A 136932-nucleotide genomic window follows, 5' to 3' on the forward strand; every position below is an offset into this window, starting at 1 on the left:
AAAAAACCGGCCATCAAGTTTGTTGTGGGAGCCCCCCTTAAATAATTATTTTTAACCTCCGACGCAAAAAGAGGCGTGTTATAAGTTTGACCGCTATGTGTGTCTGTATGTCTGTGGCACCGTAGCTCTTAAACGAGTGGACCGATTTTAATGCTGTTTTGTAATTTGAAAGCAGGTTTTCTGGCAATGGTTCTTAGACAATTTTTTATCAAAAAAGGTTCAGCCATTTCAAGATCATCAGCTCTTTTGTTCGCTGCGGTAGGAATCTTAGACGCATAATGGGTATTTTATTTACTTTACTTTCAAACATATTTGGGACCTAAAATTTGAAACCCCCATATATGCTATATAACTTTGCAAGATTATGAAATTCTCGGCCTGATGCTGCAGCCAGGATATCCAGAACACTAGTAGGTACACTCTTGATAAAACCGGTGTCGGGGAACCGCTAAGGTTAACAGGAAACTAAAGTACATATCGTCACTACTTTGAAAAAATCTCGTATCTAAAATCAATATGTCAACAAAATTGAACCTTGATGTAATATCTATAAAGTTCACTCAGAAAAATTATCTATTTTGAGCTACGAGTTTTTTTAAAAGTAGTGACGATATGTTGTATGTTTTTAAGCCAAGTGGCTGTCACACTCAGCGCACGTCATTCATTAGTTTAACGCGTCATTAAATAATGATATGCTCTCATTATAACACATGAGCTACGGATCAAATGGCAAACCGAAAACTAATGCGTATATCTACGAATAATAATTATACGAAAAATATTCTATAATTATCTAATTATTATTCGTAGTATGTAACTATAGTCTGTCAAAAAAGAGTAGAAATTAAAAAGTGGCAACACTGTAGTGTCCTCCCTTTTTGGTTTGACAGGGTTTGAAAGGGTTGACACTACAGTATTGCAACTTTTTAATTTCTATTCTTTTTTGACAGACTATAACCGCTCTCAAGCTGTTTCTATAAAAGGTTTCATACCTGACCTGGTTCCTCAGGGTACTCGTAGGGATGGGTTATACTTGCTAAATCGCGTACCAGGGCTTAAAAGTACGTCCACCTTCTCTTATTAGGTGCAGAAACCAGGTATCAAAATACTTTCAAAGTATTTTCTGTCCAACGCAACGAGTCGAATACTTGCTTCCTTGCAAGTTTAAACCTTGTTGTTATACAGATAAGATTCAAAATATTCCAATCAAGACGTAAAATACTTTGAAAGTATTTTATTTCACGTATAAGCACAATCTGAACCTTATGTGTATGAAAATAAGATATGATTTGCAGTTTGGAATTTTGAGGTTTAAGTACTCACTTTGAAGGGACAGTATACTTTAATGGAGAAATACTTTCAAGTCTTGCAAGTATATCGGGTCGGTACCTGGTTGATACTTGCAGATAATACCAGTCAGTTCCCTATTAAATTTCTCGAAGCTACAAGTTACAATTTACAAGCGGTAGTCTTTGTTTAACAGTATGCATTGAAAAGAGAGTACCGCTTGTAAATTGTAACTTGTACCTTCGTGGAATGTGCCACGGGTAACAAATCCTGGTAAATTTAAAACAAAAATCAAATCATTTATTCAGTAAATAGGCCGCAATGGTCACTTTTACACGTCATTTTTTAAAACGTAAATACGCACCATCTCTACCTCAGGGGTCCCATTAGGAACGCTGCTTTTTACATTTTATATTAATGACATTGGACAATGTTTAAAACATACTCTTAGTAATCACTTGCTTTATGCGGATGATGCAAAAAAATATTATATAACAAAAAATTTAACCGACTACAAAAAAAACCATGAAAATAGTTTTCTACCAGTCTGAAGTCGGTCGGTGCCTCAGCACGAGCCAGCAGGAGTGGACCTATAGTCATCTACCTCAATTACGCACTTTATATTGGGCTTCAATCACTCCTGCTGGCTCGTGCTGAGGCACCGACCGACTTCAGACTGGTAGAAAATTATTTTCATGGTTTTTTGTAGTCGGTTCAATTTTTTGTTATAATTTTTTTTTTCACGCTTTTTGGTGTAAATAATATAAGATACAATAGTTTAATATCAACTGCTCGTCACCTTTTACGAACGATTGCTTTTTCCGATGCGGAGACGTTCATTATTGAGGAGTCCTGGTGCTTCGGATCACCACCCGTTTTACCATATGCATTACGAGGAGCATAAATTGCTTAGCAACTGTGTCAAAGTAATTAAAATTCAACCCGTGAAATACTTGTTATTGAGTAGTAACTCCAATGGTTAACTGTGGTCTTCATCATCAGTTCCACTTCACCAAATGATGATTTTCAAGAGCAAATGCACGAGTTACTACTAAATATATCCAATTTACTATAGGTGTCCCTACAACATTTGAAGAGTTCCCTCGATTTCCTTAAGATCCAATCATCAGATCCTAATTTGCTGCTTATGGGACCTAATTGAAAGCATTCCTAGACGAACTAAAAAAAAATTCTAATCGGTTCATGAATGACGGAGTTCTGAGGTAACAAACATTAAAAAAAAATACAACCGAATTGATAACCTCCTTTTTTTGAAGTCGGTTAAAAATTTACAAAATAATTACTAATACTGATGATCGCCTTAAATTACAAGCCGATATTAATTCACTTTTAGGTTTCCGTACCTCAAAAGGAAAAAACGGAACCCTTATAGGATCACTTTTGGTCCGTCTGTCTGTCTCTCAAGACCCTTTTTCTCGGGAGCGCGTGGAGATATCAAGCTGAAATTTATATCAAATAGGTCTACTGTCCCTTGGAGCTGTGAAAAAATCAAACTTCTAAGCCAACGCAATCAAAAGATGCAGCCGTTTATGCTGCAAATTTTCGACACTCGCAAGGGAATCAAAACCTACAGGGTATTTCCCGTGAACTCAGAATCTTGAAATTTGATATGAAGGTAGCTATTTATAATAGAAAAACTGAAAACAAACGACTTAGAAACTTTCGCATTTATAATATTAGTGGGTAGTGGGATAATATTTAAGTACCTGCTCGGCTCGTATGTGCCTGGGTGAGCAATTCGATGGTGTGTGTGAAGTTCCCAATGCACACTGGGCCCGCGTAGGAACTACGGCGCAAGCCCTCTCATTCAGAGAGGAGGCTTGTGCCCAGCAGTGGGACGTATATAGGCTGAGATGATGATGATGACGTGACTGGGTGATTTTAAAATAGATTACTCAAATGTGATTGCGGTGCTTGTGATCAAAACATTACGCTCGGTGCTTTGCTTCTTACGCCATTTACCTCTATAGCTCTGACGTCACCTGCCGGCAGGGCTGGCGCAAGCTATATTCTTCTATCGTGGCCTGTCGTCGTGTTTATTGTAGGTATATTATTATTTACCAAGTCCAGCCCCCTTCTTTTTTAACCGATTTCAAAAAAGGAGGAGGTTATCAATCCGGTTGTATTTTTTTTATGTTTGTTACCTCAGAACTCCGTCGTTTATGAACCGATTTGATTTTTTTTGCGTTCGTCTAGGAATGCTTTCAATTAGGTCCCATAAGCACCAAATTAGTATCTGATGATTGGATCTTAAGGAAACTGAGAGAACTCTTCAAATGTTGTAGGGACACCTATGGTAAATTGGATATATTTAGTAGTAACTCGAGCATTTACTCTTGAAAATCATCATTTGGTGAAGTGGAACTGATGATGAAGACCACAGTTGACCATCGGAGTTACTACTCAATAACAAGTATTTCACGGGTTGAATTTGAATTACTTTAACACAGTTGCTAAGCAATTTATGCTCCTCGTAATGCATATGGTAAAATGGAACGGGTGGTGAAGCACCAGGACTCCTCAATAATTAATAACGTCTCTGCATCGGAAAAAGCAATCTTTCGTAAAAGTTGACAAGCAGTTGACATTAAACTATTGTATCTTGGATAACATACAGTATCGTTCATCGAAGTAACATACATACACAAAAAAACGTGAAAAAAAATTATAACTATAAATTGAACCGACTACAAAAAACCGGCCAAGAGCGTGTCGGACACGCCCAAGATAGGGTTCCGTAGGCATTACGAAAAAAACTCAAGTATATTATGTGCGTTATAATACAATTAAAACACTTACTACAGTCTTAAAATCTATTACCAGGAAAAGAGCGTATCTTCACGGCACTTACGTCCTTTTGTTGAGAAGCAAAGTTTTTTGGCAATAACTCAAAAACGGTATATCCGATCATGTTGAAACCAATTTTCGTTAAAAGTATTTACTAAGCGTTACCTTTCTATATTTATTGCATATTTTTTGGACAAACGGTTTACATGATAGAGGGGGGGCACACAATTTTTGCTACTTTGGGAGCTATTATTTCCGGAAATAATCACTTAATCAACAAAGTTTCTGAGAAACCTTACCTACTATCTTTTTAAAAGAGCTGTCGAACTATGTGCCACACGTAGATGCGAGTTAAAAAAATTTTTTTTTCAATTTCTGTTACATGGAGTGCCCTATAAATATTTATTTTTGTAATTTAACTTTAAAACTAAATAGCGGCTTTGACAAGACATCTGTACTTCAAATTTAATTGATATACATTTTGTAGTTTTCGAGTAAAATGCCTGTGACATACGGACGGACAGACAGACAGACAGACGGACTTGACGAAACTATAAGGATTTTTGCCATTTTGGCTCCGGAACCCTAAAAACCATGAAAATAATTTTCTACCAGTCTGAAGTGTGCCTCAGCACGAGCCAGCAGGAGTGATTGAAGCCCAATATATATAGTGCGTAGTAGGTGAGGTAGACGACTATAGGTCCACTCCTGCTGGCTCGTGCTGAGGCACCGACTTCAGACTGGTAGAAAATTATTTACATGGTTTTTTGTTGTCGGTTCAAATTTTTGGTATAATTTTTATTAATTAGCTGGCAAACGAGCATGCGGGTCCCCTGATGGTAAGTGATCACCGCCACCTATGGACACCTACAGCATTATTAGGATTGCGGGTGCCCCCTACTAAATAACTATGGTATTTAAACCCGGACAATTTGCTTATTGGCTGGGACGCCGGGACACCATGCTTCAAATTAGGACACACGGCAACCCTATCGTAGAGGATAGCATCGGTACTTATTACGACAAATAATCATCAGTATATACTATACTATATCTACTGTGAAATAAGTTTCTGATAAAAATTTAATATATTATAATGAAAGATTTTTTGCTGACTGTACTGTCATTGTCATCCAACTTACACGACACGTGTATAGTATACCAAATTTAATGTCAAATAGCATGTAGAAAATTCGTTTATTTCTGATTATAAATAATATGACATGTCATGTTATAAAATGACAATTAATTTAAATTCAATCAATTCATTAAATTCAAAAAAAGAAAATAAACAATGTCATTAATGCAAAAAATAATAATTTATTATTTGATTCAATTTAATTTGTAAATTAATTAATTTGTATTATTTATTTATTTTTATAGAACGAAAACATAAGAGAAAAAAAACTATTTACAACAGTAAGTATGCAAATTAAAAACTAATATTAATAACCTAACCAACAAAAAGTCGGAAAAACCTCCGACTTTGTCACTTCAAAGTTCAATATCACTTGCTTTCAAATAAAAATAACCGGCATACAAATCGGTCCACCCGTTTAAGAGCTACGGTGCCACAGACAGACATAGAGACACACACAGACATACAGACACACAGACGCACGTAGCGGTCAAACTTATACACCCCTTATACACCCCGACTTTTTTTAAAAAACTAGACTTAAAAATAAAAATTATAAATAAAAAAATTGCCCCAGATCGCTGCCTGTAGGTAGCGTGCCCAGAAGTCTGGCATCATTGCCTGTGCCAGGTATGACGCAGCCTTCTGGTCACGCGCCGCCTCGACCAACCGCTTGGAGCATTCCCTGTAGACTCTGTGGGCGCTTTCCCCCCCCTCCCCCGAGTCCTCCGGCCGAGTTTGCGGCAAACCCAGCCTCTGTTAGCAAGTTAACATTTTAAGTTGTTGTTTAAAATTTCATTTTGAATAAAGGTTTTTTATTAACCCCCGACGCAAAAAGAGGGGTGTTATAAGTTTGACCGCTATGTGTGTCTGTCTGTCTGTGGAACCATAGCTCTAAAACGGGTGGACCGATTTGAATGCGGTTTTTTTTATTTGATAGCAGGTTTTCTAGCGATGGTTCTTAGACATGTTTTATCAAAATCGGTTTAGCCGTTTTTGTGATATTGAACTTTGAAGTGACAAAGTCGGGGGTTTTCCAATTTTTTGTTGGTAAGGTTAGTGCTGGCTGTATTGCATTATCATCCGAACGACATTTGCGTACCAAATTTTAAATCAGCCTACATCCACCATACACCTGCAGCTTTAACCAGGTCATCCGTCCACCTCGTTCGTGGACGTCCTACACTGTTGCCGATTCTACTGGGTTTTTCTACGGGGTCTAATCAGAAATGGAGATACGTAGAAGAACTAAGGTCATCGACATAGCCAAGCGCATTAGCTCGTCGAAGTGGCAATAGGCAGGCCAGGGCCGAAAGGTTCTCGAATGGTAAGTATGAGGTGGTTATACCTAGAGTAAAATCAGTTTTTGCCCTTTTTGGTTTTAGTTTTGACTGTACTTTTTATCGATTTTACTTGCATTGCATGCCATTAACCGTTGAAGAGTTCCGAGCAGTGGAGACAATCCTGGCCGGACTACCTCGTCACGCGATTTACATAAGTATGCCAAATTTCAAGTCAATCTGACTACTGGAAGTTGGTCAAATTTAACTTGCAAGATTTGATTACAGACAGACAGACAACGGGACAGGTGAAACTAAATAAAAGCTTGTACTATTAATAACCTAACCGACAAAAAGTTGGAAAACTCCCGACTTTGGCACTTCCAAGTTCAATATCTCGAAAACGGCTAAACCGATTTTGATGAAACATGTCTAAGAACCATCGCTGGAAAACCTGATTTCAAATAAATATAAAAAACTGTGCAAAAGCGTGTCGTACACGCCCGAAATAGGGTTCCGTAGCCATTACGAAAAAATTAAGTAATATTTTTTTAAGGATTTCGTATTTTGTACGGAATATTCCAAGTTTAGGTATATTCACCATCCATTGATTAGCGTTAACCGACGGTAAAATGTGATCCCGTCTCCGTCTATTCGAAGAAAACAAATAGAGACGGCATCACACGTAACCGCCAGTTAACACTAATCAATGGTTGGTGAAACAGACCCTTAAACTACAAATAATTCTCAAGCAAACTTAGCCGTTATAGTTTTCCTTGTAAGTTTGATATACTTACTACCATCCTGAATTTTTAAAATGTTTCCACCCTCCGGTTTAGATTGTTTAAGTTGATATACTTACTACCATCCTGAATTTTTCAAATGTTTCCACCCTCCGGTTTAGATTGTTTAAGTTTGATATACTTACTACCATCCTGAATTTTTCTAATGTTTCCACCCTCCGGTTTAGATTTTTTAAGTTTGATATACTTACTACCATCCTGAATTTTTCAAATGTTTCCACCCTCCGGTTTAGATTTTTTAAGTTTGATATACTTACTACCATCCTGAATTTTCAAATGTTTCCACCCTCCGGTTTAGATTTTTTAAGTTTGATATACTTACTACCATCCTGAATTTTTCTAATGTTTCCACCCTCCGGTTTAGATTTTTTAAGTTTGATATACTTACTACCATCCTGAATTTTTCAAAATGTTTCCACCCTCCGGTTTAGATTTTTTAAGTTTGATATACTTACTACCATCCTGAATTTTTCAAATGTTTGCACCCTCCGGTTTAGATTTTTTAAGTTTGATATACTTACTACCATCCTGAATTTTTCTAATGTTTCCACCCTCCGGTTTAGATTTTTTAAGTTTGATATACTTACTACCATCCTGAATTTTTCAAATGTTTCACCCTCCGGTTTAGATTTTTTTAAGTTTGATATACTTACTACCATCCTGAATTTTTCTAATGTTTCCACCCTCCGGTTTAGATTTTTTAAGTTTGATATACTTACTACCATCCTGAATTTTTAAAATGTTTCCACCCTCCGGTTTAGATTTTAGGGGGGAACGCTCGATTTTAATGAAAATTTGTACTTAAAAGCAGAATATTTTGCAAACAAATCACTGAATCGAAAAATCATTTTAGCAAACCCGTAATGGTTTTAAAAGACCTATCCAACAATCCCACACTTTAAGATTGGATGAGAAAAAAAAGTTAGGTTAGCCCAACCAGCAAAAAAGTCTTGGATTGCGCACTTTATGAGAGTGGTGGGCTTATAGCGCTCTTATAATTGTTTTGGAACATGTTACTGCTCTTATATTAGCCTTAGATAAGCTAGTACAGACTCAAGAACTCTCTATCTTATAACCTAGTCTCATATATGTATATAAGCTCATTTTATAATACTATTATAAGCCTCTTACTCCTACAATAACATTTACGAAGACTCATTGTACTTGAGAATATCTGTTCTTATAGCACCATTCTCTAAGTTTATTTGATTTTATAATGGTCCTGATAAATGCTCTTGTAAGAATGTCAGACTAATATCAGCATAACATAAGAACATTATAAGCGTATACTTTTTTGATCTTGTTTAAAGCTATTGTAAGATCGATAGCAATAGTTTAGTAAGATATTAGAATGATATTAGTTCATTTGATTTTATAATGGTCCTGATAAATGCCCTTGTAAGAATGTCAGACTAATATCAGCATAACATAAGAACATTATAAGCGTATACTTTTTTGATCTTGTTTAAAGCTATTATAAGATCAATAGCAATAGTTTAGTAAGATATTAGAATGATATTAGTTAATTTGATTTTATAATGGTCCTGATAAATGCTCTTGTAAGAATGTCAGACTAATATCAGCATAACATATAGAACATTATAAGCGTATACTTTTTTGATCTTGTTTAAAGCTATTGTAAGATCGATAGCAATAGTTTAGTAAGATATTAGAATGCTATTAGTTCATTTGATTTTATAATGGTTTTGATAAATGCTTTTGTAAGAATGTCAGCCTAATATAAGCATAACATAAAAACACCAGACAAGTTAAGTGTTGAGAAAGATATTGGTGAGGGTTCTGCAGGATTTTATTTCATGCAAGAAGTCGATATAGAGGACAGAGATTCAGATTGGTTTTTTGGAATCTTTTTGTATTTTTTATTTCAATTCCAAATTTTTACTTTTACGGTCATCCCGTAAAACCGAAATTGAAAATACAAACTGAAATATAGATGCACAGAAAAACAGAAAAATAAGACCATCACTGGGAATCGAACCCAGGTCCTCGGTAATCCGTACCGCGTGCTATACCGCTACACCACTGATGGTCAACGGTACCGACACGAATTTCCCTATGCACCTTATATCTCAGCTTGTGTTTCTTACTTAGTCACTTAAGCAGCGACGCTAGCGACATCTATGCCGTAAGCCCTCAAACTTTTTCGGCATTCCTTTGGAACTAACCGCTCACCCGGACAAGAGATATCGTTTCTAAGCAATCAAATTAAGATTGGTTTTTTGGAATCTTTTTGTATTTTTTATTTCAATTCCAAATTTTTACTTTTACGGTCATCCCGTAAAACCGAAATTGAAAATACAAACTGAAATACAGATGCACAGAAAAACAGAAAAATAAGACCATCACTGGGAATCGAACCCAGGTCCTCGGTAATCCGTACCGCGTGCTATACCGCTACACCACTGATGGTCAACGGTACCGACACGAATTTCCCTATGCACCTTATATCTCAGCTTGTGTTTCTTACTTAGTCACTTAAGCAGCGACGCTAGCGACATCTATGCCGTAAGCCCTCAAACTTTTTCGGCATTCCTTTGGAACTAACCGCTCACCCGGACAAGAGATATCGTTTCTAAGCAATCAAATTAAGATTGGTTTTTTGGAATCTTTTTGTATTTTTATTTCAATTCCAAATTTTTACTTTACGGTCATCCCGTAAAACCGAAATTGAAAATACAAACTGAAATATAGATGCACAGAAAAACAGAAAAATAAGACCATCACCACCACCAGGATTACCGAGGACCTGGGTTCGATTCCCAGTGATGGTCTTATTTTTCTTATATATTTTTCTTCGGTTAAAAGTAAAAATTTGGAATTGAAATAAAAATACAAAAAGATTCCAAAAAACCAATCTTAATTTGATTGCTTAGAAACGATATCTCTTGTCCGGGTGAGCGGTTAGTTCCAAAGGAATGCCGAAAAAGTTTGAGGGCTTACGGCATAGATGTCGCTAGCGTCGCTGCTTAAGTGACTAAGTAAGAAACACAAGCTGAGATATAAGGTGCATAGGGAAATTCGTGTCGGTACCGTTGACCATCAGTGGTGTAGCGGTATAGCACGCGGTACGGATTACCGAGGACCTGGGTTCGATTCCCAGTGATGGTCTTATTTTTCTGTTTTTCTGTGCATCTATATTTCAGTTTGTATTTTCAATTTCGACAGAGATTCAGTCTGTGACATAGATCATGTCAGTGAAAATGGATCTTCGACCGAGGACGAAACCGATTATGAAAAAGATTTTGCCTTAAAAAGTGATTTACACTTCAGTTGGGCATTGACTTAAAGTATAAATAATTCAAAAAACACATTTTTCTAAAGTTTTTCTTTGGAAAAGTTGTTTGTTACTAATCAGTATATGCATACGCTTTCGTATCAACGCCTAATTAGAATTCAACCTGTATAAGTCGCAAAACCCAATTCCAGAGATTGCTGTGGCCATCAAGAAATTATTATATCACGGAAAAATGCATGCTATGTCTCTTCTAGAAATGGCGTATACTTTTCCACACTAGTGCGCAAAGTAGCACTTTTTGTGCCTGAGTAGGTAATTCGCACAAATATCCTTTCGGGTTGTAATTATATTTACATGGCAATTGCCATTTTACACCCAGGGGAAGATGTAAAATCATATGCTCACCACGGGAAATTACAAAGAAAGCCTTAGATAGCTTGTTTATAGCCCTCGCCTTCGGCTCCGGCCAAATATCCGCAATCTAAGGTTTCTTTATATTATTTCTCTATGTGAACAATTTACTAATATTTGTTGATTTTATGGTTTTCATCTTCTTTCACAGATATTTACTCAGGAGATGTAAAGCCATCAAATTTAGATGCTTATCCGGGGCCTTTTGTTAGTGAAATGAATCAGCTTGAAAAAGGATTTACTGTCACTACTAAGATAGGAACTGAAAAAAACTTTATTGTAATGGCCGCATCCGTGACACGTTTCACTCAACAAGAAATTAGTTTCTTTCCAAGGCCATGTTAAATTCTTTAACATACGGAAGTCTTTCTTGGTCAAGTAACGGTCTAAATCCATATATTCAGCCATTTACATCACCAACGTTGTCACTTAAATAAAAAGTAAAAACTTTTAGTATATTTGTTTTTATAAAGTCAAGTGATCAGGTTAGGATAAAATCAGGTAAAGGTTAAACAGTTCATGTTTTATGTAGGTAAAGCAAGGAACCCTAAATTAATTCAACATGGCCGTACCATTGGTATTCAGAATGCTAATATTAGAGTAAATGATCTTACAATAGTCTAATAGTGCGCTGGAAAAGTGCAACTATAACAATGGCATCATTTTCACTACAATTATAGAAATAAAAAAATATACGAGGATAGAAAATACTATTTTAATTGATTATTTGAGTGGGCGCATGAAATTTGAAGCGTAAAACAGGGTCTACTTTACAGTAAATAATATGTTCCAACGTAAATACTTACCGCGCAACATAAAGAACCACCAATGATAACAAACACGTTATTAATATTACTACTATTATTATACTTGCATTCAGTTTGTCACTACAATATTTTATTCTGCCACGCTGCAGTTCACTCACCGAGCATAATGCACGCGGAATGTTTCAAAATTTCGTATGGTCGTACATAAAATCAAAATAAGCTTGTTTAGGCTCACAAGATTCTAACGTTGGACCAATATAAGCCTATGCAGGCTTACAAAATACTTACATAAAAGCGATATTAGCCTAAAGCAGCTTAAATTAGTTTTGTAAAGATTATTGTAAATGCGAACAGTATTCAATAAGACTGATATTAGGACGATGTTAAAATAAATACGCTTATAATTTGTGCCCAAATCCAGGCTTATACGATGATATAAAACCAATATTAGAGTGAAAATTTATAGTCTTGAGATGGTTGTAAGAGGGATTTTGCTGGTTGGGAGGTTAGGTTACTTTACGTCTATGGGAGGTAGTTTACATTTTTTTTTTTATTTTTATTGTACCATTTTATCGGCACAGTTTACATAATATATTCGTGCAAAATTACCTATAGCTTTCTAGCATTGATAGCCCCTGAGCAAAGCCGCGGACGGACAGACAGACAGACATGGTGAAACTATTTACTACTATTGCAGGTGGTAGGACCTTGTGCAAGGTCCGCCCGGATTGCTACCACCATCTTGCTCGTTAATCCTGTGAAGCAGCAGTGCTTGCACTGTTGTGTTTCGGCGTGGAGAGTAAGACAGCCGGTGAAATTACTGGCACTTGAGGTATCCCATCTTAGGCCTCTAGGTTGGCAACGCATCTGCAATCCCCCTGGTGTTGCAGGTGTCTATGGGCGGTGGTGATCTCTTACCATCAGGAGACCCACTTGCTCGTTTGCCATCCAAACGAATAAAAAAAAAAAAAGGGCTTCATTTTGGCTACGGAATCCTAAAAACCGCATTCAAATCGGTCCACCCGTTTAAGAGCTACGATGCCACAGACAGACACACACACTCAGACACACATAGCGGTCAACCCCCCAATATTTTTAAAAGACCTATCCAACGATACCCTTCACTATAGGATTAGTCTAAAAAAACACTCCTACTTCACGTCTATGGGAGGTACCCTAAAACATTTTTTTTTTTATTTTTTTTTTTACCACTGTCGGCGTAACTGATTTGTATATTCATGCCAAATTACAGCTTTCTAGTACTAACGGTCTGAGCTTAGCCACGGACGGACAGACATGCCGAAACTATAAGGGTCCCTAGTTGACTAGGGAACCCTAATGATAACAAGAACATCCTGTCTAAAAGATCTGCCCGTGGCAGGGTTCCCATGACGCTGGCCGCATTACCCCTTTCGACTATTTCATTATGTAGGTGTTCGTATGTGTGCATATGGTTTATATCAATCCAATGTATGTGCACGACATCAGCGCCACCTAGCGTCCGCATCTTTCTTGGCTCTAAGGCTCTGACGTTTTGAAATTTCATCGCGACTTTGTGACAAAAATATCACGTATTGATATATAATACAAAAAAAAATACTGTGATACAGTCATTTGGGTGGACAAAGGGCTGTGATTCCATTTTTGGTCATTTAAATTTAAATTAAATGAGGTAAGGAAAATTTATTAAATAAAATCAAAAAACCCGACTGCCTTAAAAACTAAAAGGAAGAAAATAAGTCTAGTGGTCTAGAACTCTGTCAAGAAGCTCATTTAAGGTTCAACAGTTGGGACCCATTACCTAGATTTTAATGTTTTTTTATTTTATACTTTTTTCATATTTCTGTGAAAAAAGTAGATTAAAAGTATTATACTTAACCCATATATATTTAGAATGGGCTAATTATTAGCTTTCATTTGATTCCCATATTGTTAGAAAACAAATATTTTTTTTAATTCCTTCGCCATATTTTTTTCGCAGACGCTATATTGAAATATTATATACCCTATATCACTCCGACAGTTATGACGAATCCAATGATCATAATTATGTTACAATCCATTCAGCCGCTTAGGCTGCAGCGAGGACCAAAGAAATGGACATACTTACCCACATACAAAGGTACATACATACTTACTTACATACATACATACTTTCGAAAAACATAACCCTCCTTCGGGCAGTCGGGTAATAAAGAATGTTTTATTTTGGTTATGTCAGGGTTTGTTTATTTCATGTTTAGTTGTACTTTTACTGTAAAACAAAAACATAAAGCTAGTTTAATGGTTTCTTTAATTAATAGTAAACACTAGCTTTTGCCCGCGACTTCGTTCGCGTGGAATAGTAACTTTGGGAAGTATTTAATTTATTTAGGATACTTATTTTGCCAATAATTAGTACATAGAAACTTCTACGGTTTACTGAAAATAATGTATTTTAAAACATTGCTATAAATATACCTAAACTATTTTTTTTGTTTTTCCATCCATCCATTCATCCATGTTCTTTGGTAAAACATAATATTTTGCGGGAAGCCACATTTTAGCAATACGACGTGTATTCTACCCTGCCAATATAAAATGTTTACTTAATTCTTCATAGTGAACTCTTGACACCTAATGTCCTTTATTGTAGGTAAGTTAGGAGGGTAGGATTTTAATTAAGACGGCATTTTTACTAAGCATAGCTACACATATTTCCGATAAATATACGTATAGTAATTTGTTTGGAATTCCTTAAGAAATTTCATCCCCATATTTTCAAGTAAATAGGTCGAAATTTGAAAAAAGCCGGAACAAATGTTTTTTAGGGTTCCGCAGCTCAAGAAGAAAAAATGGAACCCTTATAGGATCACTTTGCTGTCCGTCCGTCCGTCCGTCTGTTTGTCAAGACCCTTTATCTCGTAAAGCGGAGTATCGGTATCGAGTTGAAATTCAAACCCTAAACTCAGGTCAATAGGCCCGAAAGCTGTGAAAAAATCAAACTTCTAAGTCAAGGCAATCAAAAGTCATTAAAAAGGTGTATCCATGTAAATCGCCTTAACAGAAAAAGTAATAGGGTACTTCCGGCTGTCCTGGAAACGTGGAATTTTGCATAAAGGTAGCTCTTATAGCTCAATAAATAAGAAAAATCTGAAAATTATAATTTTTCATGTCTGACTGTCTATGTCAATAGGCCATAGGTCAATAGGCCAAGACCCCACATTGGGTACATTTTGCTTGAGCTTAGAAGGCTCTACTAACACTGTATCATTCCCTCTGCTAACATCACCTCAAAGGTAAAATTTTCAAAATCGCTTGAACAAATATCCATTTATTTCTTATAAGTGCCCAAATGCCAAGTTTCATAAAGAACTATCGATTTATCTTCGACAACGACGATCTTCCATACAAAGTTTCATCCCCCCCCCACACAGCCCCCCACACCCCCAAATCACCCCCTCACAGGAAATAATAAAAAAAGGCGCGAAAAAATATCTATTTACTTCTTATCACGTGCCGAAATGGCAAGTTTAAGAAAGATTCATCGCTTTATCTTCGATAATGACGACCTTCCATATAAATTTTTCATCCCCTATTTCACCCCCATACAGGTCAAATTTTCAAAAAAGCTCAAACAAATATCGATTTATTGCTTATTAAGTGCCTAAAACCCAAGTTTCATGGTTTTATCTTCGACAACGACGAACTTCCACCTTATAAACTTTCATCCCCTATTTTAACCCCTTAAAGCCTTTTTTTCGCGAAAAAAGATAGCCTATGTTCTTTCCCAAGGTCTATTCTATGTCTGTACCAAATTTCATCAAAATCGGTTCAGCGGTTTAGGCGTGAAAGCGTAACAGACAGACAGACAGACAGACAGACAGACAGACAGAGTTACTTTCGCATTTATAATATTAAGTATGGATGGATATATATAATTGTTAATTGTACTTGTATCGCTAGTAAAAATTTAAATATGGTTTTCAAATCGAAATGAGTATCAATTTGAAGACCGGGTTTGTGAGTATCATTCCAATATAAAATTTCAACCACAAACCGTTTCAAAAGGAAAATTGTTGGTATCTGCTGGACATGTCCGGGATGTAGAGGAATTAAAAACAAAACAGAGATAGTGTTCAATAATTCAAGCTCGCATCATAAGACAAACATCTATTACTAAAATTAAGTAGTTAAGTCAATTCAATTCAATTCAAATTTAGGAAAAGTGGCTCCATCAATTTTTTGATGATTCTGCCAGTGTCGAGGTTGACAGAGACACGGTGGGTAGGTGGACGACTTGTTTGATAATCAGCCAGTTTTCGGTGGTAGTTAAGTCAAAACAAATTGCTTTGTTAATGACAGATCTATACTCGTATGACAGATGACATAGCCTACACTGTTTTTACTTTTGGCCACTATGAGCGCTGCGATATATTTCATTACCCCCATATTACCCCCATCTAGTACTTCGCACCCAGCGAATATAAAGTGTAAACAAACCGATTTTATCAAAATTCTTGTATAAACACCCAATGGATCGAATCAATAACACATTCATCTATAAATCGTATCTTAAAACTAGACGTATAATTACTTTTTTCAACAAAATTAATTTGATTTCAATATTTAATTTTCATTTGAAAAATATTCGTCAAAATCGGACGTTACTTCTTGAACGAAACATGGGTATAATCTGTAGTGACATAGACTAGTTAATATGGTGGAAAATTTGAAATTTTAAAAATCGATTAATGCTCGATTTAAGCGATTTTTATTTACTTACGTTAAAATTACAATTACTGGCTTTTATAACTGAATAAACAGTCTGTGCAATTAAATCAAGTATTGTAAATAATAAAATAGAAAAATACATTGATCTATTCAATTAATAAATTAATCGATTTAATGAACATACTAATTATTTTGCACTAGGTTCTAGGTTTACACATCACTAAATGTCTATGGTCGGGTAAATGGCGTCTTTGTTTACACCTTTCATAAATTTGATTGATATAAACCATAGTAAACAATCTAGGTGCAGTACTGTTAAGTGCGGAGTGCGGACTTAGTGACCAAAATTGTGCGCTCAGTGCTTTTGTTTCATACGCACGTACAAGCCTGCATGACTTCACGTTATCGCAACCAGGGCTGGCGCATGCGCTTCTTTATTGATTCGCAACCTAAATTGAAATTGGCATAACGTTATTTCGCATACTTATTAAAACACAAATTAATTAAACACTTGCAGTGGAAGGCTCACCAGTCGGGCACATCGTTCAGTTGGTCAAACCACTAGGCCACCACGCCACGGCTTAAATTCATGTCCGGAATTACGTTTGAAGTATTACGGTGAAGGAAAACATCGTGAGGAAACCTGCACAAACCTGCGAAGCAATTCAAAGGTATGTGTGAAGTTCCCAACCCGCAATGTGCCCGCGTGGGAACTACGGTCCAAGCACTCTTATTCGGAGAGTAGGTCTGTGCCCAGCAGTGGGACGTATTAGTCGTTCGCATTTTTTTTGACCTATTTTAATTTGGCAGAATTCATTTCGCATAGTAATACTTTGACCACTACTTTGCTTGGCATAGGTAATATGGTTTCAGAATCATTTTAGTTGGACTAGTATATATTTGACTAATGTATATTATACATATTACTATTTATATTCAGAAATCATAATTTCATTTCCAACATTTTATTAAACGATCTAAAATAATTTCTTTGCTCACCCGCGACCTTATAATAGCTATTTAGATAAAATAAATTCTTTTAGTTAATTGATATGGACCTCCGTAAAGTAACGCCTGATTCAATAAATTATTTTATTAAACATTAATTAATTTAGGTTAGGTTAGTATGTTGTCCAGGCGCGAAACGCCTAAATTATAACACGCAGAGGGGGGAGGTCGACCCCGCTTTTGTTCCTAAACATAATATTATGACTTTTTTAATCAACGAAAAAAAAAACGGATTATTGGATAGCGTATACTTTGAACATAAAACTACCGTGAGACTCACTCATATTAAATTATATTGTAACGGATAACTTACGTCTTAAATCGAGTTTTGCTCGACATGTTTCAGGCTAATTCATAGCCCTTCTCTCTGTATTAGCTGTAATTTGTATTTATTTTTGTTGTGCCGATTTTAGGTAAATAAATAAAAAAAAACTAACACCGGCCACAACTACGCCCACTTTCATCGTCATTTTTATTGTCACTGTCAAATGTAGGGTAGCACTCAACACTAACAACAATGCGGGCGGCATACATTGCGAATTACGAATATTGTTTAGACAGAAAATGACTTACGCATAAATTAGTTACGCAGAAAGTTACTTTCGCATAATGTAATGATAAGGCCACCAATTGCTTACCTTGTTATTTTTTATCTGTGTATCTGTTTTCTGTATCGCTTACTATTTCTGGTGTACAATAAAGAGTCTTTGTATTGTCATGTATTGTAATTTTGCCGATATAATAAAATGAGTATCCTTTAATATTACAACAGAAACAATGGTTTTCCTCAACTTTGCTCTGTTTTTTTATTACCTAAGCTTACTTACCTGATCCAATCTATGTAGGTACTTCTCTGGAAACTAGTAACTAGTAGATGGTAGTACTTTTATGATGCGGGGACAGGACTGTGACAAAGTCGATGAAGCCCCGCTTCGGGGCTTAAATTTTTAATCTGTGGAACATAAGGTAAGTAACGAACCTATCCAGATTAAAAGGGGGGTAGATTTTGTTTGTTTTTTAATGCCGGGTCTTCGCCCCCGAGCTCCCCCGCGGGGACTTCGCCCCCCCGTCCCCCCTTTTTTTAACCGTGCCTCTTTTACTGGTGGCTGTTCGTTCCGTTACAAATACAATTCTAACCTAACCTAATAAACCAATATTTTTTGCCATAATTATGATGCTTTACCGTTTTTATACCTATTTACCATTACTTTTACTAATCAAGAAATAGTTTAATTTATTTTCGGACAAAGATTTCGGGCTAGTAAAATTCAGCTAAATTACATATATGTATGCTAAACAATATTATGCATAATAAAATTCGACCATGCTAATATTATGCTAATAAATATTCGGGTAAACAATCATTCGGCTTATAAAGTTATAAAGAATTATGCAGAACTCAATTTTGGCAAGTTTAAGATTCGGCGTAAATAAATCATGCGAATCCTGTCACGCGTAATAAGTTTCGGACATTACAAAATATACCAAATAGAAAAAAAAATTGGTCAAATAAAAAAAAAATTATTCGGAATTACCAATGACCATAGGGCTGGTGCATTTCTCGCCCAACGTATTGGAATCACGATCCAGCGCGGAAATGCAGCCAGCCTTAGGGCACTCTTCCTCAGGGACAAGACTTGGGCGAACTGTATATATAGTTAATTTATTTTTAGGATAGTTTAGTGTAACCTCAATTGTTCCTTTTTAATTAATAAAAAACGACTGAATGTTGTAAATTTGGCACTGGAAAACTGTACTAGCCAAATAGATGTCATCCTTTAAAAATATCAATCTAACCAAAAAATGCATTTACTTCGACGCACCCCGGCTTCACGTGGGTCGGGTGTAGTTTTTGAGAAATTGAGCTGAAAAATGTGTGTGAAGTGCCCTTAGAGACCTTTTAAGGGTTCCGTACCCAAAAGGTAAAAACAGGACCCTATTACTAAGACTCCACTGTCCGTCTGTCTGTCAGCAGGCTGGATCTCATGTACCGTGATTATCGTATCGCTATAGCAATAAATACTAAAAACCCCCGACATAAAATAAACGCCAGCAAAAATAAAAATAAAAACGCCGCTAAGAAAGACAATTAAAAAGTATAAAATAATTATGCACTACCTAGCTGTTGCCCGCGACTTCATCTGCGAAGAATTCGTTTATCCCTATCCCGCGGGGACTATGCTGATTTCCCGCAAAATTAGCCTAAGTTAATTTAGTATATGTATCTAGTAATATTTTTTTATCTAAGCGTCGTCGGTGTCGTGGGACCGCTAAGGTTAACAGGAAACTAAAGTACATATGTGGCGTTATCTGGTAAAAGGTACCTTGTTGTCGGTTCTAGTTTCCGAGATAATCGCGCTTGAAGTAAAATGTCGAAAAAAATCATTTTTTCTTTTTTTACTCTATATTAATAAGCAGGGTCTAAATTTTAATTTGACAGAGACACAAGTTTTTAAATCGATTTTTTATGAGTTAAAACATCCCTTAAAGTTTAGTAAGAAAGGTACCCTATTGTCGGTGCCGCTCTTGAATGCTTTCTGTGCGCTCGGTATAAACCTGAAAGCCCGTACAATCTACTCCTCAAATAGCATGTCATCTATGTAACTTCCAACAATAACATACTTTTATTGGGTGTATAAGTTTGAATTCAATTAAAAAAAATAAATAAATAAATATCACAGGACAATTCACACCAGTTGACCTAGTCCCAAAGTAAGCTTAGCAAAGCTTGTGTTATGGTACTAAGCAACGGATAAATATAATTATATAGATAGATACATACTTAAATACATAGTAAACACCCAAGACCCGAGAACAAACATTCGTATTTTTCATACAAATATCTGCCCCGACACGGGAATCGAACCCGGAACCTCAAGCTTCGTAGTCAGGTTCTCTAACCACTAGGCCATCTGGTCGTCAACTGGTGGTCAATTTTCTCATAATCACCTTTTCTGGCTTTTGAGCTTCAACATTTTTAAAAAAAATATCTATTAAACCTACATGCATGTTTCTTACATGGTTCGATAGCTAAATGTATGTAGATTATGGGGATATCAATAACTCAATACCGACAACAAGGTACCTTTTCCCAGATAACGCCACATATTAAGATTGGTTTTTTGGAATCTTTTTGTATTTTTTATTTCAATTCCAAATTTTTTTACTTTTACGGTCATCCCGTAAAACCTAAATTGAAAATACAAACTGAAATATAGATGCACAGAAAAAACAGAAAAATAAGACCATCACTGGGAATCGAACCCAGGTCCTCGGTAATCCGTACCGCGTGCTATACCGCGACACCACTGATAGTTAGACTATCAGTGGTGTAGCGGTATAGCACGCGGTACGGATTACCGAGGACCTGGGTTCGATTCCCAGTGATGGTCTTATTTTTCTGTTTTTTCTGTGCATCTATATTTCAGTTTGTATTTTCAATTTAAAGTACATATGTTGTATTTTTTAAAGTATTAACCTTAGCGGTCCCCCGACACCGATTACGCTAAGATAAAAAAATATTGGCTTCAAAAACTGTCATTTGATTGCGATCGTGAGGGTCAGAATAATAAGGCAATACGGCCTCTGGGTAATTAATGGAAATATTTATTACGATTAGGTATGTTTATAAACAAAACCCTGTTTATAAACAGTGGCGAGTGGCTCAACAATTAAGTACTGTTCGTGAGATTACCCCCTCGGGTAATCTATGGTGATGATACAGTCACCAGCACTAATATCTGACACAACAAGCGTGCATAAATATCTGACACGACTCTATTTCTAGGGCCGGAAGGACGTGTCAGATATTTTTGCACGCTCCGCTGTGGCAGATATTAATGCTGGTGACTACGTTTAAACGCTATAGAGATAGAACGAAAACAAAAGAATGCGTTTCTTATGTTATGACCCTTTAAATTTTTAGTTTGATCTAATCATTATTTGTTTTTGTCCCGACCGTACTTAATAGACCAGGTGCTTACCAAAAAAACCCAAGTCCATTTAATGAAAATGACGATTTACTTATGGAAAATCAACTAAGTATAGCCGTTCCGGATATGATAATACCAACGAGTAATTAAGTACTCAGTATAAAATTATAGTATTTAAACGTGTAAGTAGTCTGTGACAGCCCTCAGTCAATCCCAGCATACGGGGGTTGAGCAAGCGAATCAGTTAAACGTTGGACGCGGCGAAAGTCAGTCGCGTGAGAACGATCGTCCTAGTGCTGTTGTGTGTGATATTTTGGAGGTAAGTTCAAAGTAGGGTAGTGTTGTTTACTGTATTGAGCTGTGCTGTGTGAAATGGAAGTATGCAGCGGTTTTTTTTTTTGGAAAGGGTGGATTTGTTTATAAGGTGTTTTTAAATGTTTTTTTACAAATAAAAGTATTATTTGTTGGTACTACCCTACAATTTCATCGCGTAATATGGAGTGAATTATTTACCGTATTTTTTGATGAAATATGCAGTGGATATTTTTAATGTTTATTTTGCAAAGGGTAGATTGTTTATAGGTTTTCTTCATTTAATGTTTTTGTAGGGTTCCGTTTTTGCCATTTTGGCTACGTATATACGTTATAGTTTCGCCATGTCTGTCTGTCAGTCTCTCCGTCCGCGGCTTTGCTCAGGGACTATCAATGCTAGAAAGCTGTAATTTTGCACGAATGCATATGTTAACTATGCCGACAAAATTGCATAATAAAAAAAATAAAAAAAAATGTTTTTAGAGTAACTCCCATAGACCTAAAGTGGGGGTAACGTGTTTTTTTTTCTCATCCAATCTTGTAGTGTGGGGTATCGTTGGATAGGTCTTTTAAACGATTTTTCGATTCAGTTATGTGTTAGAAAAATATTCAACTTGAAAGTGCAAATTTTCATTAATATCGAGCGTCCCCACCCCCTCTCTAAACTCTAAACCGGCGGGTGGAAAAATCAGAAAAAAATCAGGATGGTAGTAAGTATATCACACTTACAAGGACAATTATAATGGTTAAGTTTTCTTGAGAATTATTAGTAGTTTAAGAGTAAATAGCAGCCCAAGGTATAAAATATACCTAAATTTGGAATATGCCGTACAAAATACGACAACATCCGTACAAAATTTTTCGTCATGGCTACGGAACCCTATTTCAGGCATGTCCGACACGCTCTTGGCCGGTTTTTTACAAATAGGCGTATTATTTTTGGTTCTACCTAGGCATCGCTTTAGGTATGGAGTACATTTTTTTACGTGTTAAAAAATAAGTTATAATTATCGTCTTATTTCAATATAAATAATACTTAATGAATACTGAATACTTATTTATCACATTTTAATGCATCGTAAATGACGTGCATTCAAACGACGTGAAAAATATGCCAGTAAGTTGTTTATTGTAGGTTTTCGTTTATTCTGCAATCGATTACGTATTTTATAATGTAACGTGTTACGCGAATTATAGTAAAGGTAGGCGTAAAGATGATGGAAAATTTGGAAAACAATTGTGTGTGTGTGTGTGTGTGTGTGCGTGTGTGTGTGTTTTTTTTGTTTGTTGCCTCGTTTAAATACATTTAGCCATTACAGTGATAAACCAAGACACCGAGAAACTAGGTAAGTAAAGAAAAAAAAACGTTTATTGTGCAAGTAGGCCGCAAATGGCTGTCTTACATGTCACTTTTTAGAGCTCCGTACCCAAAGGGTGCCAATGGAACCCTATTACTGAGATTCCGCTGTCTTTCTGTCTGTCTGTCTGTCCGTCCTCCTGTCACAGGGCTCTATCTCTTGAGTCGTAATGCAATACAATACAATACAATACAGTTACTCTTTATTGTACACCAGAAATAGTAAGCGATACAGGAAACAGGTACACAGAAAAAATTACAAGGTAAGCAATAGGCGGCGTTATCGCTTAAGAGCGATCTCTTCAAACTTAATAGTTAGACACTTGAAATTTTCCACAGCTTATGTATTACTTTGGCCGCTATACCAATAAATGCTAAAAACAGAATAAAATAAACATTGAAGGGGGCACCCATACAACAAACGTGATATAAAGACAAATAATACATCACTTATACTAGATTGCCTAACATCTATCATCTCACAGTAGGTATTTCAAGCATTAAATAAATGAATAAATATCATGGGACACTTGACACTTGACACCAATTGACTAAGTCCCAAACTAAGCAAAGCTTGTACTATGGATACTAGGCAACGGATAAACATAGGTACTTAATTATAGATAAATTCCTACATACTTAAATATACGTATTTCTCAAAAATGTCCGTAAAAGTTGACATTATTCTTTACATATCAGAAGGTGAAGTGCATAGTTTATGGTCAGCGAAAAATTAAAAAGTTAAAAAGATTGCAGGCGCGCTAGCTCGACGATAATAAATTAGCGCGCCTGCAATCAGTCACAATTTTTTTTTTAAGTTAAAAAGGCCATGTAAATGTTGGCACAAGTCGTATACAGCCAAGTCTAATGGCCGGTATCAGATATTTTGTTGGTTTTCTATTGGGTCTGAAATAGCTTGTGGTGTTTTCGGTGGAAAAATACACCTGCAGTTTATTTTTAATGAAAAAAGGCGGGAAAGCATAAGAAAAATATTGGAATAAAATTAAATTTTATAATATATTTTGAGAAAAAGTTTATTCTATTTCAGAATTATTCACCATTTTTGAGAAAAGCTTTATATTAGTCTCGGCTGGAATAGCAATTGCTGGCTTCGTATTAGTTAAACGGACTCGCAAGCTCGTCCGTTTAATACTCATACTCAGCCAGCAATTGCCTACTTCCAGGCCACGACAATAATCTACTATTAAACATCCAAGATCCGAGAACAAGCCGGAAATCGAACCCAGGAGCTTCGTAGTCAGGTTCTCTAACCACTTGGCAATCCAGTCCTCACATCGGACACATTTAATTTTGACCACTTCAGTTGTGTTTTTTAAGCGTATGTTATGTATGGTATTTGTGTATGTCGTGTCTGTTCTATAGCCTAAGCGGCTGGATGGTTTACACAAAACATAATGCGGTATCTATTATAATTTTTCATAAATACCTATTGATTGAAGCAGTCGTTACTTTGCGGAACAATTACTTTGCTCACCCGCGACCTTGTGATAGCTACGTTTATGCAAAAAATGTAAGAACACACACAAATGACACAAACCCATCTATCACCACCACCCTTAGATAATTAAAGACCACCAACACACCTGTGACCACAGTACACTGACGCGTTTCGAACTCAACCAGAGCTCATCTTTAGAGCAACACAACCGTTCACCATGCTACCATGCATGCTATGAGTATAACATCTGATTTGGAAACTTGGTCGCCCACCACAATACAATACAAAAATCTTTATTGAACTACAGAAGACAAAGGTATATAGAGATTTTAATGAAAATTTGCACTTTAAAGTTGGATATTTTGCAAACAGATCACTGAATCGAAAAACCGTTTTAGCATGGTTTTAAAAGACCTATCCAACGATACCCCACACTACAACCAACCTTGGATGAGAATAATATAAATAGGGTTCCGTAGCCATTACGAAAAAGTTAAGTAATATTTTTCTAAGGATTTCGTATTTTCTACGGAATCTTCCAAGTTTAGGTATATTTTATTACCTTAGGCTGCTATTTACTCTTAAACTTCCTATAACTAAACATTCTCAAGAAAACTTAACCGTTATAGTTTTCCTTGTAAGTTTGCTATACTTACTACCATCCTGAATCCTGAATTTTTCAAAATTTTCCAGCCTCCGGCTTAGATTTTAGAGGGGGCGGGGGAGGACACGCTCGATTTTAATGAAAATTTGTACTTTTAAGTTGAATATTTTGCAAACAAATCACTGAATCGAAAAATCGCTTTAGCAAGCCCCTAATGGTTTTAAAAGAACCAACGATACCCCACATTACAAGGTTGGATAAGACAAAAAAAACCCACTTTACGTCTATGGGAGGTAATCCAAAAAAAATTTTTTTTTTAATTTTTATTGTTCCATTTTATTAACATAGTTTATATATATATTCGTGCAAAATTACAGCTTTCTAGCATTGATAGTTCCTGAGCAAAGCCGCGGACGGACAGACAGACAGACATGGCGAAACTATAAGGGTTCCGTTTTAGCCGTTTTGGCTACAGAACCCTAAAAACCATCTCGTGAGAGAGCAGTGCAACCGATTTCTTTGTAAATGTTATTGAGTTATTAAAAACAGTGTCCTTTAATTGCAAGCAAATTACAACTTACTTAACGCTTCACAATGCCATTTTATAAGGAAGTCATTTTATCGATGAAGGACTAATTATCTTCTTACTACGATACGAAGTATTATGCATTTACTTTTAGGGTTCCGTAAACGAAGAAAACCGGACAGGGGCGAGTTGAATTCAGGTTCCTTATTTTCCGAGATATTACAGAAATTTTCTGTTACTATCAGGAGGGATTACCATTGCTTGCAATAATGAAGATGTGGCCACAAAATTAATTAAAGAATTAATCAATTAATTGTTTTTCCTCAGATTTAATTTTGACTAGCCGTCTGCGTAGAATTCATTTATGGCTATCCCGCGGGAACTGTGCAATTTTTCGGGATAAAAACTATCCTATGTCCTCCCCCGGGACTGAAACTATCTGTATACCGAATTTCAAACTGAACTTTAAAATTAACTTTAAAATTAACTTTAGAATTGAACTTTAAAATGACATGTCGGGCTTTTCAACTCTTCTTAGGTCATTGCTGACTGAGATACCGAAGCTTTATTTTGATTTAATGCTAATTTTACTCAGAACGAAGACGTAACTTGGGCTAAAATTCGGAATGTCCGTCAAATCCACGTCAACATAGTCGAGTGCTCCACAAACTTACGTAGACGATATGCTAATTGGATGAATTGTCAACAACGGCCGGTCAATATTAAGCACTTGTGGCTATGCAAACATTTAAAAGCCAAAGTTTGGCGTATTTGGTCACACACCAACACAATGTATCTCACAAGTAATACATATTAAATTAGATTGTTTTTAGTGAAATTGCCAAGTCAATCTATTTATTTAAAACATAAAATATTTTGTTATATTGATATGGGCACTATAAGATGTTGTTAGGTTAACCGACTTGGTATTACTTGGATCCCACAACTTTTTACGGTAGAAGGACCGAGTTGCGATACTTGGTTTTTTAACCGACTTCAAAAAGGAGGAGGTTTCTATGTTCCAATGTTTGTATTTTTTAGGGTTTCGTACCTCAAATAGAAAAAAACGAACCCTTATAGGATCACTTTTTGTCCGTCTGTCTGTGTATGATATAAATTTCAGCTTGATACCTCCACGCGTTCCTGAGAAGAGTTCCCTTGACAGACGGACGGACAGCAAAGTGATCCAGTAAGGGTTCCGTTTTTCCTTTCGAGGTACGGAACCCTAAAAATAAAATAAATCAGTGAATCTTTTGGTAGTTTTATGCGTGTTACACACACCCGTGAGCAAGTTAAACCACGTTAAAACTTATCATTAACCTTAAAATACTCGTTTGATAGACATGAAATAGGATTTGTGAATTCATGTGGAATTTTACAAGGGCCATGTTGATAAGGTGTCAAGCAAGCAAACTATCGAGATTCACCTACGCTCTCTATGAGTTAAAAAAGTGTACGGTACCCTTAGTGTAAGTTTCGGTTACAAAATACGTCTCGATCGCGTTCGCGTTATGATCTCAATTTATATGGAAACACGAACAGCGCCTCTAGCGGAACATTTGCGATGTTCGTGTTTCCCTACAAATTGAGATTTTAACGCGAACGCAATCGAGACGTATTTTGTAACCGAAAACTTACACTAAGGGCACGAATTTATATACAGTACCCCTAGTGTAAGTTTTTGAGGGTTAAAGTCGAGGGTTTTGTGCCGTTAGCAACGGTTTTACCTCCACAAAAAGAAGTGTGATTCTAAGTTTGACGCCAACGTTCTGTCTGTCCGTAGTGGTACTTATCGTAGCTTTCACGGGGTACACTACATAAATACGAAAAACGAAATTCCGAAAGTCGAAATCACGAACTTCAAAATACCGATTTTTATAATTCCGAATGTTTTAAAATTCCTAATATGACTATTCCGATTCTTCATAACGCCGATTTTTATAAATCCGAAAATTAAAAATACCTAATGTTTAAAATTACGATTTTCAAAATTCCGAATTTTAATAAACCGAACAATTAGAAGTCCGACTCAATAATAATTCGAAATATACAAAATAGTCCAAATAAAAAATCATGATAGGAAAACAATAACGGCTAAGATTGTTAGAATTATTAGTAGTTTAGAAGTAAATAGCAGCTCAAGGTATAAATTATACCTAAGCTTGGAAGATTCCATACCTATTCCATACAAAATGCAAAATTCTTGGAAAATTACTTGATTGTAACGCCCCTACGGAACCCATCTTGGGCGTGTCCGACACGCTCTTGGCCGTGTTTTTTACGTGAAAGAGTTTCTTTACAGTGTTTCTGTGCTATATTTGATCAAAATTGGTTCAAACGTTTTTGAGATTATTCAACTTTAAAATCGGAGGTTTTTCTACTCTTTTAAGTTAGGTTATTGGACCGTAAACATTTATGCACAAGAACTAGTACTTAGGTAGTTCTGGGATCAGTTGTGAAAAGTCGTTACTTTGTTTTACATATTTTATGTATGTATTTTATGTGTATATGTATGTATTTAAACGCAGTAAACAAAGAAACCAGTATACTCGTAGGTAACATCTGATTCAATCAACAAGACAAGTCGGTATTCAAATCACTAGAACTAGATGATAGATATGATTTCTAGGTACCTACCTAGGTATCTGTAATATACTCTTATAACCTAGCGCCATAACCGATCGTTAGCACAGTTCATTGATGGAGGCATAACTAAACGTGTGTATGACATGACTCCTTGTCTGCGCAAGCAACATTTGAAATATGCAAATTGATATGTTTTGGTTATATTCTATGCCTGCACAAATGCATACTAGCGTAAAATTTCAAGTCAATCCAACTACTGGAAGTTGGTCGAATTTAACTTGCAAGTTTTGGTTACAGACAGACAGACAGACAACGGGACAGGTGAAACTAAATAAAAGCTTGTAAAAGCAAATCATGTACAGTGTTGCCACCTCAGATATTTTTTTACCCTAACGCTACGCTAAATTACTTTAAATTAATTTAACAAATATTTATTCCAACTGTAGAGTAGAGGCAGTATACGGAATTCTTTTATAAAAAAAAAACAAGAGAAGCGGCTTTCGTGCAACGAGGTTGCATATCGTCGCTCGGCAGGCAAAAGTACTAAAGCGACACTTCGTCAACTTTACAGGAGAGCGATTTAAAGTTTTTTTTTTTACGAAAAAAAATCATAACTTTTGAACCAGACAACCAATTTTGAAATTTCCAGGAATATATGACACATAATTTAATAGACTATAATAAGGTCTTAATAATTCATAGCAAAATCCACTGGTTTAGGAGATAAGTGTCGCTTTAGTAAGTTGTCCCCGAGTCATCGAGCAAATGCAATCAGGCAAAAAGACTAAACGTAAAAATTTACCTCAAACGTCATATTTCAAATTAACTAATGTGATTTTACGTCTCAATAAATTTAGTATGTTTTTACTAACTACACACATTTTTTTTCTTATCAAACTGTTCGTAATGCTGATTTACCAAATCGCAAGGGAAAATATATTCCAAAGTACCTACTGAACAGAAATTATATAAATAATATTCATTAATAATAATTAATATTAATCATCTATGCTAAAATTTCAATAACTTAACGTTAACTGTTACTAACACTAGACTTTTGTTAATGTTATAAGGTTATTAATCACAAAGGCACCATCTGATTTCTAACTAAATGCACAAAAGGTTTTTTTTTTCACTATTATTTTTTGAGGTATTTTTATTATTATCATGTCCTAGTATTTTTGGTGTATATATAAAGCATACGCTTAGGTTTAAGGATGAAATAATACGTAAAATACCTTAATTTATTCTGTAGGTAATAACTTTAATTAGCATTTCAACAAAAGTTTCAGATATATTTTTTTCTATTTTATACAAATAAATCATTCATTCATTCATTCAACATTATAGTACTTATTAGTACCTAATAAGTAAGAAACCTGAGTAACAAACTGATGCGTCATGGTTGCTATAGCAACTTTAGATATATTATTGGTCTATATAACGATTAAGAAATATAATGCACTATTGGTACAACAACATTTGTTATTTCTCATGATCTAAGTATCCGATATCATGGACTTGTAATATATCAAACTATTAATATACTAAGGGGCTGTTTCACCATCCATTGATTAGTGTTAACTGGCGGTTAGGTGTGATGCCGTCTCTAATTGTTTTGTAGGAATAGACAGAGACGGCATCACATTTAACCGGCGGTTAACGCTAATCAATGGATGGTGAAACAGCCACTAACAGTACTATGGTATAATGAAATGAAACGTCGTGAGACATGGCCGTCTTCAAAATTGACCACCTAGACTGAGAAAAGCTGGCGGAAAAATGCACTGATTGGCGCAGACGTGTGTTGAAGGGCTGCAAGTATTGTGATGAAGGCTTGCCTGGCTCAATGCACTTGCTTGCTGACAAGAGACAGAAACGAAACCAAGGCCGTTCTGCACCAACATCCGCAGACTTCTCTTGTCAGAGATTGATGGTATAATGTATGTGATATTATATCTAAAGTTGTTATACTGGTCATAACACACCCTGATGGCCATTCGTTTCCACCATGGAGCCGCAGCTGCATTTATGAGGCATACAAACAAAAACAGGCGGAGAGCTACTGCCACCCGCAATGAGTCGTTGTCCAAGGGCGTTCCCAAATAAGGAACAGGCAAAGCCTATAACGACGTTCGCGCTTTGAGTTTTGATGCCGACTTCAGCCTGGCCAAACCCACCCCAGTGGTTACACTTATAGGCCGTGCCAGAGCGTCCCGAGCCCCCTCGTCATCCCAAACTCATTGTATCTGCGGAGCCCCGTGCAGTGACGCCAGTCTCATTCGCCAGTGCATCATCCACATACGAAATGGTAACCTTTATGAGATTTAAAAATTTAAGAGATAAGGCCACCAACTCTATGTGCCGATCCGAGGAACGCTGGCAAGCCCACATCCGCCGCATGCCGCAAACCGAGACCACCGTTACATATGGGCAAGGACGCTTGGACTCATTGCTCATCCGCAAGGGACACGTTCAATACAGTCTCCTTTGTATCTCTCAAGTGTGACGTCAAAAGAAGAAGTTTTACCTGAACACAACCATTGGAGTGGTTTCCAAAAAATTGGTTATTTTTGGAACTGCGAAACACATTCGTAACAGAGTCAAGATGAGATGGGTATTAATACTCTTCAAACGTTCCTGGGCGAGCAAAATAGACGCTTCCTGGTCTCTAGTGCACTAGAAATGGCCTCTTGAAAATAGAAGAACCCAAGAGGGTAAAAATCGCCTTAGACAAGGTTAGAAGGAGAATGATAGACCTGGTGTAAAAAAGGTACAGGGTGGGAATGTATTTTTTCACCTCGCCCACCAGAACATCCCTCTCGCCAGTATTGAACGCGTTCTTGAAATCCTACTTCAAGACGACACAGTCAGGTTTTCCGGGTTCCGTGACGAAAGTGCATGTTGTGGAACGCGACCTCACACCCTATCAGTGTGCCAAAACCCAGCTGAAAATGAGCTGGTCGAATTCCGTCTCAGCTCACGGCTGATCCATTATGGAATGACCCTAGTGCTCGCACCACATCCTCCAAGTTTACCGGCAAGGCTTGAATGGACCGATCCGGCTCTCGAGGGAAAGTTAACGTGCGGGACGCGAGAGGATGCTTCGTACAAGAACACAAGCGTCTCAAGACCCAGAGGTGCTACCGAGTCATCTGACATTAACACGCGAACGGCCCCCACACACCGGCCTATATACTTTGGACTCGATAGTCTTAAGGACAGAATGCGACCTGGAGGAAGCCTGCCCGTCACTACTAAATTCAACCAAGTCCAATGTTCATGTTTGGTCTCAGTTTGCTGCGTGTGGAGAATGTGGGTTTGCCAGTCTTCCTCACATCAGTACATGGAGTTATTATAGTGGCCTTGTCTCTTAAAATTAAAAATTCTCATGAAGATGGGGTTACCATTCCGTCTGTGCATGGTGCACTGGCAAGGTGGACGGCTCGACACCTAATAGCGTCGCTGCCTCGGGCTCCGCTGATATAACGAGTTTGGGATGTCGCGGGGGCTAGAGACGCTCTGGCACTTGTGGGTGGGTGTGCCACTAGAGTGGATTTAGCCAGGCTGAAGTCGGTATCAAAAATCAAAGCGGAGCGTGGTTATGGGCTTTGCTTGCTCCTCATTTGGGAGTACTTCTGGACAACGGCTCATTGTGGTGGCAGTAGCTCTCCGCCTGGGCTGCGATGTTTGTGTGCCTCATAAATGCATCTGCGGCTCCATGGTGGAAGCAAATGGCCATCAGGACTTAAGATGGTCGGTATAACAAATAACACATAATTTCACAATATTATGCTATAAGTATTAAGTATTTAGTAGTATAATGTGTAGATATAATTTAGTTTTCTCTATGAAATCGTTGGAGTTGCAATTCTAACCTATCCTAGTTTTCAGGCAGTTTCATTTCTTGATAGGGTCGCAGTTCTAACCTAACCTACTTTTTGGCACAACACATTATTATAATAATAGTATTACGTATTCCAGATTATACCAATAATTCATTATACCCACTGAACGTTATATCGACCAATAATATATCTAAAGTTGTTATACCTAGCCACCGGTACGCACCCTGGCTATTTCACGCGTTGAGTTCTCGTCGGTGTTCAGGAAAATTTCCGCGCCGCTACGCTCTCTTTGACATACTGAAGAGGGCTTTAATATCCGCCAACATCCTCTGCGTTCTGGAGCCTCCGGTCCTCTGTCGAACCGACAGCAAAAGGCCAGATGGCTTAACTTTAGTGCCATGGCAGAACGGGAAGTGTTTGCTGTCGGACGTTACGTGCGTCAGTACTTTCGCCGCCTTGCACCTCAGCTGAACACTCCGCGGCAATCCGCGGTGGATTTTGCGGTCAAAAACGGGAGAATTTTGTTTACATTCGGGAAGTGGGACGTCGAATTACGGGAAGGGGGTCTCACGCCCGCGCGGGTTCGTACCCTGGTGCAAAGATTGTCTATCGCCATTCAACGTGGTAAAGCGGCCAGTTTGATGGCAACTCGAGGGGGCCTACTGGACTAAACTTAAGCTATTTATGTAACATTAATAAAAACAAATTAAAACTTCTTACTCTAAATTTCAAATAGGGCCGAACATCATCTTTATTTGATGCAAACAGAACCGTAGCGATCAAATTATAATTTTTGAATTTTGAAATAGATTTACTATTGAGGTTGACTGGTAGAGATCCCTTAAAGGGATAAGTCCGCCTTTGCACAAGTATCTCAAAGTTTGTCAATTGTGTTGTGTTTCTTTTATTTGTACAATAAAGAGTTTACAGACATACATACTATTATCTTTTATCCTTTGGCAACATAAAAAGAACTTTAAGTTTTAAGGAATAATACTCATTATAATTTTGAACATGAAACTACCGTGAGACTCACTCATATTAAATATAATGACCCGGATAACTCACGTCTTAAATCGAGTTTAGCTCGACATGTTTCGGGCTAATCCGTAGCCCTTCGTCTTCGGAGCAACGCGACTCAGCGGCTGCTGCAACACGCGCACTGCGCGCCGCCGCTCTGCTCGCGCGACTACCCGACGAAACTGACACCGGCACACAACTACCGCGTTTTCATCATCATTACAACTGTCAAATGTAGGTAGCACACAACACTAACAATATCGCTCTGTAAAGGTACGTTCACACACACCGATGACGCAGCACGAGTATTTAACACCGTTTTCCAACTCGGAGGTACCGTCCAACCACTATCCCGGTTGAAATTCGGCCGACGACTAATCTCGATGGCTTCACGCACTTTCCGCGGAATGAAATATTTCTCTCTCGCAAGTACAGATACCTTATCAAATCTGATATAGTGCGTCGAATCCGAGTTCATTGAGTGCTCGGCCACAGCAGACCCCTTGTCGTCCTGTTTCCTCATACTGCGTATGTGCTCCGATACCTTGTGGAAACGTAGACGAAGGGCTACGGATTAGCCCGAAACATGTCGAGCTAAACTCGATTTAAGACGTGAGTTATCCGGGTCATTATATTTAATATAATACTCATTATAATTTATAAATTAAGTTATAAATCTTAAGAAAATATGATGTTTCTATATACCAAACATCGAATTGCAATGATATTTTACTACGTATATATACCTACTAAACGCTGTTTTAATACACGATAAAGGTCAATGGTAATGACTAATTTCACAAAATCTATAATATTTCGTGAAGTTTTTTTGCTAATCCTATTTGAATTGTATGCTTTTGTATATGTTAAAATGGCTAAAATGCCAAACGTATGTTTTAGTTTTTAAGAACAAATAGCTAAATTCTTATAAATGAATTCTTATCAATACAACCAAACGACTAAAGGTGTATAAAACTTCAACTCGAGGAGGGCATAATTACTAAAGTGACAAAGGTATTTTCTTTTTTTTTGCACAAAATACTAAACGTCCAACATTTGTAAACTAGAAAAATGGCAAAAGACTGAACGACAGTAAATCTTAAAATGGCAAAAAGGTAACAGTACTTAAATGAAAATAATGAAAGTGATGCTGCATTAAGTGATTTGCTTCCCAAATTTAAGCGTTTTTTGAAAGACTAAAGCGCCAAAAAAAAGTTAAATTTTGCTCCAATCACTTTGAAACCTAGACAGTTTGATGCAGAAAAATTCGCTGATTCTGGTTATATGCATAACTCATTTTAGCCCAAAGTGTCGCTTTAGTACTTTTGCCTGCCGAGCGACGATATACTTTATTGAAAGATAGGGAAAAATTACATTTTGGAAATATTTCGTTGTCATGTAATTTATTAGGTATCGATATATTTTTAATACCAAAAATTTAATTTAAGATTGTAATCAACACATTTGATCTTATCTCTCGCTTTTTTCGTGTTGAAGTGAAAATGACAGATTAAAGTAAAGTTCAAATCCTCTTTGGTTCAAATATTTGGAATTCAGTGAGTAGACCCAACACTGTACTAAGCATTAAAAAATAATAATTAAAAAGTTACTTTGTCTCACGGAGTGAGCAAAATGCGATTTTGCTCACTGATTTCTCATAGCAAAACCTGCCTGTTTGAGGTGCTGAGGTGAAATAGTTATTTGTGCAACAAGAGAGCAAAGTTGTTTTTTGTTGCGAGTGTTTATTTTGAATCCCGAGTAAGCGAAGGATTCTATAATTGAATCACGAGCGTCAGCGAGTGATTCTAGGTTAGAATCCTGAGAACAGCAAGGGATTTAAATACACGAGATGCAAAAAAACTTTGGTCTCGTGTGACACATACAATTTTTCACCTCAGCAGCGAGAACATAATTTAAATGTAACATAAGAATAAAACTACATATACCTCTTCTTCTTCGTCGTTTCACTCTTGACAGAGTGGTCGTGGTCATCATTTTCTAGGTGCTGGTAGCAAGCTTAACAATACGCCTCCATTCCTCCCTGACAGCCGCCTTCCTTATGCTTGCGTGTAGTGGTCCTTCTATTGCTGCTTTGACCTGGTCTGTCCATCTCATAGGCGATCTACCTCGTGGCCTAGTGCCTTCGACTTTCCCCTGGATCACAAGTCGCTCCATAGCTGCGTCTCCTTTACGACATATGTGTCCGAAAAAAGTAAGGATGCGAGACTGCACTATGGACGATAGACGCTGTTTAATGCCGAGTTCTTGGAGTATGGACTCATTGGTACGGAATTCAGTCCATGAAACTCCCAGCATTCTCCTCCAGCACCACATTTCTAGAGCGTCTATCTTCCTTCGCTCCACCTCACGCAGCGTCCACGTTTCTGCGGCGTAGAGAAATATGGGGAACACGAGCGCTCGAACAAGTCGGATTTTTGTCGACCTATAAATGTTGCGGCTCCTCCATATTTTCCTCAACCTGTCCATTGCAGACCTAGCAATCGCCATACGTCTCTTCACCTCGTCGACGCATCCACCGCTATTCGTGATTAAGGCTCCCAGATAAATGTACGATTGAACCACATCACAATTCGCAATTTGTACTATTTCTGGTGAATTGTTATTCATGCGATCGACAATCATCATTTTTGTCTTACAACGGTTGATCTTAAGTCCAAAGTCGAGGCTGACGCGTTCCATTTTTCTGAGAAGTTCTTCCATGTGGCGAGGGCTAGTAGCGAACAGAGTTGTATCGTCCGCATATCTTAGGTTAGAAATCTTCAAACCACCAATTGAAATACCATCAGTCCACTCTTCAAGTGTAATTCTCATTATGAGCTCTGTGTACACATTAAAGAGAAGAGGAGAAATAATACATCCCTGGCGGACTCCGGCGCTGGGGTGCAGGTGGCTTGAAAGAACATCGTCTGCCCGAACCGAGGCTGTGCCGTCCTCATACAGTCTTCGGATAAGGTGCACTAAGTGTTTTGGAGCACCCATTGCGGTTAATGTGTTCCAGAGTTTAGGCCATTTGACCGAGTCAAATGCTTTAGAAAAGTCTACAAAACATACGTATGTCGGCTTGTTAAATTCCCGGGCTTTCTCTATAATTTGACGTACTGTCAGGATTTGCTCTCAGGTTCCTTTCCCTTTAACAAAACCAGCTTGTTCAGGAGCAATTTCTTTGCTTAAATAGGACTTCAAGCGCTCGTTCAGAACGTGCAGTAGAATCTTGCTTGCATGGGAAATGAGAGCAATTAACCGGTAATTGCTGCACGTCTTGGTGGAACCTTTTTTATGTAAGGGGACAAAGATAGTATGAGCCCATTCCTTAGGCCAGCAACCCGTTTGCCATATCTTCTGGCACAAGGTGTGAAAGATGTGGACACCATATTCGCCTGACGCTTTGATTGTCTCGATCGGTATAGCGTCACTTCCAGTTGCCTTACCGTTCTTCAGATGTTTGATGGCTGTTCTTATTTCATCTAAAAGAATGTCTGGCTCGATCTCCTCGTTCTTAGGTTCTGTGGGGGCGTAACATTGCGATTGCGGATCCTGAAACAGCGACTGGCAATATTCTCTCCAAATTTCAGCAATAGCCTCTATGTCTGTCACTGTTTCACCACTAGAGTCATTGATGGCCCAAGTCTTTGAACTGAGAGATTTCGTGATTGTGCCAATTTTCTGATGAAGATCTCTCGATTCATGCTTATTAGCGTGTCTTTCTACCTCTGCACAGACACTCTGAAGTTGTGCGTTCTGATCCCGCCGACAAGCTTCTTGGATCCTAGCAGACTTCGCATTAAGAGTCTTCGTATCAGCACCAGAAGCTTTCAGGCTCCGCCTTTCCTCTACAAGCTTTAAGGTTCCTTCGCTCATCCAATGTTGTCGTTTCCGTTTATGCACGCTAACGTCTGACTCTTTAACTGCGGCCATTAAAACATTCTTGGCCCGATCCCACAACTGATCCGAAGTCTCCGAGCCAGAGTCGACATTCATCCACGATGTCATCTTCTGCTGAAGTGTGGTTAAAAACTTCACATTGTCTGTTACTTCTACCTTACGGTGATTTACAAGTTTCCTAGCTGCTCTTAATTTTAACTGAACCTTAGTTATCAGAAGCTGATGATCCGACCCGCAATCTGCTCCCGGCAATGTGTGAGTGTTCATGATTGAAGTCTTCCACCGCGATCCAATCAAGACGTAATCGATTTGATTCCGATAATTGCCATCTGGTGATATCCAAGTGTAAAGTCTGCGGCGGTGGTTTTCAAAGAACGTATTAGATATCACCAAGTTGTTATCAGCTGCAAATTGGATAAGGCGTTCCCCTCGCTCATTACGTTGTCCTAGACCAAACCTTCCCACACATCGGCTAAGCTGATGAGCGTCTGCACCCACTTTCGCATTGAAATCTCCCAAGATGATAAGCATTTCTCTTTTAGCAATTTTTTTCGATGGTAGACTCGAGCTCTCTGTAGAAGACCTCTATTTCACTATCGCTCGCAGAACTAGTGGGTGTATAAACCTGAACAAGGTTTAAATTAATCGGCGTCGCTTTAAGTCTTATTCTGATTATGCGATCGCTTACAGGTTCATATTCCACCACACAGTTCCTTAGATGTTTAGGAATCAAGAAGGCGACTCCATTTCTGCTGTTGTTGTCGTTTCCAGAGAAGTAAATGGCGTGAGTCTCGGTGAGAAAATGCCCGTTGTTTTTCCAATGTGTCTCACTAATGCCACATATATCCAACTTGCATCTAGCTAGCTCCTTTTCTAGGATTTCTAACTTCCCGGGCTGAAGAAGACCGCGAACGTTCCACGTCCCCATCCTATGGATCTGTCGCATCTTGATATGGTTTCCAGTAGCATGTTTTCCATACGTTGCCTACATATACCTACCTGTTTACAAAACAAACACATGTTTTTAAATACAATCCGATATTTAAGAAACAAATATAATAATCACATTTAAAACCATAAAAAAGTGTCCAGTAGATACACAGCGTACACAGTGTACAATACAAATCTCATACTCATAACATGCATTGTATTTTAGAACTTCGATCTTTTACTAATGTCACACTTATTTTTTAATTCTGCAAAAAGCCTTATCTTGGGGTCATTAAAAAGGTTGAACAATAAACGTATAATTTATTATAAATGTTATTAAACCTTTAAATATGAATTTTATTAAGATTTACAAATTAAATTATATAATACATAAACATAAATAGATTTGTTAAAAAATCATTCAATTTAACAAATATTTATTCCAACTGTAGAGGCAGTATACGGAATTCTTTTATAAAAAAAAAACAAGAGAAGCGGCTTTCGTGCAACGAGGTTGCATACTTTATTGAAAGATAGGGAAAATTTACATTTTGGAAATATTTCGTTGTCATGTAATTTATTAGGTATCGATATATTATTAATACCAAAAATTTAATTTAAGATTGTAATCAACACATTTGATCTTATCTCTCGCTTTTTTCGTGTTGAAGTGAAATGACAGATTAAAGTAAAGTTCAAATCCTCTTTGGTTCAAATATTTGGAATTCAGTGAGTAGACCCCAACACTGTACTAAGCATTAAAAAATACTTAATAATTAAAAAGTTACTTTGTCTCACGGATTGAGCAAAATGCGATTTTGCTCACTGATTTCTCATAGCAAAACCTGCCTGTTTGAGGTGCTGAGGTGAAAAATAAATTACTTAACTTTGCGGAAAACCATAAAGATCACTTTGTAAGCTAATGATGGTGGGTCGCGACAGGTCAATGGTGTATACTTCGCACCTGAACTGTTACAGAAACGATTAACATGCCAACGATAAATGCTGAGGACCTGGGTTCGATTCCCAGCGCTGGTCCCTTTTTCTGGTTATTCTGTGCATCCATGCTTCAATTTGTATTTTCGATATGGATTTCACAGGGTGACCGTAAAAGTAACAGCCTCAGTTGCTAAGGCGCGCCCGAAATAGGGTTCCGTAGCAATGACGAAAAAATTAAGTAATATTTTTCTAAGGATTTCGTACCATAGTGTAGGTATATTTTATACGTTAGGCTGCTATTTACTCTTAAACTACTAATAATTCTCAAGCAAACTCAGCCGTTATAGTTTTCCTTGTAAGTTTGATATACTTACTACCATCCTGAATTTTTCCAAATTTTTCCACCCACTGGATGGACAGGATTTAGCGGGGGGGGGCGCTCGATTTTAATGAAAATTTGCTGTTTAAATTTGAATATTTCGCAAACAAATCACTGAATCGAAAAATCGTCTTAGCAAACCCCTAATGGTTTTGAACCTATCCAACGATACCCCACACTATAGGGTTGGATGAGAAAAAAAAATCACCCCCACTTTACGTCTATGGGAGGTACCATAAAAAAAATTTATTGTACTTTTTGTCGGCATAGTTTACATATATATCCGTGCAAAATTACAAATTTCTAGCATTGATAGTCCCTGAGCAAAGCCGCGGACGGACAGACAGACAGACAGACATGGCGAAACTATAAGGGTTCCGTTTTTGCCATTTTTGCTCCGGAACCCTAAAAACGAAAATTGATTTGTGAACCTTACCGAATGACAGGCCCGCAAAATGCCCGCTGGAGTGCGACGTACATTTGTCACGTTTGTATCAAAACACGTGTGTTCGTACGTACGTCAGCTGGGCTACTACGAAACTCGAAAAGCGAGTATCGTTTCGAGTTTCGTAGTAGCCCTGCAGTGCCTGAATCAAACTGTCATAGAGTTGCTACTCTTTTTCTCTATATCTGAAACCATCTTTTTGGACTGAATACCCTCGCAACACATCCTCGCACATCTCTGGTGGAAACGCTGCTTTATATTTGGGCAGAATCACAATTTATTTATTTTGTTCAGGAAATTAATACAAAAATATCATACGTATATAAAAAGTTTTCTTAATAATAAAAAATAAAAATAAAAATCATTTATTTCATACAATTAAATCCATAATTTGTTAGTTAATGTATATTTTAAGGTACCTAATTATTAGGTAGGTACTTAATTTGTTAGCACCTTGTATATGCCTCATTTTCTTTCCAGCCATGTTGGACACGGCGACCAACCACGAGCTTACGCTGGCGAAGCAGGGGGGGGACATCACCTTCATGGACATGGTGGACGAAGTAGAGGCGCGCGGGGAGTCACAGATACAGAAGTTCTTTGCAGGCACTACCATCCTCCTGACGGGAGGCACGGGGTTCCTAGGGAAGCTGCTGGTCGATAAGCTATTGAGGTTAGTTACTTACAACCTTATTCATAAAAAGTTAGAGCCTCCTTGAAGGCTCCTTGAAGGCCCGATGCTAAAAACATGATTCATAAACGTCTGCTAGCGCTAATCAGTCGATCAAGGCTCTGCTAAAGTTAGAGGACCGTAGACCCTCCTGTATCTCCTTGCTAAGTCACAAAATGGCCGCCACAAGTTTGAACAGCTGACTTTGACAAGAGCAAAAAACCACCCGAAATATTACCGAAAAGTGAAGGGAGGGTTACGCAAAGATTTAAAAAAATCCAGGAAAATTTCAGAAAGTTGTATTTAAAACTCCCCAAATTAGGTATTTATTACTGCTTTTTTACTAACAATAAATATGAAAAAAAATTGGATGATTAACATAATTATGGCTTTTTGCACAACATAAACATGCGGATCGGAAATGGCGGGAAAACAAACATCTCGCTTTTTATTTTTTTTCTGCTAATTTGCTGTCACTGCTGTCAATTTTTTTTAAATTATCCATGAGGCCATTTTTTGTCTTTGATTTGTCAAGATGGCCAACATAACGCGTCTAATCCGTCTATCAGCAGCTCAACAACTAGCAGACTGCCAGTAAGCGTTCATACTTCTTGACAACCGTCTAACAAGCTTAATCAGTCTGCTAAGTAACAGACCGATCAAACCTCAATGAGGGCTATCGTTTTTTGTCTTTCTAGATGGCGCCACTGTTGCATGAGGTTTTTAAGTGTGGCTTTCAAAGTATGTTATTACAGGCGCGAAAACAAAGTTTATATTAAAATCATGTTCAATACACCTTAAAACCGTACCATAAAATATCGAGCAACCACAGTGTTGCATAGTTCCGTTTTGTTCGGAAAAAAATGGAGGACAAAAATTTCCGAAAGACAAAACTATCTCAAAACACAGACATTCATTGCCCCGTAACGCATAATTGCCATAATTAATTTCAGGTAATGCAAAATTTTCACAAAATTATTCAAATTATGAATAAACCCGCGTAGCTCACCCAAAAACTATGAGATTTGACATTTCGGAGACCTCACGCTAGCCTCTAGCGGCGAATTCATACGCGATAGCCCTCATTTGCGTCTTCCAAGCCTAGTTAATTTTTTTACAGGTCATTAGTTTGTGTGATGCAAGCGGCCTCAGTGCGATAGCGCACCGCCCATTATAATTAGCTTAAGTAATTCGCTAAATCCAGGTCAATTTGACACACTAAGTGACCTAACGTGTCCCACCCAGCACTGGATGCTATATAGGCAATAGTGTGTTAACCCTCATTAATTCTGCTATACAATGTCTACTGTAATAGTACATTACTGCAGAGGCTGGGAAAGGAAGGCTTGCAGGCCGAGTATGTACTTATAGATAGGTATACGAGGCTGCCATGTTCTTTCACGCCGAGGCTTGTATTATGTATAGTGCTTTTCTCAAACATGCACTAAAAGAAATAAAAACTCCAAGAAATCAATGTTATTGCGAGATGAAGATTTGCACGCACTCACATTACATGTCGTATGCACCATAATAAGTTTTATTATAAATTGAAATGTTAAAAAAACGCGATAGCCCTAAAGACTTGTCCCAAGCTACTAAGAACGGCGAAGTGTGCAGCTGGGGCTCCTCCCACCCGCGTCTCACCCCTCACGCCCCGCACGATTGCTCTGTCTAGACGTCTCCGCCGGATTACTGTAGGGAAACTTGTTATACTGTGGTTTGGGCTGTGTTTCCACCAGAGATGTGCAAGGATATAATGGTGTTGCGAGGAATGTGTTTTTCATGAATAGTGAAAAATTATACGACTACTAAAGTACTTTAACTCAGAAGTGTTACTACAGTATAAATGAATATTTAGAAGAATAAAGAAAAAATGTTACTTACCTACTTAACCTGTTATTAATATTGTAATTAAAGATGATCTCATTGCACTAGGTATTGCTTGTCCTATTAAGTATCTATACATGTATTCATTCTGTGATACCACATAAGTTCTAAGTTTATGTTATTACTAGATAAATGTATAGTTTATTTTGATACCTTACATAAAGTTAATTTATAAGTATTCCTTAAACAGTAAATACAAACTGAGACATGAATGCACATAAGAACCAGAAAAGAGACCAGCACTGCTGCTTTTTCTGGTTTTTCTGTGTATCCATGTCTCAGTTTGTATTTACGATATGGTTTCACGGGATACCCGTAAAAGTAACAAATTTGGAGTTGAAATAAAAAATACAAAAAGACTCCAAAAATCTTCCCAAAGATTACAATGTGGTTAAAATAGCATAATATGTTATGTATGTAATTAATTTAATAATTTCCAAGCCCCAACAGGGCATCATTAACCGACTTCAAAAAAGCAGGAGGTTCTATGTTCCAATGTTTGTATTTTTTTTTATGTATGTTCGCCGATTACTCAAACAATTGCGGACCGATTTTCAAAATTCTTTTTTTATTCAAAAGGGAACTCTTCCGAGATGGTCCCATTGTCACCAAGTCAAGATCTGATGATGGGATCCTAGGGAAATCGAGGGCAAACCTCAAATTTTATAGGCACACCTACGGCGATTTTGGCATTTTTAGCATTAAGATAAGCATTTACATTTAGAAAATATCATTTGGTAAACTGGACCTGATGAAGAAGACCGTAGATGACCAATGGAACACGTCACAGCTAAGTAATGCTCGCTCGTCTATAAACGATCATTATTAATATACCTAGATAAGCGACTAAGAAGGAGCTTTAAGTTAATGATTCTTTCAAACTGATCTGATGCTGAAGCCGGAAGGTAGGCAACGGAATTCTGTTATAAAACAACGTAACTAAGCCGTGTTTGGGCTTCATGGAATCGTTGTGAGATGTTCTTTGGCTACAAAGCACTAAAAAGTGAGAAATAAAGATAATTTTTACAATAAAAATTTCAATTTTTTTTTATTATGTACCTCCCATAGACGTAAAGTGGGGGTGATTTTTTTTCTCATCCAACCTTGTAGTGTAACCATTAGGGGGTTGCTAAAACGATTTTTCGATTCAGTGATCTGTTTGCAAAATATTCAACTTTAAAGTGCAAATTTTCATTAAAATCAAGCGTCCCCCCCCCTCTAAAATCTAAACTGGTGGGTGGAAAAATTTCAAAAAATTCAGAATGGTAGTAAGTACACCAAACTTTCAAGGAAAACTGTAACGGTTAAATTTGCTTGAGAATTATTAGTAGTTTAAGAGTAAATAGCAGCCTAAGGTATAAAATATACCTTAACTTGGAAGATTACGTATAAAATACGAAATCCTTAGAAAAATATTACTTAATTTTTTCGTAATGGCTACGGAACCCTATTTGGGGCATGTCCGACACGCTCTTGGCCGGTTTTTTCTGTAGTATAGTCCAGAGGCCGTATTGCGTAACGTTTCTGACGCTCGCGATCGCTATCAAATGACAGTTTTTGTATGAGAAATCTGTCATTTGATTGTGGGTCCCGACCAGTGGTCCCGACTGTTGAATTTTAAATTACTTAGCTACTTAACAGAGTTCTAGACTACTTACACTTATTTTCTTCCTTTTAGTTTTGGCAGTCGGGTTTTTATTTTTATCCAGACGCCATAGAGTGCATTGACCATTTAGGCGGCAGGGTAGCTTAGGTTAGGTTAATTATCTAAGTACGGTGTACCCGTTTTCCTACGATAGGTATGCCGTTTAATAAAGGGACACTGAATTCTATTGAATTGAATATATGCACATAAAAAAACTACTTTGCACTCAATTACAATGCCAATGCTCTCAAGGCATTAAATTACCATTGCTTCGTAACGCAAACACATAAATAACTAAATTTCACAATAATCACATGTAAATAATATACTACCATATTAAATTACGGAAGCCGTGGTGGCCTAGTGGTTTGACCTATCGCCTCTCAAACTGAGGGTCGTGGGTTCAAACCCCGGATCGCACCTCTTGAGTTTTTCGAAATTTCATGTGGGGAATTACATTTGAAATTTACCACGAGCTTTGCGGTGAAGGAAAACATCGTGAGGAAACCTGCACAAACCTGCGAAGCAATTCAATGGTGCGTGTGAAGTTCCCAATCCGCACTGGGCCCGCGTGGGGACTATGGCCCAAGCCCTCTTGTTCTGAGAGGAGGCCTGTGCCCAGCAGTGGGACGTATATAGGCTGGGATGATGATATTAAATTACGACGAAAGTTTTCAACAAATTGTACACTCGGATCGCTTCGTTATATCTAAGCCATATGTGCTAAAAGCGAACGAGCGGTTTTAAACTTAAGCGACAATAGATAAAGTTCATTATTGGTTGATAATAATAGGTACAATTTGACCCAGTCTGGTATAGAGTACATAGTTATATGAATATGTAACTATTTAGATTACATACGTCTGGTTTTTTTAAATTATTTTGCCGCAATTCAGATTAAGGTTAATAAGGGCATTGTCGTCATGACATTCGGTATTTTTAACCCCCGACGCAAAAGAGGGGTGTTATAAGTTTGACCGCTATGTGTGTCTGTGTGTCTGTCTGTGGTACCGTAGCTCTTAAACGGGTGGACCGATTTAAATGCGGTTTTATTTATTTGAAAGCTGGTTTTCTAGCGATGGATCTTAGACTTAGGTTCAGCCGTTTCAAGATCATCAGCTCTTTTGTTCGCTGCGGTAGGAATATAAGACGCATAATGGGTATTTACTTTACTTTCAAACATATTTGGGACCTAAAATTTAATACACCCATGTATGCTATATAACTATGCAAGATTATGGAATTCTCGGCCTGATGCTGCAGCCAGGATATCCAGAACACTAGTAGGTACACTCTTGATAAAACTATAGCAGATATATCGTGTTTGGATTCGTTTTGATCAGTATTTGTTAACAACTTGGGTGGGAATAAGAAACTCATCCATCCATCTCGGCCTATATACGTCCCACTGCTGGGCACAGGCCTCCTCTCAGAACAAGAGTAGTTCCCACGCGGGCCCGCGTGTGAAGTTCCCAAGAAACTCATAAGGAAGAAAATTCTGCTCGTAGATATTCGGGCACTGACGCACGTTAACTCACTTCTGTCTGTCATCAGCACCCGAATCCGACCTTCTGATCCGGATTGTATGTAGGTACGTATGGTCTGTATGTACGTACGGGTCAAATCTTGCAAGTTGAATTTGACCCACTTCTAGTGTTCGGATTGACTTGAAAGACACAGGCACTTATGTAAATCTGGTGACAATAAGTGAAATTCTGGTAGACCTTCCGGGATCGTCTCCGCGGGACGAAACTCATCAAGGGTTAATGGCATTGACTTGATGGTACGGAAATGTAGTTTATATAACAATGCAAGTACAGTCAGCAAACAAACTTGTAATAAAAATAACGTTTTCAACGTTTTAAATTAACGTTTATAAATGCTGGATCTAGTCGACATAAATTGACTTTTTATGCTCTAGTGCATAAAGTAAAATCTTCGTCTAAGACCAAGGCAATCAGGTGTAAACAGCCACAAGCAAAGAAATTTCTACATTTTTATTTTTTTTTTTTATTTATATAAAACTCGAGCGTATGTATGTATGTATGTATGTAAATATGTATGTATGTATGTAAGTAAGTATGTGGGTATGTATGTCCATTTCTTTGGTCCTCGCTGCAGCCTAAACGGATGGACGGATTGTAACATATGAAGTATCATTGGATTTGTCATAACTGCCGAAGTGACATAGGGTATATAATATATCAATATGGCGTCTGCGAAAAAAATATGGCGAAGGAATAAAATTTTTTTTTTGTATTGTAACAATATGGGAATCAAATGAAAGCTAAATATACCTATATGGGTTAGAATACTTTAAATCTACTATTTTAACAGAAATATCAAACAGTATAAAATAAAAAATATTAAATTTAAAAAATCTAAAAACCCGACTGCCTTTAAATCTAAAAGGAAGAAAATAAGTCTAGTGGTCTAGAACTCTGTCAAGCAGCTCATTTAAGGTTCAACAGTCGGGACCCATTCAAATCGTAACCCGTCCAGACTGTTGAACCTTTAATGAGCTTCTTGACAGAGTTCTAGACCACTAGACTTATTTTATAAAATAGTATAACTATGCCGTTTGAGCTTAATGGAATCGTTGTGAGATGCACTTTGGCTACAAATCACTAAAAACTATAAATTTTTTTTTTACAAAAAATGGAACCGACTTCAAAAACCTTGCAAATATTTTTCTACTAGTATAGTTTGAAGTAGGTGCCTCGGCACGACCCAGCAGGAGTGTTTTAAAAGCCAAATACATATGTAGGTGAGGTAGACGACTATAGTTCCACTCCTGCTGGCTCGTGCTGAGGCACCGACTTCAAAATAGTAGAAAATTAAATTAAAGGTTTTTGAAGTCGGTTCCATTTTTAGGGTTCCGGAGCCAAAATGGCAAAAACGGAACCCTTATAGTTTCGCGATGTCTGTCTGTCTGTCTGTCTTTCCGTCCGCGGCTTTGCTCAGGGACTATCAATGCTAGAAAGCTGTAATTTTGCACGGATATTATATGCCGACAAAATGTTACAATAAAACATTTAAATTTTTTTTTTAGTTTACCTCCAATAGACGTAAAAAGGGAGTGTTTTTTTTTCTCATCCAACCCTATAATGTGGGGTATCGTTGGATAGGTCTTTTAAAACCATTAGGGGTTTACTCAGAATATTTTTGGATTCAGTGATTTATTTGAGAAATATTCAACTTTAAAGTGCAAATTTTCATTAAAATCGAACGTAATCCCCCTCCCCCCCCATAAAATCTAAACTGGTGGGTGGAAAAATGTGAAAAAATTCAGGATTGTAGCAAGTATATCAAACTTTCAAGGAAAACTATAACGGTTAAGTTTGCTTGAGAATTATTAGTAGTTTAAGAGTAAATAGCAAGAATTCGTATTCCGTAGAGAAGATTCCGTATAAAATACGAAAACCTTAGAAAAATACTACTTAATTTTTTCGTAATGGCTACGGAACCCTATTTTGGGCGTGTCCGACACGCTCTTGGCCGGTTTTGTTAATAATTTTTCGCTAATATACTGATAGCGAAATCTTGACAGATAAAATTGGCAGGTGGCAACAAGGTTACTTAATATGTCTGTGTGAATTGTTTACTGATGTGTGGACTTTTAAGTAATAAAATATTATCGACGTTTCGCTTTGTATGTATGTATCTAATTAAATTATCACACTGCTAATGAGTATTTTAAACAATAAAGGAATTCCAATGACGCCATTGTATAACCGACTGAGAGCGAGAGGGTTAGGCTGCCACAGTAACATAATGTACTCTTTCTTGTTCATTTATCTGCGGGTGGTTGGACCTTGTGCAAGGTCCGCCCGGATTGCTACCACCATCTTGCTCGCTAATCCTGCCGTGAAGCAGCAGTGCTTGCACTGTTGTGTTTCGGCGTGGAGAGTGTGACGTCTCGTCACAGGGTTAGTTAATGGTAGAAATGAAACACCTTTTGGGGTTTAGCTCATTGCCGTAAGTGCGGTCCGCTCCGGTTGCCTGACAAAGCACAACTGCCCGAGACCTCTCATAGCACCCGCGCTCGCGCTACCCGCACTTCCGGCGATGTGTATATTTATTTTATAGTAATGTAAGGTAATACGCCACAGAGAGTAAGACAGCCGGTGAAATTACTGGCACTTGAGGTATTCCATCTTAGGTTTCTAGGTTGGGAACGCATCTGCAATACCCCTGGTGTTGCAGATGTTTATGGGCGGTGGTGATCTCTTACCATCAGGAGACCCACTTGCTCGTTTGCGATCCAGTAGAATCAAAAATTATCTTTTGCGATATTTTTAATGTTTCTTTTTTACCCCCGATGCAAAAAGAGGGGTGTTATAAGTTTGACCGCTGTGTGTGTGGCACCGTAGCTCTTAAACGGGTGGACCGATTTAAATGCGGTTTGCATTTATTTGAAAGCAGGTTTTCTAGCGATGGTTCTTAAACATGTTTCATCAAAATGGGTTTAGCCGTTTTTGAGATATTGAGCTTTGAAGTGAAAAAGTCGGAGGTTTTTCGGCTACCGTTACAAATGCGAAAGTTTGTGAGTCTGTCTGTTTGTTTAGGTTGTTTGCTTGTGACCTTTTTACTTTTTAACCGCTTAACCGATTTGGATGAAATTCGGTGTACAGATAGTTTGAGTCCCGGGAAAAGTCATAGAATAGTGTTTATCCCGGAAAATGGCAAAGTTCCGGCGAGATAAGGTAAGTTGAAAAAATGTTTAAATCCTGGTAGTCCGGCCAGAGGCCGTAGCCTACGAGTAGAGGACAGGGTTTCACAAACTTATGGCTCCACGTACCCCTGTTAAAGTTTCTAGACGATAGCGAACCCCCCCCCCCCCCCCCCCCCCCCTTCAATCAAATAAGTAACAAATTTGGAGTTGAAATAAAAAATATAAAAAGACTCCAAAAACCAATCTTAATCATCTTGCTAGTCTTGCAGCCTGGTGGTTTTTGGAGTCACGTAAATCTTGTCGCAAACCCCCTACCGCGGAATAGCGAACCCCTAGTGGTTCGCGTACCCCACTTTGAGTAACCCTGGTATAGGGGATATGTGCTCGTAGCCGTAGCCTAATGTTTCCGACGCTCGCAATCGCAATCAAATGTCAGTTCTCGTGTGCGAAAACTGTCATTTCATTGCGATAGCGAGCATCAGAAGCGTTACGCAATACGGCCTTTCTGCAAGACGGAACTCCTCAACGGTTAATAGCATCGACTTACAATTGGTTACGGAAATGTAGTTTAGATGACAATGCAAGTACAGTCAACAAAAAGTACATTCAGCAAAAATACTAACTATTAAAATATTCATTTTTTACAAAAACTTGTTTAATAGTTTTGACCTCGCCCATGTACTTCTTTTGATATTCCCGGAAAAACATAAAACATTAAGTAGGTATGGCAAAAGAAATGTAATTAATAAGTATTAGTAACAGCTCAAGTACGCAACGTTAATGAAACGTGCAAAGCGCGGGTCAAATCTAGTTTATAATACTAATATTAGCAAGATTCTAAGGTAATGATGAGAGACCTTTTTTTCCTCCTTGCGCATTTGACCCTGTACGCCCCGGTACGTCAGCTGCTCGTTCGTACCGTGAGAGAATGTGTTGCAAATTTTCCTGTTACTCTATGCGAGCGAACCTCGCGTTGTAGCCAGCTGATATTATTACATGCGTTAGGTAGTGATTGACTAAACGTTGAGTTGGCCGAAACCGAATATAAATCTTGCTACAAGCTTTTAAATTGTTGTTGTTCGGTCAAATCTTGCAAGTTCAATTTGACCCACTTCTTGTGGTCGGCTTGATTTGACATTTGGCATGTCTATGTACCTAAATCTGGTGTCAGGTGGGACATCCTGGTAGTCCGGCCAGGATCGTCTACGCAGGACAGAATCCTTTCAACGGTTAATGGCATTGCCTTGAAATTTGGTACGGAAATGTAGTTTGGATGACAATGCAAGTACAGTCAAAAAAAAGTACAGTCTCTGAAAAAGTCTTGTACAGTCGAGTTTATAAACTTGTGAGCAAAATTCAATCAAAAATATTTGAACACGCTTCTACGTCGTTAACAATAGAGTCGTGTTCATATATTTTTGATCAAATTTGTGCTCACACATTCATGAACTCGACTGTACAAGACTTTTTCGGAGACTGTTTTTTTTGTTGACTGTACTTGCATTGTCACTTCACGTGACTTACAATGAAATGACATTCTTAAAACAAATACATATTTTAGAAATGTAATGTGTATACGCGTTCGATCTTTTACTCGTACAAGCTGATCGCGAGTGACAGAAACTTTAGACAATACGGACTCAGGTTTAACCGAGCATATAAAAGATCGAAACCGGTACCGAAACCGATACCGAATCCACAGCTCGTCCCTAATGTGTTTGTGATTCTAGTCTCGAATCCCATCTCGTCATCATCGCTGCTTGAATATATACTGCGTGTTAGCATTACAAAGTTAGTTTTTTAAAACTTTCTCAGTTCATGCGTGACCTTTCGAAGATTGACAAACGGTTCACATCCCGGTTTTCAGGGTTCTGTAGTCAAAATGGCGAAAATAAAACCGCGGTGGTTTCGACCTGTCTAATATATTTCTGTAGGTATGCCACGGGTATTATTAAGGTTGCGTTTCACGAGAGATGTGCGAATATTTGTTCCGATCGAGTTATGTTCACACATTACTGTGTTACCACAAAACAAAATAATTGCAATTTTCATACCGATACGTGTGACAAGGGGGGGGGGGTCTATAAATTATGAAAATGGCTATCTCGTACTTTGTGCACGGCTCCTTACTGGTTTAGCAGAACATACGATTTTTTTTCAATTATGAAGGTACTAGCTTTTGTCCGCGGCTTCGCCCGCGTGGAATCCGGTTATCGCGCGCTGTTCCCTCGGGAACTGTGCATTTTTCCGGGATAAAAAGTAGCCTATGTCACTCTCTGGCCCATAAACTATCTCTATGCCAAAAATCACGTCGATCCGTCGCTCCGTTTCGACGTGAAAGTCGGACAAACATAGAAACAAACAGACATACAAACACACACACTTTCACCTTTATAATATTAGCATGGATTACAAAATAATTAAAATAAAGTAACTGTAAATAATAAATAAAAAAACCAGCCAAGAGCGTGTCGGAAATGCCCAAAATAGGGTTCCGTAGCCGTTACAAAAAAAAATAAGTATCTTCACGGCACTTACGTCCTTTTGTTGAGAAGCGCAGTTTTTCGGCAATAACTCAAAAACGGTATATCCGATCATGTTGAAACCAATTTTCGTTGAAAGTATTTATTAAGCGTTACCTTTCCATATTTTTTGGACAAACGGTTTACAAGAAAGAGGGAGGAGGGCACAACTTTTGCTACTTTGGAAGCGATTATTTCCGTAAATCTTCACTTCATCAAAAAATTTATTGAGAAACCTTAATATCTTTTCAAAATAGCTGTGGAACTACGTGCCACACGTTGAGCGAGTTAAAAAAAAAACAATTTCTGTTACGTGTATGGAGTGCCCCCCTATAAATATTTATTTTTGTAATTTAACTACAAAACTAAATAGCGGCTTTTACAAGACATCTGTACTCCAGATTTCATTGATATACATCTTGTAGTTTTCGAGTAAAATGCCTGTGACATACGGTACGGACAGACGGACAGACAGACAGACAGACAGGCGGACGTAACGAAACCCTAAAAATACTGTTGGGACCCCAATTATAAAAATCCGGCCAAGAGCGTGTCAGACACACCCGAAATAGGGTTCCGTAGCCATTACGAAAAAAATCAGTAATATTTTTTTAAGGATTTTTTTATACGTAATCTTCCATAGTTCAGGTATGTTTTATACCTTAGGCTGCTTTTTACTCTTAAACTACTAATAATTTTCAAGCAAACTAGGCCGTTATAGTTTTCCTTGAAAGTTTGATATACTTACTATCATTCTGAATTTTTTCAAATTTTTACACCCACCGGTTTAGATTTTAGAGGGGGTGGACGCTCGATTTTAATGATTTTTTTTACTTTAAAGTTGAATATTTCGCAAACATATCACTGAATCGAAAAATCGTCTCAAAAAACCCCTAATGGTTTTAAAATACCTATCCAACGATACCCCACACTATAGGGTTGGATGAGAAAGAAAAATCATCCCACTTTACGTCTTGGGAGGTACCCTAAAAAGTTTTTTTTTTAATTCTTTATTGTACCATTTTGTCGGCATTGTTTTCATATATATCCGTGAAAAATTACAGCTTTCTAGCATTGATAGTCCCTGAGCAAAGCCGCGGACGGACGGACAGACAGACATGGGTATTTATTTCATTTGGTGCAAATTGGACGGTTTGTCAAAAAATATAAAAAAATATTGTTTTTAACCGCAAACTCAATTTTAGTTGAAAGTTTCTAATTCAAGAATTATAAAAAAAAAGAAGGCCATCTTTTAGGATCCATATTAGTGAAGATATGGACCCACAAAGCTTTAAGCATCATGGTAATGACATTTTACACGCTTGGTAATGACCAAAGCACATGGCAATGACAAATGTTTCTATCTCCAATTAGTGAACCGTTCTTAAAGTATCTAAGAATAGTGCATTGAGGCTTTTACATATTATTTCTAAAATAATAGAATATTAGTATTGAAGAAAGGAGTTATAGACCATAATACGATTATCATAATGATTTATTCATTAGTTTCATCTTGCTTGTCGAATAAATCTTAATAAAATCACATATTTGGCATTCTTTTAGAAAACAATCTCTTAAAAATTAATAATCTTCATAAAAGTTCTAACAATAATTTGGTTTTCGTTAAGAGTGATACATTCTTTCTAACCGGATGTTATTCTAGAGTTATTATCATCTTCATAAAAAGCTCTAAGGTCGCTATCGATTTAAGCCTTTTTAGTGTCGTCTTGCTCTTTCAAATTAGTTTTTCTTGTAATTTTGGGCAGTTCTTGAAGTAAATTATATTTTTTCAGTTTATTGCGTATAGGTTCTATATTTCCCTTCATCTTCCATTTTTCACACTTTGTCTGTTTCTCATAATCATTGTTCAGGTTTTTCTGTACTATCTCTTTAAAAAGTAGAGCCTTTTTTACTTCTTCTTTTTTGGTGGGGTCAGCAATCAATATTTCGGCTTCTGTACCTAGACTGCGCGGGCCTGCCATAAACTTCATCTTCTTAATAGTTTGCCTAAAGCGACGGATACACCTGTGCAATGATTTATTTTGCTGTTTCATCTCTAGCAAATTCTTTCTGTAGCGCAATTCATTTTTGCACATTTCATACCGAAGCTGGCTTTTTGCGGTAGTAGAAGGCCTTTTATGGGAGCGACGATGAGATAGATCAGGAAATACATCTGAAGGGTTACTTTTAGTTGTTGTTGAAACACCTTCAGGAAAGCGACTATAAGAGGGACCAGGATGTTCATCTGATGGTTTACTTTTAGACGAAAATGAAAACATTTTAGGAAAACGATCACGAGATGGACCGAAAAGTCCATCTAAAAGATTGCTTATAGGTATTTCTGAATGGCTTTTAGGAGAGCGACCATGTGATGGACCAGAAGGTTCGTTTGATGGGTTGCTCTTAGATGAAGTTGAAAGCCTTTTTTAAAAGCGATCACGAAATGGACCGGAAAGTCTTTCCAGAGGATTGCTTATAGGTGTTCCTGAATGCTTTTTAAGTGAGTGATCATCTAATGGGTTGCTTTTGGATGAAGTTGAAAGCATTTTAGGAAAACGATCACGAGATGGACTTCTAGGATTGCTCATTGGTGTCGCTGAATGCCTTTTTGCGCTTTTTCTTTTTCTAGGTATTCTTTATATATCTCAGGGTTAGATTTAATTTTTTCACGTCGTTTTTTTCAGATAACCGTTTTTTCGTAACAATTCTTGTCTATTATCGTTTTTTACGTGGCATATTTAGCTACTTCATTCACTGGAACAATAAATATTATAAAAGTCTAAAATAATCATGTGATAAATATTTGCGCCAAATACAGACTCACCAAAATTAACGGAAAGTGTGCACAGATATAACCGGCAAAAATTAAAAAATGCAAGCTCTTAACAGGATTAGTAGAGGTAGTCATTACCATGAAATCATTGTCATTACCGTGGATTGAGAAGGCCACGGCAATCCATGGTAATGACCACCTTGGTAATGATAAAATCCAGAAATTTCCACTTTAGAAAGTATCGTATTACATATTCCAGAATGTTCTACTGATTACGTCATAACAAATCAGTTAGGTTATAAGATACAATACGATTAATAGAAACAATTCGTAGACTTACCGAGGAATGAGACCCACAAGAAAGACAATATTACTGTGACAAAAACCACGGTACGACTTTGTAAAAAATATAAAAATTCTTAATTTTGTGCTGTGCGACGTGCGTTCACTCTGCCGTCTGAAAGGTGCCTAGAGGCACGCGGGGGCAGCGGCGGGGTTTGTGCTAAGCTATTTAGTGAAGAGCTGCATGTCGCGTCACGGTGTGACACGGTGATGATGAGTTTAATAGGAACCAAAATGTACGATGTTGCTGTTCAGTGTTTTACACTACGTTTTAATTTGTGCAATCAATAATGTATGTCATAACTATTAAACTTTTTATGTAAATAGTAGTTTCAGCCATAAACGTTAATTTAATGGAACATTTTGCTGAAGTTTTACCGAAAACTGGAAAGCGGACACCCCTTGGTAATGACATTTTGGCCCTTTTTATCAAAATAACTTTCACATTACTTTATATAGTATAAAATTTAAAAGAAGCGCCAGTTAGAAATCATCATTTATTACAAGTTACTTAAATCCACGGTAAAAATCTAACTTCATTTAGATGGTGATATTATCGCGGACAGCTGATTTACACCAAATGAAATAATTACCCCATGGCGAAACTATAAGGGTTCCGTTTTTGCCATTTTGACTACGGAACCCTAAAAATTAAAGCTAATTAGCTATATGCTGACCCGAGACCATGGTATTTTGTTCCGAGGAATGTGTTTTCAAGAACCAATATCTCTAAAATGGCTAAACTAATTTTAATAAAAAATACCTAAAAGCCACTACAAGAAAACTCACTTTCACGTAAGAAAACGCATCAAAATTAGCCCATCGGTTCGAGAGCTAAGCCACAGACAGACAGACATGGGCGGGTTAAAGATCACAGTTGAGTTCGACTTAGTTGTTCTGTTTGTTCTAGAGGCTCGTTTCCAGCCTGCAAGTAGGTAGGTCGGCCGCAGAGGCTATCGCTACGTGCCGCGACTCCTAATGCCGTGGCAAGACCCAGCTGGGGCGAGCGCCTTAACTGTACTGTAATTAGTGTTAACAGCCTGTGGAATAAACAAAATCGGCCATGAGGCACTTGTCTCACCGCCAGCGAGGAAACGATTGGCTGTCGACTATTTTCCCGCAAGAAACGAACAAAAGATATAAAAAGAGACATATATTAATAGTTGATCGCTGGCTGTTCACACTGTCGGCGAAAACTCGCTCGTACATCTTTTGTCGCAGCGACAAGAGCTATAAAACTCGCTGAGCTATATAGATACTCGCTCAGCGATGTCAGTTTGGCGGCCGCCCCGCACGAGCGAGTCAAGAGGAGCGAGTAATCGCCCGTCGCACGCGAACACTCGCTTACAGCCGAGCGACAAAACTACACTCGCTTCTCGCTGCTCGCCCACTCGTTTCTAGTTACTCGCTCTACTCGCTTCTCGCTCATCGTCGGCGGTGGGACAAGTGCCTGAGCGTGTCGGGCAAAGGGGTGTAGTTATTGTACGACCTGGACAATGCTCGACCGATTTTGTACGACCTGATAATTCAATCACATGTCACTTGGAACACGGGTCGAGCTTTATCACCCTGTACCGATAATGTTCAAGGTGCTATTGGACAACCTGATTTTGTACGACCTAATAATCGGAGCACACTTTTGACAGAAAGCATTCGCACGATTGATCATGTTTTTCGTGTACACCGAATATTAATAAATTTAGTAGAAAATAAATTAATTTGGTCCTGGCGCTTCGCCGGCCGCTGCCGCGGCACGCTCGCTACGCTCGCTCGGCTCGCGCATTGTGGTCACAATTGGACCTAACACAACCTAACACAAATCTATGGTCATTCGATTCGATTGGATTCCGATTATAACGACGTACAATAACAGGTCGAGCATTAACAGGCCGAGCAAAAATTTGGACACCCTAATAATGCACGACCTAATATTGTACGACTTGATAATTATAATCCAAAATGAGTTCGTATTATCAGGTCGTACAGTGACGGCTGAGCAGTATAGGGTCGAGCATTACTGGTCCCCGGGCAAAGCGCGATTTTCAACGAACCACTTCACTTACCGTAATTTCATTTGTCATAATTCATAATTTCACTTGCCATACTAACGTTTGGCATGAAATATAAATAACCGTGATGTTTTCAGGATTTTTTAAAATGTCATATTATAGAATGCAATAGGTTAGGTTACTTTCATACAAATTCTGAAGGAAATATAAGTAGTTTCATTTCAGGGAATAATTTAATTTTTGACAAAAAAAAATGTGGACAACGAAGCATTATGGCATATGAAATTCGAGCAAACTATAGGTAGAGAACCGATTTTTAACCCCCAACGCAGAAAACGGGGGTGTAATAAGTTTGACGTCAATGTCTGTTTGTTTGTGACTCAAGCGGATAGAGTGACTTTGATGCGGGTTTATTAATAACGTGATAGCGAGTTTCCTTACGACGGTGGTTCCTAGGTTTGTGTCATTAAAATCAGTTCGCCATTTTAGAGCTATTTTTAACCCCCGACGCAAAAAGATAGGTGTTATAAGTTTGACCGCTATGTGTGTCTGTATGTCTGTGTGTGTGTCTGTCTGTCTGTCTCCGCAGTGTCACCGTAGCTCTTAAACGGGTTAAACGATTTGAATGCGGTTTTTTTTACTTGATAGCAGGTTTTCTAGCGATGGTTCTTAGACATGTTTTATCAAAATCGGTATAGCCGTTTTTGAGATATTGAACTTTGAAGTGACAAAGTCGGGGGTTTTCCAACTTTATACCCGACTGCGAGAAGAGGTACTGTTGTTGGTTAGGAGGTTATATGTCCAAGCTTTAACTTATGGAATATAAGTATGTAATTGAATTTTGACCCACTGCCAGTGGTCGGATTGACTTGAAATTTGGCATACATGTAAATCTGGTGACAGAACAATAATCCAGATTAGTGAGTGACTGGCAGTCCGGCCAAGATCTCCGCAGGACGGAACTCCTCAATAGTTAATGCCAACGATTTGAAGTTTGGTACGGAAATGTAGTTTGGATGCCGATGCAAACAGTCAACAAAAAGTAAAATCAGCAAAAAAATGGTATTTAAATTTAATTTTTAACAATAACTTATATTCCTCCAGAACATGTCCCGATGTGAAGAAGATCTACCTCCTTGCGCGACCAAAGAAGAACAAGGACATACTGAAGCGTATCCAGGAGCAGTTCGAAGATGTGGTACGTGCCAGTGTTATGTCGTAAAAACTCATCATTATCATTATGTCTGCCGTGGGGTATAGTATCAATTCGTCTAAAAAACAGCTGGTCTAAGTACCCAAGGGGTCTAACATGCAACTCGTCTGAGTAGCAAGTGATCTAAAAAGCAAATTGTCTAAGTAACAAGTGTTCTAAAAAGCAACTGGTCCTAATCTTAACCTGCTTTTTAACAGACTTCAAAAAAGGAGGAGTTTCTATGTTCCAATGTTTGTATTTTTTTTTAAGTTTGTTCACCCATTACTCAGAGTTCTGAGTTGGTCCCATTGTCACCAAGCTAAGATTATATGATGGGATCCTAGGAATATCGAGGGAAAACCTCAAATTTTATAGGCATACCTAAGCATTTACATTCAGAAAGTGTCATTTGGTAAACTGGACCTGATGCAGAAGACCGTAGATGATCAATGGAACTCCTCAAAGCTAAGTAATGCTCGCTCGTCTATAAACGATTATGATTAATATACTTAGATAAGCGACTAAGAAGAAGCTTTAAGTTAATGATTCTTTCGAACTGGTCTGATGCTGAAGCCGGAAGGTAGGCAACGGAACTCTGTTATAAAACAACGTAACTAACCCGTGTTTAGTCTTAATGGAATCGTTGTGAGATGTACTTTGGCTACAAATCCCTAAAAATGAGAAATAAAGAAATTTTTTAACAAAAAAGTAAAACCGACTCCAAAAAAATAAGAAAAATAACAAAAAATGGAACCGACTACAAAACCCTTGAAAATATTTTTAGCTCTAAGTCGGTGACTCAGCACGACCCAGCAGGAGGGATTGAAACCCATAATACGTAGGTGAGGTCGACGACTATTGTTCCACTCCTGCTGGTTCGTGCCGAGTCACCGAATTCGAGCTAGTAGGTTCCTAGAAAAATATTTTCAAGGGTTTGGTAGTCAGTTCCGTTTTTTTTTTATTTTTATGAAGTTGGTTTTACTTTTTTGTTAAAAAATTTTGGGTTTACTAATGTTTCGGTGAATAACATTTGACAACCTGTTTTCTTTTTCCCTTTTGATTTCCCAACTGCTTAACATTATTTAAAACTGTAAACATTTCAGGATTTTTATAAAACTAACCTAACCTAAAGGGTTCTACACGATGGCTCTGAAATAAATCCTGAAATATTTACAATTTCAGAATTTGCGACATGAAAAGTTGCGAAATGAAACAGGTTGCCAAACGTTACGTTACGAACAGGTAGTACCCGTGTATTTTGTCTAAAGCATAAAAAATCATAGTTTAGGTTAGAGTTGCGGCAAGCAAGAATTGGAGCTCCGGTTTCGCGGAGCTCCGTAGACTTTGAGTCAAATAATTTTAGACCACTTGATACTTAGATAAGTTGCTACTTAGACCAGTTGCTTCTTAGACTACTTGCTACTTAGACCAATTGCTAATTTGCTACATACATAAAGCAGCTACTTTTTAGATGAAATGATACCAACCCGAAATGAGGTAGTTCATGACATTTTCGATTATTTTTTAGACGTTGTAAGTTCTTCAGAGAACTTCTACTTGGTAACTGGAAGCAGTAACAGAATCTTCTACCATCTCGTCAAAAACGTGCCCACGAAAATTATTCGGAATGAACGCCCGAATATAGGTATAGTCCAGTTCATTATATACGAATGACTACCGCTTGTCCACAGCTGTACGAGAAGTTGCGTAAGCAGCAACCCAACTTTATGAGCAAGATCGGCGTGATCGAGGGAGATGTTGGCCAACTGGGGCTCGGCATTGGAGAGAAGGACCGGCAGACGCTCATCGATGAGGTAAGAAGCCATAAGTAGTCATCTTTATTTGGGCTGGACCCGAGGGTCATGCAGGATTAACTGTCATTTAGTGCAAATAGAAAATCATCTAAATAAACTGACTATTTTGAATCGGTTGCGGTTGCTAATCGGACACAGGGCCAGCATAATGCTGAGCGTTTATAACACCCGAGCGCTGATTTTCAGCCAGCACTTGTCATCAACATTCAGCACTGGTTTCGGTCAGCGTTGGTGACAGTCGGACCGGTTACTGTATTGCTGTAATTTTTATTGATAAATAAGTGATAAATATGATTTTTGTAACGTACGATACAACACTCTGCCATTCCTTTTTCAGGTGGAGGTTATATTCCATGGCGCGGCGACGCTTCGCTTCAACGAGCCTCTACGGGAAGCTGTTTATATCAACGTGCGAGGAACCAGGGAAATGATGCTGCTGGCGCGAGTCTGCACCAAACTCAAGGCCATGGTGCACATCTCGACAGCCTATAGGTAAGCTTTCATTGGAGTGTACTCAGTGAACTATAGAAAATTACTTAACATATCTTAGTGATTTTAAGCCTGGGGGGGATAAGTTGATAATATGGAGAATAAGAAAAGTATGAATTGTAAGGTACCTATTGGCGAATTCATTCGAGTTTCGATTTCGACGTGCGACATACGGGAATGATTGATCAAGTCAAGTCAAAGACGTAAGACTTTGGTTTGGTTGCTTTACATTTGGCAACTTTTTTAGAACCTCTCGGGGGGGTGGCATCTGCGCCTCCCTGCCCCCCTTGGCGACGCCTTTGATTTTAACTTATACCTAATTACTGCCTGCCACAATTGGGACTTACCTATAACGATAACATTTCATTTTTAATTTTTGTCTGATAAGTTCGTATTTATGTGGTAGAGCCAAACTGTAACCACTTGCTGGCTGCAGTACGAATGGACCGGCTCGACCGGGTTAGTACCACACTCCCACAGAATACGCGTGAAATCTTCGTGAAATAGTACTTTTGCTACTGTGTTTCATACGGTGAGCGGGAGATCCGGAGGCCCAAAATAACAAAAAATGGAACCACAGAACTGGGACTACAGAACCCTTGAAAATATTTTTCTAGGTACATACTAGCTCGAAGTCGGTGACTCAGCACGACCCAGTAAAAGGGATTGAAACCCATAGTATGTAGTTGAGGTAGACGACTATTGTTCCGCTCCTGCTGGCTCGTGCTGAGGCACCGACTTCGAGCTAGTAGGTACATAGAAAAATATTTTCAAGGGTTTTGTAGTCGGTTTTATTAGTTAGCATTCGATCGAGCGTTCTAGCGAGCGTTCAAGCGAAACGACGGAATATTTGCTTTGAGCTTTTTGCCGAGCATCTGTCAAACAATAATAACGGTACGTTTTTGACGAACATTTACTAGAGCGTTCCCAGAATTATCGTTTAAATGTTCGTAGCAATGTTTGGCTCTATGCTTGGCACCCTTGGCACCGTTCGTTTTTCAGTTCGACAAATTGATCGAGTAATATTCTGTTACAAGTGAATGCTCAAGTTTATCAGCACCTTAATAACAGCTACGTCTAGGTCTATGCAACAAATGTGTGTTCATGCAGCTCCTCTACCTCCACACTGTAAACACAGAAAATCACACAAACCCAACTATCACCACCACCACACTACGCATTTCGAACTCAACCAGTGCTCATTATCAAAGTAACAGAACCGTTCAACATGCTACCAGATGTTAGACTGACGATGATTTTGACTTTAGCTTTGACTTTGCCTTTATTTATTGCAGCAACTGCACCATCAACGAGGTGGAAGAGGTGTTCTACGAGAGCCCCATTTCTGGCGACAAGCTGATAGACCTCGCGGAGACATTGGATGAGAAGACTATTAACAATATCACCCAAGGGTAAGCCACTTGTTTCAAACCCGTCTTGAAGATCTTGACGACGAACTCCGAAAAACTCCGCCCAAGGCTCCCACGATTATTACACTTCAGCGCAAGTGGCATACTTCACTACAGATCTTGCAAACGGACTTTCAAGACCTAGTTTGGATTTGATAGTCACCCTCGCGCCCATGCAAGAACCCAGATTATCATCTTGACAGGGTGTAACCATCTACGATACGTCTGATATCATTAACACCATCAACCACATCAACATCATCATTCTTTTGCTGTTGTGGGACTGAAAATTCTCGATTGAAGACCGCTAACCGGCAAGCGTAGTGTAGGACGTCCATCAACGAGATGGGCGGATGATCTGGTTAAAGCTGCTGGTTCATCAATCAAGCAATATCTTTATTTTGCTTTAAATGTGGTACAATACTAAATAAATAAATAAATAAACCTATATTGCCACAATTTAAAATTACATAAAATTACACATTGTTAAAAAAATAAAAAAATGTGTGGAGAAAAATAAAAAGTTGGGACAATGGGTCCCCAGTCTCAGCATATGCTGGGCTTGATTGCTCGGTGCTGATGTTCAAACTGGATTTCCCTGTAGTCCAGTGTGACCTGTCACAAGGTAAAAAAATAATGTTTCACACACTTCACCAATATCAGGCATGTCAAAATACAAATATACATGAATAGAAATAAAAATAAAAATTCATAAAAATAAAAAGTCAATCATGGTGAATGCAGGCCGCTCCCAACCTAAGCAATAGGAGGTTTATGTGCAATAGTGGTCGTTCTACGGCCGATAGGATGATAGATGATGATGATGATGATGATGATATGAATTTAAACGAGGTAGCATTACAACCTCCTAACGCCCAGAGTCCTTTATAAAGGACTTATTGTAATTTTAAATCACTCTATCATAAATGAAAAATGACAAAGGATAAACCAATATGGAATCAAAAAGATACGAAATTGAAGTTATTAGAATGTGGACGAATCAAGAAGGCAATAAACAAATTACTTAATATCAGTATGGTATAACCTAACCAACAAAAAGGTGGAAACCCCCGACTTTGTCACTTCAAAGGCTGAACCGATTTTGATAAAATGTATCTATGAACCATCGCTAGAAAACCTGCTTTTAAATAAAAAAATCGCATTCAAATCGGTCCACCCGTTTAAGAACTACGGTGCCACAGAGAGACACACACACACACACACACACACACACACACACACACACACACACAGACACACATAGTGGTCAAACTTATAAAAATTGGCTCAGCCGTTTTTAACCCCCGACGCAAAAAGAGGGGTGTTATAAGTTTGACCGCTATGTGTGTCTGTATGTCTGTCTGTGGCACCGTTTCTTTTATTCGAAAGCAGGGTTTCTAGCGATGGTTCTTAGACATGTTTTATCAAAATCGGTTCAGCCTTTTTGAGATATTGAACTTTGAAGTGACAATGTCGGGGGATTTCCAACTTTTTGTTGGTTAGGATATTATTAAGATTAACTTTGAGAAAACAATGTCGTGGCTTTTTCAACGTCTCCAGTTTGGTTAATATTGTATTTTCCAGGTTGATCGGAGATTTCCCAAACACATACGCTTACACGAAGTCGGTGGCTGAAGACATTCTGCAGAAATACTCGCAGGGGCTCCCCGTGGCCGTCGTCCGGCCTTCCATAGGTAAGGCTTAGTGTTTTAGTTTGTTTATTAACCCCCGACGCAAAAAGAGGGGTGTTATAAGTTTGACCGCTATGTGTGTCTGTCTGTGGCACCGTAGCTCTTAAACGGGTAGACCGATTTGAATGCGGTTTTTTTTAATTGAAAGCAGGTTTTCTAGCAAAGGGTCTTAGACATGTTTTATTATAATCGGTTCAGCCGTTTTTGAGATATTGAACTTTGAAGTGACAAAGTCGGGGGTTTTCCAACTTTTTAACCCCGACGCAAAAAGAACGGTGTTATAAGTTTGAACGCTATGTGTGTCTGTGTGTCTCCCTCTCAGTGTCTGTGTGTCTCTCTCTCAGTGTGTGTGTAAAAGGAGACTATCGCTTGTAGCTTCGTGAAATGGACCACAGGACGACACAACAGTGGTTAATATCTGAACACGCTTCTATGCCGTTAACAATAGAGTCGTGCTCAGATATTTTTGATCAAATTTTTGCTCATAAGTTTATGAACTCGACTTTACTTCGGCTAAATTCGACACTAAGGGGCTGTTTCACCATCCATTGATTTGTGATAACTGACGGTTAAATGTGATGCCGTCTCTATTTGTTTTGTTCGAATAGACGGAGACGGCATCACATCTAATCATCAGTTAACACTAATCATTGGATGGCGAAACAGCCCCTAAATATTAAAGTTAAAATAAAACGTATTAAAACAACGTGCCAAATTTCATGAAATTTAGTACAGTTGTTTTAATACAACGTCGATGAAGACCACGATGTAATTTAGTACAGTTGTTTTATTACAACGTAGATGAAGACCACGATGTAATTTAGTACAGTTGTTTTATTACAACGTAGATGAAGACCACGATGTAATTTAGTACAGTTGTTTTAATACAACGTCGATGAAGACCACGATGTAATTTAGTACAGTTGTTTTAATACAACGTCGATGAAGACCACGATGTAATTTAGTACAGTTGTTTTAATACAACGTCGATGAAGACCACGATGTAATTTAGTACAGTTGTTTTATTACAACGTAGATGAAGACCACGATGTAATTTAGTACAGTTGTTTTAATACAACGTCGATGAAGACCACGATGTAATTTAGTACAGTTGTTTTAATACAACGTCGATGAAGACCACGATGTAATTTAGTACAGTTGTTTTAATACAACGTCGATGAAGACCACGATGTAATTTAGTACAGTTGTTTTAATACAACGTCGATGAAGACCACGATGTAATTTAGTACAGTTGTTTTAATACAACGTCGATGAAGACCACGATGTAATTTAGTACAGTTTTTTTAATACAACGTCGATGAAGACCACGATGTAATTTAGTACAGTTGTTTTAATACAACGTCGATGAAGACCACGATGTAATTTAGTACAGTTGTTTTAATACAACGTCGATGAAGACCACGATGCAATTTTTGCGAATTCCCACGGGACTTTAGCAATATCCCAGAATTTCAATTAAACTGCCAGATCTAGTGTTAAATAATAGCACTTTTTGTCATGTTCCAGTGATCGCCACAGCCAAGGACCCAGTGGCTGGCTGGATTGACAACGTGTACGGACCGACTGGGGTGAGAAACTTTATTCATTATATAAACCATATAAACTACGGGTCCATTTCAGGGCAGGCCTCTCTCAGAATCAAAGACTTCACTTTATACTATTCGATGTTATTTTTTGTTCTTTCCATCTAACTTTTACGTGTATCGAATATGTGTAAATAAATATTTCTCTCTCTTTCTCTCTCTCTCAAAGAGCTTTAGCTGTAGTTTTCGTGCGGGCTATAATCCATCATTATCACATCAGGCGCAAGATGGCATAGAGATAGTTTATGGGCCAGAGAGTGACATAGGCTACTTTTTATCCCGGAAAAATGCACAGTTCCCGAGGGAACAGCGCGCGATAACTGAACTCCACGCGGACGAAGTCGCGGGCAAAAGCTAGTAAACTAGCGTGAGCAAACGCACAGACAAACAGACCATAATTCTAAAAATAATTGTTCTGGTTAAAGGACCTGAAGTTACGTTGACACAGAGGCACTACTATACCACGCTACCTTCGATAGTAGGTACCTGCGTCCGTTGGGCAAGACACACACACGAACGTGCGCAGGCACGCGCGCACTCACACGCACACACACACAGGTCTCCTGATATAGCTTAGGTATCCGGTATACTTACTAGAAGGTCCCTGACCTGCTCTCATTAACTTCTGATTGGTCAATAAATTCATTTTCATTTTTCATTGCGCTAATAACAGCACGGATGGTCCGGGGCGGTAACTCAACGGGGTCACGCCGTTTTGACACCACACAAGTTTTAAATTAGTTTTAAATATTATGGATTATATTATGTATGTTAGTCTGTAAGGTATTTATTGTATGGGCCAAGTTGCCCGAAATAAATGGATTTATTATTCCACACCAGCCTATATACCTACTTGCCACTGCTGGGCACAGGCCTCCTCTCAGAACACGAGGGCTTGGGCCATAGTTCTCACGCGGGCCCAGTGCGGATTGGGAACTTCACACGCACCATTAAATTGCTTCGCTAGTTTGTGCAGGTTTCCTCACAATGTTTCCCTTCACCGCAAAGCTCGTGGTAAATTTCAAATGTAACTCCGCACATTCCCTCTGCTTGAGATGCGATAGGTCAAACCGCTAGGCCACCACGGCTTATTATATTATTAAATACCCCTAGTAGTAGCAGTTTTTCTCAAGATATTTTCAATGTACAGACACCGGCTTGTTACAGATTTATTATGTGTACACAGTTAAATAACGTAACGTAACGTTGTTATTCCAGGTGATAGTGGGGGCGGAACTGGGTCTCATGCACGTGCTCCACTGCCGTCCGGAGGCGCAGGCCAACGTGGTCCCGGGCGACTGCGTGGCGTCAGCGTGCGTCGCGAGCGCGTGGCGCGTCGCGCGCAGCGAGAACCGGCAGGCGCCCGCGCAGGACCGCCCGCCGCTCTATCACTGTGTGTGCTCTGAAAAGGCACCTATCACATGGGGTGAGTTCACTTGTTTCCGTTTACAACACTGTGATAGCCTAGGCTACAACTGTAGTAAAAGAGGACAAGTACGTCCACTCTGACACTTTAGGAGACTTAACTGCGTACTCCGACGCGGACGCTTAGGGTTGTCGGCGTCTATTTTAGATTAATTGTCTACCGGCAAATAATTTTACTGTGAAAGTTAACTTAAAGTTGTTTAATGTCTGTGTCTAGAAAAATCAGACAGATTCTATGCCGGCCGTTATTTTATTATTATTATACAAAATTAAAAATGTTATTTTAAATTCGCCGGAATGGTGATGGCGACTGTATACCTACATTTTACTCATTTTAACCTACACAAAATACTATAACTATATTTTTATATGTAGGTAGGAGGTATCTATTATTTTTTATGTGTCCTTCCTTGCACGAAACTATTACACTACACTTATATACCACTAATTTACAACTATACCTAATACAAAAAATAAGTAAATACGATGAGTACGCGAACGCAAAAGGTGATCAACTCGCGAAGCGAGCGCAAGACGAGCGATCTAAAATCGAAACGTACAGCACCGACGGCATTGCAGCCTTGACTAAAGAAAACTTAATCCTCCTTAAATTATCAGTGTGCGGCGGGTGCGTGCGTACTGGCGCCAACCGGCGCGCACACATTTAAGCCGCGCGATGTACTTTTGTTCGTAGTGTGCCTACTTGTTCTCTTTTACTATGCTACAACGCTGCGGTCATGTGGCTACAACGCTGCGGAAATGCGGCTACGGCACTGCAATAGTGGGGTTAAAACACTGTAATAGACTACAACGCTTCGGTAATGCAGCAACAACGCTGCAATAATGAGGCTACAACACTGTGATACGTAGACTACAACGCTGTGACAATGGGCTACAACACTGTGATAGTTAGGCTGCAACGCTGCGGCAATGCGGCTACGTCGCTTCGACTGGGCTGTTACAATGTGAGAGGCTACAACGCTGGAACAATGGGGCTACAAAAACGTGATAGTGGTCCCCGGCGACGTTATCAGATCTCATGTTAAGACAAGCTTCTAACTCTACACGCCCTAACTCTACAAACCCTAACTTAACAAATTCTTCATCTTAGTCGAAATAATGTGGTTTGGCCCTAACCTTTACCAAAGGCTATACCCGTGTAAGGGAACAAAATATGCCCCTGACGTTATTAGCCAATGAATATATCCTATGTATTGGTAATAATAATGCTAGTTATTACTCTCATAATTATTGACAGTTTCCTTGCAATGTCACTTAGAAAGTTGTAACTGTCCGTAATAAATTCGCAAAACACAAGACGTCTCTAGGTCAACATTAACGTGGTCATTTTTGATGTCAAATATTTCAAACTTTTTTTTGTCACTTGTGAGTCAGCGACACCCACCATTTTTTAGGGTTCCGTACCCAAAGGGTGCCAAGGGGACCCTATTACTGAGACTCCGCTGTCTATCTGTCTGTCTGTCACAAGGCTCTATCTCTGAACTGAAGCCGTAAAAGTTAGACACTTGAAATTTTCACAGATTATGTATTACTGTGGCCGCTAAAACAACAAATACTATAAATAAAATAAAGTTACAAATTAAAGGGGGTCGTCATACAAGAAACGTGTTTTTTCAGCGTTTTTTGGTTGCTAGGCGTTATTTGTTCCCTTACACGGGTATAGCCTTTCAGTTCAGTCTAACAACTAATAGTGACTCAAAATGAACAAGAAGCAGGGCAAGTCAAAGAAAAGCTTATAAAAATGCAGTCGACAAAATAGCATGTCATTAAAAACGATTTTCTTATTTCTAGCTGGTTTCATGTCGCTGGCAGAAACGCACGGTTTCCTGTGCCCGTCGTCGCAAGCCATATGGTACTACTCATTCATGATGACTTCTTCGCGGATGCTTTTCGTGCTAGTCACGTTCCTCACGCACTGGGTACCGGCGTACCTCGTGGACGGCGCTGCCACTGTCGTGGGCAAGAAGCCGCAGTAAGTACCTACAGCTTTAGATAGCTACAACACTGTGGCAGTGCGGCTACAACACTACGCTACGGCTACGACCCTGCAGGGCTACTACGAAACTCGCAAATCGAAGTTCGTATCGCATTGTCCTTTTCACTCGCGTGTTAAATGACATAAGCGTCAGCGGGACGGCAACATACGAAGTTTGAGTTTTGCACTTCGTGGTATAGGGCCTGACACTGATAGTTACACTGCAACCCTGTCATAGTAGTTAGGCTACGACGCTGGGGTAATGCGGTTACAGCGTTGCAATAATACGGCTAGAATACTGCCGTAGTGCAGATACAATATTGTGACGGTTAGGCTACAAGACGTTGACGAAGAAGTGGGCTGGTCATTAAACAACAATCGTTGGAGTAAAAGAGTTCTTGAGTGGAGACCGTGTCTTGGCAAACGTAGTGTAGGACGCCCTCCGGCAGGTGGAGTGACGATCTGCGAAAGGCTGCTGGTAGAAACTGGATTCGTCTAGCCGAGGACAGGGCGCAAAGGCGCTCTTTGGGGGAGGCCTATGTCCGGCAGTGGACTGCTATAAGTAGGCTGCATGATGATGATGATGATGAGGCTACAAGACTGGTAACTAGGCTACAACACTAATAGTTACGCTACAAGACTGATAGTAAGGATTGTGATAGTTGACTATAACACTGGTAATAAGGACTGCGATAGTTAGGCTACAACACTGTGATACTCGTAGTTGAACGCTGCAGCAGGGCTACTACGAAAATCGAAACTCGAAGTACGTATCGTACCGTCCCTCTCGCTCTCGTTTTAAATAGATAAAAGTGTCAGAGGGACCGCACGACACGAACTTCGAGTTTCGAGTTTCGTAGTAGCCCTGCAGTAATGCGGCTACAACACTGCGATAGTGCAGTTACAAAACCTAGCACAGCGCTATGACACCTATTGCATATGATTTAAAATTTAAATTTACTTGAGCAATAAAAGCTTATAGGATATTCTTTGTGCAAGTGGTTAATATTTTTATTTGTTTCAGATTAATAAAGGCTTACACGAAAATATCCCAGTTCTCAGAGGTCCTCAAATTCTTCACTTTACGAGAATGGAAATTCCACAACCAGAATATGACTCGGCTGTTTAACGAAATGTGCGACGCTGACAAACATATCTTCGACTTTGACACCAGCTGTATCGACTGGAATGAGTACTTCGCTAACTACATGCGAGGCATAAGAGTTTATCTCCTTAAAGACCCTTTGTCTACAGTTCCTGGCAGTTTGAAGAAATTCCAGAGATTAAAAATGCTGCACTACTTCGTCTTGACCGTGATCGGGCTTCTCTTTTTGAGGTTATTATGGTTTTTCATGTCGTTTTTTGTATAAAAGTAATGTAGTCTAAGTGAATAGTTAAATGGACACATTTTGAGTAGTTCTTATTTTAATTGTAATATAATAACAAGCGCGGAAAGTGCGAGATGTTTTGAGAGTTGGCATAATATGGACATACCCTGCCATTTAATAATAATAGTATTCAGGATTCAGTTATTTGGTCAAAAACAAAAAAATACACGAGAACTTATTCTAGTTATGGTACCCTGATAGGGTATTATAGGCACTTGTTAAAGTTCAAAAAAACCGGCCAAGATAGTGAAAATAGGGTTCCGTAGCCATTACGAAAAAATTAAGTACCTAATATCTTTCTAAGGGTTTCGAATTTTATACGGAATCTTCCAAGTTTCATCACAAAACCTGTCTATAGAAGTTAAATAAACGATTGGAACAATTATAGTTGCTTGGACGTACGACATTGTATTGTAATTGTTTGATTGAACTGCGATTATTTTAAGTTATTTTGTACAAAGTAATTGTTTATTTAAGTGACATGCACGATGGAGCCCAAAACAAGTGAGATTTGGCAGTTTTTTTTAGAAATTTTAGAGATTTTTGAGTTCAATAAAGCATGAACTGCTATTTTTTTCCACATCCACTTTCACCTTCGCATCCGCTTCCGTTAACCTCCGCATCCGCGGAGGCGAAACGCGTCGCCTTCGCATACGCCTCCGCCTCCGGTGAGAAGACCTCCGTTACAACCCTAATCTAATATAGTGGATATTAAATGCAAAAAGAAATGCATTGAAAATATTATACAGAGAGACTGTAGAACAAATTTAAAAGCTTTGTCAATACTCCTTTTGCAATGTTTTGTCATTTTAGTTTAATCATAATGATGTAAAATTTTGTTTTGTGTAATATTTACTTTCAGGGTATATCCATATTAATATCTACACATGAAAGTTAAATGATATGACGTAAGAATAGCTCACTCTCTCCGAGCTCTGAATATAACTTAGGCCCTGTTCACACTATTCCAGTAAAACCGTTCCAGTAGCATGACACTGCGGCGTCTGCGGCGCTGGATCGATCATGTGTCCCCGCAATGTATCATTAATTCATTACTGGAACGGTTTTACTGTAGGTACCCTTAGTGTAAGTTTTCGGTTACAAAATACGTCTCGATCGCGTTCGCGTTAAAATCTCAATGTATATGGAAACACGAACAGTGTTTCCATACAAACTGAGATTTTAACGCGAACGCGATCGTGACGAATTTTGTAACTGAAAACTTACACTAAGGGCACTCGAATATGTGAACAGGGCCTTAACCTTACCTATAAAAAAAAACAAGCTAGTAATTATGTACCGTATTTCAAGTCACTACTACCGCTATTAGAAGTGTATTTTACGTAGGTAAACCTGTGAAAAAAACGGCTGAAAATTAAATTTGTAGTGAATTTTTGAAAAATCAATCGTCTTCGTCTAAATCACTTGTCCTTATTAAATAAGTAGCTACCTATCGTCACTAGGTATTATACTTTGAAAAAATCTCTTATCTAAAATCAATATTTCAACAAAAATGAACCTTGACATAATGTTCATGAAGTTCACTCAGAAAATTATATATTTTGACGTACGAGTTTTTTTTTAAGTATATAGTGACGCTATGTTGTATGGTGTTAAAAAATGCGAGTAACGTCACAAATATAAATTACTGCTTTTTTCTAATACAACCCTTTGTAACTGTTTTATATATTTATTAAATAAATATAAATTAGTCAAATACCGTATTAAATCTTACTAATTCCATTTCCAATTTCTACTTAATCTCTGTAGTTTATACACCCTAACTAATTTACTTTTTTCATGTTTTATCTGTGACATTTAACTTCTTTTTAATAATGGCGCTCTGGCCAATCTTTACCAGCCATTTACATTTTGTTAGAAGACATACCTAACCCACGCTTCTCTACCTCTCTCGTTTTACTGGGTTAGAAGCTACCTACCTACACTAATTAAATGTTTATTCAATATAATATACCTTCCTTAAATTTACCTAACTAATACTTAATTAAAATTGATGAATTTTGTTTGAAAAGCAATAAGCGTTCTAGGGTTGTGAAAAATATGTATTTTTTTTGTATACAAATTGTATAAGTAAATATAACATTTTTGGTACAAACGGTGTTACCCGGCAACGGTATGATAAGGTATTATAACTGCCTTTTTCTGGCAATGTCTATAGTTCGGGTTGTGTACTGGGATGGAAGAGATGAACAAAGTAGGTAGCTAACATTCTTTAATAACACACATTTATGTTATAAGAAAAGTTCAGAAGGCGGGCTAACCAGGCGGGAGTCGGGGCGCGTTGGTAGGCGCGTGGCAAGTAAGGTGGTTGTGTACCGACTGGCGTCCGTTGGCCGCGGGCCCCGCGTGGTTAGCTAAAATGCTGATCACACAATATGTGGCAGGGGTGTCGCCACATCACTCCCCCCCCTTTTTTGAGAAAAATAAAATGTATACATAAAAAAAAACTTAGCCAAAAAAAAACAATTGACAACTTGTGACCTCTTTTCATGACTGACTGTACTCTTATATTGTTACGGTAATGCTGATTCAAATAAATCGACGCTGCGCTCATGTTACGACGTTTGTAATATGATCGCTCTGTGCCCGCGCTGACGCTGCTCCACTGCTATGCAACGTGACTGGGCTGGAATGCGGCGCTTGTAGGTCCCGCTTGATCATGCTCTGACGAGAAAGTCTTCATGCCATACGCCTTTGCGGCTGTAATGACTTCATGAGCGACCTCTGCGTGTAATGGCATGACTCCCTGCGACGACACTCGACGGTGCAATGAAGATCCTCTAACCACACGCTTTGGCGGCTGTGATGGCTTCAAGATGGATTTCAAATGACACGATGTCCGGCGGCCATATATAACATCCTTTAACCACACGCTTTGGCGGTTGTGATGGCTTCTAGGAATGAGACGACGTTCGGCGAAAAAATTTGCTGATGTAACGATATGTGTTTGTGTAAGATTGGTCCGGAACGGTGCTATCTTGCTTTTGCCGCTATCAGATAGCAGTTCGGTGGTCTGACTGCTCGACTGTTGAGGCTTTTACTTCTGAGGTCACTTTGTGGTTTCACTGAATTTAACCGCCTGGTTAGCTCACAAACGAATCTAGTTAGCACGTGTTCGAAAACGGGGTCACCACTGTAACTGCCTTTTACTGGCAATGTCTATAGTTCGGGTTGTGTACTGGGATGGAAGAGATGAACAAAGTAGGTAGCTAACATTCTTTAATAACACACATTTATGTTATAAGAAAAGTTCAGAAGGCGGGCTAACCAGGCGGGAGTCGGGGCGCGTTGGTAGGCGCGTGGCAAGTAAGGTGGTTGTGTACCGACTGGCGTCCGTTGGCCGCGGGCCCCGCGTGGTTAGCTAAAATGCTGATCACACAATATGTGGCAGGGGTGTCGCCACAGTATTATAACTTTGTATACAAATTAATAATATTACACGGTGCTAAAAGCTATACACATTTGTACAAATTTTTGTTGTTTGTTATATGCAAATTCAATACATGCATGTACCTATTTTTAATTATTTATGAGTACAGGGTTCGAATGGCGTCCGCGGACCGGCAGGGCTACTACGAAACTCGAAGTTCGTGTCGTGCGGTCCCTCTCGCTCTCGTATTAAATAGTATAAGTGTCAGAGGGACCGCACGACACGAATTTCGAGTTTCGTAGTAGCCCTGCAGGAGACGGGCTGTCTGTAGGCTTCTAACAAGATGGACTTGATTAAGATCGCTTGGGGGAGGCCTATGACCAGCAGTGGACGTCTTTCGGCTGACATGATGATGATGATGATGATGATGAACATAAATGTAACAAATATTTGCTCACTTTTAGTGTTTATAAGGTAAATTTATATTTTGTGTGAATATGATTTTGAAGTTTTATTTGGAGATCTGTTAAAGTTAATGGATTATACGAAAATGTTTTAAGATAACAATGACTTTTTTTTAATTTACCTACGCTCAACAATTTCCATCATCTGATATCACCATACAGTTCTACGACTCCTCAGGACTATATTTTCATGGATTCGGATTAGATTCGATTAGTTGTAATGCGTAATCACGCTTAAGCCCAATTCAAACTGCGAGCGGAGCGCACTCATTAATGAATAATGACTAAAGGTCACAGCTCATTAGAGCCACCCGGCGGCACCCGACCAGCACCGCCTCGACTTTCGGCGTCCACTCGTTGTCGACTGGTGGTCCATGGGTGGACGCCGCGTTGACAACGAGTGGACCTTGCGTGGTCCACGAATTCTCTAGTAATCACTATGGCGGCGAGCAGCGGGCTATCACCGTGTCCGCGCATGGCAACCTCGCGCGCGACTGAGGTGATCCGGAGCCGCTACGGAGTTAGTTAGTGAGCGCATACTCATGCAAATCCATACGAAGAATACTAACCGCTCGAGGCGAGGCGATGCTGGTCGGGTGCCGGGTGGATGTGATGAGCTGTGACCTTTATTTTAAATTCGTAGAGGTCCGATGTAAGTACTCTCATGCAGCTGATCATTGTACGTAAAACAAAGTCATTAATGAGTCCTCTCCGCTCGCGGTGGAAATTGGGCTTTACAGTAAATTCCTCTCTATGGTTTTCCTACTCTTACTCTTTACTCACCAAACCTACTTTCACTTTCTTACCAATAGAGCGACATACAACTTTCAACCATACGACCAGATGGCCTAGTGGTTAGAGAACCTGACTACGAAGCTTGAGGTCCCGGGTTCGATTCCCGTGTCGGGGCAGATATTTGTATGAAACATACGAATGTTTGTTCTCGGGTCTTGGGTGTTTAATATGTATTTAAGTATGTATCTATCTATATTTGTCCGTTGCTTAGTACCCATAACACAATCTTTGCTAAGCTTACTTTGGGACTAGGTCAATTGGTGTGAATTGTCCCGTGATATTTATTTATTTATACAACTTTCAACCATACAACCTTCAATAATACAACCTTCAAAATTAAAAAATCCCAGCTGTATCTATGCTTGTCACATGTCAGTTTTAGATCAAGCATACAATGTTGTTACGTATTTATATATTAAGTTTTATATTACATTTTTCATCGAGCTCAAACAAGGAAGATTTGGAAATAACTTCTGGTTTAAACGTCGCTTCCGCTGACTCTATGGCCCTTGGGTTTTACATAAAAGTTAATAACAAAGGTTTGCATCCAGTGTTTACTTATTGAAGTGCATGAAGTGACTTTGCAATATAATCATGTTGAAATAATAGAATTAAGAGCGCGCCGAGCCTCTAGTGCATTTATAGCGAACCTTTATGTATCAACGTGCCATTTTTCTAAAGAAATGTTTAATGAGGTCATAGAGGTGCCATCAAATAATTTCTAGTTTGTGATTGTTTATTTGTGTTTGTGGTTACCGCTATCCCGCGGGAACTATCCGGGATAAAAGCTCTCCTGTATCCTTCCCGGGGACTTAGAGTATGTTTATACCGAATTTCACCTAAATCGGTTCAGCGGTTTAGACGTGATGAAGTAACAAACAAACAGACTTACAAACTTTTGCATTTATAATATTACTTGTAGTGGGATCAGTGAAATTTCTGTTGTTGCAGATTAAATGTCAAATAACATTATGTAAGGCTTGTAAGACGTTACTTTTAGCAGAATGCATGCTAAACCGGAGTCATTTGAAAAACGATTTCTAACCGAATCTTTAATATTATTAATCTCTGAAAATAATGACTGAACCAAAAAAAACGTGAATAAAACCACGTCTAAGTCGGTCCATCCGTTTGAGAGCTACGATGGTGTCGTAGACAGACTTGCTTGACATCAAACCTATTATATTATGAGGGCTAAAAAACAAGCGAAGTATCGCTATAATAGATGGCTAAGGTATATAAGGTATAAGTTTTTTAACCACCGACGCAAAAAGAGGTTTGACCGCTATGTGTGTGTGCGTCTGTGTGTCAGTGTGTGTGTCTGTCTGTCCGTCTGTGGCACCGTAGCTCTTAACCGGGTGGACCGATTTGAAGGCGTTTTTTTTATTTGATAGCAGGTTTTCTAGCGATGGTTCTTAGATATGTTTTATCAAAATCGGTTCAGATGGGCTACCACGAAACTCGCAAATCGAAGTTCGTATCGCACCGTCCCTTTCGCTCGCGTATTAAATGACGTAACCGTCAGCGGGACGGCAACACACGAAGTTCGACTTGCACTTCGTGGTATAGGGCCAGTCGTTTTTGAGATATTGAACTTTGAAGTGACAAAGTCGAGGGTTTTCCAACTTTTTGTTGGTTAGGTTATTGACGTTACGGTCTTGCTCGCTAGATGGCGTTAGTATCGGGGTACGTTTGTCGTTTGCTCGTGATTGGTTGAATAACTAAATGAGCCAATCGCAAGCAAACGTCAAACGTACCTCTCGATTCTAACGCCATCTAGCGATATTTCGCCTCTGTGAAAACTCTCATTGACTCATGTAGTTAGCATTTTCGACGGGGATGAAAAAAAAGTGTGTTACTTATACGATACGATCCTAGACGCATACTTAAACTGAAAATACAAACTGAAATATAGATGCACAGAAAAAACAGAAAAATACATACACCATACATACTTAAACCTCTGAATGAAATTGCAGGCCCTGATTGCAAAATAGAGTGTTCACCAGACAGATGCTGCCTGCAGATAGAAGGGGAGGAGAACTGTGACGTTCTGGACATAATGGGTGGGTGCTACGAAACTGTGCCTGCGGGTGAGTTTTGGGTCCATTTTTCTTCCTCTTATACAACTAGCACCACCGCCGCCTACCATCACTGCACGCCTCAGACAGATATATCATTATTTTAGCGGAAATTGTGATCATAGCAGATATTCTGTAACCCTAACCAGATTAGTCTGTTGCCATAGCAGACAATTCTATTACCGTAAATATTGCGTGAACATTGCAGATATTCTTTGACCATAATAAATGTTATTACTGAAGCAGATATTGTGTAACTTAATCAGATAGTCCGTGACCATAGCAGACATTCTATAACCGTAAATATAGCGTGAACATTTCAGATATGTATTCTGTAACATAACAGTATAATTATTATTATCATTAATGAAGCAGATTTTGTGATCGATCATAGCAGATATTCTGTAATCATGATCAGATACTTTGTGACCATAGCAGATATTCTATACTAACCGTAAATATAACGTGACCATAGTAGATATTTTGAGACCGTGATTTATACAGTTATTACTGAAGCAAATATTGTTATCATGGCAGACGTTCTGTAACCAATATCAGATGCTCTGTGATCATAGCAATATTATTCTTATCTAGGTATACTAATAACTAATTTACTAATAAAATATTATTATAAAGAGGAGAGATTTATATTTTTGTACTTCTGGATGTGTGAACTCAAAAACGACTGGACCGATTTAAAAATTCTTTCACAATTAGAATGCCAAATAATTCCAAAGTGCCACAGGCTATAATTATTAACAGAAAAATATAGGGTTCCGTATTAAAACTTCAATAACTCAGTGTAAAAAAAGTTGCCATGAAGCATCTTTCATCGCATGCGCTGTGGAAAATATTGATGATAGAACAAAGAAATGTTCTACAATATTAAAGAATTTATCAAAATCTACAAAAAACTTTGCAATACCATATGTCCAACTATTGTAGTTAGTTATGTCACTTTAACTACTTTTTTACATTTTAAAAGTTGATAGAAATACAGACTAAAATCAGACCATGTTATCCATGCCTCTGTCATCATCATCATCCCAGCCTTTATACGTCCCACTGCTGGGCACAGGCCTCCTCTCAGAACAAGAGGGCTTGGGCTATAGTTCCCACGCGGGCCCAGTGCGGATTGGGAACTTCACACGCACCATTGAATTGCTTCGCAGGTTTGTGTAGGTTTCCTCACGATGTTTTCCTTCACCGCAAAGCTCGTGGTAAATTTCAAATGTAATTCCGCACATGAATTTGGAAAAACTCAGAGGTGCGAGCCGGGGTTGCCGGGGGTGCATACCTTTGTAATTAGTCCTTATCCAAATAAATAATTTCATATTCAAGGCGGTTTCAATACCTGTAGATTACTTTTTGAATAATTCAAATCGGATATTCCACTCAAAAGATATTACGAAATTAAAAATATCAATCTAACCAAAAAATGCAATTACCTACTATACGTTCCACAAATAAACGTATTTTATTCTATTCTATTCTATTCTATTCTATTCTATTCTATACGTTGACGCGCCCCGGCTTCGCGCGGGTCGGGTATATTAAGTAGTATTTGGGAAATCAAGCTGAAAATGTGCGTGAAGTGATGGTGAAGTGCCCTTGACTAGAGACCTTTTTAGAGTTCTGTGCCTAAAGGGTAATAAAAAAGGGGCCCTATTACTAAGCCTCCACTGTCCGTCTATCTGTCTGTCACTAGGTTGTATCTCCGTGAACCGTGATAGCTAGACAGTTGAAATTTTCACAGTTAATATATTTATTGCCATACAACAAAAGGGCAAAGATATCGGCACGGCCAAAGCTGCTAAAATATTTATACACGGCCTTAATGTTAAGTGCATAAAGTCGTGTATACATATTTTTGTAACTTTGGCCGTGTCGATATCTTTGCCCTTGACTGTACCTAGTTGCTTGAAATATTCACAGAATATTTATTTGTATAAATGTACTTTAAAAATAAATAATAAAACTAAAGTAAAATAAATATTTAACGGGGGCTCCCATACAACCAACGTGGTTTTTTTTGCCGTTTTTTGCTAATGTCTAACGTAGCATAGGTACTTACGTAACATTTCGTACGGGAGTCCGACTCGCACTTGGCCGTTTTTTTTTTTTACTTTGCCCGTGTAAAGCCGGGGCGGGTCGCTAGTACTCTATAACCGTAAATGTAACTTGACCATAGCAGATATTCTGTGACCATAATCAGATAGTCTATGACTATAGCAGATATTTTGTACAATTACCGTAGATACTAGTGATGGTTCTGTGACTGTAGCAGATATTCCATGTTCTTATGACCATGTCTAAATGTAAATTATCCTACAGGCAGCACAAGAACAGTCAGGCTGGCCGCGCCTTTGATGTACCCTTTTCAGAGACGTGGCTACTGCATCGTCTACTTAGATACAAGGCCTGAAGGTGAGTTTCAAATGACAGTTCTGATTGATTACCAATTACTTTGATACATAGTTAACGTCACCTAAAAACTAATTTATAGAGAGTCGCCTACGTCACCTTTCTACAAGCATATAAACGGAAGCGTAGCAAATTTTTATGAGGTAAAATTGGGTTATAGCTAAGTTTTAAAGATTTAAATAAAACGTTAGCTGACTTGAAACCTCTTTAGTCTGAAATGACGTACCTACTAACTTGTTAAAACTAATCATAACTCCCTTGCGGAGGAAAATTATACGTAAATCCACAATTCCCGCGGGAAAAATTGAGGCCATTGTCTTTTAGTATACAGGCATGGAATAACGTCATGTCATTGACGAGCAAGTGTGATGAAAAAAATATTATTTTGCCTGACACGTTCCTATTACGGTCATGGTACGATACGGTGTAGTTCGTAGAACCTGGAATTAACTTGCAATGTATTACCACAGTACAACAAGTTTCCCTACAGTAATCCGGCGGAGACGTCTAGACAGAGCAATCGTGCGGGGCGTGAGGGGTGAGACGCGGGTGGCAGGAGCCCCAGCTGCATACTTCGCCGTTCTTAGTAGCTTGGGACAAGTCTTCTAGGGCTATCGCGTTTTTTTAACATTTAAATTTATAATAAAACTTATTATGGTGCATACGACATGTACTGTGAGTGAGTGCAAATCTGTATCTCGCATAAATAAGGAACTAAGATTTCATCTATTTATTTAATTATATTTATTTATTTGTTATATAATTAACCTTAATAACAGGAACTTTAAGTCCGTTAAATCTAGAAACCGAAAGTATTTCGGTAAAGTAAATCGGTTACTAATCTATGAAAGTATGTCATAAGTATGCCACGCCACCCCTAATTTATTTTGTTTTATAAAATTTCGCAATACCAATATGTACCGATTCGTAAAAGACATCCTATCTTCCAAATGAATGGTTTAAATTTGTGGCAACCCTTCGTTACTTGCGTAAATACCTATACAGGCTGCGGTATCGCTCAGCTTCAAAGGCGTCGGCCTACTGTAGGGAAAACTTGTTATACTGTGGTATTACTATGTATGTAGGTAGTGGTTGGATTATATTTTTTTATAAACGAGGGGCAAACGAGCAGACGGGTCACCTGATGGAGAGCGATGTATGGTAGTGCGTTGGATTTAAGGACTTTAAATTTTGATTGACTTTAAATTTGGCATATACCTAGTGCCATCCACGAAGAGCGCGTGATTTTGTCAAAATTAGACATTAATGACCAAGCGCGGTCGCAGCCTGAAATTTAGGAGGGGTCACTAATAATAATACATCGCGGCTTAGGGGCAAAAAATTGCTTTCTTTATTTCGTCAATTTTTAGAAGATTTTTCAATTTAATGTGTACGATTTTGGGGGGGGGGGCGGTCATGTCCCCTGTGATACCCCCCCCCCTTCGGACCGCGACTGTTAATGACATTGTAATAAGAACCATCGTGAATGACTCTATCCTATACTTATGTAAATCCTGTCACAATACATTCACCTAATAGTGAGATTCTGGTAGTCCAGCCAGGATCATATCCGCAGCACGGAACTGCTCGACGAATAATGGTATTGACTTGAAATTTGACACGGAGAAAATGAGACATCCTACCAAAATGTAAATGTAGTTTGGAACAATAAAACTACTTACAGTCTACCAAAAGTACAATCAGCAAAAAAGCTTGTATTAAAAATTGTATTATTAACAAAATCTTTTTTTAACAGAACGAGGCGTCATCAGGTACACTGTCAGAATCGACTTTGACACGACGGCGCTCGCCAGTGGCCTCCCTGATGACAGCAAACCCTGCGATACCATCGACCAGGACCCCCTCAACAACTGCAAGCCAGTAGACTGCGACATCCGCTACAACGGACACAAGCCCCACTTCCACCCAAGACTAAGACGATGCGTAGAAGCCCCACCATGCCTACCAACCAACCTAAAATCCCCTGATGTTTTGTATGACGAGAATTCAAATAGATGTTTAAAAAACACCAGTCTATCCGACGACGATCTAAGCTACATTAAATCTTTAAGCAATGGTAGAATCAGAAACGCTAAAGACATAATTATTATTAAGAATAAACCTTCCATTTTTAATAGTACGGCACCAAATGATGGTCAATATGCTGATAATGATGACGAGCCGAATGGTACTCGATCATTAGTCGCTCAGCCAGTCGATACATGCCCAGCGAAGACGAAAGTTGAGGAGCCGAAACCTACTATAAGCTACAAAATATCAGACTATTTCGAAACATATAAAGATACTTTGAAAGTGCTAGCGGTCGTAGTATTCATGCAATGTTGTCTCATATGCACAATGCTATACTTGTTAGCTAAGACTTGCCATTGTGATAAAGAGAAGCCTTTAGTTAGTCGATTCTTCAACTACAGACACGATGTATCAGTAACTACCCCTCTTATAGACACCAGTGATCATGATACGGAAACTACATATCATTATTTAAGCGATTCTACTAATGTTGATAAAAAGATTAAATGTTATAAAGCCTGCCATAAGAATAGAACTAGAAGCGCGAGACTTAGCATGTCTGATGATATTCTAGCTAAATGTGTGACGAGAAGAGACTGGAAGCAGAGGTCTGACGTCATACCTGAGCATAAACCTGAGGAGTGGCTTAGTGATGACAAAAACCAAGATAGAGTTAAGAGGACCGACACCAAAATTAACTTTGAGAACGAAGTCAGGAAGTCCAAAAGTGACATCAAATCTAAAGCATCCAAAGGTATTATTAAGAGAAAAAGCGAGAATATAGACGTTGAGCCGTCTTCCGAACAGGAAATTACATGCCATATGTATAGTTACGATAATTGCGAAAAGAATTCGATTAAGAAAACTATATCTTTGTCGTCTGAAAAAGGCGCTCAGGCGTGCTTTTCCAACGACTCCATAGATGATTTTCTTTCCGAGCGCGGCATGATATTTTTAGCAGGTGAAAATATATCCAAATACACGTTTTCAAGCGACTCTACGTATAATTTGCATATTAAGAATTCCTGTTCGGAAATATCAAGTAAAACGTCAAAGAATAATATAGTTCAGAACGTTTTGTCCTTGTTGCAAAGAAAGCAACACGGGCCGGCATCGGATCCCGGAGGAGGTCAAAAAAGTACAGATAATTTGAATTTAGAACTTCTTCACATGTCACAAGCGTCAGTGTTCACGTCCACAAACGAGTCTGAGTGTGTGGGAGGTTTTAAAAGGACTATGGATTCTAGGACGTCTCTGTAGCTTAGTTGCCTTAATTATAATTATGTTCATCTATCAATTTTTCCTTGTTTTTTTGATGAACTACACTACAGCAGTTTTTGGGTTTGAGTTAATACTTTTCGCCTTTTTGCTTTTAGCGCCATTCTGAAAATAAAATAAAATTGTCTTTAATTTTTTTCTCGTGAAATTACTTCGCCTACTGAACAATAGATGGCAGTAAATGACAGAAGCAAGTTCGTTCCAAATGTGGCCATTATTTTCGACTATCTATTTATAACAATTGACCTCAGTTTGAAATTTAAATTAAATGCTAACTCCCACTGACGCCAACATTATAACCAAAAAATAGTGAAACAGAAAACTTGATTTGGCTGCCATCTGTTGGCGAATAGAAATTTAATTTTCTAAGTAGTTTTTTTTTATAGTTTCGCGCTCTTCTTGGCGCATTGGGAAATGCACAATGGAGGCCTTTTTAGGGCTCCGTAGCAAAATGCCAAAAACGGAACCCTTATAGTCTCGCCCGCCATGTCTGTCTGGCTGTCCGTCCGCGGCTTAGCTCAGGGACTATCAATGCTAGAAAGTTGTAATTTTGCACGAATATGTAAACTATGCCACAGAATATATAATAGTACTAGTTAACGTACTATGCCCACAAAATGATACAATAAAAAAACTAGAAAGAAAGAAAGAAAATACATTTATTCACAACACAAGACAACAATATTATTAAGTACATACGAAACCCTATTTTGGGCGTATCCGACACGCTTCTGGCCGGTTTTTAAGGTTCCGGAGCCAAAATGGCAAAAACGGAACCCTTATAGTTTCGCCATGTCTGTCGGTCTGTCTATCTGTCTGTATGTCTGTCCGTCCATCCGCGGCTTTGCTCAGGGATTATCTATGCTAGAAAGCTGTAATTTTGCACGAATATGTATGTAAACTATGCCGACAAATTGTTATAATAAAAATTACATAAAACATTTTTTTTTGGTGTACGATAGACGTAAAGAGGGGGTGTTTTTTTTTTCTCATTCAACCTTGTAGTGTGGGGTATCGTTGGATATGTCTTTTAAAATCATTAGGAGGTTGCTAAAAGGATTTTTCGATTCAGTGATTCGTTTGAAAAATTTTCAGCTTTAAAGTGCACATTTTCATTAAAATCGAGAAAAATTTGAAAAAATTCAGAATGGTAGTAAATATATCAACCTTTTAAGGAAAACTATAACGGCTAAGTTTGCTTGAGAATTATTAGTAGTTTAAGAGTAAATAGCAGCCTAAGGTATAAAATATACCTAAACTTGGAAGATTCTGTATAAAATACGAAATCCTTCGAAAAATAATACTTATTTTTTTCGTAAGGGCTACGGAACCCTATTTTGGGCGTGTCCGACACGCTCTTGGCCGGTTTTTTATTGTTCTGTGTAACTAAACGCAACTTGACACGTCAAATTTCGTACGTCATAATAAATTCAAAACAGTTTGATGCTAACATACTTAATGTCCATAGAAACGTTTACATTTATCAAATGGAACTAGACTTTGGCCCGGTGTGATAAGTCTAAAAATAGTATAGAAAAATAATTTAGAATAGATACAAATAACGATAATATTGTCATATATTTCTGTCAGAATTTCCATTCCATTTGATTTCCATCGTCGACTCTTCCGAGTTCATTGAAATTATGATAATATAAACTAGTTATCTCGTTTATGGTATGACACAAGGAAAAAAGCAGCATTGTTGTACAGACTAAAGCACCGGGACAGATGTGACTGAAAGAGGAATATCACAAAATTAAGGTATTTACTTAGATTTTTCGATTTTCAATTGTTGTATTGTTATTATTTCTATAAAATTAATAAACTTTTCATTTTCGAAATTGACAATCGTATTGTAATTTCTAATATAAAAGTCACATAATTGTATCCGCTCAGTATTGTTACAAATATTTTTTGTGTAGCAAACCTCTTTTCAGGCCAGGGTTTAGTCGCCTCAACAAGGAACAAGATGGCTACGTTGCAATCGAAACTCGTGCACATCGTCCACATAAAAAGTAAAGACAGTGCTGCAAACGGAAAATTGAGGCTGGTTTAAACTTAAGAAGACTGAATTCAAGCGGTCTCACTTCTCTTTGCAGCCCTGTTTTTTAGTTTTTATGTGGTTTGAGCTGGGAGCAAAACCAGTAAAGTAAAAGAATACGTGCTATTAATAGCTATACGTATGGATGGATATATACATCAATGGTACTAGTTAGGAAATAAGACGGCGCTTCAAAACAGTCTGCATGAATGAGACGAGAGAGGGCTCTCTTTTTATCGTATATTATACTACTCTTTGCATTGATTTATCGTACGACATTTCGAGTATGAATTTTAATAATAAACTAAAACTATTTTATCGTTTAAATTATTTTGATGAGGGTACAAGGAAAAATTAAGCAATATTTTCTCTTTTATTTTATAAAGCGGGCAAACAAGGACTAAGTTAATTTGTCTAAGGCGATTTAAGATAAATATAAAGCATTATTAAGTATTTCATAGATTTTAAACGATTTTCAATTTTGATTGTTATTATTTTATAAAATTATTTAAATTAAGGTTTCATGTAAAACATACATTAAAAGTATTGATTGGTTTTGTTCAGAAAACAACTTTCCCTTTTCTAGTGTTTATAGCCGACTCAATTGGGCCCTAAACTGAAATTTAAAAACTATCTTTTGATCCGAAAGTTAAAATTATCTTCAATGCATAAAAGATATGAGTTATTTGACATATTAATGTTAAGCTTGAAATGCATAGTCGGTTTCTAGTTAGAATGCATAATGGTTCTTAGACACAAAATGCATATTTTGATAATGTATACTTTCAAATACATAAAATTATAAAAAATAAATAGTTTAATGAAATATCAATCAACATCGACCAATATGAAAAACATGCTTTATGAATTTTGATTATTATTAATTTTAACCATTATATTTTCCAATTTTCGGTATTTCAACTGTATGTATTTCAAGCGATATGTATTTTAAATTTATACTATACATTATAATACATACCCATTTATTTGGGTCAAATCTTGCAAGTTAAATTTGACCCACTTCCAGAGGTCGGATTGATGACCTGAAATTTGTCATACTTTTGTAAATCTGGTGATAATGCAGTCTGGCAGTGACATCCTGGTGGTTTGGCCAGGATCATCTTAACCGGTAATGGCATTGATTTGAAATTTGGTACGGAGATATAGTTTGTATGACAAAGCAAGTACAGTCAACAACAAGTACCGTCAGCAAAAAAGCTAGAATTAAAAATGAAATTTAACTTATTCTTCTCTTTCTTTCTTTTATTTATGAATGAAACATTTTGCAGTATGTCCAAAACAATAAGGAGGCAGACAATGACTGGTTCCGGCTGGAATCCGACAAGACTGGCACACGGTGGTTCGGCAAATGCTGGTACGTGCACAACCTCCTGAAGTATGAGTTCGACCTGGAGTTTGATGTGAGTATACCTCTTGAAGAGCTATGGCAGCCTAGTAGTTTGACCTATAAGCTGCATTTCCACCACAGAGTACATATATAACAGAGACACCACCTAGTACAAGCAAATGGTATCACCCTAATACTGGCTATTCAACTGGCTATTTTTCTTTCCTTCAATATCCAATAGATAGCACCAGTGAGAACACAAATAACACGATACGTATTGCCATCTAGTGAGACGCTAAGGATACGGTACATGACAACAACCAACAAGCTCTCCAACTGAGCCTAGACGACTAGAGATACGCATGATGTCTCTGTCTTATTTACGTCATTAGAAGAGAATGGCATTTTTCCTTCAAATAGTTTCGACGAATGTGAGCAAGCGCGGGGCAAGCCCAGCAAGCGCATTCCGATTATTCGCCATCTAGCGTCACAATTGCAAAACACTACGAAAGCCTCATAGCTAAAATGTAGCCTATACTTTTGTATTCTCAATTTATTATTTTTATGGTGTTTCTTATCTTCAAATTAAGGAGTTGAATTAAGGTTGATGTGAAGTTGTGTTTATAAAATATGCTAGTCTTTATTTTAATCTTAATATTTCTACTTAATTCGGCTTATTCACATTATATATTTTACAAATGTTAATAGTAGTGCCATCTTTTGCTGTTTTAATGTATTAAATATAGTTTGTAGGGATTGGTAGGCCATGATTTCCACTAAAAATGTGTAGGGATGCATTATGCATTGCATATCTATCCTTGCTCTGCTCAGCTGTTTTCACTAGATCTGTGTGGAGCGAGGTTAGGTAAATGAAGAGTTTCTATTGGTTCGTGAAAAACACATTCCTTGCAAATCTCTGGTGGAAAAGCAGCTGTAGCCTCCCATTAATGTAGCTGCAGCCTGTCATAATATTAATCGAACAAGAACTGACAAAGATGAATCGCGTCATGTTCGTGAGGGCCGTGCTAAGGTGTCTTTTAATCTATTATTTTAACAAGGTTTAAGCGCACCAAATGTGACTATGTCAGCCTCATGGGAAGCCACAGAGAACCACAATAAACGCTGCCCTGCCCAGTGACGGAGTCTGTGTAGAAGAGCATGTCCAATGAATTTATAAATGAACACTGCATCATCCGACAAAGGCTTACTTAAGATCATATTCACACCTCTGTTTTACAAATTTACATGATCTAGATATTTTTTCCTAATCTCTTTAATATGGTAGTACATATTTATTTAAATGAATAAAAAAAACTAACATAAAACTATTGTATATTTCGAATTATTCAATCGTGAATCAGTTGTCCTCAATTTCTCCGTCAAAACTGCGGTGTTTCGTACGAGGTTTTGTACTTTTTTTTTTTGACTGGTTGGAAAACGAGCAAATGGGTCTCCTGATGGTAAAAGATCACCACCGCCCATAAACATCTGCAACACCAGGGGTATTGCAGACGCGTTGCCAACCTAGAGGCCTAAGATGGGATACCTCACGTGCCAGTAATTTCACCGGCTGTCTTACTCTCCACGCCGTAACACAACAGTGCAAGCACTGCTGCTTCACGGCAGGATTAGCGAGCAAGATGGTGGTAGCAATCCGGGCGGACCTTGCACAAGGTCCTACCACCTGCGCTGGTCCTACCACGTACTTGGGTTAGGGATACCCTAATCATTAGGGTAACCTCATAGAACCCCCGTATTGATTAGGGCCTAATCAATGAGGGGGTTCTATTTCATCTTTGTCCAGGCAGAGCCCAATGAGGGCTATCGTTTTTTCTCTCACTAGATGGCGCACTGTTGCGTGAGGTTTTTAAGTATGGCTTTCAAAGTCTGTTATTACGGGCGTGAAAACAAAGTTTAGATTAAAATCATATTTAATACACCTTAAAACCGTACCATAAAGATATCGAGCATGCCACAGTGTTGCATAGTCCCCGTTTTGTTCGGAAAAAAGGGAGGACAAAGGTTTCCGAAAGACAAAACTGTCTCAAAACACAGACATTCACTGCCCCGGAACGCATATTTGCCATAATTAATTTCAGATATTGCAAAATATTCACAAAATTATTTTAAATATAAATAAACCCGCGTAGCTCACCCAAAAACTATGAGATTTGCCATTTCGGAGACCTCACGCTACACTAGCGCCTCTAGTGGCGAATTCATACGCGATAGCCCTCGTTGCGTTTCTAAATCAGTCAACGTAGTTTTGCCATATCAATTATTTCAAGTAAGTTTCAAGTGAATATTTTTCTAGGCAAATATAAAATAACTAAGTTATTGTAGGGTAAGTGTGTGGGGATGTGGTCTTTAACTGACAGTTACGAAACCCGTCAACATTTTGTTTGGGAAAATGTTTTTGTCTTTTATTTTATTTTTTGGTCAATTTTTCAAGAAAGAGGATTGTGCTCGATGGAGTCCTCCTCTGAAAATCAATTGAACTCATACATTATCTGATTATGGCTGTAGCATAGCTGATTGCAGATTTGAAGGAAGATAAAAAATGTTTTTAATTAGATAAGACTGTGTGTCCCACAGATCCCCATAACGTACCCCACGACGGCCCCGGAGCTGGCGCTGCCGGGTCTCGACGGTAAAACAGCCAAGATGTACCGCGGCGGCAAGATCTGCCTCACGGACCACTTCAAGCCGCTGTGGGCGCGCAACGTGCCCCGCTTCGGGATCGCGCACGCCATGGCGCTGGGGGTAAGCGGGGACGGCTCCGTAGCTAAATTTCGAAAATCAAAATGTCTAAGTACGATATTCCTGAAGACACAAAAAGTTGGAAAACCCCCGACTTTGTCACTTCAAAGTTCAATATCTCAAAAACGGCTGAACCGATTTTGATAAAACATGTCTAGGAACCATCGCTAGAAAACCTGCTTTCAATAAAAAAAAACAGCAATAATTCGGTCCACCCATTTAAGAGCTATGGTGCCACAGACAGACAGACACACACACACAGACACACATAGCGGTCAAACTTATAACACCCCTGTTTTTGTGTCGGGGGTTAAAAAACAACTGAACATCGGACTTGTATCTTTAGGAATTTCGTACATTATAAATTTTGATTTTCGGTGTTTTGTCTATGGGAATAGAATATCATCCTTAGGAATATTGATTTTCGACATTGTGCTACGGAACGGAGCCGCGGGGACCATATACAGGGCATGGGGGCCTGCCCCAATTGCATGCAATTTCATGACCCCTGGGTCAAGCTCTCTCCAAAAATAATGTTCGTGGGTGGAACCTATCAATAATCAATTTACTATGATTTCCTTGACAAAAGTATGAGACGTCAACATGACATTAGTATCGTAAAGGTCACCCAGGGTCATGATTCATGATTCAATTTGTTCAACTGTACAAACAAGAGGGGTCATGACTCACCCCTGGGCCCTGGACTGGGTCTAGGACACAGCTTTTTTTTCTAAATGAATTGATTTTAATAACAAACAATACATCAATTTTCAACGTTTTATTTGCGAAAAAATGACTAAGTTGAATTAGACCACGTATCGGGATTACATGTACCGACTTTTATTTTGAATGCATTTGACCACGTATCAACCTGACATGTAACAACAACAAGACAAAAAACTAAAAAATAGTGATTTTTGAACGTCGTCTTTGTCGCTACCCTAAAACAACGGAACACCACACCCTCCGGCCAGAAGTCGGAGCGGAGGAACATCTGCTGGTGCTTAGCAGGCACTTGAAGTCTATTATATATTAATCCATAACTTTTTTCCACCAGCTTGGGCCCTGGCTGGCGGTGGAAATCCCGGAGCTGATCGAGAAAGGCGTCATCACATACCAGGAGAAGTCTGAAGAAGCCAAGTGATGCCCTCGAGATGATGATACACTCTGTACATATGGTTATGCATTAAACTACTGTATTTTTGTACCAGTTGTTTTCTTTCAAACATTACCAGAGGGTCTATTGCGTAACGTTTCTGGCACTCGCAATCACAATCAAATGACAGATTTCGCATACAAAAACTGTAATTTGATTGATACTGCGAGTGTTAGGAACGTTAGACAATAGGGCCGCTGACTGCCCGAAGGGGGGTTAACCCGTCACGCGTCCTAGAGACTACATCATCATCATCATCATGTCAGCCGAAAGACGTCCACTGCTGGACATAGGCCTCCCCCAAGGCTTTCCACTCAGACCGGTCTTGTGCTTACCGCATCCACCGCTATCCCGCGCGGCCTACCGACAGCTCGTCTCCCGGTCCGCGGACGCCATTCGAGAACCTTCTGACCCCATCGGCCATCAGTCCTGCGAGCAATGTGCCCCGCCCACTGCCACTTCAGTTTCGAAATTCTTCGGGCTATGTCGGTAACCTTAGTTCTACTGCGAATATCATATTTCTAATTCTATCCCGCAGGAAACCCCGAGCATAGCCCTCTGAGTGACTGAGTTTTCTCATGAGGCACATCGTTAGCGCCCACGTCTCAGATCCATATGTCATCTTTGGCAACACACACTGGTCAAAGACTTTTGACTTGAAAAAAGACACTGCGAAGCTTCCCGAACCTAGAGACTACATTAGTCCCTAATTTTTTTTGCGGAAAATGTCCTAGAGACTACTGGCAGACTAGTGGTAGTTTCTAGGACATTCCCGAGTAGAAGTAGAAGAGTAGACTAATGTAGTCTTGGACGCGTGGCGGGTTAAGCTGCGGACACACTATTTAAAACCCGACGCCACGCCACGTTTGCACACGCCATCCAAAGCGTGTCGTAGGTATAATCAGTCCCATATTATTTACTAGCTTTTTCCCGCCGCTTCGCAAATACAAACAAATACAAATACAAATACAAATATCTTTATTTTGAGTAAAAATGTGGTACAAAAGCTGGTATTACATTTTATGGTCTCACACATTTCACCAGAAACTGGCATGCAAAATGAGCACAGAAGAGACAGTAACAAAGTTTATGCTTAATATGAAGAAACATGCCTTGACAATAGTTTAGAGTACCTACTTAAGTTTCAAACCATAATGTCAACATGAACGCCTAATAACGTGATAACTACTCTCGCCCGCACGGAGTTCGGTTATCGCGCGCTGTTCCCTTGGGAACTGTGCATTTTTACGGGATAAAAAGGTAGCCTGTCACTCTCTGGCCCATAAACTATCTCTAGCCAAAAATCACGTCGATCCGTCGCTCCGTTTCGACGTGAAAGACGAACAAACATACAAACACACACTTTCGCGTTTATAGTATTAGTTAAGTATGGATTATGGTCAGGTGCAGAATAGAAACGTGGGTCGGACGACGTGGCGTGGCGTCGCGTATTGATAGTTAGTGTTTTTGGAACGTATGCATGGATATACTAGTTGTTTGCGCTATTATTTTTTCAAGAGTATACTAGTGTGCTGGATATCATGGCTGCAGCATCAGCTCATCCTGTTGCCACCATTGCATTGTATGTAGGTAGAATCAAATACTGATCAAAACGAATCCAAACACGATATATCTGCTATGGTTTTATCAAGAGTGTACCTACTAGTGTTCTGGAAATCCTGGCTGCAGCATCAGGCCAAGAATTCCATAATCTTGCATAGTAATTTTGGGTCCCACAAATTTTGAAAATAAAGTAGGGTAGACCGGGGACAATAGAAACACGTTATGATTGAAACAAGTCAAATTTCTCGAAAACTATGATACCTACGGGTATGACGCAACACTCAGAACACGCGGTCGGCCACGGCTGAATCCCTGACCAATAGCGTTCGGGCGACCGAGCGGCGTGGACTTGTCGAGGAGCCATCGAAATTTTTCGCAGTCAAAAACATGAATTTGTGATCTACTATGTTTTCTTATAACTTTGTTTACTCTTGTATTTTGACTGATTAAATTATTGGAGGGTAATAGTAAGGAATAAACGCGTGTTTTGATTGTTATGGATCAGCTTTAGAGTGTCTTTGATGAGTAATATTTGACCTTGAATTAAAAAATGTGATGTGGGGACGGTAGAAACAACTTGCTTGTGGACGATTGAAACGTTTTTATCATCCACGCGTTTTAATCGTCCCCAAAAGTAACCCACTTCAAATATAAGGAGGTTCTGTGTTCGATGCACATACATGCTGTTCACAAACATTGCTGCTATTTTTGACCTAGTTAAAAATATTTTATTTAGTAGTGTCAAATTAAAACCGCTAAATAATAATACTTTTTAATATATATTTCAAAGGATAGTATTTAAACGCACATAAAAGACTTTTTTTATTAAAAAAAAAATCGAATCAAAATTACGGATAACACAGCAAAATACTCCACTCAAAATATAACCTAATAAAAAAAATACAAAACCTTGTAACTCTTTTTTATATAGCTTTGAAACGAGCGTGTTTGTACATCACCATTTATTTGTTTATTAACAATTTTTGTCACCAGAATGTTCGTGTACAATTTTAACTTATAGAAATCACAATTCACATATTATTCGTTCGTCCATAACATCAGTTCAATTCGCCATCTTTAAAACGCGCCGGGCGCTGTACTTGTCGTCGCGGGCGGCCGGTGGGGTTATTCCCTACAAAGCCCACAGATGGCGCTACGGGTACTGTTGCTAGTGTTACATCCTCCCCCTCCAAGCTACATGAACGTCCGTATGTGGCTTGGCCCTAGCAGTATTCACCTTTGGTGGACGTCCCCGAGGTCGTCGAGACTGAATAGGTAAGGCATTTTCGCCTTGTCTGCTAACAAAAGGAGTTAAAAATGACGTATGGAACTTCCCTGCAGGTCCTCCACGTGCTTCTCGAAGGATTCGGATATTATGCAGAGGTCGTCTAAATAGCAAAGTAAGGTGACATTTTTGAGGGTATTACCTGAACGAAACCGGTCCATCAGACGTTGAAACGTCGCCGGTGCGTTTTTTCAACCCGAACGGCATGCGCGTGAACCTGAAGGTCCCGTAGTGCGTGACGAAAGCAGTCTTGTCACGATCCTCTGGCGCAACACTTACTTGCCAGTATCCAGACTTTAAGTCTATAGTGGACATAAAACAGTTTTGCTTCGTTGCCTGAAGTAACTCGTCAATAACCGGAATGGGATAAGAATCAGTTTTGGTCACATTATTGAGTTTTCGGTAGTCAACACAAAATCTAACACCATTACCTTTTTTAGGAACTAGAATGGCGGGAGCAGTCCAGGCAGACTCACATTCTTCGATTACCCCTTCACTTAGCATCTTGTCGAGCTCCTGTCTCATGATTTCTTTCTTAGCAGGAGTAAGGCGATACGGCGGAGAAGACACCGGCGGATGATTACCTGTATCGATGTGGTGCTCGGCAAAGGTGGTCGGAGCTCCCCCTGATTTAAAGATGTCTGCGTTAGAATAAAGTAGACCTGCCAGTTTATTACGCTGAGTAGATTGCAGCATAACACCTTCGTCGCTGCGGAGTATGTCGGCTGATGAACACGTGACGTGACTACTCGGCGATTCAAATTCTACTGGATACTGTGTGAGTTCCTCAGAGAAACGCCACTTGGCAGTTGCAAAATCCATCGAAATGGCAGCTCTAACTAGAAAATCAATACCTAGTAACGTATCATTACCTGACGCGTCTGGCAATACAACAAACTCAAGTGACACGGTCTTATGCTTTACAACAACATCTATTGTTGTTGTGAGCACCTTCATATTCTGCACAGATCCATCTGCTAACCTAATGGACATGAAAGATTCAGAAAAATCTGGTTGTGTTTCTTTAACAAAGCATACAACGAACAACCTACTACAGACCGTTTTGCGGCTGTATCTATTAAAGCTCTGCCCCTTATGCCTAAAATAGTTACACCCAAAATTGGTCGCTGTTGTTGTATCACTGGGTTTGAGGACGAGTGCAAATCGGCAGACGCACAATCAAAATCTAACGAAGGTGGAGCACAGAGTGAATTCATACTAGGATTCGGCGTAATCCGGCTGTTAATAGACGTAGAAACGTTATCGTTAACGTCTGAACAGGTTACCATAACATCACGTGAAACCTCCTTGTATTCAGAGAAATCAGTATCAAATTCACTCCCCCTTAAGTTAGCATCGTCACCCGAAACGTTTGCGAAAGTGTCACATGTGGATAATGAACACTCACCCGTAACAAAATTACTACCCACCGTGAGTGGTACTACGGAGGCCAAACGCGTTTCATACGGTTGAGACCCTACCAGCTTAACGCACATTTTTTGATTATTTTCTGATCCTATCAGTTTAACATACACATCACTATTAAGTTCTGGCCCTACTTGCTTAACGCAATCACCATAAGGTAGGGGCACTACCGGCTTGACGCACATTTCGTACTCGGGTAGTGACACTACCGAGGTCACGCGCAAATCATAGAAAGCTGTAGGTAAAACATTCGTAAACTGATTAGGCAAAAACACAACATTATTTGACTGCATATTATGATGAAATTTTCTAACATAAAACAATTCAGGAATAACCGATTTAAACATTGATAGGTTGTAATCGGATTTCGTTGCAACATTGTCTTTAAATTTACGACGCACACTAGGCAAAACAATAGATTTCACAGCACTCGAAATCTGATTATGCCTTTTAATAGCGGCGGCATTACAGTCAGAGCGAATATGACACTCATTGTTAATAAAACAAACAGTCGAACTGTGTGCGGAAGACAAGGTCAGTGAACTTGAATTTATATCGGAAATAGGTTCCATACCTATTGCAGAAAACTGCGAATTGCACTTAGAACAATTTGATCTTATCACGCCTTTCTCCCCGCACCCATAACAATAAATATGACTACCGTTATTGTTGTTACTGTTAATATCATTAATGTCGTCATATGTGGCACTGTTTTCACTACTTATTCTATTTTTAAGTTTAGGACAATTGTCTTTTGAATGATTGGGCCTTTTACAGTACGAACAGAACATACGTTTTTTCCTGTTGGGATCCGCGTTGCTCGTACTCGCGCCAGCCGGGGTCGTCGGCGGCGGCGGCGGGAGCGGCGGCGGCGGCACGTTTGATGTTGAGCGGCGCGCGTTTGAAGTCGAGCGGTGCGCGGGGCCGGCAGCTGACGGCTTCCCTGCGCTTGACCGCGGCACCCCTGTCACCTCTAATGCGTCTTCGATAGAATGAGCTTTGCTGAGAAGCTCGTCAAAAGACTGCAACTCTTCACGACGAAGGCGTTCGCGGATTCGATGATGTAGCAAGCCGTACACCATGTCGAGTCGGGCTTTATCCGTGAGGTCCTCGACGGGAATTCGGGCGAGTATTGCTCGAGCTCGAGCCACGAACTTGTCGGTATTTTCGTTGACCTGCTGCTCGCTGTCAAATAAGTCGCGGTATAACCGGTGGGGCGGTCGACGGTCTCCGAAGGCTCGCCGTAGTCTGTCTAGGGCCTCCGTCCAGGACGTCGTAGTGCCTTTGATTCCTTGCCACCAGGTAGCAGCAGAATGAGTCAATAATATGGAAAAACCTCGAATGGCATTCTCATCCGTCACACGGCAGCAATCTTTGTAGGCCTCCACTGCGTCAATAAATCCTTCCAAACTTTCCTCGGCGCGGCCGCTGTAAGTGGCCTGGCATTTTGAAAAATTGCCGGTCACGACAGGGGCGGGGGCGGCGACGGTCACGTTGACGGGCTCGCCCGAAGCCGGGGTCGAAGAGCGAACTTCGCGCAGCAGCCGCTGGAACATGTCCGCGTTCGATTGCTGAATGGTTTGCAGCAAGGTGGACAGGTTATCCATCGACATCGTCACATTTCCAGGTCGTTCACCATCATCCACATCAGAATGGTGCTCTGCGGCGGCGGCGGCGGCGGCGGCGTTACCAGAACGAGTCATCATTGTGTAGGCAAGTATTGTAAACACGTAAAAACACTCGAAAAAGGTAAAAATGTTTATAAAACAGTCAAAGTAATGCACAGTTCACGATTTTTCCTTTTTACACACACGTGTTCTTCACTTAAAGACACACGGAAGGGCGCCATGAAACGAGCGTGTTTGTACATCACCATTTATTTGTTTATTAACAATTTTTGTCACCAGAATGTTCGTGTACAATTTTTAACTTATAGAAATCACAATTCACATATTATTCGTTCGTCCATAACATCAGTTCAATTCGCCATCTTTAAAACGCGCCGGGCGCTGTACTTGTCGGCGCGGGCGGCCGGTGGGGTTATTCCCTACAAAGCCCACAGATGGCGCTACGGGTACTGTTGCTAGTGTTACAGCTTCTATTTTTGCACATCAAATATATAATTACCTATCAATTTATTTTCAGCATGTATAGGTATACTTTTTACATAACCAGCACTATTAGGGGCCAAATAAATAAGGTTCTGGTCACAATTGTACCTAACGCTCCTCATAGGTGTATAGAGGGGGGCCGGGTGGCCGTGCCCACCCCAGTATGGTCTATTACCCACCCCAGGTGTTGGGCTACCGATTCAAAATTATATAATACTGATATCTTCACACAAAAATCTAGGCCAGGCCTCCCCTGAATAATAACCGTGTATCTAGATACACCAATGACGATCCTTCTCGCTCCGTTCGTCGTCGTACCTAATTTTCTGGTGCCAAATTTACAGTAATAGTTATTTGTGCAACAAGAGAGCAAAGTTGTTTTTTGTTGCGAGTGTTGATTTTGAATCCCGAGTAAGCGAAGGATTCTATAATTGAATCACGAGCGTCAGCGAGTGATTCTAGGTTAGAATCCTGAGAACAGCAAGGGATTCATAATTATATACGAGATGCAAAAAAACTTTGCTCTCGTGTGACACATACAATTTTTCACCTCAGCAGCGAGAACATAATTTAAATGTAACATAAGAATAAAACTACATATACCTACCTGTTTACAAAACAAACACATTTTTTTTAAATAGAATCCGATTATTAAGAAACAAACATAATAATCACATTTAAAACCATAACAAAGTGTCCAGTAGGTATACAATACAAATCTCATACTCATTACATGCATTTTAATTTGATCTTGTACTAATGTCACACTTTTTTTTAATACTGCAAAAAGCGTCATCTTGGGGTCATTAAAAAGGTTGGACAATAAACGTATAATTTATTATAAATGCTATTAAACCTTTAAATATGAATTTTACTAAGATTTATATTACATAAACATTAAATAGATTTGTTAAAAATTCATACAATTTAACAAATATTTATTCCAACTGTAGAGGCAGTATACGGAATTCTTTTATAAAAAAAAACAAGAGAAGCGGCTTTCGTGCAACGAGGTTGCATACTTTATTAAAAGATCGGGAAAATTTACATTTTGGAAATATTTCGTTGTCATGTAATTTATATTTATAATACCAAAAATTTAATTTAAGATTGTAATCAACACATTTGATCCTATCTCTCGCTTTTTTCGTGTTGAAGTGAAATGACAGATCAAAGTAAAGTTCAAATATTTGGAATTTAGTGAGTAGACCCAACACTGTACCCAGCATTTAAAAAAAATAATTAAAAAGTTACTTTGTCTCACGGAGTGAGCAAAATGCGATTTTGCTCACTGATTTCTCATAGCAAAACCTGCCTGTTTGAGGTGCTGAGGTGAAAATAGTTATTTGCTATGTGAATGAGTATTATCTACGCACGCTCTAGTTAATTTGCTGTGGAGTCAGTATTTTTGCTGTGATTGTAGTATTTTTGTATAGTTTGTGTTGATGTATATTTTCGAATTATCTGCAGTACTGATTTTGCTAAACATTTAGTTTATTTGTATTGAAATAATTTAATTGATGTACAAAGGTATATAAATGATGAGAATAAATTGATAGGCAATTATTTATTTGATGTGCAATTAAAAATATTCCTTTTTCAAATTCGCATAAAGGCGTTAGGTATAAACTACACATACTTCAGTATTTTCACGAGACTGACTATAAGTAGGTACCTACAATTGTTAACAGATAAGGTTGGTTATTGTAAGAGCGTTTATACCTGCTGAGCTGGCAACGGTGCATTTTTGTTAGTTTTTCTCGATTATGCTGTAAAAATTGAATTAAATTAAAATGTATTCTGATTGAACTGTTCTTAATATATATTGTGTCTGATGCATAATTATTCGTGATAGACTTTTATTTTCTTTAGAAACCGTTCATTAACAATTTTCGTTTATAAAGAATATATAAGTATCACGAATAATTATTGGAGTAGACACATTTACTTATATATTAAGAACATTTCTAACAGACCTAATTTTTTAATTTTCATTAAATTTTTATGGAATTCATATATTTATATCAGAAAAAGTTTAAGAACATTTTTATTTCATCTTATGAACTTAAATATTTTTATAAATAAAATATCGGAGTGGTTATGATTGAAACATTGTTATAATTGAAACAAGCACTTTTGTATGAAAAATGAATATGCTTTTTCCACTTTAATTCTGTATTGTTTTGTTTACTCTTGAATCATAACTACTTCGATTAAGTTAAATTTATAAGGTAACAGCAACAAAGACAGCTAAAGTCCTATACATTTTTTTTATGCGCGTTTTTTAAATCGAGATGTTCAGAAGGTCATAAATTGTAAAATATTTATGTTATGCATGTGGAATTTTGATGAGCTCATTGTATACTATGGTAGCGATGAAAAAGATTATAACAGATAAAATTACTTTAATTGTGCCGAAAATATTCGGGTGTTTCAATTGACCCCACATAGTGTTTCAATTGTCAGCCATGTGTGGTCAATTGAACCACTCTGCCCCATTATCTTTATTACGTTATGGACAAATAACTATGGATGCTAGACCTTTCAAGTTCATCTTATTTAGGGACTAGATAACTAAACTTGAAATAATTTAGGTCTACATCTTTCTAACATGAAAATAAAAAGTTACAGGCGGTTAAGGTAAAATCGTTTCAGTTGTCCCCGGTCTACCCTAAATACCCATTATGCGTCTAAGATTCCTACCGCAGCGAACATAACCTAACCAACAAATAGTTGGAAAACCCCCGACTTTGTCTCTTCAAAGTTCAGTATCTCAAAAACGGCTTAACCGATTTTGATAAAACATGTCTAAGAACCATCGCTAGAAAATCTGCTATCAAATAAAAAAAACGCATTCTAATCGGTCCACCCGTTTAAGAGCTGCGGTGCCATAGACAGATACACAGACACACATAACGGTCAAACTTATAACACCCCCCTTTGTGCGTCGGGGAATAGTAAAATTAAAAATCATTATATAAAAATCAACGAGTTTTTAATTAGTAATTTGTACCAACTCCTTACAATCAACTGAGATGCAGGATGCAGCTCAACATTCAAGAACTCGTCGTAATATAAAATAACCTAATGGAAGTTGTTTGAATTTTTCACATTAATTACAGCGAACATTATGACCCTGCTTCACCACGCTGACCGGTGCAACTACTACTTTCATAGAGAGATATTTTTAATACGCGTATTATTTTAATCACGACACACTACAATTTGTAACGTAAACCTGTCACAGCTTTAATCTCATAATCATAATAAAATGTATACAATATCAATTTTATATTAAAGTAAATATTTTATGTCAAGTTCTATCATTAAAAAGTTCGTCTACAGTATAATAGGTATGCTTTTTTAGTAAGTAGGATTTCACAACATAATGAGGGCTATCGCGTATGAATTCGCCGCTAGAGGCACTAGTGTAGCGTGAGGTCTCCGAAATGTCAAATCTCATAGATTTTGGGTGAGCTACGCGGGTTTATTTAATATTAGAATAATTTTGTGAATATTTTGCATTACCTGAAATTAATTATGGCAAATATGCGATAAGGGGCAATGAATGTCTGTGTTTTGAGACAGTTTTGTCTTTCGAAAACTTTTTTCCGAACAAAACGGGACTACGCAAGACTGTGGTTGCTCGATATTTTCATGTTACGGTTTTATTTAAGATGTATTAAATATGATTTTAATCTAAACTTTGTTTTCTCGCCCGTTATAACAGACTTTGAAAGCCACACTTAAAAACCTCACGCAACAGTGGCGCCATCTAGTAAGATAAAAAATGATAGCCCTCATTAAATTAACATTAAATCTTGATACAAGTAATAGATTGTCACTCGACAATGTCACTGACCATTGTCACGTTGGTGAAATAGGGGCCAGAGGCCGTATTGCCTAACGTTTCTGGTGCTCGCGATTGCAATCAAATGACAGATTTCACATATAAAAACTGTCATTTGATTGCGATCGCGAGCGTCAGAAACGTTAGCCAATCTTCTGGTACCTATACAGTCGAGTTCTAGAGCAAACACTTGATCAAAAATATGTGAACACGACTCTATTTTTTAACGGCGTAGAAGCGTGTTCAGATATTTTGATCAAATTTTTGCTCAAAGTTTACGAAATCGACTGTATTATTGCATATAGCATAATTTTTTGGGGAAATTCACCTAAATGGCACAATGTATTCCTAATGCCAAAAAGATGTGTTCGTGCAATTACTGGAATAACCACTAGGGAAAGCTGTAAACCATATTTTAAAGAACTTGGTTTATTAACCGTTCCTTCTCTTTACATAATGGAATGTCTGACTTTTGTAAAGAAGTATGACGATCGTTTTCAGAAGCATCAACCTAAGCCTGAACTTAATCTTCGACTAAGAAATAGGCATATATTTCCACGAGCGCACTGTGCCCTGTTCAGAAAAAGTGTATTTTGCATGGCAGTCAAATTTTTCAATAAATTGCCAGAATATCTAAAAACACTACCACCTAACAGATTTAGAAATAGAATATGTAAAATATTGAAAGACAAGTGCTATTATGACATACAGGAATATTTAAATGACATAGAATTGAACAATGCATGAATTAATTACGTAATTTTTTATTGTATAGAATGTTTTCTTCTTTTTATTGTGTAATCCGAATAATGAAATCGTAATGATATATTAAATAATTTAAACGATATATTTTTTTTAAAAACAGCATAAATTATGTAGATGAAAATCTCTTGTTATAATATTTGTACGCCGTGTAAGCGGCAAAAAGTGGTGAACTTTCAAATGTTGGCATAACACCTGTTAACCATGTAACCTGCTTTTTGAACAAATAAATCTTTGACTTTGACTTAAATTTTGAGCTTCTTTACAGACCGACCTTATCCTATAAGTACCTAATAAAAATACCAGTCAGTGGTTGGAACTGGAAAGCTGTTCCATTTGTTCCCACCCATTCTTTGGATCAAATTATACATAACTAGTAATTGCAAATTAACATTATGTACGGCCAGGGAAACTGAATCTCGTACCAGGGTGGAACCTTTTCATATTCAATTTCGCTGTGATTTTTTTGGCAAGTGTATGGCATGTCAAAGTGACATTAGTAGCACAAAGGTTCCACTTTGGTACGCGATTCGGTTTCCTTGACTGTATTTGAATTTTGCTCAATTAGTATTAATTGAGCAAAATTTTGTATAACTGCTTGCTCAAAGCATCAATCATCATAATCTATCAATCAATCAATCTAAAAGCATTTATTATCTTGACCGCTCTTAAATCGCGAGAAACAGCTGGTTCATACAAACATGTGTTTGAAAAATGTATGAATCAACTGATTAGGATCACTTTGTTCAATAATATATGGCAGTTCGTCTGTAAAGACCTCTTTTTAACCCCAGACGCAAAAAGAGGGGTGTTATAAGTTTGACCGCTATGTGTGTCTATGTGTGTGTCTGTCTGTGGCACCGTAGCTCTTAAACGCGTGGACCAATTTGAATAACAGAAACCTGCTATCAAATAAAAAAACCGCATTCAAATCAGTTCACCCGTTTAAGAGCTACGATGCCACAGACAGACATACAGACATAAATAGCGGTAAAACTTATAACACCCCTCTTTTTGCGTCGGGGGTTAAAAACGCGTGAGGGAGTCAACTCGATAGAGCTCAAACTAAAATCAACTCAGGTCTGCTAACAGATACCTCTTGAGGCAGTGAAACAATCAAACTTCAAAAAGCATTCAAAAGATAGTCATTAAATAGTAGATTGTACAACAAGAGCATAAAACGAGCCATTTTACCCAAGACGGCCATATAGCCACCCGAGCCGGTACGGAAAATGGGTTTAATGCTCGAGTTTTTCACTTTGATTGAGAGGAAATTAAATAGCAACAGTGGAAACAATTGTTCACTTATTTCTTGACCTTTTATTTTTCGTGCATTATTATATAATTATATTTTTTTAGTTTTATCGATTTGGTTTCAATTGATTCGATTGATTTTTCGTTTTATATAAAGTAAAAATTATTAATGTTTGTAGCTGTTGATACCTTGCTTTGAGATGAAGATTTTAATCTATGCACTAGAGCATAAAAAGACATTTTATGTAGCCTAGATCCAGCATAAGCACGAACTTTAGGAACATGAGAAGTGAAAAGGATGTTTCGATACAAACTGCCAGGGAATTAAAACCTTTAAGGATCAGTTCCACTTTTGTAGAAACTTGAAATTGCTATATGAATTAGCACAACCATTCCACGTTTTATCTAGTTTTTTGTTGAGATTGATACTCTGAGCAAGCATTAAAAATATGGCACAAATCACAATACAAATTAGCACAAATGTAATAAAATTTAACACAAATACAATAATAATACTATTTAAACCTAAACAATGTTCTATTTACACCTTCTAGTTTAGGCCATTAAATCGATATTCATTCAAAAGTATGACATATTATGTAGATAGGATCTATAACAGTCTTGCCTGATTCATCATCAGACGAAGCGAACATTTATATAATGTATAAACTCATATAGATTTTAATTAAATGATTTTAGTTGTATCCCTCAGATAACTTATGGAATACCATGATCGTCTATCGATCGACCAAGCACCTTAAAATTGAGTATAAAAAAATAAAAAAACAGTATTCAAATATATTTAGAAAAATGTGGTATTCTGGGAACGTGGTATTTTAGACACAAGCAAATTGTTGGCTATCAAAGCCGACATCTGACATAGACATTTGCATTTACCACTTCTTTGATCTGTCCCTTGTGAAGGGAACTGAGCGAGCACCTATGCTGACACGATCAGCTGGAGCATTCAAAGCCTTAACAAAAATAAGAAAAAAAAAGTAAATCTGAGTACATGCACATCAAACAAAACTTAATATTGGATATTACAATATAGATTTTTTTCATTTAGAAGTTTGACTTATATACTAATATCAGAAATGAGTATTTGACGCGTTTCTAAGAAAAAGGGTCTTCACAGAGAAACAAAGTAATTAGTAAGGCACTAAACAATCAATCACAAATGAATCAATTTACAAACAGGCCGGACCAACACATTAGCAGTAGGTACAAAGATAACTTGACCAAGTAACAGCTACACCATATTACAACATATTAGTTGCTTCCAAATGACTGCCTGATAATTATTATTATTACAGACTCCTCAATCCATACAGAATGGTAATAAAATAATAGGAACAATAATTAATAACGGTTGTTGTTATTAGTGCTACTTAATATTAATTGCTCTGGTGAATTGTAGGAATCAGCCAACACTCGGGCTGCTAACATGTTAGCAATATTGTTAGTATCTGGGACATTATCATGCGGCCCGGGTGTTGGTGGTGGCAGCGCAGGGGCCAGCCCGGTAGTATTGATGTCCAGAGTTGGATCTTGCCGTAAAATTTCTCTGCGCGCAGCTTCCTCCACTTTTCTCACAGTCTCCGCATTTAGGCGCCCATTATCGGTCCATAGAGGACACTTACTACTAACATCATCAGACCCTTGCCCATTGAAGTGCTGATAATTTTTAACAGGGCTATTGCAAATGAAACACATCATAGCTTTGCACGGACAAGTCATGAGATTACAGCCTTCCTCCTTGAAAAACACCTTCTTGCATTGATAGCAGGAGCGTGTTAATGCCTGAGTCATCTTCTCCTCTATGTACTTCCTAGCCTTATCCTTCTTTTCCTGCTGGCCGCAGTTGAATGGCACGTGATTCGGCTCCTTGCATAGGATACAAGATTCTTTCATACATTCCGGGTTAAGGCACTTGAAGACCTTGTCTCCTTCTGGTGGTATTGAGGCAAACGGACAGAACGGACAGGAGACTAAACCCTCCAGGCCAGCTGCTAGAACCTCAGCTGCCTGTCGCTTCTGCAACAAAATACTAAATTTTGCCGACGGAAGAACTTTTTGCAGTGTTGACATACTAAATTCACTTCCGCAGTTCAGAAAACAAGGCACTTGGGTCTCGCCGTCACCCAGCTTTGTGTCAGTACCTTTTACCACACAAGAGTTACAAAAAACATGTGCGTTTTCGCAGGTCGAGCACTTCCAAGGTATGCACTCTTCATCGTAGCAGCACTGGCAGGTCCAAAAGCCTCCGGCAGCTTTGAGTGCATTAAACTCATCCTCCTCCTTCCGTTTTACTTCTGCCATGTGGATGCGGATGACCTCCCGGTGCCGCACGAACGCCATCTCCTGAAGCAGCAGGATATTTTCTGTGGGAATCTCTCTTGAACGACGCGGCTTCACAATAAAATCTGTCGTGAATCTCAGTTCCCGGGCAGCTATGCTCATGTTGTATTTACTGCTCCGGTAAATTCTGTTAATAGTATTAACCCTCACGTGACTGAATGAATTCTTTAAGAACTCGGCAGCGATTAAATTGTACTGGCACTTCCTAGTTTCGTCCTCGAAGTGCGTGAAAGGATCTGGGAACAAAGTAAGAAACTGCTCGATGTCGAAATTGTTGGTGTAACGCTGCTGCTCCTCGGTAACCTTTATCTTCGCTAAATACTGGTCGCGCGTTGGGTAGTCGTTGCTCTGCAACTTATTCTCGACAAAATTCTTAACATCGTTCTCTGCTTCAAACTTCTCCGCGGCGCTTCTGAGGTAAAGCGGATCCGCGTTTGGAAAAATCCCACTCAGATATTCATAAGTGTCATCGATATTCAACGTCATACTGTCGTCTACCACAACCTCCGCCATTACATGGTCCGGGTTCACGTCGAACACCCAGAATGGCTCGTTCTGGAGGATTCTCTCGACGACACTGCTGAACTGGACATCGAGACTCGGGCCCGGCGCCCATTCCGCCGGGCAGAAGCTCTTTAAGTACTCACGGCTGATATCTGGGAACATAGCTCGCAGCCTCTCGAACATTTCTTCGCAGAATTGGTTTCCTGAAGTACTCTGAGCACTTGACAGAACTTTGTTTTCAAACTGCATTTTGTTTTGCAAAATATTGTGACACATTCTATTGTAATGAATAAGTAGGGCTACTCCGAAACTCGAAACTCGAAGTTCGTGTCGTGCGGTCTCTCTCGCTCTCGTATTAAATAGTGTAAGTGTCAGAGGGACCGCACGACACGAACTTCGAGTTCAGAGTTTCATAGTAGCCCTGCTGCACTGCGTACCACAGAATATATTTGGTACAAGTTAAGTAACGTCTCTCTCACGCTCGTATTAAATAATTCAAGTGTCAGAGGGACGGAACACCACGAACTCCGATTTTAGAATTTCGGAGTAGCCCCGCTGAACGTTAGTTCTCTGCAGGGTTGCCAACCATACGAGGTTCCTCGTACAATACAAGTTTGTGGCCCTCTGCAGGGCTACTACGACACTTGTAACTTGTCACGATGCACATAGGCGATCGCTGACATCTTAGTTAGCTCAGTGTAAGCTAGATGGCGCTTACTTCAATAAGGGATCTCTGAGCAGAATGACGGACGAACTCTAGAGGTCGCCACCGTAGTTTTCCCTTGACTTATTTATTTACGTAATAATATGTATTTAATATTTATTTATTATTTACTTATTTATTTTATAAATGTAGGCATTTTATTACACTCATTTACTACACGAGTTTGTACGACTAAATATATCTATAACCAACTCACCCTTGACCGTTTTTGTCGGCCAAGGGGGGTGCTGTCGATCAGCTGTGACCGGGGGAAATTCTAACTGTAATATTCTCGCCTTAAAAGCTGAAGCACAGCTGTAAAATACACATTCAACAGCTCAGACTACACTAAACAGCTCTCTCGAAAGCTCCATACGCCCAGACTTGGTAAGTTCTCCGATATTTAACTCTTGTGTTTTTCTGTGTATTTATTATAATTATTTTCTTTATAATTTAACTTGTGTAATTGAACTGAAGGCTTCCCCTGGCCAGGGAATCTTTTATTTCAAACATTTCTTATACTTAATATTTTAACACTTGTTAATTTCTCTCATCCGTTGTTATAAACTCAGAACTATGTTAATGCTTATTACTTTTATGCAACGGATGCGTACCGGTGTTAAAATAAATTCAAACTCAGCTAAGTAACGTTTAATTTCAAATGTAATCCTCTAACGGTTATTTAGTGAACTGTTGTATTTCAAATTTTAACGGTCACTTAGGCTATTTATTTTTACCTTTTGTTTTTTAAAATAATTATATAAAACTAGAATCACTTTCCTTGCCTGCCTGTAACTCCGTATGATTGTCCTTGCCACTCACTGCAATTCAGCTCGCCCTAAGAGTTGGGGCATCGCTGCAGAGGAGTGACTGGCAAACAATCTAGCACTGGACCACAACTGACACCACCTAATTTGCAGGGCACCTCCGTACGGCTTCAACTTCCAAACCTTTGTACGGCTTACAACCTTCGTACAACTTTCAAAGCTCCGTTCGGCTACAATTCTCACGGCTCAGGCGGCTCCTTTAACCTGACACTAAGCCCTGACGGCCTTAACTTCCGGAGTACTGCACATCCTTCCTGGCTCGTCCAAGACCCTGATCGCTCCTGCGTGGAACACTTGTCCAGGCTGCTCGTCCTGCCGCCCTAAGGCCCTTTTGACCTCGGCACCGACGACCACTCAGCTGGACCAGGCCCCCCTGCTGTGGCCAGCCTCTTCGCTCCGGGTTCTTCTCTCCGACTCCAGGGAAGTGTAGGCCAGTGAGACCGAATAATCAGAACCACCTCTCAATAAAATCTCTTGAACTCACTACCTGAGATTCTCGTAATACTTTTACTTTTAATTTTGTCAAATTAGGCCTGTTATTTTTTGTGTTCAATATTTAATTAAAAAAATTGTTAAAAAGTCTTATTGTTTTACTCAAAGAATAACTTACTAGGCCTCCTTTAAGGTCAAACCTCCCCTCAAGAGGTCTGCCCTTGACAGTGGCGCCCGTGGGTTTTTTTTGAGAGGTTCTGATTGTTACGTTTTTCTTGCCTAGAATTGCAGTGATTGTGCAAAAATTTATTGTGTATCTTGTGTGTTCTGTGTATCTCGCAGTAAGTACCCTGTTTTTCTCGCCCCCTGTATGGTGGTCGGGGCTTAGAATAACGCCATTCCCCGTCTAGGAATTCGTAAGAGGCGAATAATAGGCATAACCAGTGTTTCTGTTACCGAGATCCCTTAAGTGGTTCATTTAATAGCTTTTTTTTTCTCTTTTAATAACTCTAATTTTAAAACCGCTTTACCGTTATCTTTAAATTCAAATACTCTGCCGACCTTTGACCACTTTCTCGTCAACGGCCTATTTGAATTTCAACTGTCACTTGCCACAGTTGAAACGGACGGCGTTTTAAAATTCAAATCTCAACGACAATTTCAATCTATACCCTAAAGTTAACTAAATATTGTTGCACTAACTAAATTCAAATACGTTAACGGTTCAATTCAAATTCTACCTACTAGTTTCATCAAGTTAAATTTAAACCGTAACTGACGCCAGTTATACTTTCACTAATATTGTTCACCGCTGCTTCAAGTGAAACAGTTATTTTAAATTTAGTGACTGCCAACCACTGAATTTGAAATTCTAACGATTCAAATCATTTTTAAATAACGTATTTGAAATACCTACAATTTTATAGAAAAGCAACGATATTTCTATATTTTTAAAATATCTGAACCACTATTTAGATCTTTCATCAAAATCAGTTTATCATTATCTCGGTAAACACACTGACATTTATTTTTCTTTTTCCAAACTTTATTATTAACTTAACTTCAACGCGGTCTCTTAATTAAATTTTACATTCGATCATTACTGGGAGATACACAACACTTATTATTTCTTGTGTCCTACTACTTAATTTTCTTAGCACTGTAACATACGGAGAGTTAAATTTAGGTACTGTGTGTCGAAGAAATACCACATCTGGCATACAACTACACAAACCACCATCACAACTCACAACATTCATATCATACTACTCGAGTGCTTGCTAAAAATCAACTGGTCGCAGAGTTAATAAAACCAGTTATCTCTTATTTCTTATATATTATGCGTGTGCTCTCTATTTTCGACCGTCTGTTCCCTGCTTAGAGATCATTATACTTGGATCGCGAACAGACAGGTTAACGTTTTTTATAAAATAGATTAGGGTAGTACTCTTACATTTAACTGCGGTATTTCGTAACTATGCTCTGCCATAGAATTACTTACCGCTCCCTCAAGCGCAGGTAGTGACCGCGCACGCTATATCAATGATAAACAACCTAATTACTTGCCTCGCAAGGTTGTTTACATGTTAATGCACCTAGATCAGCAGCCACACGCATCGCTTTCCACTCAGCCATGTTTAACTCCGGCTCATGCGCAAGCATGTTATTTTTAAAAAACCTCTTATCTCACTTTATTATTACATACCTAGAAGCCCAATTGTATTTATTTATACTTATGTAGATTAACTTATTAGCGCTGCGCATCCGCGCGCAGACAAATCTTAGTCACATCTCTTTTTATTATTAACTTCTTTTAATTTGATAACTCGCGTGCTTAACACTTCAAATGTCTATACTTCGTTAGGCCCTCTAGCGGTCAATCTATAATCGCAATAGCATTAATTAATCTGTCCTAAGCCCTTACCCGAGAACTTGCAACTCGTTAAAAAGTATTTTAATATTTTGGATTACGGAATCGTGCGGTTGGTAACACGTTAAATATGCCCTTAACCTCTGTAATTCAAAGCTCTAATGATTGGGACGGATGGTAATTCCAATCACAGATTAATTAATTGTTTATATGCTTCAATATATAATACATCACTTGCTTCCTTTTCAATGTACTAATTACATAATGCATCTGGACGGGCGATCAGCTGTCGCGCGCCGTCACATCAGTCTCCATTTAGCACCGGCGAATGCGCACGCGTATTAATTTAATTTTTGTCTTATCACACTCCCTTATCACTTAGACGCACGGTTCTATTTATAGAATCAAGTCATTTTAGCGCGCCGCCTCCGCGCGGACCTGCACCCTTTTGCACTATTATTTCTTTAAATCTATGGCGCGTACATATTACTTGGTACACGCTAAACTAGTATAATCATTTGTCGCGGTCCGCCACTCATTATTATAATGTTAATTGATCTGTCCTTAAGCCTTTACCCGAGAACTTGCAACTCGTTAAAAAGTATTTTAAAATTTGAATTACGGAACCCGTGCGGTTGGTAACACGTAAAATATGCCCTTAGCCTCTGTAATTCAAAACTCTAATGATTGGAACGGATGGTAATTTCAATCACAGATTTAATTAATGTCTATAATTATATTTTTATGAAGCATACAACGTCCACCTTCCATTAACACATTTTATTCCTTTGACATAAGGGTCAACAAGCCTCTGTTGTTGTTTGACCCGCCATGAGAGTAGAAGTATGATCATAGTATGAGAGACGACGTATGTAAGCGTTATGTCATAGTGTATTTTTTTTATCGAAATTTGCTATGAGGCTCAAATTTCTTTTGGAGGGACGGGCGTACTGTCACGATGCACATAGGCGATCGCTGACATCTTAGTTAGCTCAGTGTAAGCTAGATGGCGCTTACTTCAATAAGGGATCTCTGAGCAGAATGACGGACGAACTCTAGAGGTCGCCACCGTAGTTTTCTCTTGACTTATTTATTTACGTAATAATATGTATTTAATATTTATTTATTATTTACTTATTTATTTTATAAAAGTAGGCATTTTATTACACTCATTTACTACACGAGTTTGTACGACTAAATATATTTATAACCAACTCACCCTTGACCGTTTTTGTCGGCCAAGGGGGGTGTCGTCGATCAGCTGTGACCGGGGGAATTCTAACTGTAATATTCTCGCCCTTAAAAGCTGAAGCACAGCTGTAAAATACACATTCAACAGCTCAGACTACACTAAACAGCTCTCTCGAAAGCTCCATACGCCCAGACTTGGTAAGTTCTCCGATATTTAACTCTTGTGTTTTTCTGTGTATTTTATTATAATTATTTTCTTTATAATTTAACTTGTGTAATTGAACTGAAGGCTTCCCCTGGCCAGGGAATCTTTTATTTCAAACATTTCTTATACTTAATATTTTAACACTTGTTAATTTCTCTCATCCGTTGTTATAAACTCAGAACTATGTTAATGCTTATTACTTTTATGCAACGGATGCGTACCGGTGTTAAAATAAATTCAAACTCAGCTAAGTAACGTTTAATTTCAAATGTAATCCTCTAACGGTTATTTAGTGAACTGTTGTATTTCAAATTTTAACGGTCACTTAGGCTATTATTTTTACCTTTTGTTTTTTAAAAATAATTATATAAAACTAGAATCACTTTCCTTGCCTGCCTGTAACTCCGTATGATTGTCCTTGCCACTCACTGCAATTCAGCTCGCCCTAAGAGTTGGGGCATCGCTGCAGAGGAGTGACTGGCAAACAATCTAGCACTGGACCACAACTGACACCACCTAATTTGCAGGGCACCTCCGTACGGCTTCAACTTCCAAACCTTTGTACGGCTTACAACCTTCGTACAACTTTCAAAGCTCCGTTCGGCTACAATTCTCACGGCTCAGGCGGCTCCTTTAACCTGACACTAAGCCCTGACGGCCTTAACTTCCGGAGTACTGCACATCCTTCCTGGCTCGTCCAAGACCCTGATCGCTCCTGCGTGGAACACTTGTCCAGGCTGCTCGTCCTGCCGCCCTAAGGCCCCTTTTGACCTCGGCACCGACGACCACTCAGCTGGACCAGGCCCCCCTGCTGTGGCCAGCCTCTTCGCTCCGGGTTCTTCTCTCCGACTCCAGGGAAGTGTAGGCCAGTGAGACCGAATAATCAGAACCACCTCTCAATAAAATCTCTTGAACTCACTACCTGAGATTCTCGTAATACTTTTACTTTTAATTTTGTCAAATTAGGCCTGTTATTTTTTGTGTTCAATATTTAATTAAAAAAATTGTTAAAAAGTCTTATTGTTTTACTCAAAGAATAACTTACTAGGCCTCCTTTAAGGTCAAACCTCCCCTCAAGAGGTCTGCCCTTGACAAACTCGAAGTTCGTATCGTACCGTCCCTCTCACTCTCGTAATAAATAGTATAAGTGTCAGCAGGGCTACTACGAAACTCGAAACTCGAAGTTCGTATCGTACCGTCCCTCTCACTCTCGTATTAAATAGTATAAGTGTCAGCAGGGATCGCACGACACGAACTTCGAGTTTGAGTTTCGTAGTAGCCCTGCTGACACTTATACTATTTATAAAAATTAGTAGCCCTGCAGAGGGACAACACCACACGAACTTCGAGTTTCGTAGTTGCCCTGCCTGCTGTACGAGGTACGAGGATACCATCAACCTCGTACGAGATTTTGTTAACATGGCCATACGAATACGAACATTTTGCATGACCATTATTTGATGTTTTATTTAGTAGATTGAGTAAAAAGTCTTAAATCCAATAGTTTAATTAATTTTGGTTTTAGCACGTTTTAGATGCATAATAATAAACGTACCTAAGAGGTTTGTAAGCCAAAATAAGAGATTTTTAGCTGCATAGTACGAGGGATTTTTTTACGGTTGGCAACCCGCCCTGGTTCTCTGAGTAGTCTATGAAGCACCTATGAAGGAAGACGAAAATTTACCATTCCATCTGCAGGGCTACTACGAAACTCGAAACTCGAAGTTCGTGTCGTGCGGTCCCTCTGACACATATTATTTAATACGAGAGCGAGAGGGACGGTACGATACGAACTTCGAGTTTCGAGTTTCGTAGTAGCCCTGCTGTATATTCGTATATTAATAATAATATTAATATTAATAGTAATAATATTAGCGTCAGCAGGACGGTACGATACGAAGAATTTCGAATTTCGTAGTAGCCCTAGCTACTGATCTCCGAAATTCTGAGCCTAGAATTTTGAAAAAAATAATACAAAATATAGTTCATTGCTTTTAGTTTACAGGATAACCTTATTCTATCATTTGAAAATAGTCGGAAAATAGTTCACTAAAACACCACTAGATAGCGCTAGTAGTAAACTCGCGTCTTACTGTGAGGATTTCGAATATGTGATATTTTGTATTAATTTAAAAAGCACAGTAAATATATATATAGGTATATAGAGGAAAACATTTGACTCTGGCATTGTGGCGTTGGAGTTCAACTCGCAACTCGCTGAATTAGTGAGTCAGATTTCAACTAGAGATCATTCTAAATAAATTAGAATCAATGCTTTTAAGACTATAACCTAACCAACAAAAGTTAGAAAACCCCTTACTTTATCACTTCAAAGTCAATAAAGCAATATCTCAAAAATGGCTAAACGATTTTGATAAAACATGTCTAAGAACCATCGCTAGAAAACCTGCTTTCGTTTTAAAAAACCGCATTCAAGTCGGTCCACCCGTTTAAGAGCTACGGTGCCACAGACAGACAGACACACACACACAGACACACAGACACCCAGACACACATAGCAGTCAAACTTTTAACACCCCTCTTTTTGCGTCGGGGGTTATAAAATATGTGCAGTATCTTTTCATTCAGACATCGTTGGCTACACGTCATTAACCTATATATAAATAGGTTAACAGAAAACTAAAGTACGTAAGTAAGTACTAAATTAACTTAGGCTAATTTTGCGGGAAATCAGCATAGTCCCCGCGGGATAGTGAAACGAACTCTTCGCAGATGAAGTCGCGGGCAACAGCTAGGTAGTGCATAATTATTTTTTACTTTTTTGTTGTCTTTTTTGGCGGCGTTTTTTTGTCGGCGTTTTTTTGCGAGCTTTTTTTATTTTTTTAGTTGTCTTTTTTGGTGGCTTAGTTTAGTCCCTCGATAAAAAATATACTAATAATAAGTAATTTTAATTTTTGCCTTCTTATTGGCCAGTTTTAATTACTTACCTCTTTTTTCAAAATTCTAAAATAAGCAACTACACCTTCGATCAACAATTAGTACTAATTTTTGATCGAAGATTTACACGCATTAATTCTTTTGGTATACCTATTACTGTAGATTCAATTATCTGTCAGGGGTTCCTATTAGTTTATTTTTTGGTTTTAAACATTAGGTTTTGTTAGAAATATATAATTATAGTTAATCATGTGTAAAAATACTATCCAATAAATTAAATGATATTGTAACGGGTAACTCACGTCGTAAACCGCGTTTAGCTCGACATGTTTCGGGCTATTTCGTAGCCCTTCTTCTCAGGAGCACGCAACACGCACACTACGCGCCACCGCTCTGCTCGCGTGAGCATTTTATGAGTGAGTCTCACGGTAGTCACAGAATATACAGTATAGTAGTACTAACGCGGTAGTTTCATGTTCAAAATCCAATAAATTGTTTATTCGATTCAGCAAATCTTTTTTATAAATAAATTAATTCGTAATTTTGTAGTGCATCTTCCTTTTTTTGCGCTACACAGGTACAGGACTTACAGACGGACGGAAAGGACGAAACTATAAGGGTCCCGTTTTTACTCGACTGCGAAGAAGGAGGGTTATTGTCATTTTGACTACGGAACCCTAAAAATTAAGCAACCCGGTGAAAATAAAGTTGTTATGTTATGACGTCACGCCACTGTTGTTACGTCAAAATTCTACAACTACCTATCTGTTGAAATTTTCATTTACCCCAGTCACCTAACATCTTCGCTCTAAGTAAAATCAACATTAATTCAAATAAGCAATTTTTGCATTAAAAATTAGGTCACGTAATTTGCAAATATATTCTTCAATAATCCACCAAAATGTATCACCGTGACAGTAAAATTTTATAAAAATGAATCTTTGATAATTCTGTAAAAATCAGGCGAAATTGCTATACTTAAGCCTATTTACTTCATAATTTACTCGTTTTATTTATGTTATTTGTATCACATGTAAAATCCACTTTTTTTTAAAGGAACTTAAAAAAAGGCTTCATATATTTTTAAGTAAAAATTAATTACGATAGTGGCATAAAAGGTAAGTATAGTTAAGGTTTAGGTATGTCTTTTGAACGTGCCTTGAGACTTTTTGCACTTATTGTTGCTGCTCATGTTATATCGGTTTAACAAAATACGTAATTTACAATCATATCTAGTGTTGGATTGTAAATGATAATTATTTGAAATCCAATTTCTTGATAATATGTGACTTAAAAAATCTATTTTTTTTTCCTAATACAAATTAGACGTATTACGAAATAATCTTTTTTTTTTAAGTTCCTGTTAGATATATTGGCGGATTCAGCTTGCGTTGTGGCTTGCGGGTCTAAAAACTGAATTATTCAAACAATTTTGACAATCAATTTGCTGATAACATTTTTGCTCAAAAAAAATCACCTATTTGAGGGTACAACTTTTTTTTACCATCTTCCGGAACCAAATTTTGGTGGATTCGAAAATATAGGTCCTTAAAATTACACGTAAAAGCCGTATACAAAAAAATATCCTTATATCGAATTATTTCCAAAAAAAGTGTAGAATGACCGGGCTAATGTCATTTTTATTAGCTTAGCAACGCTGTAAAAACGTAAACAGGTTTTATATGTGAAATGGAATTGTTCTGTTTATAGCTCAGTAATAAAATATGAACTAAGTTTCCAAACTTTGATTCGTGCAGTGGAAGAAGTGAAGGTATGGTTTGAAGTATAATAATACGATATATACCCAATTATACTTTGAAGCGAAAACTTGTTTATCGTAAGATTGGTTTTTTGGAATCTTTTTGATTTTTTTTTCCATTCCAAATTTTTTTGTTACTTTTACGGTCATCCCGTAAAACCTATATCGAAAATACAAACTGAAATATAGATACACAGAAAAACCAGAAAAATAAGACCAGCGCTGGGAATCGAACCCAGGTCCTCGGCATTCCGTTCCGTCCGTCCGTTTCGTTCTGTAGATTGTTTATCGTAATCCCGTAAGAACTGTGCTATTGTCCGAGGGAAAAACTATCCTATATTTTTCCCCGGGATCTTAAAATATGTCTATAGGTAGGTAGGTACCAAATTTCATCGCCGGTTTTCGATTCCCACTACCAAGTTATCTACTTTTGACGAGCTGCAACCAAAGAATATATTTTATAAGGTAACGGCGCCTATTACCGGGGCTATCGAAATCGGCTGCCATCACCACGGCAATTTAAAATATATGCTTATAAAATTGATTATAAAATATTTTATAATCAAGCCGATCGATTTCATAAAAATAATATTTTACACGATCGAAGCTTATTTAGTAATCTAGTTGACTCACGGACCTATGAGCGCTAGTGTACCTATTTGAATGAATCAAAGTTCTCGCAATTCGTCTATTTCTGAAACGACACCGTAGTTCGACGATTTGCCATACTAACGCGAGACACCACATACAAGCGGACTCGAATCTTATTTAGTAGGTATTTTTCATAATAGTTATGGTTTTTAAATGGCTTTTGATAATTTTTGTGTATTTTTGGTTTGGCAATACGGTTAAAATGGAAAAAATACAGCGGCGATAGGCGCCATTTTTTGTTTTACTACGGATTGTAATACCAATTAAAGTGGTGATTTTGGTTCTTCATTCCCGGTATAAATCGTTTATCTTATTTGTTACAGTTATTCCAATCTTGATCTATTCGCGCTTTTAAAAAACTATATCCGTGGTATGAAAAGTATTAAGAAACTCTTAATTTTTAACAAAAACTTCAGTACTGAATTTGTAGTTTAGTGTAAGTTGTTTAAATATTGCGACAATTTTTTTATATTTACTTTGTTTGGTTGTAATAAGTATTTTTGATTTGTAATGCAAACACAACTCTATCCTATTGTTTTTATGGGTATGAATTAGATTTTACAATACACCAAATCAAGCTTATTATCGATGGTATGGTATATCGATGGGTCGTAAACCACCACCACCTCCACGTAATAGAATGTAGGTATGGGAATATTGACGACCCACACAGTTTTATTTGGGTTGGCGATAGGTTCTTAAATGAGTATCTATTACCGAGTGACATTTTATTTTTCTGTCAAAATAGTTCACATTTAGGATAAGTAAGTAGTAGAGTAAGTGTAGATATTTTGATAAAGTTGTGAATTTTACTCAGCACACGTATACATTAATATGTATACGTGTGCGTAAAAACAAAAAATAAAACAAAACATAATATATATATATATATATATATATATATATATTGTAGTATCAGTTTTTTATTTAGTTTTCTCAATAAAAAACTTGGCGTGCAATATAATATACAGAACCAATGCAATGCCATTTTTTTTTAATCCCTCGGTATTAAGTTCCAAATCATGAGTCGGGTTCCTATTACTTACCGATGGTAGAAAAATTCTGGTTTTTATACCCTCGGTAATAAAAGCTCAATTCGCGGTAATATAATCACTGCCTGTCCATTACCACAGTAATAGAAGATTTAGGTATTTTGGTTTCAATAATTATTTTATCAAATACTAATAACCAAAATGAGCCCGAAAAGTTACGACACTGAAAGTTCAACAAACGCTCTTAAAAAAAACTATTATCGTTTGTTAAGGAGCTTGGATACCCTTAATTTTTTGGATTAATTTGAAAACTTCCTTAAGTACCACGGTAATAGACGCGGTTACCTTAATCTAAAACTTTTTAACAAAAAAAATCGCCGAAAAAACAGAAAAGCAAAAAAGAAAAGCCCTTTTTAATTAACTTTAATCTAGGTACCAATTTGAATTAACTAGGTGCCTCAGCACGAGCCAGGAGGAGTGATAGAAGCCCATCAGCACTGATTTCAAATTGGTACCTAGATTAAGGTTAAATAAAAAGCAGCCAAGTGCGAGTCGGACTAGCGCACGAAGGGTTCCGTACCGTTATCTATACAACATAAGACATTAGCAAAAAAACACGTTTGTTGTATGGGAGCCCCCTTAAATATTGATTTTATTCTGTTTTTAGGGTTCCGTAGTCAACTAGGAACCTTTATAGTTTCGCCATGTCTATCCGTCTGTTTGTCTGTCTATCGCGCGGGTAAGCTCAGATACCGTTTTAGCACCTACTAGAAAGCTGTTATTTGGCATGAATTTTAATATTTTCTTCCTTATAGTTTTTAAGGCAGTCGGGTTTTTGATTTTTGTTAGGAATTTTTTGTTGGAGTCGGTTTTTGCTTCTAATTTTTTTTAGTTAAAATTCATGTGATGTTAATTAATTACAACGAAAAGAATTTCCCCAATTGACTTATCATAATGATCAAATTGATTCAGTAAGCAAAGCTTGTGTTATGGGTATTGGGTACCGAACACATGTAGAATCGTCAAGAAATTATCACAAAGTTTTTCTATTTAGCTACAACTTTTATTAACCGCCGCAGGCGTATTGAATTCTACTGTATAATTATTATCTTTTTTAACTGATATTAAACTTTTGTTCAACTTCATTTTACATAAATAAAATTTTATTGTGAACGAAAATCGCAAAGGTACGATACGACTACGATTTTGTTTGACATAATCTTAAGATCTATGTACCCAAATGGTTGTCTGGCTGGAGGAGATCGCTTTTAAGCGATAAGACCGCCAGTTGTCTACCCTGAATGTATGTCGAATATATAGATTTTTTGTACTGATTTGTGGTAAGAATATTTGTATTGTATGTTTGTAATCTTTGTCTTATTTAAATCTCTCCGGCGTCCGATAGCAGCACTAAAATAACACTGCCATCTGTAGTTATTTACTTGAAACAAATTTTCAGAGCCTAGAGAATATGGAGTAGTCAAACTAAAGTAACACCGCCATCTGTAGTCAGTTATTTGAAACAAATTTACGGCGTCATCTAGTGCTGAGTAGTCTTACTAAAGTTATAACGCTATTTGCCTTTGGTTACAGGCAACAATTATACAGCGCCTCTTACGGGGAGTAGGAAAAACTAGGCTTACTCAAATCTACCGTTAGATGTCGTGGCGAGCGACTTAGAAATTCAAATAGACTGTTTCGCAAAAGGATTATAATACGTTTAACCACTGACCAGTGGGGCGAAGTTCAGTCCAGTCCACAGCTCCAGGTACAAAAACGGGTGAACTGCGCAGCAACTTTGATTGAAAACCATCTTTAAAGATTAATAAGATTTAGCATATTATACCGCATTTATTTTATATTATTAATATATTATATTATTGTATAGTAGTTTTGTGTAACAATCAAAATGGAACGGTATAGTCTCTCCGCTTTCTAAAAAAAAACTAAAAGGAAGAAAATAAAGTCTAGTGGTCGAGAACTGTCCAGTAGCTAATTTAAACGCCACATTATTGAGCTGGGGTCGCGATTTGAATGGGTCCCGACTGTTGCACTTTAAATCAGCTACTTAACAGAGTTCTAGACCACTAGACTTATTTTCTTCCTTTTAGTTTTTAAGGCAGTCGGGTTTTTGATTTTTTAAATTTTAATGTTTTATTTTATACTTTTTGATATTTTTGTGAAACTGGTAGATTAAAAGAATTATAACCCATATATGTATATTTAGAATGGGCTTTAGCTTTCATTTGATACCCAATATACCCTATGTCACTCCGACAGTTATGACGAATCCAATGCTACCTCATAAGTATGTTTTTCTTTATGATGACAATTTAAAAATTTCAGAAAATTTTACGCGATTTCAGTGGGAAAAAATTATGACAATTTAATGAGGGCTATCGTTTTTTGTCTCACTAGATGGCGCACTGTTGCGTGAGGTTTTTAAGTGTGGCTTTCAGAGTCTGTTATTACGGGCGTTAAAACAAAGTTTAGATTAAAATCATATTTAAAACACCTTAAAACCGTACCATAAAAATATCCAGCAACCACAGTGTTGGTTAGTCCCGTTTTGTTCGGAAAAAAAGGGAGGACAAAAGTTTCCAAAAGACAAAACTGTCTCAAAACACAGACATTCATTGCCCCGTAACGCATAATTGGCATAATTAATTTCAGGTAATGCAAAATATTCACAAAAAAAGTCTAATTATAAATAAACCCGCGTAGCTCACCCAAAAACTATGAGATTTGACATTTCGGAGACCTCACGCTACACTAGCGCCTCTAGCGGCGAATTCATTCGCGATAGCCCTCATTCAATAAGCGTGACTGCAAGGCTACTCCGAAACTCGAAACTCGAAGTTCGTGTCGTGCGGTCCCTCTGACACTTATACTATTTAATTCTATTTGTTCTAAGATGATTCAAACGACACATGATGATTATGTAACTTTGTGAGGCGGTAACAATTTTTTTATTTTTTCCAACAGATATAATGCTTGAAAAAATTAAATCACATTAAAACTGCTGATTGTTCTCATATTTGAACTCAAATTTGCTAAAAAATTGTTAAGTTAACTTACTTTCTTGAATGAACGTCCTTACAATGTTGTTTCAATAGGCCGCAATTGCTAGAGGTGAGGGTTATCGGTAAAATAAAAACGGTAAAATAAACGAACTTATTATTAATTTGCAAGATTGTTCGTCAGAGTCGGAAAGTGACACACCAAATGTTGAATAAATTATATTTTAAAATTCAAATAAGACTTTCAGTTCGATAGCGTAACGTTTAAACCAACAAATAATGCTATTGCCTCTTTCAGCACTAGGTACATGCAAAAGTATCGATAGTTTGCGTAACAGTAGGAGGGACTCTAGTTCCGTCAGTTTGGCATCTGTCATTTGAATCATGTTAGACCAAATACCTATATGATAGAGATTTTTTTTATCGTACAACGGCAAAACCTACTAGACACTGGCAAAATTGTCCTCCAATGGACAGAGCCATATTTTTCTAAAAAACCAACCAACCAACCTATATGATAGGATTCGCGCTGTCATCGTTCATCCACCATTACCTCTCATATTTCGTTTTCTAGATTTTTTTTACCGTACAACGGCAAAAACTACTAGACACTGGTAAAATTGTCCTCCGATGGACAGAGCCATATTTTTTTTTAAGAAACAACAACAACCTATATTATGATAGTTATAAGAAATATTTGTACGCCCTGAACTTATTTTATACGAGTATAATGTATCTATCATCCAGCATTGTTATTTTATGTGTATATCTATTGTTCATCATCCCAGCCTATATACGTCCCACTGCTGGGCACAGGCCTCCTCTCAGAACAAGAGGGCTTGGGCCATAGTTCCCACGCGGGCCCAGTGCGGATTGGGAACTTCACACACACCATTGAATTGCTTCGCAGATTGAACCTATTGTTCGCTAATAAATTATTTGATTGATTGATTGACAAACTGTAATTCGGACAAATATTATTTTATTTTTATTGAAAATCTGAATCTGATGGGAAATAATCACCACTGCCCATGAGTACATACAGAACGACTTGCGAAATACATAATGTAAAGTACAATTCAATAGAATCTGTCAATTTTCTACATATTTAAGACACCCTATCGTGAGCACACTTGATTATATATGTCCCTGTTGTTGCAATTATCATCTAAAAGGAATCAAAAAAGAATAATAGTCACATCACAAAGCCTTAGGCAGCCCGGTGTTTATATTAGTAGGCTGGAAGTGTCTACAGGATTGTCAGATTCTATTGAATTGGAGTTTAGGTACAAACGCTCAGAAATAACCCTAATTTGGGCAGTCTGTTAACATGTGATGTTGCTTTCAGAATGCTCTTGCCGCGATTCGCCGTTGTTTTAGCTTTGACTTGGACCATGGTATTGGCCAGGCCCGAGGGCGTAAGTACCTTAACTAGCTTTAGTATTTGGCCCTATACAACGAAGTGCTTTGAATTTTGAGTTGAACGCTACCTATTCATTAATAAAATAGGAGCGTTGACGTTGACAGGCAGCTAGAGTTGCCAAAAAAGCATGTGTGGGTATCTTGTTGTCCCGTTGACGCTTATTATTATTTATACGACAGTGAGAGAGACGGAACGATACGAACTCCAATGTTAGAATTTCTTAGTAGCCCCCCTAACGTTGTTTAAAATAAATAACCTAACCAACAAAAAGTTGGAAAATCCCCGACTTTGTTATTTCAAAGTCCAAATATCTCAAAAACGGCTGAGCCGATTTTGATGGAACATGTCTAAGAAACGTCACTAGAAACCCTGATTATAATAAAAAAACCGCATTCAAATCTGTCGATCCGTTTAAGAGCTACGGTGCCACAGACAGACACACATAGCGGTCAAACTTATAACACCCCTCTTTTTTGCGTTGGGGGTTAAGAAAAACTGTACCTGAGCATTTCTAAAAAAGTTTGTACATTTGATTTACGACTCCGATTTGGGTAAAAAATTGCAGGTAGATAGAGTGAACGATACTGAGTTTAAATAACATAAGTCTCCCGAAATGTCCCAATTAATTTGTATGGAAAGAAATCCATAGAGTTTTGGTAACAAAAAAGGAAATTTCCATACAAACCAATTGGGACATTTTGAGAGACTATGTCATTACGACTCAGTATCGTTTACTCTACGTCAAATCGGAGTCGCAAATCAAATGTACAAACTTTTTTTGAAATGCTCACCCATGTGTTGCCAGTGATAACCTATAGCTCTGAGATATGGTTTTTTTTGGTTGTTGACCACTTTGTTTCCTTGGTTGGACAAATGAGGGCTAAATAAAAGACAGGCGAAATATCGCTAGATGGCGTTAGTAGTGAGGTCTATTTGACAGAAATAAAAGTCGAAATCTCTCATTAGGAAGGTCCAACTTCGACAAAGAGTTTCGCTCGACAAATTCAACTCGGATGGGCAGCGTTCGGGAAACTTCGTGATGTATTCTTATTACGAAGCATTCATATAACGTAAGACGTTTAAAGGGGGAGGGGTTCGAAATAAAAACAAAACAATGAGCAGTTTTGTTAATTTTTTTTTCTTACAGAAGCAGCTGTTAAGAAGAAGTGAAGATAAACCTGCGGTAAGATTACAGTAGATCAAACTGATTCATGTTTGACAACTTTTAATAATCAATTTCACTATGATTTTCTTGAAAAAAGTATGGGATGTCAACATGACATTAGTAGCACAAAGGTTCCACCTTGAATGCTTTTTGTTTGCAACATTTAAAAAAATACGTTAATTTGACTAATATTGGTAGGTATATAAGTGCGATATTGTAATCCGGTAGGGTACGTACCTATATTTGGTGCCTTTATCGCCACACCATAAGGCCAAAGCTTGAATTAAAAATTTAAAAACAAATATGTTCAAATAGAGAAGACAAGAAGAAGAGACAACGACAGTAACGCCTGCAGAAGGGGACACAACTACTCCAGGCGGGGAAACTCCCGAGGGAGGGGAAACTACCCCAGGAGGGGAAACTACCCCAGGAGGGGAGACGACTCCAGCGGGGGAGACGACCCCAGGGGGGGAGACGACTCCGCAGGGAGAGACGACTCCCGAGGGGGAGACGACTCCAGGAGGGGAAAATTCAACTGCTGATGTAAGTAATCAATTAGAGTATTAAATAAACTTCTTATAAACTTTCAACTCTTTAAGGGTTGAGTTTAATTTTTTTATATTGATTAATATTGGTGTGTAGTTGACTAAATAAGTGAGTTTCTGTTTCTGAGTATTTCTATAACGTTTTAAACTTTCGTGATTCTCACTCATAGTCAAAATACCATTTACGGGTCTTATCACGCTATTTTTACACAAGTCATATTTACCTCGACGTTTCGGCAACGTTACAGATGCCGTGGTCACGAGTAGACTGAAGTGTGGGGTGTCAAGTCTGCCTAGCAGCGCGAGTTCTTCGAACTACCCGCACTTGATCACTAATAGTACCTGCACTCGTATCACGAACTACCCGCACCTGGTCACTTTTATTAGTCACCCTATCACACCGACACACAACACTAACAACGTCCGATCGTCCCTCCGAACATTCATCCCGACGCCGACACTCATTAATAACAGGATTCCACGAAGATGAAAGCTTATACCCATCGTCCCGGTTATTTTCTTATGCTTTTTATTTCAACCGCTTCACGTACCATTCTTGAGTAAAAATGACGTTCCGAGGACAGAATTTTGGGATTGTGAAGCTCAATCCAGTGGTTGGGCCCTGACTCCAACAAAATTAAATGCTCGGCTATGGCTGACTTGTTTACCTGGCGATTTTTAACAGCTGCAATGTGTTCCTTGACCCTCTCAGCTATTGTTATTTTCGTCTGTCCGATATAGGAACTCCCACAACTACAATCAACCCTATAAACACCCGGTGTGTGGTTGCCGAAACGTCGAGGTAAATATTACTTGTGTAAAAATAGCGTGATAAGTCCCGTAAATGGTATTTTGATTCTGAGTATTTCTGTTAACTTTTAATTATATATTGTATAATTTATGTAATACCTATAGTTTTTTTTAATAATTACAATTTTTTATTATGCTTATTTCTCCTAGGGTGGAAAAGAGGCAGTAGCAAATGTAAGTTAATTTAATTTTTAGTTTTTCTTGAAGTATTTATTTTGTACAACAAAATTTAGTTAGTTTTTTTAACTATATACCTCCTTTTTTACAGCTAACGGTAATTATATCCGCGAATACCTGTAATCTTGTATGTAAACAGGAAAAAAAAGATAGAAATGAAATTATTGAAATAAAAACATTTTACGTCAGAAATTTACAGTTACGAAAAAAAGTAGTATCTTATAAAGTTAATTCTCTAAATCAAGTAAAAAATATATATTTTAAATAAGTAATTAATTGTGTACTTTATTTTACAGATGAGTGTAAGTATTATTAAACAATCAAAACACGATAACAAACATTAATATATTCATACATATATATGCCCCGGTCGGGAATCGAACCCGGGACCTCGAGCATTGCAGCTATGATTGTAGCCAGGTTCTCTAACCACTTGGCCATCCTGTCGTCAATAACACGTCAATAATTATCATTTGTGTAGTTTGTCCGTGGTTAGTCCAGCAAAAGTGTAATTCTTACAGTTATAAACTTTTATGTAAAAGTGTAATTCTTAAAGTCATAAACTTTCATGTAAAAGTTGCTTGCCCTGTTGTGTTTCGGCGTGGAGAGTAAGATAGCCGGTGAAATTACTGGCACTTGAGGTCTTAGGCCTCTAGGTTGGCAACGCATCTGCAATACCCCTGGTGTTGCAGATGTTTATGGGCGGTGGTGCTCTGTTACTATCAGGAGACCCACTTGCTCGTTTGTCATCCAGTCGAATAAAAAAAAAAGTTCGGGCAGTGTTTATTGTGCAGGTTTTTTACTTTTAATTTCATCCAAGACCGAAAATTTACCAAACAGCCAGCCAATAATCACGTAAAAAACCGAGATTATAAAAACTTTGTTTTCTGCGTAATCTAATGCCAATAATGATTGTGTCCAAATCATAATAAGGTTTATTTAGACATTTAGACTTAATGATCTTCTCGGACTACTAAATATTTTGTAACAAAGGTATGTTTTTTTAATGTTGTGCGTTTAGGAATTGCCGCTTTAACTAAAAGTAAAAATGTATAATATTTATATTTACTAATCCTATAAGTTCTATTTTAATTTATTTCTTTACGAAAATAAAATGAGTTCTACAAGTAGTGATGAAAATAGTCCAATGGGCACACCACAAACTCCTAACTCGTACCGCAGCATTTTTTATCAGTAAGGTTTATTTTTATTGCTATTAAAGTGTTAATTTTGTTTAGATTGTAGTTATTGTTATATAAACATATTGTGTCGAATAAATATAATGTTTTCGTTTTCTTTCCTTGCATATTTGGAGAAAAGCAGTATACAGTCCTCGGCAGGAATGTCATTTCGTGGATTCGTATCTATTGAAGGACTCAGCTACGTCTCGTCCTTCACAACTATACTCATCCACGAAATGGCTTTTCCCGCCCTCTGGAGTAATATACTACTTATTATTATAGTTGAAATATTGATCAAAACATTATAATAAGACTGTTATATTAATTATATAATCAATTATAAAAGTAAAATTTCACCAATTTCTTATCCCAAAATTTGGACATATACCATGAAAATCTTTATAACTTTTTTTTTATTTGAATTACAGCCAGACAGTGAAACGGTGGGTATTAGATTTTTTTTCTCCTTCTAATTAAACTGATTTATTGAAATAAAATTATAATTTAACCCTAAATGTACTTACTTTTCAGCCTGCGGTATTTATTAAATTTTAAATTATTCGTTTTATTACTTTATTTTAACAAAAAATATTAATATTCTTATTTTATTTTAGAATGTGGTGCGTATTGAATTTACGTGTTTGTTTTTTTAAAATATCAAGCCTCTAATTTTTTTTAGCAAGTTTTTGATAAGATATTGTATGTACCTACTTTTTTTGTTTAGCGAACTGTAAGTTCTATACTTTTATACTTATGCACTTTTAGTATAATTTTATTACGTTGAAATTTTAATTTTACAATATTATTTTACACAGAATTTATACGTAAGCTTTTAAAATAATTAATATGAAATTAATATAACATTGAATAATATACCTATCATCAATATACTTTTTTTTAAATAATTAAATTGTTTTTATTTATTTTCCATGTTCAACTCAACTGTCACAAAAGTAAGTATAAAAAGGAATTTATTTATATTTTGACCACCCCCAGCCTTACGAAATATTTATTAAGTAGGTTAGGTACGGTTTAATTTTTATCAACAAAATGTTGATAAATGACGATCACTTTATCGATAAGGGAATAGGCGCCCTCCCACCCCGCCCCCGCTACTCCCATGTCAAAAGCGTTACATTAATGATATTTATTTATTTTCATTTTAAATTGTTTTTTACTACAAAACTGATCTGTTATTTTTATTACAGTAAAAGGGAGTAAGTAATTTTCATTTATGTTTCTACTTATGAATTGATTTTCTAACATCTAAATTAATTATACTTATTACCCAAATATATTTTTAAAGGCGCCAGTAAGTGTTGTTATAAATTAAATTAATATTTATAATTTAAGTTATACGCCGATTTCATTTATACAAGAAGTTGTTACGTTAATTATCAATTCTGAATTAATATTCTAGTCGCATGTTTTAATAATAGTTACTATTTTTCAGCTTACCGTAAGTCGAGCTTAGTAAGAAAACAAACTTGGTAATTACTAAGAATTTACTTTATTTTAATTATAAATATGTTTCAGGAAATAGTAAGTATTTATTGGTTTTTATTTATTTTTATGAAATAATAATTACTTACTAAACAGTATAAACATTTATAAAAAAAAACTAACGTTATTATTTGGTGTCTTAGGTGAACGTAAGTTTCTTTTTATTTGTACATATAAGTAAATAACAAATTAACAAATCATCACTGCGTGTACTGTGATAACTCCACATCCACAACCTACGTATATAATATTTTATGCAACAGTTGTATAACAGGGTTCAAAAAAAATGAGTGGCGTGAGTTACGAGGTGAGCTTTAGCGATCATCGTAAGAAAAAGACGCCACGAGCTTTTTTTTACCGACGAATAAAACGGAAGAGGTTCTCAAGTCGACGCATATATATATTTTATGTATGACCACGCATAACTTTTTACAGAGTAGTCCGATTTTGATGATTCTTTTTTTATTGGAAAGCGTATACCCCGAGAGTGGTCCCATTTAAATTTGGAAAAAATATTCCTACTCTAGGGGTAGGAAAACAGGGGATGATTGATTGTTCAGTCGCTGATTGTACTGTATGACCAGGCATAACTTTTAACAGAGTAGTCTGATTTTCATAATTCTTTTTTTATTAGATTAGTGTATACCTTGAAGTTGGTATTATATACATTTGGAAAAAAACACCCCAAGGGTGGGAAAAAAGTATAAAATAAAAACTTTTTAACAAAAAAATTAAACCGCCGAAAAAAGTGAAAAGTAATGCACGAGCAAAGCACGAGCCAGGAGGAGTGATAGAAGCCCATCAGGTAGACGACTATAGGTCCACTCCTCCTGGCTCGCGCTGAGGCAACGACTTCAAACTTGTACCTAGATTAAGGTAAAACAAAAAAGGTATTATTTTTTGCTTTTCAGTTTTTTCGGCGGTTTAATTTTTTTATTAATTGACTTACTTATACAACGTTGCATACAATACTTTTTCTTCGACTGGGTACTTATGAATTACAATACAAAATTAGAGAAATAGTAAACTTTAAACGTTTTGTAATACTTTAGTAAAAAGTATGGCAAACGCAAAGAGAAGGTAAACAACAACAAACAAGTGAGAAATATGAAAATGTCAAAAGTTGTCTGTTAAATTTTATTATTGATTGACTTTTACGTGACGATGTTAAAAATACCCGTTACTTATGTTGGCAGGCTATGGATTATGTTCGGAAAGTTTTTATTATGTATAAAAACCATATAAAATATGTAACTGGCTGCACTTACTGACAGGAAAACACACGAATATCTTTTAAAATAATGAAGGTATTCAAAAATAAATGCAATCAACTAACTTAAAATGAAAAAATATTTTTGGGGTGTCTGAGGTTTTCAGGTATTTAATTAACACCTTGTATATATACACATATATGTATACAAGAATTGCTCGTTTAAAGGTGGTAGATGTATGGAACTAGTTTTAATTTTTTTCACTTTAAGGCTCAGTAGTTTCGTAGTCGTTTCTTAAGATAATATAAAAATGTATAAGTATGTGAATCCCTAACATTAAACCCGTTCATTTAGTTTGTCTCAAACTATACATGCAGGTTTTCATTTCTAATTTAAGCCCTTATTTGCCCCTATGTTTGAATTTATTTATGTTATATTACGTAAGGGTTATATTACTTAATAATTTATTATTAATCAATCAGTTAGTTATACTTTTATATCATTATTTATAAACAATTTCATTTGTGCTAATTGCAGTTAAACGTAAGTTCAACTAATATAGATTACTTAAATAAAGTGCACTGCTCTTTTATTGTTTTAAAATCATTAATTAAATGATTAAAATCCCATGGTGGCTCTGCTGTGCAGTGTTGCAGTATAATATTTTTTGTTCATTTTAATGTTTTTCATATATTTTATTTTTATTTTCTAGTTCACGGTAATATATTAAATATTTATTTTGTAGATTTGCATTGTTTTATAGTTTTTTGACACGAAATCACAAATAAAATATTTTTATTTTCCTTAGCTCCAGGTAAGCGAGTCATCATTACATTACTAATATCATAAAGGCGATTGAGTTTGTTGATTCCTCTTTCACGCCTTAATTTCTGACCCGATTGCCATGAAATTTTGCATAAGTACATGGTGTTAAAAGGTCAGAATAAATAATAGAATACCTTTCAGTGGCGTAGCGTTAGATATTTCCGTGGTAAAGCCGAAGCAAATATCCTTACATCTTTCATAAAATCTGTATGTCTTATTGTTCTATTTTGTAAATATTGGGCAAACGGGTGGAATGGAAATAGAGTTCTATGCTCGCAAAAAATTAACTGTTCCCGGGAGAATAAACAAATTAATCGCAGACAAAGTCGTGGGCAACAGCTAGTAATGTTATAATTTTACAAAAAAATATGGCAAAAATGTAATAATTTAAATTTTAAATCCTATACATTGTGATTTATTAACATTATATTATTTTCAATTAAACAGGACGGAAGCGTAAGTTTATTTTTATTTTAAGTAACAAAAAATATGGCGCTAGAGGAAAACTGACTTAAATCCTTTAGTTAGCTCATTTTACTTAAAGCCTAAAGTAAAGATTCTTTAATTTTTCTAAATTTGAAAAAATCTTGCTCACGTGTTCTTCAAATTAGAATTGATGATAAAATAAAATGAAAGTTAGATTTCATTTTGCAATTTTATTTTAAGCATCAAATTTTTATTAGACAAATTTTATCCCGAACAATGATCCTAAAGGTTATTATTAAAATAGTGGGTAAGACAATGAATTTTAGAAAATCTTTGAATTCAGTTTTGTTTATTTTAAAAAATAAAAAGGATAAAGAATTTAATCAAGTTTCCCTCCAGGTCCCATTATTTTTCCAGAATTTGTTCGTATTTTGAAGTATTTATTGATTATTTAATTTAATTTCATGAAAAAACATTTTCAATATCTCCTTTTTGCTTTTCTTTCAAAAAATTAAAGCTTTTCAGTTACCTAAACTTACTTGTGATTAAAATTTATGTAATTGTTTTTTATAGATGTTGGTGAGTAAATTGTTCGGTTTTCAATAAGAATATCAGTCTTATTAACACGAGTTCAAAAGAATTTTCAAGTGATAAATTGAAATAGTGAACAATTATGTAACAGGTCCAAAGTTAAAATAAGACTTGCAGTTAATTTTGATCCTTTTCTGAAGTTACGGGACAGTTAACATACCTACCCTAAATAGTTGATTGACCTATTATTATTAAATTATTTCTTAAACCTTTTATTAATTTACAGAGAGTAGTTGTAAGTTTTGCACAATATTCCTTACTGTAGCTGGCTTCTGCTCTTGACTTCGTTTGCGTAAAATTTGCTTTTGCAATCCTACAAATTTAATTTTCCATCCTTTTCGTCTCCAATTTCATATTTAAGTTTGCTGTTCTTATTTTAAGACTTAGTATGTAGTTGTGTATCTTGTTCGCAAAGTACAGAAGTCTCCAAATTCCCATTAAGGGATGAATTGTCGCGATGCGAAGCGACAGCTGATGATGAAGAGGTAAAGACAGGAGATGTTCAAGAGGTTTATTAAATGTAAGATAGAATGCATACAAAAACGAACTTGCCTTCAAGATCCCTTAGAGGGTTAAGTAAACAGGATAAAAATGTGTGATGAAACTGGTTATAAAACACTAATTAACTGCATTGTGAAGCTGTTATGATATATGATCGAATAGGTATTGATGTCAAAATAATGAAAATATTTAGCACTTAATATTTAGCATTTAATTATTAGTCTTGGTTTTACTTTTTTATGTACTTTAAGTTTAGGCTAATTATATAATATTGTAAATAGATATACTGATATAAATTATTTAGTTTCCGTTACTTGTAATTACTCGTAGTAACCTGAATATTAGGTTAAGGTTAGTAATAAATTATACTTCTTTATACAGAAATATAATACATACATAAAAACATTTTTAGTTTATAATTAGTAGCTGCAATATTTCATTTCAGTTCTCTTATTTCAAAACTATTAAAAGTTTTACCCTTCTTACGGTTGATTTTAGAAAATTACTCACGTAATTTTTAATTTTCATTTTATTTTATGGAATCTAATTTTGATTTTCTAAAAAAAAAAACTAAGCTTTCACATTTCTACCCCTTCAGCTCTTTGAAGTTCATTTTTTCTCTTTGAGTTTTTTGTAATCTGTTTTGTCAAATAAAATGATGAAAACTAAAATGAATTATTCCTCTTTACAGTCTGAGGTGTGTATAATGTTTTAACATAACTATGTATTAAGATTTATAATTATAAAATGTAACTCTATATGGCTGTCTGTTCTCAAGACCCTTTTAAACAGTTTTTTAATTGTATTTTAAATAACTTTTAGCAATGGGTAAGTTACAAGTAAAAAGTTCATACATAATTTAAAAAAAACTAGTAAATTAATGTTTTTAAAATAAACTAAGAATGAACTAACAAAATATTCTTATTTTCACTTAGAACACAGTAAGTAAAAAATATTTTAAAAATATCCTGTTAACTACGTAATACTTGACTTTTATAATTATTTATACAAATAAGAATCAAAAACTGTTGAAAGTTGTGAATTTTAGTTGTAATAAAACACAGATATCTTTTTTAATTATTTCAGTACTACGTAAGTATTCCACTTCAAAAAGCTTACTGGAATTTGAAATATAAAGTTTTAGGGGCTGTTTCACCGTCCATTGATTAGTGTTAACTGACGGTTAGGTTTGATGCCGTCTCTGTTTTGTTCGAATAGACGGAGACGGCATCACATTTAACCGTCGGTCAACGCTAATCAATGGATGGTGAAACAGCCCCTTAGTGTCTAAAAGTTACAAATATTAAGCCGCATTCATTTATTTTCTTTCTTACAAACTAATCCAGATTATTCCAGCCAATGGTTAAACATGTGTTGAACACCCTTGTAAAAGTTTTTCAGTTTTTTTTTTAGGTTTATAAATGTTTATATTCTATTCAATTTTGATCAAAATGTGAAAAGCGGCATTTTAAGGGTTAATTTTCTAAAAGATACCTTTTTTTAATAAAGCTATGTTTTCTTAACAGACTAATGTGAGTATAAGTGTTTTATTGCATAAGAAAAATGCAACTTCGCGGCATAAAATTCATTATGTTAGATGGATCTGTATAATAATATGTAAAAATATTGTTTTTTGTTAATTTCAGCCTGCGACGGTGATTATTTGAAATTATACAGTTTACCTATTTTAATTTGATTTGCGAATGAAACGTCTATAACATTATAATTATTAAGTATACTTTAATTCTTTATTTTTTCTTTTCAGATAGTACGTACTGACCATTTTATTATTAATTAAAATAAAGCTTTGATTTTAATAATTGTCCATGTAGTATGTGATAAGTTTTTAATTTGAATTTCCTTTTTTATAGCCTGGTGTAAGTATACGAGAGTATCACAAAGGATACGATAAAATTTAAACAATAAGTTGACCTTTTCCATTTTTTTGTAAAAAAAAGAAAAATAATAAAAAAATCTAGTAAGTAGTAGGAAGTAATACTTGTAGTTAGTACCTACTTAGTGAGATCCGCTGGTAAAAGTACTAGCCAGCTTTTGGGTCCCCAGAAGCGTCAGGGACCTTAAAAAGGATTTCATGTAGGCTGAGCGACCACGACCCTCTCGACAAGCCTCAACAGCAAGCGCCGCAAACTATTCCAATAAGTATGATATGAGGACCTACTTGCCGCTTGAGGATTTGGGCCCGATACTGCAACTGTCACGTAGTAAAACGGTTTTCGAAGTACCTACAGATAAAGTTTGGTTTACTGAAACATAGATTTTATTTGAATAATTTAATTTATTTATTTGCATATCATAAAAATTACAGTAAAAATACGATAGGCGCAAGGGCTGGGGTTTATTTTTAACCGACTTCAAAAAAGGAGGAGGTTATCATTCGGTTGTATTTTTTTTTTTTTTTTTTAATGTTTGTTACCTCAGAACTCCGTCATTATGAACCGATTTGAAAAAATTTTTTTGAGTTCGTCTAGGAATGCTTTCAATTAGGTCCCATAAGCAGCAAATTAGGATCTGATGATCTGATCTTAAGGAAATCGAGGGAACTCTTCAAATATTGTAGGGACACCTATAGTAATTTGGATATATTTAGCAGTAACTCGTACATTTGCTCTTGCAAATCATAATTTGGTGAAGTGGAACTGATGATGAAGACCAGATTTGACCAACGGAACTACTACTATCAATAACAAGTATTGCACGGGTTAAATTAAATTATCATGATTAATATACTTACCTAGATAAGCAACTAAGAAGAAGCTTTAAGTTAATGATTCTTTCGAACTGATCTGATGCTGAAGCCAGAAGGTAGGCAACGGAACTCTGTTATAAAACAACGTAACTAAGTCGTGTTTGAGCTTAATGGAATCGTTGTGAGATGTTCTTTGGCTACAAATCACTAAAAGTGATAAATAAAAAAATTTTTAACAAAAAAGTAAAACCGACTCCAAAAAAATAAAAAATAACAAAAAATGGAACCGACTACAAAACCCTTGAAAATATTTTTCTAGGTAAGTAGGTACGTACTAGCTCGAAGTCGGTGACTCAGCACGACCCAGCAGGAGGGATTGAAATCCATAGTATGTAGGTGAGGTAGACGACTATTGTGAATTGTCCCACTCCTGCTGGCTCGTGCTGAGGCACCGACTTCGAGCTAGTACGTACCTACTTACCAAGAAAATATTTTCAAGGGTTTTGTAGTCGGTTCCATTTTTTGTTATTTTTTATTTTTTTGGAGTCGGTTTTACTTTTTTGTTAAAATTTTTTTTAATGTAGGTACTTAACCCTTCTACTTGCCGTTTCGGTGTTCAAAGCAAAGGTCGCCATTTTGGATTAAGTAGGTACCTAGTTTGTACGAGCACGAGGCACAGGGTGAATGTAGTGTCCCACACCAGGGTCCTACAGAGTTTTAACACGAAACTTATTTTACAGTGCATGTGTCTGACCCGAGGACCACTGTCAAATTTTAAAAAGTATGGCAACATACACTTTCCTAAAATAAAGGTAAAGAACTTGATTTACTCCATTTCATAGTAGAAGAGTTTTTCAAGTCATCCATCAATTACCTAACACATTAAGAGCTTGTCGGATGTCGCGCCCGGATTTTAAAGAGACTCAGAGATACCACAGGAGACCGAAGAGCTGGCAGTTTCCTCGCTCAACGCATCAGTCTTGCGATCCAACGGGGAAATGCTGCCAGCATCTTTGGTACCATGCCGCAGGGTCCATTTTTAGATTTATTATAGTTTTAGCTTATTTAATTTTATTGTACCTAATATACCTTTTTTTTAGTTGGACCTGTATTGTTCAATGTTCATAAATAAATAAATAATCATTTTTGCTTAAAATGAAAAAAAATCGGATGTTCCACAATTTTATATGAAGCTATTCACGCGGCGTGAATCACGCCCGCCCGACATCGACAACGATTTTCTATAGAAATGACTGACATCCGACACGGAACGGATCCGACGCCCAACAAGTGGGAACTAAGGGGTGGGTGGGGCTCTGAGGGAGGGGAGGGGTCAGGACTCGGTTAGGCGTTTTGTGACATAGTAACAAAATAATGAGGGCTATCGCGTATGAATTCGCCACTAGAGGCGCTAGTGTAGCGTGAGGTCTACGAAATGTCTAATCTCATGGTTTTTGGGTGAGCTACGCGGGTTTATTTATAATTAGAATAATTTTATGAATATTTTGCAATATCTGAAATTGATTATGGCAAATATGCGTTCCGGGGCAATGAATGTCTGTGTTTTGAGACAGTTTTGTCTTTCGGAAACCTTTGTCCTGCCTTTTTCCGAACAAAACGGGGACTATGCAACACTGTGGCATGCTCGATATTTTTATGGTACGGTTTTAAGGTGTGTTAAATATGATTTTAATCTAAACTTTGTTTTCAAGCCTGTAATAACAGACTTTGAAAGCCATACTTAAAAAACTCACGCAACAGTGCGCCATCTAGTGAGACAAAAAACGATAGCCCTCATTACGATTTTAATAGTAAGTCGGGCGATGGAGTAGGGGTATTAAAATAGTCAAAATGGTGTGTGCCATTGCCATTATGCTAGCCCAAGTAGCTTTTAAGGAGTAGCAATAGAAACAAACTAAATTTGACTTTTAATGCCGAAATTGTAGGTTCTAAAACATCTTAAATCATTTGTTAGTTCTTCACCTCAAAAGCATAAATTCCTTGTAGCGGTTCACCGAATGGCATTTCACCTCGATCGTATATTTAATTACAGCGTTGTCACAATCGCCTATTTTTTTTGTCGCTATAAATTTTAGTCCATTTCAACTCGATCGTGTATGTATTTTAAGTACAAACATCAATTAACGTGTCAAATTAATTAGACTTCTGAGCAAACATCGAGCGCGGCGAAATGCGTCTAGGGTAAAATACTACAGGAAAACAGCAATTTAATTATATAATGTAAAAAACTACGCGAAAAAATTGCGTCAAGTACATGATTCTATTGAAATTTGGTTAGTTCGAGTGAAATGCGATTCGGTGAATTGCTACAAGGTATATATGCTTTTTAGGTAAAGAACTAACATGCCTAAAATACAGTCTCAGGCTGCTTTGTAAATTGAATAGTTCCGCTATTCGCCGGTAGATGGCGCTGTATCACACTTTTGTGTGATGATGGATAACTTTAATAAAATTCTGATAGATTTAGGTTTTACCACTCATTGATATAATTTATGGAATGGATAAACGTGATGCCCTCTCTTTTTATTCGGATATATAATTTATTTATTTATTTGTATATGTACATATAATTTATGTGTCATTCCGTCTGTCTGATTGTTTTGTCCGAATAAATAAAGAGATTCCATAAATTTTATAAATGAGGGGTAAAACAGGGTCTAAATCTATCAGAATTTAATGACACGAAACGAATGAGTTCTTGAGTGGAGTTCGCGTCTCGGCAAACGTACCTAGTGTAGGACGCCCTCCGGCCAGGTGGAGCGACAATCTGGGAAAGGCTGCTGGCAAAAGCTAGATACGAGCCGAGGACAGCAGGGCTACTACGAAACTCGAAGTTCGTGTCATACCGTCCCTCTCGCTCTCGTATTAAATAGTATAAGTGTCAGAGGGACCGCACGACACGAACTTCGAGTTTCGTAGCAGCCCAGCAGAGCGCAATGGCGCTCATCAGGGGAAGCCTATGTCCAGTAGTAGACTGCTAGTTAGGTTGTTGATGTTGATGATGATATTGGTGATGGTGATGATGATACTGAGGTTGATAATGATGATGATGATGATGATGATGAAACGTGTTGTAGGTGACTCCGGAGCGGTACGTGACGGAACCGTCGACACCGCCCAGCACGATATGCCCGCCTTGCGAATGCCCCGAGTGCCCCAAGGATGGCACGGAGTGACACTGCACGCGACTGCGACACTTTAGGAGGACGCGGGGACCCTATGTTTATTTTTAAGTTTCTTAATATGTCAATAAATTTGAAACAAGTTGAAACATAATAATGTCACTTATGTACCCTCGCTAGTCAACGTATGAAGTATGACCCCTAACCCCCAACCTAAGGACCATAAAAATAGTATGAGCAGCGATAACTGCGCGCATCGCGTGCGACGGATTGTATGTACCTGCAGGGCTACTACGAAACTCGCAAATCGAAGTTCGTATCGCACCGTCCCTTTCACTCGCGTATTAAATGACATAAGCGTCAGCGGGACGGCAACATACGAAGTTCGAGTGTTGCACTTCGTGGTATAGGGCCTGTGCCCTTGCCAGCTAGCGTACCGTGGACCCTATGACTACATTTAAACTATGTAGGTAAGTACCTAATCTAATTTAAAGCTGAGCTACAGGGCTACTACGAATCTCGAAACGCGAAGTTCGTGTCGTGCGGTTCCTCTCGCTCTCGTATTAAACAGTATAAGTGTCAGAGGTTGCAGGTGGTAGAACCTTGTGCAAAGTCCGCGCGGATTGCTACCACCATCTTGCTCGCTAATCCTGCCGTGAAGCAGCAGTGCTTGCACTGTGGCGTTTCGACGTGGAGAGTAAGACAGCCGGTAAAATTACTGGCACTTGATGTATCCCATCTTAGGCCTCTAGGTTGGCAACGCCCCCTGGTGTTGCAGGTGTCTATGGGTGGTGGTGATATCTTTCCATCAGGAGACCAACTTGCTCGTTTGCCGTCCAGTCGAATAAAAAAAAAAAGGACCGCACGACACGAACTTGGAGTTTCGTAGTAGCCCTGCTGGTGATTGGAAGTGGGACACAATGAGGGTTAATTGACAGGAGAAATATCGCTAGATGGCATTAGTATGACCAAATGAGCAAATGAGCCAATGAGGGCTATCGCGTATGAATTCGCCACTAGAGTCGCTAGTGTAGCGTGAGGTCTCCGAAATGTCAAATCTCATAGTTTTAGGGTGAGCTACGCGGGTTTATTTATAATTAGAATAATTTTGTGAATATTTTGCAATATCTGAAATTAATTATGGCAAATATGCGTTCCGGGGCAATGAATGTCGGTGTTTCGAGACAGTTTTGTCTTTCAGAAACCTTTGTCCTCCCTTTTTTCCGAACAAAACGGGGACTATGCAACACTGCGGCATGCTCGATATTTTTATGGTACGGTTTTAAGGTGTATTAAATATGATTATAATCTAAACTTTGTTTTCACACCCGTAATAACAGACTTTGAAAGCCATACTTAAAAACCTCACGCAACAGTGCGCCATCTAGTGAGACAAAAAACGATAGCCCTCATTGCAAGCAAGACCGTAACGTCGAATGGACCTCACGATACTAACGCCATCTAGCGATATTTCTCCTGTCAATTAACCCTCTTAACTTTGCAAGATTTTGAACTAAGACACAGTACAGAGAACTAGCACATGAAGTTCTTTGTTATTTTTTTTCATTTTCATGGCTTGGAAAGAGGTTCGCTTGCACAAGTAATTAAATATTTTATTTTTTGCTACTTACTCTAAAGCCGTAACTATTTTGTTAAGGTTTCTAATAATTAGTAAAATGCTAAGAAAAGAAAATTAAAAAGTTGCGCAGAAAAAAAAAAAGTAATGTAGGTAACTTTAGGGTGTTAAATAATAATAACACTAGGACGAGAAACAAAGTTTGGCGCATGTTTTTTTTGCAAGCCTAATGACATTTAGAGTATTTTATTTGTTTGTTTATAGGCACACTTAATTATACAAAAATTATGTACAATAAGGTTACAACAAAAGAAGTGCTAAGTACAAAGGCGGACTTATCCCTGAACATAACGTAATACGTTGAATTTTCACGAAATCCCGAAATTACATGATTATGCTTGGTGAAGCCGCGGGTAAAAATGTCGTGTTGTGTTTGTGTCGTGACATTGTCGTGACCCAAACGTTAAATCGATT

The 136932-nt window shown here is 37.7% G+C and overlaps 4 protein-coding genes across 4 annotated transcripts; all 4 read left to right on the forward strand.

Annotated features, from left to right (window-relative positions):
* The first annotated feature begins 21593 nt into the window (after positions 1–21593).
* LOC141443983 (fatty acyl-CoA reductase wat-like) lies at positions 21594–70983 on the forward strand. Its single transcript, XM_074109427.1, has 11 exons — positions 21594–21722; positions 40192–40384; positions 57339–57432; positions 59118–59240; positions 59578–59732; positions 61025–61141; positions 62723–62832; positions 64357–64418; positions 65652–65859; positions 67671–67851; positions 68879–70983. Exons 2-11 carry the CDS (start codon positions 40194–40196, stop codon positions 69222–69224), a joined length of 1587 nt encoding a protein of 528 aa, XP_073965528.1. The 5' UTR covers positions 21594–21722; positions 40192–40193; the 3' UTR covers positions 69225–70983.
* Positions 70984–74282: 3299 nt separating this feature from the next.
* Positions 74283–81793, forward strand: LOC141443860 (uncharacterized). Its single transcript, XM_074109222.1, has 4 exons — positions 74283–74431; positions 75872–75985; positions 78308–78400; positions 80154–81793. Exons 1-4 carry the CDS (start codon positions 74287–74289, stop codon positions 81686–81688), a joined length of 1887 nt encoding a protein of 628 aa, XP_073965323.1. The 5' UTR covers positions 74283–74286; the 3' UTR covers positions 81689–81793.
* Positions 81794–85024: 3231 nt separating this feature from the next.
* On the forward strand, positions 85025–89062 carry Ufc1 (Ubiquitin-fold modifier conjugating enzyme 1; the record flags this gene model as incomplete). Its single annotated transcript, XM_074109140.1, has 3 exons — positions 85025–85168; positions 87691–87858; positions 88913–89062. Coding segments are annotated over 3 exons (399 nt in total), but the record flags the coding sequence as incomplete, so codon positions are not given.
* A 24852-nt stretch (positions 89063–113914) lies between these two features.
* Positions 113915–122800, forward strand: LOC141443731 (uncharacterized). The gene is made up of 5 exons (XM_074109079.1): positions 113915–114023; positions 120023–120092; positions 121245–121280; positions 121578–121805; positions 122768–122800. Exons 2-5 carry the CDS (start codon positions 120024–120026, stop codon positions 122798–122800), a joined length of 366 nt encoding a protein of 121 aa, XP_073965180.1. The 5' UTR covers positions 113915–114023; position 120023.
* Positions 122801–136932: the final 14132 nt, after the last annotated feature.

Source organism: Choristoneura fumiferana, chromosome 28 (assembly GCF_025370935.1).
Source record: "Choristoneura fumiferana chromosome 28, NRCan_CFum_1, whole genome shotgun sequence".
NCBI classification, from domain to species: Eukaryota; Metazoa; Arthropoda; class Insecta; order Lepidoptera; family Tortricidae; genus Choristoneura; species Choristoneura fumiferana.

Coding starts and splice junctions, on each gene's coding strand:
- LOC141443983 (XM_074109427.1), top strand. CDS start 40,194: ATGTTGGACACGGCGACCAACCACGAGCTTACGCTGGCGAAGCAGGGG. Junction 40,385..57,338: donor CTGGTCGATAAGCTATTGAG/GTTAGTTACTTA, acceptor ATATTCCTCCAG/AACATGTCCCGATGTGAAGA. Junction 59,241..59,577: donor GGCAGACGCTCATCGATGAG/GTAAGAAGCCAT, acceptor TTCCTTTTTCAG/GTGGAGGTTATATTCCATGG.
- LOC141443731 (XM_074109079.1), top strand. CDS start 120,024: ATGCTCTTGCCGCGATTCGCCGTTGTTTTAGCTTTGACTTGGACCATG. Junction 120,093..121,244: donor TATTGGCCAGGCCCGAGGGC/GTAAGTACCTTA, acceptor TTTTTCTTACAG/AAGCAGCTGTTAAGAAGAAG. Junction 121,806..122,767: donor GGGAAAATTCAACTGCTGAT/GTAAGTAATCAA, acceptor TATTTCTCCTAG/GGTGGAAAAGAGGCAGTAGC.
- LOC141443860 (XM_074109222.1), top strand. CDS start 74,287: ATGTTGTTACGTATTTATATATTAAGTTTTATATTACATTTTTCATCG. Junction 74,432..75,871: donor CATAAAAGTTAATAACAAAG/GTTTGCATCCAG, acceptor ATGAAATTGCAG/GCCCTGATTGCAAAATAGAG. Junction 75,986..78,307: donor CTACGAAACTGTGCCTGCGG/GTGAGTTTTGGG, acceptor ATTATCCTACAG/GCAGCACAAGAACAGTCAGG.